The 121,896-nt window shown below is 40.0% G+C and overlaps 3 protein-coding genes and 1 gene segment (V, D, J or C); 2 read left to right on the top strand and 2 right to left on the bottom strand.

Annotated features, from left to right (window-relative positions):
- The first annotated feature begins 1,527 nt into the window (after nucleotides 1-1,527).
- On the top strand, nucleotides 1,528-99,076 carry LOC114684450 (probable maltase-glucoamylase 2). The gene is made up of 48 exons (XM_037203623.1): nucleotides 1,528-1,636; nucleotides 10,079-10,184; nucleotides 17,973-18,049; nucleotides 22,271-22,394; nucleotides 22,499-22,608; nucleotides 22,865-23,019; nucleotides 23,761-23,932; nucleotides 24,956-25,055; nucleotides 25,820-25,932; nucleotides 28,112-28,237; nucleotides 30,144-30,275; nucleotides 30,366-30,464; nucleotides 33,039-33,152; nucleotides 34,054-34,138; nucleotides 37,276-37,393; nucleotides 41,986-42,157; nucleotides 42,675-42,791; nucleotides 52,015-52,169; nucleotides 52,318-52,402; nucleotides 53,291-53,347; nucleotides 54,517-54,641; nucleotides 55,460-55,548; nucleotides 56,312-56,361; nucleotides 57,811-57,978; nucleotides 59,026-59,181; nucleotides 60,617-60,850; nucleotides 61,918-62,072; nucleotides 63,188-63,356; nucleotides 63,900-63,996; nucleotides 64,430-64,542; nucleotides 65,231-65,356; nucleotides 67,264-67,392; nucleotides 69,144-69,251; nucleotides 71,424-71,486; nucleotides 72,367-72,501; nucleotides 74,004-74,088; nucleotides 75,090-75,228; nucleotides 82,152-82,285; nucleotides 82,561-82,595; nucleotides 82,697-82,813; nucleotides 83,384-83,532; nucleotides 83,639-83,723; nucleotides 84,322-84,378; nucleotides 84,759-84,883; nucleotides 85,848-85,936; nucleotides 88,936-88,985; nucleotides 93,037-93,210; nucleotides 94,502-99,076. The coding sequence occupies exons 2-48, from the start codon at nucleotides 10,079-10,081 to the stop codon at nucleotides 97,058-97,060; spliced, it is 7,932 nt and encodes a 2,643-aa protein (XP_037059518.1). The 5' UTR covers nucleotides 1,528-1,636; the 3' UTR covers nucleotides 97,061-99,076.
- A 2,194-nt stretch (nucleotides 99,077-101,270) lies between these two features.
- Nucleotides 101,271-109,792, bottom strand: LOC114684443 (DBH-like monooxygenase protein 2). The gene is given in 14 exon segments (XM_028859032.2): nucleotides 101,271-102,096; nucleotides 102,367-102,484; nucleotides 103,191-103,321; nucleotides 104,186-104,245; nucleotides 104,382-104,478; nucleotides 104,725-104,816; nucleotides 105,634-105,800; nucleotides 105,973-106,075; nucleotides 106,266-106,315; nucleotides 106,318-106,432; nucleotides 107,228-107,311; nucleotides 107,558-107,719; nucleotides 108,211-108,357; nucleotides 109,485-109,792. Coding segments are annotated over 14 exon segments (1,857 nt in total). The 5' UTR covers nucleotides 109,773-109,792; the 3' UTR covers nucleotides 101,271-101,853.
- Nucleotides 109,793-112,927: 3,135 nt separating this feature from the next.
- On the top strand, nucleotides 112,928-113,912 carry LOC114684451. The segment is given in 2 exon segments: nucleotides 112,928-113,202; nucleotides 113,461-113,912. Coding segments are annotated over 2 exon segments (540 nt in total).
- Nucleotides 113,913-121,340: 7,428 nt separating this feature from the next.
- Prss58 (serine protease 58) overlaps nucleotides 121,341-121,896 on the bottom strand; it is a 5,564-nt gene continuing 5,008 nt past the window's right edge. Inside the window, 3 exon segments of the mRNA XM_037203618.1 lie at nucleotides 121,341-121,479; nucleotides 121,482-121,587; nucleotides 121,673-121,812. Of these exon segments, the coding sequence (XP_037059513.1) occupies nucleotides 121,439-121,479; nucleotides 121,482-121,587; nucleotides 121,673-121,812 (287 nt within the window). The 3' untranslated portion in view covers nucleotides 121,341-121,438.

Below are 121,896 nucleotides of genomic sequence, written 5' to 3'. Positions count from 1 at the left end.
GCTGACCAATCACAGGCATGATTATAGCCATAAAATCCCTCACAGAAGTGCCTGGAGGCTTGTTTCCTCAGCCATGGTATATCCTGCCAAGTTGACAGTCAATACTATTGCAATGTTAGTCAAATTTAAAAAATAAAAATCCTGAATGTTTTCACTTAAAGAAGAAATGCATTTCTTCTCTTACCAATTAACTGTTTTACGTCCCTACAAAGAAAAAGTTGGGCTGCCCTTGGTGGATACCGCCAGTTTCACCAATATTCATCGCTCTTGTCTTCACAGCTGAATTGTTGAGAGTTTTGCATTGGGTTTGGGGTTTGATGCTCTGAAAGGAAGAGTTTCTGACTCAATGATTCCAGCCACCAACTTGCAGAATACATGCCAAATGCTAACTTGACTTTTGCTTGCCAACTGACAACTGGGAGATACCAGGTCATATCTCCAATAGTTTTCCATGAAGTCAACTCAACATACCATCTAATATCTTCTAGTTGCTAGTCATCAAACTGAAAGGTGAAGTTAGTTAATTAGTAATTAGTCAATACATTATCGATTAGTGTGGATTGGGTGTCACCATTACAACATGAATAATGTCACAAACATGAAATGTGGGGAGTTAAAAAAGAACTGTCGTAAAAAAATACAGGAGGAATTTATGTAACAATAAATCTATATCCGTGACCTTTGGCCAATGTATCTTTCCAGTTTGAAATGAGATCTCGGTGCATTTTTCCTCTAACACAGGCTAACATACACTGAAACAAAGATGCGGTCAATGTGCCTTCCTTCAGAATCATAAGGTGAGAAATTCTTTGAGCATAAGAACAGTTTGGAAAGGTGCTAAGCCATTGAAGACAAGAGAAGTATCCACCAGAGGTGTTTCATCACTCCATGGCTATTCAGTTTCTACTTTAATAGTGTTTACTTATTTCGAATGATTAGGAGGGAGGGAGAAAGCTGGAGAGGTGGCTCAGTTGTTCAGAACAGTTGTTGCTCTTGTGGAGGATCCAGGTTTGGTTCTGAGTGTCCATACAGTGGCTCACAAGCATCTGTAAGTAACTCTAGGGAAACTGACATCCTCTTCTGGCCTCTATGGGAACCTAGCACACACCTGATGCACATACATGCATGCAGACAAAACAGTCGTACCCATAAAGTAAAACAGAATAATCTTCAAAAATTCAAATAATTACAGGGGAAGCATGTTTGATTTGATGAAAATGTGAACACAGGCAAACTTTAGGAGAAAAAAAATGAAGACAGAAGCAATGTTATACAACATGAGCAATTTATTCTATTTTTCACTTAGTCAGCAAATGGCTAGATGTTCACAAACTATGGGTGTGCTATGGAGATGACCATGGGGAAAGTCTGGCAGGGCCTTCCTTCTTTTACACTCTTTGTGTTAGATGAGCAGACAAAGCGAGCACAATATAGTGAGGCAAGCACAGTACTCAGACATGAACACAGACACAAAGGAGGGACTGCCACTCCTGTCCTCCAATTGCTCTCAGTTGCATAGGGCAGTAAATCAAGTGTGGCAGAAGGAGGCTCTATTAGCCTCCTCACCTTTGCCCAGTGCTCCCTATGAATCACCGAGGGACAGTCGCCACAAGGAAGAGGACGAGACAGCAATGAGGTGAGTGCTGTGTCCATGGAAGAAACACTTGAGCGTATGGGATCCTTTACTTTTATAAATTTTCTGACTCCCACTCTGAAGTTATTTAGATATTCACCATTTCCTTCTGGACCTTGTATTTTCTTCTCTTCAGAGAGGATGAAAAATAAGGGTGAGATATAAAATGGAGAGACGGTGAATCTGTATGTATGCTGCATGCATGTGTGTGTGCGTGCCTTTCTATGTGTTATGTGTATGTGTGGTGGACACATGTTAAGGGCCTATTGCAAGCTGCGCCTCTCATACTGGGAGAAACTATTGGAAGAACAAACAGCTGGAGGTCAGTCAAGGGTAGCAGGGATTCAGAGGAAGGTGAATGTGTTCCAGATTTAAGAACTTCTAAGTAGGAAAGAATTTCTGCCTCCATGAATCCCCACACCTTCCTCTATCTAGATAACAATAGCCTCTATGGCAGGGTGATGATAATGCCCCCACATTTTCAGAGCTGCCCTGTAGAATCCGGACCTTCAGGAAGGTTAAGGAAACCTGCACAGGGCATCTGTGTCTGGTTTATAGAGGCTGAAACAAAATTCTCTCTATGAAGCGAAATAGTACTTGGAGAAAGGCTAGTCAATGGCCAGTGTTTTTGTCTTGATGCTCCCTGTGTGCTGTGTGTTTAAGAAACAAAGTCAGGAACTATGAGTCTCAGGGGTGGGTCTCTCAGACTTTTCATTGCGTTCAATCCCACCTTTAGAGGATTTTTTTTTTTTGAATCTCAGTTTTAAAACACTGTAGTCTAGGGGATGTGGAGAAAGTACTCAAGTACCTGGGAAGAAGAAAAGTGCTTGTCTCTCAGGGCTTGCCTCAGTTCTACTTCTATTCATGCTTATATGGAAATTCTTTAACATTCATTTAAAAAATGGGAATCATGATGATTGCCTGCTTAGTTAGTTTGTTGTAGGATTTATGAGCATATAGTGATGTAGATTTCTCCCTATTTTTACTGGTGTGTGTGTGTGTGTGTGTGTGTGTGTGTGTGTGTGTGTGTGTACATGCTTGTGTTATGTGGCTGCACATATGATATGTGTGAGCATATGTGCTTCCGTGTGCATGTAGATGTCCAAGGCTGATATCAGAAATCTTTTTTCCTCACTCATACATCTTATTCACTTGAGGCAGAGTCTCTCTGTCTAACCCAGATTTTGCTTACATAGCTACTCTTGCTAGTTATCTTGTTCTGTGGATCCCATCTCTACCTTTCCACGCTGGAATCACAGGAGAGCCAGCGTGCCAACCTGGCATTTACTGAATTCTGGGATCTGGACTCCTGGGCACCTTAAGAGCCCAGGTTTTTGTTGACTCAGCTATAGCCCTAGCCTGATATGATTCATATTAATGGAGAATAAATCTTTTCAATAATTTATCAGAAGATAGTCATCTGATGGGTTGGGGTTAATAAGAATAGTGAAGCCTTCCAATTTCCACCCTCAACCTCGGTTTCTCTGAGGACTAAAGGTTCTCCCTAAACTCCTTTTGGCAAATTATCTGTTGGTTATTGCTCCTCACTCTCATTTCTTGTCTTGAATTGTCACACGATAATTTGAAGGACACCTCAATTAAAAACTTGATTATGTACCTACGTGAAAATATTTATATAAATGGTAATAGCATTGTCCTGAAGGACAGGAGTGAAGGAAAATGTAAAGTCAGAGAAAAGGAAAAATGAACACAAAAAACTGGAGGGCTTGTTTTTTCCCACTGAGTTTTTATTGTTGTTGCATAGGTGGTGATTTAGTGTCTGGGAACACAGGAGAGGAAAGAGACTGGGCAACTGGCCATCGGAGGTGTCACACAGACTTCTGTCAGGAGGTGAAAGCATTTATAGTTTAGGGCACCATTAAGACTTGACTCTAAGGAATCCCAATGACTGTCCGTGCTGGGTCATTGGGAACATGACTCAAACTTACTGGGGGAAGTAGTCCAACTGGACTGGTGACTTCCTTTTAGCACCAAACTTGTTTTAAAAGATAAGTTTAGCCGGGCGGTGGTGGCGCACGCCTTTAATCCCAGCACTCGGGAGGCAGAGCCAGGTGGATCTCTGTGAGTTCGAGGCCAGCCTGGGCTACCAAGTGAGTTCCAGGAAAGGCGCAAAGCTACACAGAGAAACCCTGTCTCGAAAAAACCAAAAAAAAAAAAAAAAAAAAACCAAAAAAAAAAAAACCCAAAAAAAAAAAAAAAAGATAAGTTTAAAGGATTCTCTAGAGTTTAAAAAGGAAATTTTAGGTTTTTTTGTGCAAGTTATATTTAGATGAGTATTGAATTGGCAGGTAGGAATTGGGACTGGGGTAAAAATGAAGGATCATGTTATGTTTAAACATGTTCATTTGGGTTCAATCTTGGGGCTCTTGAAACAGTAACAGATTACTGAATATAAGAATCTCAATCCCTAGGTTAGAAATACAGGTTGAATTGTTATCAGGTATTGTGTGGGTCACATGAAAGATGGAGACTGCTCAAAGAGAGTGGGTAATTTAAAAAGGAACTCTGGGACCTTATGAGGGATAGCAGCATTTAACAACACAGGAGACCAACAGACAACTGAAAAGAATCCAGGACTGTAGGTAGACAATTCAATGTGTTGAGCACATTAATAAGTGGAATGCTTCAGGAGAAGAGAGTGGTATGGTAGGGTGGGGTGATTAAGACAGTGCCCATTGTATTTGGCAACTTAGATGCTGGTGATCTTGGTAAAATTATATTCAATGGAATGCAGGAAGCACAAGCAGTGCCAGTAATACATGAGGAAGCAATAAGGACAGCGTGCAATAGTGTAGAATTATGTTGTTGTTGTTTTCTGTTTGGAGACAGAGTCTGATGTTGCTCAGGCTGGTTTCAAATTCACTATTAAGTAGAGGAAAGCCTCGAACTTCTGGCCCTCCTGTGTCTACCTCCCCAGTGTTGGGATTCCCTGTATTCTGTCTGTTTGTGCTGTGCTGAGGACTGAACTCAGAGCATTGTGCATGTTAGGTGAGTTACATTCACAACTTAAGGGTGACCTTCTGGAAGGATAGCTAGGAAATGAAAAAGAAAGTTGAAATCGTAGCTACAGAAGAACAGATTCAACGACATCTCGAGAGACACCATGATTAGAATAAGCAGATTTGGAGGGGGAGCTTGGCAATACCAGAAAGGAAAGATTTGACAGACGGAGGATTTTTCTAGCTCCAGTTATGAAGGAGCTAGAAAATAAGAGCAAGAATCAAGCTCGGACAGGAGAAAATCATCTTCCACTGAGAACATCGGGAGAAAGATTGGAGTTGACTCAGCTCTGCATAAGTTTTCAAGAAAAGCTTGTGCTGAGAGGCGGGAGATGAGGTAATTTCTGTAAAACAGTTACTTTTCCTTTGTGGAGATGATACTGTGTAAGAATAAGACGGAGATAACCACAATTGAACATTTACAGAAGGACTTGAGTTTTAACTGATGCTCTGAGAATGAGAGGAGGTGGGAAGACCATCCATCCTTGGGTCACAGGTGCAAGTTTTGGGGGGAGGTGATGAACCCTGGTGACATCTATGTTCAGACAAAATATCAATACAGAAATGAAGGCTTGGCTCCTTTTTCAGAGTGTATATTCAGTTACGATATAAGGATAAATTGCAAATTATATAACAAATATTGAGATGTAGGTCAGTCATGGGTAAGAGCTAGAAATTTCTGAGAGTACAGAGAAACAGAAGCCTAGATGCTGTTAAAGAATAAAGATTTGCCCCTGTTCTAGTTTCTTTTCTGATGCTGTGATAAAACTGTTGGAGATCTCTCCTGGAGCTTCCCTCTCCAGACCCCACCCTTCAGAAACCCTGTCAATAGTCAGCTCCTCCCCTGGGGCTGCTCACGACCATGCCTAAAGGCTATTTTAGACCTGGTCTTCAGACCTGCCATATGCTTCCCCTCCTGCCTTCCCTAGAGTCACCTGGGAGTTGCTTTGCTTTGTTTATTAAACCTGGACTTATTAATTTGGCTTGATTGGCTTTTTGCTTCAGTGGAGGATACCTAATGACTGGGGATCCAATACTTATCAAAAAACTCTGTGACCAAGGCAATGTAAAGAAGGGAGAGTTTGTGTGGGCTTATGGTTCTAAAGGGACCCAGGTGTCCATTATGGTGATGAGACATGGCAGCAGGCAGGCGTGGTGGCCAAAGGAGGCAGCTGAGAGACCACATCCTTAGCTGTGAGCACAAAGCAGAGAGAATGCACCAGAAATGGGGTCAGGCTATAAACTCTCAAAGCTACCCTACCCTCTGATGGACTTCCTGCTCACCTGTCACCCTCAATAGTCTGAGCTGTGCACTGCTAAAAGTAAGTTGTCTGTGGAGAGTCCTTGGGTATTCTCATTTGTGGTGGCCTTTCTCCAGTGGTCCATTTAATTCCCAAGACAAAGATCACCTTTAAGAATCAATGCATAGTGTTTTCAAGACCAAATTGAGTTCTACTTATGCTGTTGCTTGATTTTATATTGTTCTAAATTTGAATAGCTGTTTACTGCTAAGTCATGACAATTTATTTTTGAAGGGGATGTTAAATAAACCTGAAACTCCTATAGTAAAGGAATTGAGTATTTTTTAGGGGAAAAATAAAGTATGCTTTTGTGGCCACAAATGGGTCTCTGATTTTAGGTGGCAAGCTGGATTTTATGAAGAGAGATATCTCTTCCTGGACTCTCACTGAGGACAAGGGCTTCTTGTCTGTATTTTTCTGCCAGACCTTTGGGTCAGGTGTCTGGGAGACAGCCTTGAACTCCTGGAAGGACTCAGTCTGTCCTCTCTCCAGTGGCTCCTGGCATTGTCTCTCAGGGCCCTAGGCTGTGGGCTTGTAAACACAGTGACTAGAGGTTGTTTACCATGCATTCTTCAGCACCTCCCCAGCCAGAGGTGACCTCTGTTCTGTCCAAGACGCCTCCCAATGGCACTTGCACTACACTCCCTGACCCACCCTGCAATATCTGTCCTTGTCCTTCCTTCATCCTCTCTTGCCCTGCTCCTCCCTCCCTCCCTCCCTCCCTCCCTCCTCCTCTCATCTCCCTTTTCATTCTTTTGCTCCATTTCCTGGAACTTGCCCTAGACATTCAGGGTCAAACAAGGCTATTCATTCTCCAGCATGATTGTGCTTTTTTATTAGATCTGTAAAGTTCAGCTGAACACGAACCCTTCCTAAGCTTCTTCCTAAGAATTCTATTGACTGAAGCTTCCCATTCCCCTTAAGGTTTTAGTGGGTGGTCCTACTCCTTTAAGTTACCCTGAAAGGGTGTCATGAATAAAGTCACTTCTGCTGGAGATGTGGAGCTACTTGGTTTGGGGTTAAGATGGTCAACTACCATCTTGTGACTTGTCAAGTACAGCTTGCTAGAGCTGAGGTTCTAAGCTCACCTGCCTCATTCCAGAGCTGAGGCATTTGCTTGTGGCAGATAAGGCCCCTCTGTGGGTACCAGCCCTAATTGCAGAGGCTCAACCGATGGCTGGTTCTGAACTGATCTGTGCCTTTATCACTTTGAGCACCACAGATTCTGACTGCTGCTTTCCCCAGAAACCATGGTCTCCTGAAAGAGCAGGTGGACTCTGCACAGTGTATGCTTAGATTGCTTCCCCATGCTTCAACAAGGTCATTAAAATGGACACTACTGCACTGAGTGGAATTTAATGAAATGCAAAGGCCTCTCCTTCTGTCCCCACACTGTGACTTGTCCAAAGTCCCCTAAAAGAAAGGAGACAAATGTCCCAAATTGTGTCTGCATGTCCTCCTTTGCTCTTAAAACAGAATTATGCCATTGTTAAAGTTTGCTCATGTGAAGTACATGGCTCGTGGTCAGAATCAAGGGGGAGTCTGTTTGGCTTGGTTCTTCTACATCCTTACCTTGCAGTGCTCTTGAGGACTCCTTGGGCCCAAGGCACAACCAAGACATGGGTGGGTCTGCCGGTTTACACTGGGGTCCCACAGGTTCAGGGAATGTTTCCTTCCCATGGGGCTTGGGACCATGGTGCCATATGCTGTGCCTTTCTGTGTCTGTCATGCTGTGGAGGACTTGTGTAAATGCCTTTGGGGAAGGCACATTCGGGCAATGGCAGTGCTCTTAGAGGCCTTCAGTGTGGCGGGATCTCCACTGAGTCTTTGGATGTGGGATGGCAGAGTGACAGTACTCCTTTCCTAGAGACAGATGGTGTATGGAAATGTGTGTGTTCACCATACAGTTAAGGCTGTATCTGACCTTGGTGTTCATAACAGATGACTGTATTCTCACCTTTTAAATGTAGTAATATTAAATAACATACATGAGAAAACAATTTATGAAAACCCATGAAGCAAACAAACAAGATGTAAGTAAGGCAGTAAAAGAAAGGGAAAAAAAGACATAAAGGCTTGGGAGATGTCTCAGTGGGTAAAGTGCTTGCTGCACAGTTATGAAGACCTAGGATTTGAACTCTAGCACCAACATAAAAGCTGGAATGGAATGTCTACATCTGTCTGTAGCCTCAGCCCTGATGGATGCTGGTAGAGACAAGAGGATTCCCAGGGCTTACTGGCCTACATGTCTAGCCACAACAGTAGGCTCAGGTTCAGGGAGAGACCCCATCTCAAAAGTGAGAAGAAGGTACCTATTACCCAGCTCTGGCCTCAACATGTATACTTATAGGAGTGGGTATTGTACACATTCATGTACATATAGGTATCACACACACACACACACACACACACACACACACACACACAGAGAGAGAGAGAGAGAGAGAGAGAGAGAGAGAGAGAGAGAGAGAGAGAGAGAAATGGGTAAATTATGTAATTATATTTTAATTTCAAAAAATATTATAAAAGAAGAAAAGGGGCCGGGTGGCAGTGGCGCACGGCTTCAATCCCAGCATTTGGGAGGCAGAGCCAGGCGGATCTCTGTGAGTTCAAGGCCAGCCTGGTCTACAGAGCAAGATCCAGGTCAGGCATCAAAACTACACAGAGAAACCCTGTCTTGAAAAATCAAACAAAACAAAACAACAAACAAACAAACAAAAAACAAACAAGAAGAAAAGGGCATAAGCTTGTGAACAATAAATGAGTAGTGTTTAGGACTCCCAAAGTGCAACAATTCAAGAGACTGATGAATTCTATGGTAGAGCTCAGGTGTGGGTGTGGTAGACAATAATAGTGATTGGAGTTGAGGGGTTCCCTGGAACCATAAGGTGATGTTGAACTTGCTACAACTGGGGCAAAAATGTGTGACATGGTCCAGAGTCTGAACTGGATTTTGTAGATGAAGGGACACAGGCCCAACCAGATAAGCCACCCCTCTGTTAGGAAACAAGGGACACAATTCACGGCCCTGATTCCTAGTTGACGCATTCTCCAACACTGCAAACATTTTAGCACTTAGGCCAAAGCATGGACCCCAGGCTTAGGTAAAACTACCAAACGTACATGTGTTTGTGTGCCATGAATGTCAACACAAGCATTCTGCTGGGATCAGGATCAAGTTTATTTATGTTATCAGGTTCTTATAGGTTCAATGATTCGCTGTGCACCTCAACACCATGCCATGGGAATTGGAAGGAGACTTGGAATTGTTCTTTCTTGATTCTCTTCTCCCTAGTTGTATCATCTTTCCTTCTACATTGGGTGAGTGTAAAGATCATCCCTCCATCCTAAGTATATTTGCTCTCTCTCTCTCTCTCTCTCTCTCTCTCTCTCTCTCTCTCTCTCTCTCTCTCTCTCGATCTCCAGTTCTTTATGTTTTATTTGCTTTTCCTTGGAAAACGACTGATATCTGGGATGGAGATGGCTTAACAGACATTGGCTCTTACAGTTCAAAAGACTCAAGTTCAATCCTGTAACCCACATGGTGGAACTAGATAACTGATTCTTGTAACGTGTCATATTACCTCCATATATGCACTGGGAAGACAAACATTTATTGAAGCAATTTTTCTGGTTTATGTAAATAGAAAAGCTGATAATCAAGTCTATTTTGGAAACACATTGACTTCTGTGTATGTATCTCTGATTGTGTGTGTGTGTGCATGTGTGTGTGTGTGTGTGTGTGTGTGTGTGGTGTATGTGCATACACGGGTGCAGGTGTATATGCATATGTGAACATGTATGTAGAGGCAAAAAAAACTAACAATGGATGTCTTTTTCTGTTGTTCTCCACTTTATATTTTGAAACAGTTTCTCTTATTGAATCCTGAGTTCAAAGATTCATCCAAACTACCTAGCCAGCAGAACTCAGGATCTTTCTGTCTCTGCCTCCCTAGCATGCCCAACTGGGGTTCCAACATAGGGCCTTGTGATTTGAACCAAGTACTTTCATGACCAAGCCACATCATCATTTTCACATGTTGACTATTTGATCATGATGTGTCCTCTGGCTGGCGGATGAGCCTCTGTGGTTTATGTTAACCTGATTTTCTGTTTCTGTCTAGATGGCGAGAAAGCTCAGTATATTGGAAATTCTTCTGATCATCTTCAATATAGTTGTATTGGCAGTAGACATCCTTTTATTGCTTCTTGTGCTAGAGAACCCTTCAGGTAAGGGTGATAGTGGGTGCCACACTTGGAGGATGGGCAAAAGAAGTCCTCTCTGGATGCCAGAGATGCCATTTTATTCATTCATCATCATCCCACATCAAGCTATTCAAAATCTTTCTCCATGATTCATTTAAGTCAACCTTCAAGATAAGTATTCTTTTCTTCCTTCCTTCCTTCCTTCTTTCCTTCCTTCCTTCCTTCCTCCCTCCCCTCTCTCTTCTTTCTTTTTTTCTTTCTTTCTTTCTTTCTTTCTTTCTTTCTTTCTTTCTTTCTTTCTTTCTTTCTTTCTTTCTCTCTCTCTCTCTCTCTCTCTCTCTCTTTCTTTTTTTTGCAACTAAACTTTGGATGTAAATGATATTTTGGGCACTCTGAACCCATCTGATGCAGTTTCAATAGAATGCAAAATTAGGCTCACCTGATGCCCAGTCTGCAGTATAGATTCATAAGTAATGGAGCTCTTGATGAGAAGGAGCAGTACTAACTCCATCACCATGGAAATGGACATTAGCTCAGAGGAAGTGGAGGGCAATGAAGCCAGCCTTGTGCACCAATTAACATTAACCTCTAACCTGTATCAAGACTGAAACAGCTGAGATTTCTTCACAGATGCCTTTGAAACTTGCCCTTCCTTTCTCTTTCTCTCTTCCCCACCCACACACTCATGCAGGCATTTACACATAGAGAAGCATCAGAGTAACTTCTCGTCAATGCAAATGTTATATTTTAAATAGTAAAATAACATATATAACACTATATGTAATATAAACAGTTGTTTTCCTCAGGAAGCTGAGGTAAAAGTGGCATGCATTTTTTAGTACAATGGGTTACATAGTAGTGAGTTTCAGGCTACACTGTAATATGAGATCCCATGTCCCCTGCCCCCAAAGCAACAATAATAACATAAAATAAAGATCTATGTTACTGAAATTTGAATGTGGGGATTCTTTTAGAAAGTTCTTCCCTTCTGTAGATTAGACACCGTGAAGATGAGCTGTGCTTCCCTGCTGTAGATTAGACACACAGTGAAGATGAGCTGTGCTGACTGCAGGATCGCCTGTGCATTGTCTTCCCTCCTCTCTCTCTCTCACCCTCCTTTTTTCCTTTTATTTATTTATTTTTCTCTTATACAGCCCATCATGACCACAGCCTCCTCTTAGTCTCCTCCACTCCCCTCAGCATCCCCCACTTCCTCTCTTCCCGAGATCCACTGTTCCTCCATTTCCCTTCAGAAAAGTGCAGGCCTCCCTGTAATATCAGCCAAACACAGCATAACAAGATACCGTGAGACTAGCCACAAACCCCCATGCCACGCCTGGACAAGGCAACTTGGTAGGACAAAAAGGGTTCCAAGGGCAGGTAAAAGAATCAAAGAACCCCTCCTCCTACTGTTAGGAGTCTCACCAAAACCTCAAGCTAAGCAACTGCAGTGTGTGCAGAGGGCCTGGCTCACATCCTCGCAGGCTCCGTGACTGCTGCTTCCATTCCTGTGAGCCCCTATGAGCCCTGCTTATTTGATAATGCGGGCTGTGATCTCCTGGTGTCCTCCATCCCTTTCTCTCCTACAGTCCGTTCTCTCTTTCTTCTTTGGAGGTTCCCCAGCACCACCTAATGTTTGGCTGTGGTCTCTGCATCTGCTCCCATCAGCTGCTGGAAGAAGCCTCTCTGATGACAATTGGGCTAGGCACAGATTTATGAGTATAGCAGACTATCATTAGAAATTATTTCATTGACCTTTTTTCCAGTCATGTTTGGTTCTATCCTAGGCCTCTGGGCCAGGCAGTGTCATGCATGGGGTCCCTCTTGTGGCTTGGGCCTCAAGTTAGACCGGTCATTGGTTGGCCACTCCTACAAGCTCTCAGCCAGTACATTGTGCAGGCAGGACAGGTTATAGATCAAAGGTTCTGTGCCTGGGTTGGTGTCCCAGTCCCACCACTGGAGGCCTTGCCTAGTTACAGAAGGTGCCTGGTTCAGGCTCCATATCCTCCAAATTAGGGTCACTTTCATAGGTTCTAGGAAGGTTACACAGTACTAGGTTTCCACGTTGCCCCCTAGATGCTCCCCAATTCCAGTTATCTCTCCCCATTCTCTCTCTCTCCGTTCTCCCTCCCCTTCACTCCTCTCTGAACAGTGAACATGACATCACTTTCCAGGAAAAACTGTAATTATCAAAAAGAGATGGAAGGTCATTGTGGAGTATATCTTGAGCCCATTCCTATTTCTTTGTGACATTTTAAATAACAAAATAGATTACTACCTAGTGTAGGTATCTCTTCTTTTACTTAGTATAAAATTGAATTTCATGTGCTCATTCATGTTAAAACACACTCTGATTCATCTTGAGCAGTTAACTGTTTTCACTGTTGTTACACAATTGACTCTTCTCTGATATTTTTTGAAGCCCTGTACCCATGAGTTGAAAACAGAAATGTTGTTGCGTGTTACAGGACTTCTTTCTTTCCCCCAAGACTGCATATATTTCACGGCTTATGATACATTCTTTGTCCATTCAACCTTCACTGGGCATGGAAGATGTTTGCACATCTTGGCCATTGTGAAAAGTGCCACAGTTAATATGCAAGTGTAACATTTGTTTAAGAGCTAGACCTCTAAGTATTCAGAAGTGGTATTAAAGGATCGTGTGGTAGTTTTGTTTTCAATTCTTTATCAGTAGCACACAGGATTTAAGTTTTTCACATTCTCACCTACAGCCATCTTGTCTTTGGTTTGGTCATAGCCAAATGGACTTATGTGAGATGGTACCTTTGCTATGATGAGACAATGGTTTTGATTTTCTGCCACGGACTGGCCCACCGGGAGTACCACGACCGTAGGAGAATCAGGGCTTGGGTAGTCAGGAAGGCAAGGATTCGGCGACTGACAGACAGACAACACACTCAAAAGTGGTTTGAATCTGCTGCAACTTTACTTCTGCAAATCAGTAGTTTATATACAGAAAATAAAACTATCAAGTCATACAGGGACCAACAAGAGCTTGGTAATAATTCAATTACATCATCTTTAAAAAAAACCAAGCACACAGTTACTAATCGGCACTAGACATATCCCTTCACTCACAAGAACATTATGACCCAAAGAGCAGTCTGTGTTTTATAAACTTAGTACAGTCCCTAGACTTGTGAAGGCTTCTTTGCGGCTGCTGCTGTGTCCTTCATCTTTATCTCAGCTGCTCGATAGTCTATTATGAACTTCTACTTTTCTGGTTCTCATGACCCATTTAGCCAATTTGGATGCTGCAGATCCTCCCTAAGTCTTTCTTCAGTTCTTTACCATATATCTCTTCTAATAAAAAACCTTTTTACCTGCTGGAATATGGACACTTGTACTTTTACACCTGTAAGGGGAAAGGGTTCTGTTCTAGTCCTTAAGTTTTCTATGCTGAACTTCCTCAACAGAGGGGCCCACCATCTGCCTCCTATGAGATAATGTTTTCTGCCATAAATCACTTTAGTTGGGATTCCTAAAGGATTCCTAGTGGGTGAGTGTTCATTCCGTAGAAGTGCCTGAACTATTATACTTTCTATTATCTAGCGGCTTGAGGCTTGAGGTCTTTAGGAATAGTTCATTCTGCTATATCTAAATAAGGTCCATGTCCAGCTTCCCCTTTCCTCCACAGTTCACAACCCAAGCATTCATTAATTTTGGCTGTGTTTTATAGATTAATTAGAACATTATCAGAAAAGCAGTTATACAGAACCCATAGCCCAGGGAGCTCATGATCTCTGAAGCACGTCTCCTTCGAGAACGAGACATAACACGGGTACTCTGCCAGGGACCTCCAGGGAGCTTAGTCCCGTGGGACACGTATCTCCCGTCCGCTATTATTGACATAATTGTTCATGTCACATGGACGACACTGGAGTTGGTGTGGCATTTCCCAGTTTTTTGTTTTTAAGACGCAGCTCCAGCAGATCACGCCTCACTGTGTATAGGAAACGTAGGATAATTTTAAAAAGACAAGGAAATAATAACACAACCAAAAGAAAATAAGAATCAATACCCCAATGAATGCAAAGTATTGTGTCCAATCTAGAGGATTTAAGAGAGTGGACATCTGACTCAAGATCACAAGCTAAGGCATCCAAAGAGCCACTCTCCAAATGAGCTTTACTCATAGCCGTGATATCTTTCTGCAAAGCTTCCATGTTATGAGTGGTATCTGAATCTTTCCAGACTCCTTGCAGATGATTCTTCACCTTTCCCCAACTTTGACTAGCGTTATAAGGCAGGGGAGTGACACAAATATATTAATATGCAGCATGACACCTAGTCTCTAATCTAAATCCCTGGCAACCAGTGATGTTCAGCATCCTTTACATCTGTTGGCCATCAGTAGGTTTTCTTTGGAGAAATACTAATCAGTATCTTTATCTAATTTTAAAGCAAGTTAGTCAATTTGGGGGAAACTAACTTCTTATCAGGCATCTGGCTTACATATGCATATAGATTCCCACTTTCTCTGTGTGGCTGTATCCCTTCCTTGATGGTTTCCACTACTCAGAAGACTTGATTTTGTATAGTCCCATTTGTCTAATTGCTTTTGTTGCCTGCATTCTTTGCAAAGTCAATTATGATGTTATTTCCATATTTTTCCAAGATTTCAGACTTCATGTTTCAGACTTCATGTTTAAATAAATCATTAATCCAGTTTAACTACCTCCCAGAGAGCCATAAAATAATAGAAAGATATATGGAATCTTTTTTAAAACAGTAAACAAAGGCGCTGGAGAGTCCCTGTTATACTCACAGTAACTGCTGCCTGGAACTGGATGAAATCCTGGTTTGGATAGCTCATAAAGCCTCCGACTCTGTTATTGTTAAGTGGAAGAAGGCTCAATTAAGTCGATAAAGACTAAGACAATAATGTTAAATTTGAGTGAAAGTGTACATTTAAAGTAATATCAGAAATATTTTTCCATTCTGTTTTACAGTTGACTGAAATGGGTGGAATAAAATTAAAGTTAAAGCCCAGTATGGTGACTCATTGTTAGCATTGCAGCATTGGGAGGCAGAGGCAGGAGTTTGCCATGAATTCAAGGTCAGATGGGCTACATAATGAGTTCCAGGCCAGCCTGGACTACAGAGTGAGAATCTGTTGACAACAAACAAACAAAGAAATAAGTAGACAAACAACCCAAGCATAAACAAATAAACCAAAAATCAATTGGCTAATTCAACTGGATATACTCATGCAATAATGGAAGAGTTCAAACCATAAACTTGTAGCAAACAAGACAAATATAAGAATATTCAAAACCTCAGTTTAATAACTGAAACTCAAGTTTAGAAACCAAAGGGGTAGAGGGAAGTAGCCAGATTGGAATTTTTTTAAAAAATTGAAAATTGTTGGCCTTTAAATGACATTATCTAGCAGAGAAAAACATAGGCCACAGGAAATATATTAACATTTTCAAATGACACATATGATACTACTGAACATCTAGAATACATAAAAATACTACAACTCATTTAATACTGTTCTTTTTCTAAGTGGATGTAGTTATTAATATGACTCCTAATGACTTGTTGCTATACCCATAGATCAATGCATTACTCAACCTTCATCAGAGAAGCTTCTTCCTGCACTAGATGGCAACACAGAGACCCTCAACTGATCAATGTTCAGAGATAAGAAATTGTGGAATGCTCAGCCCAAAGTGGAATGGACATATCACACTGCTCTCACAAAAGCTCAGAGTACTTTGCATAAGAGGAGGTAGAAAGATTGTAAAAGAGCCAGAGACTTCAAAGAAACAGTCAGTTCAGGACACAACACAGAGGTTGCACATGGGAACTCACAGTGTTCTGAGAGCATGCACAAGACTCATGTAAACTCAAGCAAGACAAAGACAAAAATCCCAGCATGGAGTGGGGGAGTGGGCACAGAATGCCACTGCTAGCCAGGAGTTGTTGCTATTCAGTAGTTGTTGCTATGGAAGGGAGAGCTCTTTTTTCCTTTTTCTTTTTCTTTTTCTCTTCCTTCCTTCCTTCTTTCCTTCCTTTCTTTCTTCCTTCCTTCCTTCCTTTCTTTCTTTCTTTCTTTTCTTTCTTCTTTCTTTCTTTCTTCTTCCTTTCTTTCTTTTTTCTCCTCTTTTCTTTTTTTTGAGAGAACTTTCTTTAATGAGATACCTTTGTTAGGTTGGCCACAGTGTAGGGCAGGCCTTAGTCCAAGAGTAGCTGGGCAACAAAAATGAATTTTATGGGAGGGGGAAAAAAAGAAAAAACTCAAAGTTGGGTAGGTAGTGAAGAAAGAGTAGAAAAAGTAGTATGGGAGGAATTTGGGAGGTAAAATGATCAAAATACATTGTACAAAATTCTCTAAGAATAATACTAATGCAAAAATCATGGTTCATAAACAAATAGAAAAAGCAACTTTTTAATAAACAAAGAATATAATTAGACCATACTCCATAGAAGATCTACAAATGACCCTAAGACTAGAAAGCATATGCAGCATCATTAATTATTTGGAGAAAACAAGCAATCAATGAGATTATTCTTCATTGAGCTGACTATATTAAAAAATATGTAGCTAGTGGTGATCTTAGTTCACAGAATCTTGGAGTCTTCATATAGTCCCAAGAGGAAAATAATGATACAGTCACTTCTGTAGTTTGTAGACAGTATTAAAGAATGACTCAGCAGTTCCATTTTCAGACTTGTAACCTCTAAGAGAACTAAAAACAAAACAAAACAAACAAACAAACAAACAAAAAACCACTTTCACACAGAAACTGCTGCAGAAGAGAATTATGTGTAACAGTCACACACATGGTGGAATCAACATAAATGTTCATCAATTATATTATGTTTGCATAATGGAATATGATTTACCCACCAAAGGGAATGAAATAGCAATGCAAGGAAGAACATTGGAAAGCCCATGAGAGACACATTCTGTTTATATAAAATAACCAGAATCGACAAATATAAGGAGACAGAAAATAGATGCGTATTTTCCTGAAACCAGAAGAAGAGGTGAATAGAAAGAGACTGCTAGTAATTGTGTGATTTCTTCTGGGTTTGATGAAAGTGTTCTAGAATTATTGGTAGTTAATGCTTTTCCAACTTTGTAAAAACTAAGGAAAACCACAGTGTCTTAGTTTCTATTGCTGTGATAAAGATCGTGACCGAAAGCAACTTCAGGAGGAAAGAACCTGTTTTATTTTAAACTTCTAGATAACAGTCCATCACTGAAAGAAGTCAGGGCAGGAACTCAAGCAGGGTAGGAACCTAGAGGCAGGAGCTAATACAGAGGCTATGGAAGGGATGCTGCTTACTGACTTGTTCTTCATGGCTTACTCAGTCTGCTTTCTTATAGAACCCAGGACTACCAGCCCAGGGATGGTACCACCCACAATAGGCTGAGCCATCCCACATCAACCACTAACTGAGAAAATGCACTATGGACTTGCTCACAGACCTATCTTGGAACATTTTCTCAATTGAGATCATTCTAAAATGACTCTAGCCTGTGTCAAATTGACATAAAAAACTAGGTAGCACATAGAGAATTACATGTTTTAAGGGGTTGAATGCATGGTCAGAGGATTATATGTCTTAAAAAGTTAACCAACTAATTTAAAAAAATAAGTGATTTAACATTCAAAGAAGTGAACATCATGCACAAATACTGGTGTCAGCTACCAGTGATTAGATTATGTACAAATATTGGTGTCAACTACCAGTGATTAGATTGGCGAACAGACCTAGAAATTGTACCTGTGATTATACTACAAGTACCAACTTTGGTCTCTACTCTCTTTACAGGTTCCTTTACTCCCGAGTGTCCAAACATCGCTGTGTCAGAAAGGATAGACTGTGCACCCGGCCAGGTGGTGACAGAGGTCAGCCATGGGGTCCTTGCTGGTAGCTTACAGGGTTTTATTTTAAATAAATGAGTATGTTAATCAGGAAGGGAGAAATGGTGGGCGAGTCTTATGGGTCTGGAATTTCTTGTCCTGATGTTAATAAAATTAACATGTGCACTAAGGAAGTAACAGGCTAGAAAGTGAGGTGCAGGTGCAGACACGTTCCAAAGTCTGAAGGAGAAGAAGGGAGAGACCAATGCTGGAGCCACTTCCAGGTGTGGGATGACCTTGGAGAGGTCAAATGTTTGTGGACTAGCCTACAGTTCCTCTAGAAGTGGGTCAGCATGCAAGTGTGGTTGACTAAATACTTGTTACTCCATGTAACAAGAGCCTCTGAAGTTGAGTAACTGGCAACTCAGCTCCCAGTGGACATGTGTGAAAGAACAGATTTCCCTCTTGGGTGATGCCCATGAGAATATCAAATATTTGAACCTTGTTTTGTAGTTACTGTTGACTTATGTGGTAATAGTAGTGTATATTTGAACTTCATTTCTGTAGCCTATATTCTATAGTCTCTATCCAGTATTGCTATATTTAAGTAGGAATTAGTACTGTGCTAAGTTTTAGGTTTTAAGAACTGATATCTTAGTATATCTTCTTACTATAAAGAGATAGACAGCCTCTCTTTTATTTTTATATCTATCTATCTATCTATCTATCTATCTATCTATCTATCTATCTATCATCTATCTATCCATCCACCCCCCCCCTCTCCCTACCTATCTATGGTTTTTCAAAACAGAGTTTGTCTGTAGCTTTGGCTGTCATGGATCTCACTATGTAGACCAGGATAGACTCAAACCCAGAGATCTGTCTGCCTCTGCCTCCTGAGTACTGGGATTAAAGGAAATCGTACATTTTTGTGTGTGTATGTTGTCCTTAATATGTGTTTTTTTTTTTTTGTATTTAGTTGTAAGTGTGTTTTGTATTGTGCAAGTTTAATATGTGTTTTATTGTGAAGTTTTGTCGTAGTGAAGTTCTTTCTGGGTATTTCATAGCTTCAGGGGTTTTGTTTTATTATTTGTTTATAATTTCTTATTTGTTAATTTGATAAAAAACAAATTTATGATTTATTTTTTGGGGCAGGGTTTCTCTGTGTAGCTCTGGCTGGCCTGGAACTCTGTAGACCAGGCTGGCCTAGAACTCACAGAGATCCACCTGCCTCTGCTTCTTGAGTGCGAGTATTAAAGGTGTACATCACCGCTACTACCCAGTCATAGCTTCAGTTTTTATTGCAAATAGAATTCATTGTATTTCTAGCTGATGCTTATTTTGATTATAATGATGTTCTTACTAATGATTATTTTATATGTATTACCTTTAATTTAAATTATCATTATTTATTGTTTAATTTGTTGATCAACTTAAACTTGCTAGCTACCATTTCTCAAAAAGTTTTACCTAATTTTTTAATTTGAGATACTAATTATAGTTACATCCTGAACAAATAAATGGTGCCCCTGCTTTGTTTTAGCTTTTGTTTTTCATTCATTCATAAGCTCCATTGCACTTTGTAGTTTTGCCAGACGCATTCACATAAGTGATGATGTTCAGAAACGCCGTTGTTGCACAAACTTTAGGGAAAGTTCTTTTATTCTTAAATTTGAACCTTCTTTCTTCTTTCAGTGAAAGAATTCACAGTGTTCAGGAGAGGACCAAGTTGTAGTAGGACGGTTGTCGTTTTCTTCTGTGGAACTGGTGTTTAGGGCCAGAGTTTTCTACTGACAATCGAAAGAGTTGTCCAGGTCCACTCAGGCAGCCTGTCTGGGTCTGTAGCTTGCTCTGAGAAATGTGGAACTCCATGTGACCCTATAAACCTTACCCTGGGTCCCAGCTAATCCCAACTCCAGGCTAGCGGCTTTCCCTGGCCCCTGTATGGGTTATAGAATTGTCTGTGTGGCTGGGGGAATTATCCTCAGTCAGATCTGGTCTCCATTCTGGGCCTGCAGCCTCTGCTCAAGCCCCTGGGAGTCGCTGACCCCTCACTCCTGTGGAGTTCCACCGGGCCCCACCCTGAATCTGCAGTGACGACTGCCTGTGGAAGCCACTGTCAAGTGTGAGATATGGCTTTTTATTTCTGGATAGCTGTGGTGCCTTCACCGAAAGAACATAGTTCATAAGTGTGGACTGGCTTCTGCTATCTGATTTTTAAGTGGCTCTTCTGTTCTTTCACACTGCTGTAGTTACAATAGGGTTGGAATAGCTCTTATAAATCCGGAAAATCACTCTTATCTGCAGCGCACGCACTACCCATTGCTTTAGTTTTTAAAAATTATTTAATGTTTTAATCCAGTTAAATATTATTTTTAGATGGAAAGTTTCTGCTTATTATTAGTATAGATTGGAAGTTGGTTTTGCAACTAGAAGTTTTCTTAAATTTATTTCTCAATTCTCCTCTACTTTATGTAGAGCTTTTTGAAGTCTTATAATACAGTAATGTTCTTTGAAAATAAAGATAAATTTAGTTTTAAATATATATATTTCACTTCTTTTTCATCTCATGCACACACAAAGAAAATAATTTTTCCCTCTCTGAAATCTCAATAAAGTATTGAGATCATTTTTTTTTTTTTTTTTTTTTGAGATCATTTTTAAAGCCAATAATTCAATCACAGTAGCTTTTAGAAAATTAAACTATATAAAGTTCAATTTTTATCTAAGCATAGGAAATAGTGTGGTAAAATAATATATATAAAAATAAGATTTCCTAATTTTGAAACAAGTTGTATACATTGTTAATAGAATTAATCATCTATCAGAAACTCTGTTGCCACAATGCTGGCATCACACAGGGGTGAGCTAGCTGATTTCCAGGTGATTTCCTTGTCGGTTGTCTCTTCTTAAATTTTTTTAGCTATTTTTATCTAATTGACAAATGACACAGAATTTATTTGGGAGATAAGTTAGGGACACAGTTTAGGGTTATATGGTATTATGGGGGTGGGGGTGGGGAACAAGGAGACTGGTTGTGAGTCAACACCCATAGTCCAGACATGAGTTTAGGAGGGCTTTCTGGTTAGTGAGAAATGACATGGAAAACAAAGGAAGCTATTATGGGGAAGCAATGTATGAAAGGGACACAGTTTGATTTATTGGTAATTACTCGTCTCCAGGTTTTGACCTTTGGTAAGTGGGGCTGAAAGAAACTGTCAGAACTGATTGCACACACAAAGATTATGTTTAACTGGATATTGATTGTTCTTTATAGAGGCCTTGTAGACTTTGACATAGTTTACTGCAGCGAAACTGACCTTTGGGGCTTCATGGACCTCAGTTTCAGAGGTGGTAGAGGTTCTCAGTGTCTGCCCCAGAGGCAGTTGGGATACCCAAAGTCCTTCTCTTCTAATCTGCAGGGTTTTTTTTTATGTGAAAAGAACAAGGTGGAAACTGTTTAATCTGGGATAATAAGTGCATATTTCAAAAGACTGTATGGCTAGAAATGCTAGGATTTTCTCGATAAATATTTACTTTATAGTTATAAAAGTCATTCTGGGTTTTCAGAGCAATTACATCTATTGACACCTAAAAATCTTGTCAGTAGTATTTGGGAATAAGCAATGGCATGACATCCTCTTAATCTTTACAGTAGAACCAGGCCAGATGCATTCTTTTAACAAGAGACAGACATTCTAGCTGTGTACATAACAAATGGTGGAGTCCATTCATTTTTCTTCTACTTCCAAATTCCTTCCCTAAAATCAAGGCAACAGCTTAATGTGTGCCCATCTCTTGATCTTGCCATGTCCATTGCTTTCTCTGTCTAATGTGCCCTGGTGCTTTAAGAACAGATTTACCTCTTACCTCCCTAAAATGCCTCACCACCTCACCTAGACTACTAGCCTGGGAGAAATGGTTGGCCTGTGTTTCCCTTGCTTTGGGAGATATTCTATTGGAACAGTCAACTCATCATGCCATCATCACTATTTTAATTGTCTAGACTTCCAACTAAACAGTTAGTTTAGTGAAACACAAGCTAAATATTACATATCTGTGTTACCATTTTCTTCTCTGGTAAATCTAGAATGTGTGTTGTATGGCTAGATAACTGTATGAATAAATTGAGGATGAATACATGGATGAGTTTAATTATAACCTACCTCAAATCTTCATTGGCATAACATGGGTTGTAAATTGGTAGGTAAGTAACACTTTTCTTTCTTTATTTTATGTAACGGTGGCTCTTTTCTATTGTTATAGGATGTCTGTCGATGGCAGTATAAATGCTGCTGGAATCCAGTGGCAGATACCAAAGTCCCTGCATGCTTCTTCCCCAGGAACTGGGGTTATGAAGTCACCAATGTCCTTACAAATACAAGCAAAGGTGAGCACTGCCGATGGTCCCAGGAAGTCACTGTTTGTGGTCCAGCCAAGGTAGCTTCTAAATGAAAGCTAATACTGTCTCTTGCCCTCGTTCATTTACCTTAGGGTTGACTGCTCAGTTGAAAAAAGTTTCATCTCCATCTCTTTTTGGAAATGATATCACTGATGCCCTCTTGACAGCTGAGTACCAGACATCCAATCGTTTTCACTTTAAGGTTAGTAGGAGTTTACCGCTGGATACAACTCTTTAGATAGTGCAGAGGTCTCCTTTCTGAGGGCATCTCTGGAGGAGACAGGCAGGCATCTTAACTTGACTTGACAGGACACACTGTCTGGATGATTTCACTTCAGAAACCAAAATCTACAGGGCCAAGGTTTGGAGGCATTCCCATGGGCCACTGCTTCCAAAGCAGCATTTTCCACAGCACTACAAGGAGTGGTCTTACTCAGAATTCTATTTTTTTCTCTCAGATCACTGATTTCAATGAGATGCGCTATGAAGTCCCTCATGAAAACATCAACCTCATGAATGGGACTGCCGATGAGTCCGTTTTGAGCTACTATGTAGAGGTCATCAATAAACCCTTCAGCATCCGAATAATTCGGAAGAGCAATAACAGAGTCTTGTGAGCTCCACACTCTTTGTCCATCTTTGAATACAGAGTCCCCATGTAACTCATCCTGACTTATACAGCAAGATGAGTAAGACATGGAAATGCGTTTGAACCTCAGAAAAATGCAAAATTAGTACCATGCCTAATTAACAATGGCAATCTGTTACAACTGTAAAGCAAAGAGTATGAAACTATAATGATACTGCTTACTAAGTTTCAGATACACATTTATAGTAAGTATCCACACATACTTATTTATGGTTCTCATATGTTATGGACTAGGGAATTTTGTTGTTTTGAGTTACCAAAGTATCATTACCTCTGAATCTTACCTAACACCAATTTGGGCTTACACCACAAATTGCATGGCATGAAATATGAATACTAATGTCAAGAAAATCTGCACCCAAATCCTGATACTAGCAAGTCCCTAGTCACCTGTGTGCTATAAGGCTGTATACCTCACTGCTTTTCTAGAGGGGCCTGGGCTAGCGATACTTAGCATCCACAGTCATATCTGGAGATGCACTTTGGTTCTTCCTCCAGTTATAATCCTGTGATGATGGAGTCCCATCCTATGATGCTCTACTAAATTCAAAGAGTTGATGATACCATGAGAACACCCTGGGGACGGCATGAAAATTGTTGCTGAAATCTGAGGTCACTCATCTCTGAGTGCATGTAGAGAGGCAGACACATCTTTCTGCAGAGCCAGAATGCTTCTGTGACTCCTATTCTCTCCCCGTTGTCCAGGTTGGACACAGGCATTGGGCCTCTCCAGTTTGACCAGCAGTACCTGCAGCTGTCTTTCCGACTGCCCAGTTCCAATGTGTATGGGCTGGGGGAACACGTACACCAGCAGTACCTCCACAACATGAGCTGGAACACCTGGCCCATCTTCACCAGGGATGCCCTTCCCACAGAGGTGAGGCTCTGGCTACCCTGACCCCTGTTCATAGCTCACAGCCGAGAATACTCACCCTCCATTCCCAAAAATGGCTGACAAAAGCACAGCTATGTCTTATTTTTCACAATTTACATGAATTTGTTTTGGGGACTACTTGTTCTTGAGTTTAATAGATTTTTAAATTAGAAATACAGAAATTAAAAAAAAAACTTTCTTGGAAAAATAGAATTTAATGATAATAAGATAATATCAGAAAACAACCAGGACTCTTGGTGCAAGCACATAATCACAGTTATTCGGGAGGCCGAGACAGGAGGCTTGCAACTAAAAGGCCACCCTGGCCTACAGAGTAAGTTCAAGACCAGCCTGGGCTAGAAGTAAGACCCTGTCTCAAAATTAAAACAATGAAACAGACTGAGTATGTTAGCAGTAGAAAGTTACATTTAAGTGTATGTGAGGTTCTGGATTCCATACCATTATCACAAAAAGACAAGAAGAAAATGCTTTTGCAAAAATGATGCTTTCTCGCTTTAGTAACTAAGGTGAGTAGAATATCAATCGAGGGCCATTCTCAGTGGAGTCAGTAGATGGAAAGTTCCTCGTTAACTGTTTTTGTATGGCATGTCAGCATGTTTCAAAGACAGCAGTATTGGCTGTTTCTTCCATTTCATGTAACATTTTGAGCTGTATTATTGCAGTATATCCTTTCTGAATAGTATTCTATAGAATACATGCACCATATTGTGTTTCTCCATTTACTATGATAATGCCATTTTGGTATAACATGATTAAATGTTGAGTAAGTATATTCATGAATTTTTGGTCCTGTGAGTCACATTTATTATTTATTTGTTTGTCTATTAGAGACAGAGTCTTGTTGTGTTGATCAAGCTGGCATGGAACTCATTGTGTATCATGGGCTGACCTAAAAGTAGTTATCCTCTTGCCTGTTTCCTAAGTACTGGAATTAAAGGTGTGTTTCAGGATAAATATTTTAAGCACATAATCCTGTTACTTCCGTTTTTCCTTTCTTGTTGACAGGGAATGGCTAATCTTTATGGAGCACACACATTCTTCTTGTGCCTTGAAGATTCCAGTGGGGCTTCTTTGGGAGTTTTTCTGTTGAACAGCAATGCTATGGGTAGGAAGTATATATATATTTTTAATCTTCTCTGGATAGGAATAGATTTAGATATGATGTTGTTATTTTTAAGGATTACCTTTATCATGAGAGCCTCATATAATACTCCTGTGTTGCATGTAGTGCTTCTACTGAAACTAGGACCTGACAGCCGTTTAGCCATTCAGAGATCCAGCTCAGACTTAGAGACACTTGACCTAAACCTCCTTCAGGGACTTCCTCTGATGGGATGCTTCTCCAAACATTGTGTGGATAATAGCATCCATTGATGTACACACTCCAAAGATACCTGTAGATTTGAGCATGTGTTGGTCTGTCTGCCTGTAGGCAGCAGACTGTGTTTGTGCATTGTGTCTCAGCCTCACTCTACACCCATCTTCCTTCAGCTTTCTAATCAGTATGTGCCAAGAAGCACTATTGATTTAAAAAATATAACTGTCATATATGTGTGTGTGTGCATATATATGTCAAACTTACCTGATAAGTTTCCACAATATTTTTCATTGGGATTAAACCATTCATATATCATAGGAATTTATTCTAATATAGCCAGATAACAATAAAATTTTCTCTTTTTCCTCATAAGCAATATGAAACAAGACAAAATTTCACATTTGATGGGTATCTTGTTCAAATTAACAAAATTCAGATAAAGTGAATGGATGTGATTCATTTTCTCTTGAAAATGAAACAGAATTTGTGACAACTTAAGCTATTCAAGCTTCCAATCTTTCAGAAGATTCTAACCATTCTAATCCTTCCAGAGGCCACACTTCAGCCTGCTCCTGCCATCACTTACCGCACAACTGGGGGCATTCTTGACTTTTACATCTTCCTGGGGAACACGCCAGAGCAAGTAGTTCAGGAGTACCTGGAGGTATGGGTCTGCCCTCCCTACTCTGAGGCTATTGCTACTTTATCATCTATTTGTTTGAGTTAACAAGAAGAAAGTTAAAATTATTAGTACATATTATGGATATAAATGCTGAGCTTACAAGTATTTCATTTTTTCTTTGGTGAATTGACTGGATGTTTTTTGCATTACTGTAAGCACCATACAGGAAGCCTTAAGAAATGCCAACGAAAGTTTAATTCTGCTTACTAGGCATGCCCATTGTCTATCTCTTCTTGTTCCTCTGGGTATAATTATTCCAAGGACCCAAGGCCACAAATCCAAAAAGTGCATTCAATCAACAAATAAATAAATAAATAAGAAGGAAGGAATTATATGAAATGGGAGAAAAACTTATGATTAGGGGGCAGGGACTCTTAGAATGATACGGGACAGGGTTCTTCTTAGAGTATTGGCTTGAGATGCTCAGAATTTTGAATACTTCAAGCATACATGTAGCTAGAGTTTTCCTGCCTTGCTCACAGTCAGGACAAATCTTTATCACCTGCCAGTCCCATAGCCGCTCAGACCCAACCAAGTAAACACAGAGATTTATATTGCTTACAAACTGTATGGCCGTGGCAGGCTTCTTGCTAACTGTTCTTAGAGCTTAAATTAATCCATTTCTATAAATCTATACCTTGCCACATGGCTGGTGGCTTACCGGTGTCTTCACATGCTGCTGGTCATGGCGGCAGCTGGCAGTGTCTCTCTGCCTCAGCCTTCCGCTTCCCAGAATCCTCCTTTCTCCTTTTTCCCACCTACTTCCTGCCTGGCCACTGGCCAATCAGTGTTTTATTTATTGACCAATCACAGCAATTTGACATACAGACCATCCCACAACACATACAGTATTTTTTCACCCACCACACTCTTGAGTCATAAGGTATTACACTTTCACCATTGTCAAACATCGCCATCTGCAGTTACATGAGTCATCTTTACACCATTCAAGCTCTGAGAAGCCAGGAATACTGTTGCCTTTGTGTCATTGTACTCTCGGTGCTTATGAGGGACCATGAGGGACCTTATGACACTGCAAACATTAAGAGATGATTGGATGAATGAATATTACTGTTTTTCAGGGCCAGAGTTATAGCTCGGTGGTAGAACGCTTGTCTGCCATACATGAGACTCTGGCCTCTATTCTCAGCACCACTCAGCAACAAAACAAAGCACCAACTATGAGGGTTAGTGTTCATGGTCAAGTTGGCAGAACCTAGAATTGTCTAGGAGATGGGCCCATGGGAATGCCCATAGAGAACTCTCTTGAATAAATTAATTATATATCAAAACCTACCTTGACAGCAGATGAGACTATTTCTTAGGAGGATGGAGAGAACAAGGAAAGCGTTAGAAGCATTCATTGCTCTCTTTCTCTCTCTCCCTCTCTCCTCCCCCTCCCCCAGATGCAATATGATCAGCTGCTTCAACCTTCTGCTGCTTTGACTTCTGTGCCATGATGGGTTGTAACTTGGGCCAGAATAAACCTTGTCCCCTTAAGTTGCCTTTATTAGAGGTATTTTATCACAGCAAAAAGAAAAGAAATTAAGACACCACCTTCTGACCCAATAGGACAATGACTGCTTTCCCCTTTCCTCCATTTTTTTTTTTTTTATTTTACTGTTGGGAATTCAACCAATGCTCTCTTGCATGCTAGGTAAACACTCTATCAACTGAGCTACATCTCCAGCCCATTTCCTTTTCTGTTTCTCAACCTTGCTAATGTTGCAGCCTTTAGTACAGTTCCTCATGTGGTGGTGACCCCTCTACCATGAAATTATATCGTTGCTACTTTATAACTGTAATTTTGCTGCTGTTATGAATTATAATGTATATGTCTGATATACAGACTATCTGATATGTGACCCTCAAAGGAGTTTCGACCCACAGGGTTGAGAACCACTGTCACAAAATGACATTATTAGTCCAACATATTCTGAAAATCCTATTTTGTACCACTGCTGCTGCTGATGGGACACATTTAGTTAATTTAAGTGATGAGAGACATGAGATTTGGAGTTTTGCAGCAGGAGACTCCTTTTGTTTCTGACAAGACCTTTTAGAAAATGAAAAGGAACAAATGATTCAGATGGGCTTGATGCTGCCATGTTCATTTGTGTTTGTTATAAACACTCAGGTGCTTTTGCTCCTCTCTTCTCAGGTTGTTGGACGGCCATTCTTGCCTTCCTACTGGAGCCTTGGTTTCCAGCTCAGCCGCAGGGATTATGGTGGCATTAATGGGTTGAGACAGGTTGTAGAGCGAAATCGTGATGCTGAGATCCCATATGTAAGTTGAGGCTTTTCTTATCATGGTTAAGATTCAATTTCATTTCTTTGCATTTTATTCAATTAAGATGGAAAAATAGGATGATTGATAGAGGCACACACAGCATCAGGAATTAGTATACTGAATTATTCATATGTCCATGCAAAGGGCATAGTTCATAGAGCCAAAGGACTTGAATTTTAGTCTTATCATTTTACATCTCCATGCAGTCTTGGATTAGTTAATTAATAGCTGTATATTGTGGTTTCTGTCTTTAAAAAGTAAAAATTTTACACCTACCTTGGAGAGAGGTGAGAAATATTTTACATAATGCATGTAAATCAGATAGCCCTGAGCATGAACACCATCAAACTCAGTTGTCATTTTATGAGTGAAATCAACACATGGTGATGTGGTCAGAAAGAGCTGAGGATGATAATAATGATTTACGGTAAGCTAATTTCACAGCTACCTTGTAAATTCCTTCCAGATTAACTCTGGAGCTCTGTGGTTGTAAAGTATTTATGATGCTCAAAGTTCTCCTGTCAAAAGACAACTCCAAGTGTCTAATGTCTGATAAGCTCCTCACACAGTCAATGAAGTTGTGGACTTTCCTCAGGACTAACTCTTAAAGCTTCAGAACTTCAGTTTGGACATATGTCTATGTGGTTAGCATTTGGTGGAAACTATATGGGTGGAAATGACTGGCCTAATGCCAGAAAATCCAAGAGGGCTGATACAGTGAGCAAGTTTTCTTAGGAGAAATATTCCTAGCATGTTGTTTGGTACTGAGGGGAAATTGGTAGTATTTAATTTTGCTTTCCCCGTGCATACTGTCTGAAAACACTCAACTTCAGGAAGAACCAGGCCAATGCTTTGCATGCCTGTATTAGCTTAAAAAGGCTTTCTCAGGCCTGGCTGGCTCTCAATTTACCACTGTCTTCCGAATGAGGAACTGTATGGTTCCCCTTTTCCAGGATGGCACTACTCATCAGAAGGGCAGATTTGTACAAACCGTTCTTGTCACTTGACTTGTAGTAGTGCTCCCTCTGCTCTGTCCCCCTGCTTCCGTTGGTGTTATGGGGACAAACGTGCTCTTCTGTCTTGATTGGGAGTGCCCCTCTCTGTGGGTATGAGTGGCACCTAGGACCTAACTAACTACTAGAGATCAGAGCAGATGATACCACATTGGGCAACAAGCCTCAAGCCACGTGAAGAGCGTATGTGATACTTTCATATGATCATGGAGTATATGGAAGATTGGAAAACAAAGAATATCCAGAGTCAAGTGCCTATACTGAAGCTGCAGTCATACTTTACCTCTTTAACCACTAACCTTTAACCTTTAACCTCTTTACATTCCAGTCACATTAATAATGGCATCTTGTCCTCACATGTTGATATGCAAACACACAAACAATACATGTAAGAGGGTTTGGTTTGTCAAATGTCTATATCTCTTTGTCACTTAACATTATTAATCATTCCTCTAGCAGTTTAATAGATCAAAAGACCCCTTTCTTCTCTTATGAACTTACATTTTGACTTGATGTTTGAGATCCAAAGTGTTTGTGGTTAAGTTCCCTCATATGTTCATTCAAATACACATTTCATGAGTACCTGCTACATGTCCAACATCCAAATCCTCAAATTACAAGGATAAACAAGATACACGCTTCCTATCTTAAGTCCCCCAAGGTACCTCATGACATACTTCTAGCAGGATGTGGACACATTGCTGCAGTCTGAGAGCAGAAGCATCTTTCACAGAGGGCTTATTTATTTCTAGGAGCCAGCCAAGCTTGGAGAGTTCCTGGACTATGAAGCTATATGGCTTCTCTTTTAATGGTTAGGAACTGAATTGAAAACCTTCTAATCAGCAAGGTGATTATTTCCTAGGTTCTAACTGCCCAGAACTATCTTTCAGGATGTGCAATACTCAGACATAGACTACATGGCTGGAAGGAAAGATTTCACTATTGATGAGCAGGCTTACCCGCAGCTTGCAGAGTTTGCTAAGGACCTGCATGACAATGGACAGAAATATGTAATTATTCTGGTATGTTCAAACAATGTGGTGCCTCAGTTTTCCTTTCAAGTTGCAAAAGACACTTACCAAAATGACATTTATACTCTGCTTATTTATTAGAACCCGGGCATCTTTAAGGACCCTGACTATGAGGTCTATGACAATGGAAGCAAGAGCAGAGTGTGGATCATGAGCTCCAGTGGCTTTGCTGTTGGGGAGGTAATTTCTCAAGAGATTCAGAATAAATAATAGTTTGGGCAAAGGTTGTGCTTTTTATATGAAAATAAGTGGGAGGCAAGTTGCAATATTGATACTTTTGTGGCTTTAGTAGTTTTACTCTACTTTAAACTAATAGATAAGATAATAAAGTTATTAAAATTCTAAGAGATATAAAACGCTAGCCCTAAACTCACTAATATTTTAGATAATAGAAAACAAATATGTCATTAGTAGAAAATTCCGTTAAGTTTGATTACCTCTCAATTTCTCTTCCCTGAGATGTTAAATTCAACTTCAGTAACATGGCAAGATGCTTGTGATGAACGTGGAATCTGGTTCAGATAATATATTTCTTCATTTACACAAAACTCATAGCTAAAGCCCAGGCTTGACTTTGTGGTGTCAGGTTCAGAAACTGGGATAAATGACCAAAGAGTTGATTTTCAGAACAACAGTGCTTGTAAGACTATGTACTTTCAGATGATTCTCATAGCTAAGCTTTTATTCCAATCATACATAAAGTTAACCCAGATGACTGAATTGTGTGACATTTATAAAAACTGCAACGTAATCTCAGAAATCTGTGTCGTAGTATAGCTTCTGAGTTGTTTACTTTGCAAAGCTATCTTTTCGGTGTCGTTAATGCCCTGTCCTCCATTCAGCTCTTTTTCCTCACTGACTTAGTTTACTTTAATTACTTGTCCTTCCACTGCTCTTAATTTTCTCTGAAGCTGTACAGAGTTCTTCTCCAAACCAAGCCTTTGCTTTTACTGTTAGATGTGAATCTCTAAAACACCAGATGGACCCATTTTCATGTATTAGTAGAGGTCAGAGGCCATAGTCAAATAAAAACTGTGGTTATCTAAAACTGATCCCCATTGGATGAGCCATTTCAGTAGGGTGGGGTGTTTGGATGGGCTGCAATGAAGAATTTTTATAATTAAGGCAATTAATTGGGTGACTGCTTGGATTGACCAGCAAATACGAAGAACCATTTGTTCTAAGGCCTAGGCAGAGATAATAGTAGTAGAGGAAAGTTGTGGGATGTTGCAAACACATTGGGTTACAGTGGAGTTAGCTTGGCCTCTCTTACGCTGCTGTTGGGATTCTATTGCAAAACCACTCATTCCTTGGGATATGAAAATTACCCCTATCCTTCCTTGGTGTCTATCAACTAAAACAAAGAACCAATAGCCCAAATAACCCAACATATTCAAAAAAGGAATTGTAAGATTTTTTTTTGTTTTTTTTTTAAATTTATTGTTGTTATTATTATTATTAGTTTTTTTTTGAGACAGGATTTCTTTGTCCCTCACTGTCTTGAAACTCACTCTGTAGACCAGGCTAGCCTGAAACTGACGGAAATTGGCCTGCCTCTGCCTACAGAGTGCTGTAGTTAAAGGCATGTGCCACCACTGCCTGACAAAGAACACATTTTTTAAAAGAATTCTTTGCAGTTTACTAAATATAATGATTAAATTGTGTGAGTACAAAATTATTCCAAATTCTCAAACTATAAATTTATAGAGAAAATCAGTAAGAATGTTATACTTCAGTTTATATTCTAGTAAGCCAGATGTTTTAATAATTTGGCTATGTATATATCTTTGTGTGATTGTAGAAGATGCCTAGACAATAGATGTGGAAAAGACAAAGAGACAACATTGCACACTTTTGATAGGAGTAAGAGTAACTTTATTCAAACATTTACAAAATATTGTTTATATGATGAAATCAACAATTATTTATAACAATTGCCCCAAACATATTTTATATAATCTCAAATTAACAATATATTAAACATACATCATTATTCTCTTAAAATATTTAACATTTGGACTTTCCAGAATTTATTTTAATTTTTGAAATTTTATTTTTTGAGAAATTTTATGTGGCTATATTATTTACCACCTCCTTTTCCAATCTCCAACTTCTCCCTGGCCCTTCCTAACTCCTTCTCAAATTCATGGCCTCTCATTCTTTAGTTATTATTGATATGTATTCATAAAGATTATGAGTATAATCTGCTGAGCTCATTTAGTGTTTTTCTTATGTACATGTGTTTTGGACTGACCACTTGGGATTAGATGATCTGTCTTTGGGGTCATCATTGCGGAAGACTGATTCTTCCTCTCTCAGCAACCATTGATTGTAGCTCTTCACCTAGGAGTCGGCCCTTGTGAAATGTCTCCATCCACGTTTATATGCCAGTTGGTGTTGTCGTTGCACAAGTCTTGTTACGGCATCCATGTTGTTGATGTTTCATGGGTGTAGCTCCCTAGTCACAGACAGAAGACTTTATCTTGTATCTCCTAATTGGCCTTACATATGGAAAATTCACATTTTTTAGATAGGAAAGGATGTATGACAGACTTTCATTTAATCCGTGAACTTTTCTTCCTCTGGATCCTTGCAGGCATTTTACTGCATATTTGGATTTTGCTGGCAGGAAGGCAAGTCTGACTCTAAATAATAAGCAGTATGAGATTTCTGGTAAAAAGAAATAGCAGCAAATAATCAATGACGAACAGAACCATCATACACACTGTCACGGCCTTCCTCTTTGTTCTGCAGGGCTATCCAGGAGAGTCAGTCTTTCCCGACTTTTCCAATCCAGCCTCTATTCTGTGGTGGACCCAGCAGCTCACTCAATTTTACAAGCTTCTGGAGTTTGATGGTGTGTGGATTGTAAGTTATCGTTCCAAACTCAAATATCCATTGGAAGTGGACATGTCAAAATTTCATATAGATGTTGACACTGATCCATAGTAATATAGGTTGGTTGACATACTGGCATATACGATTTTTTTACTCCATGCCCAGTATATATCTGGGAAATTGGGCTCCTAAAACACTACGTTCTTATTCTACATTTACCACCAACTGATAGTTTCATTTTGATAAAGTTCTTTGTTTTCTTAAGAAATTAACTTTTTTCTTTATAAACTCAATTTCAACTCACAATATGGCCTCATTAAAAGTGATGATTGCTAAATTTACTGCATTAGTTCATAAAGATTTAATCATTAAAAATAACTTAATGAAGGCTTTGTGGGTTTTGTTGTAGAGTATTGAAGTTTCTTTGTAAACTTCAGATATTTTTGCTGGCAAGATTAGACATTATTTTTTTTAATTCATTTTAGAAAAATGTATTTGACCTCAATTATATTCTTTTATTGTTCCCCAGTGGAAATAAGACAGAGAAAATTAAAAGACCAAGAATATCACCTTGTCCTCAGTTTTTCAAATACATTGAAGCAGTAACACCAGCAATAAAATATTCACAATTTGTAAGGCCAAGATCAACCTTTGAAATTATACATCTTAATTAGTAGATTAAATAAGTTCATAAAATTAAAATATGTCCAATGTCTATTTAGAACTGTAATATAATTTCGATACAATTTAATCCAAACTACTTATTTTTATTAAGAATGACAAAGAGGCCAAGCGAAGCTGGAGAGGGTGTTTAAAATCCTGAAAGCAGCTAGGAGGAGACCTGGATATTCTGGCTTCTAGTTATAAGCACTTCCTGCCCAGCTACCTTTATGGCAATACATTTTTCCATCTTGTGGGTTTTGTCTTGAAGGAAATGGATGAACTGTCTACGCTTTTCCAAGGTTCCAACCACAAGTGTGAATCCAACAACTTGAACTTCCCTCCTTTCACTCCCAGTAAGTGCTCCTGTTTGCCTGCGATCCTGGAACTGAACACATTCAAGTAACATGAGAGCCACAAAGCCTGGCCAGGAGCAATTAGCTTCCCAGCTCAATGAATCTCCAGACATCCCAATGACTCTTAATAAAGTCTATGTGGCACCCCTTGGCCACTAATTGCCTTTTACTGCAAAGGGCAACTGTGGTTAAAGTGTTAATCTGATACTCCCCCATGTCCCCACCCCTCACACTGCTCCCCTCTTGGTGGCACTTCCACAAGAGCTCTAGATTCTTTTTTCCACCTCACTGCATCCAAAGCTCTCAGGAGACTGTGTTTTGGGTTGTGTGAGAAATTTTCAACACTCTAAGGTACAAACTACATATCTATAATTCATATTCTCTCTCTCTCTCCCTCTCCTTTCCTCCCTCCCTCCCTCCTCCTTCTCTCCCACTCTCTCTTTCCACCCATTTTTAGTAGCCATAGTTTAATGATTATTTGTTTATTTTTATTTTATGTGCATTGGTGTTTTGCCTGCATTTATTTCTGTGTGAGGGTGTCAGACTCCCTGAAGTTGTAGCTACAGGCAGTTGTGAGCTGCCATGTGGATGCTGGGAAATGAACCCAGGTCCTCTGGAAGGGCGGTCTGCTCTTAATCACAGAGCCATCTCTTCAGCTCTAGCCAAGGTTTAACACATCAATGGTTCCCTGTTTAATGGAGATTAGCATTAAAGTAGCTTGATTTTTTCAAACCTTCTGAGAATTTTGCAATACTTCATGATAAGACTTTATTGAATTAAAGTAAATCTATAATTTTTCCTTCCTTTTTACTTCTCTTTTCTCATTACAAATACAGGTCAAGCATCAATTGTTCTTTCAATGTCTTATTTATTGGTTCTATTTCAAGTCAAAAGTGATTTTCTTGCCTCCTGAAGAATATGTGTATTTGCATGGAAATGAGGAAGTGTATTAGTTGACTTTTTTGCTTGTGTGACCAAATTCCTGGCAAAAGCAGTTCCATGAATGAAGGGTTCATTCTGGCTCCCAGATAAGAGGAATGCAGTGCATCACAGCAGCTGTTTACCATGGACCCCCATAGGAAGGCAGAGATGAATGCTGGTACTCACCAATCTTGGCTATTCAGTCTGAGCTCCCAGGCCATGGGATGGTACTACCCACTTTCAGGTCTTCACTCCTCAGTTAAACCTCCTTGGAAGCACAGATAAACCTTGAATTGTGTCTCTTAATTTCTAAATCCAGTTAAGTCTATAGCCATACTACCCTGAATGCACTGGATCTGATCTAATCCAGTCAAGTTGACAATGAAGATCAACCATGATAGACAGTGTAGAATAGACTGTCTATTCTATTATGGCAAGAAGGAAACCCCAGAGTCTCAGTGGATTAACTCTAAGAAAGTGTGTACTTGACTCAAGTCACACAGTAGTGAAGTATGGGGGCCTGAATCCAAGCTGAGGATCAAAGATTTTGTTTCTTGCATTGTCTGGTTCTCCCATGATGAAGGCCTTTGGTTCAAGCTTTGTTGGTGAAGGGGGAGAAGGTAAAGAGGATTTGATAAGATGGAGTAAGGCTCTTACCTAAGCTGCCTATATTCCTTTGCCAGAATCTGACCCCTAGGCATACATCAACTTCAAGATAAGTTAATCTTCACAAACAAGCCCCAGAACTTATAGAATACTACTGGGTGGACAGGCATCTGGACAGTCTCTAACAACTTTATTGTGATTGTCCACCCTTTATATTCTCGGGAGACCAAGGTTTTGTTGCTTCTCACCTCCTCTCTCGTTCCTGAAGGAGTTCTGAATTTCTTTGAATTTAGACCATTTACACTTTTGCAAAATCCTCTCCACAATCACCTAACAACTTCATTCTTCTCTACTCAGTCTGTTTCCTACCCTTTTTTTTTATTGTCATTCTAGATCAATTTATCATTTTTGTTTCTTAATCTCTTAATGTTATTCTTTTAAAAAATAATTTATTTGTATTTCATGTGTATTCATGTTTTGCCTGCATGTGTGTCTGTGTGAAGTTGTTGGATCCCCTGAAACTGGAGTTACAGTCAGTTATGCACTGCCATGCGGGTGCTTGGAATTGAACCTGGGTCCTCTGAAAGAGCAGCCAGTGCTCTTAACTGCTGAGTCATCTCTCCAGCCCCCTTAATCTTACTCTTGTTAAGGTTTTTGTTTGTTTGGTTTTGTCTTTCTATGTAAAACCTCACTACATCACTGTCTGCTTGCTCTGACACACATCTCATTCTGTCCCTGCAGCCTTTTGTCAATTAACATGGGACCAGTCATGTTCCCTCCTGACTGAGCCACTTCTCATGATTTTATGACCCCATAGTACATGTTTTCATGACGATGACACAAATACAACTACCTTTAGCGTTAGGAAAATTTAGTGTTCTGCTCATAATTAACATAGTCCAGAAATATAACTTTCCTTACAGCTTACCATGCAGTTAAATTTCCTGCTCCAAATCCTTACCCTACATGGCTGGTGGGAAAGTTTTAACCTTAATTTGTTCCTTCTCACACATCTTTCTGGAGTTATGCCTCCTAGTAAGGACTTACACAGGACAACACACCAGGTTTGCTTGCACAGAAAGGAGAAAAAAATGAGTTTATAAGACATGGACTGTCTTAGCTTTAAAAAAAAAAAAGGCAAAAATAAAAGCCACAGTCTGGATTCTCAGGGTTGGGATTTGAGTTCTCATTCATTAAAATATCCAGTGTCACATGACTCCTGCTTTACCTGTGAGATAAAAGAGGATATCCCCCTATTTACATCACTCATCCTTGAACATTGTACATGTAGTTCTCTTAGATTAAGCATATGCAGATAGACAGCAGGGGCTTCATGTTTATTTTCAGATCAATTGATCAGGGCCTTGAGCAGGTTTCTTAGATGCCTCCTGCTTGCCACCATCCTTAGTGAGCTCCAGGGAATCAATGGCCAGCTCTGCTTAGTCCTGATGTAGGAGGCAGTAAAGAGTAACATTTAAAAAGTGGAAAGGGTTTTTTTTTATCAAGTGGGGGTTGGTGAAGGTATGATAATAAAGGGGAAAAGGATTAGGTGTCTATGTTGTTACAGTTGCTTGATGGAGAATTGCCACACTCATGAATGTTTTCTCTAGGCATCCTGAATGGCTCTCTGTTGGTAGGAACCCTCTGCATGGACACAGAGCTTTACTCCGGCCTTCACTATGATGTCCACAGCCTGTATGGCTACACCATGTCAAGAGCCACAGACTTGTAAGACTTTGGTTGTCTACCTGGTTCTGGATTTGGGAAGGTGGGAAATGGAATGTGGGAGGTGACAAATAGATGGGATTCTCTTGCATAAATGTGTTGTTCAATTTTTATGTGATTATAAGAATACAGAAACTGGCATATAGTAATACTTAAGATGCACAAAGTTTGGTTTTCTGTGTCAGTTTAATTTTGATTGGTTTATGGCTCAGGCACGATGTCATTCCAATGATAATCACAGGCAATAAAATACAAGGCAGTTGAAGCGCCTGGCTGGACAACAGCCATGGTCACACTACTGAATTGCTAAGGTTACCACAGACTATAGTGAATAAAATAGTACAAAATGCTAGGTTAAATTTCCATGGAACATACTTGTGATAAAAATTATTCATTGGTTTTCTGAAATTCAAGTTTAACTGGGTGTCTTACTTTCATATGACATACGCTGTATTTCACCCTTCTCCCTTGTCTCTTTTCTTCTTGATCCTATCTTTTCAATTCTCTTCTTTGTATGTAACACACACACACACACACACACACACACACACACACACACACATCCCACAACCACTCTTTCCACCAGTACTACCCATTATAAGGAATCAGGTTTATAAGGTAAAACATCACATCCTTTTCAGACCTGGTGACAAAGATTTTAGCCATGACTTTGTGACGAGAGAAACAGCTACCCTTCACTCCACTCAGTTCTTCTTCTAAATGACAGTAAAATATAATCATTATATCTAAGAGAGGAAAAAGTTGGGCTAGAGTTGAGAAGGTTTAACTTTTAGATTTGCAACGGAGATGGAGAACTAAAATGCGTTGGGTAGCTGTTGAGACTCTTCAAGAGGTTTGGGACAAGGCTAGGCTGACTCTTCCCACGCTGCTTTCTTCTATACTAGTGTCAACTCTGTGACAGGGAGTCGGCCAGGCCTCTTTCATGGACACACCCCCATGCTTTCCTCACTTCACTCACCTCACGTCTCTATGTCTCACGACCTCCCCTCAAACCATGGTCCTTTAGTCCTTGAGAGGTGTGTCTACATAGCATCCCGTGCTCTTCACAGCACACCCTCTTGTCTGCATGTCCGTTAGTATCTGCATTTTGTTTCTTTTCATCTGCTCTTCTACTGATGAGCAATAGTAATAACCCCTGGACTTCCTTCTTTCTACTCTAGGCCACCATAGCGAATCTATTCCTTACCATGGATTCTACTGCATTTTGTCCATTTTAACAATGTGTATTTTTACCTGTGCCTCACCTTGATTTGCTGACACAAATATACAAAACTGGAGCTGGAGAAATGGCCCAATGGTTAAGAGTGCACACTGCTCTTGCAGAGGACTGTGGTTCAGTACAAGTTAAGTGACTTATAACCTACACTTTAATTCCAAGGGATCTGACACTCTAACCCTGATCTGGCCTCCAGGAGCCCTTACATTCACACACACACACACACACACACACACACACACACACACACACGCACAGAGAGAGAGAGAGAGAGAGAGAGAGAGATATGCACAGACATTTGTGTGTGTGTGTGTGTGTGTGTGTGTGTGTGTGTGTGTGTGTGTATACACATACCATAAGTATCTTCTAGCTGTCTCTCTCTTCAGTGTCTCATGGGGTCCTAAATACCAGTCACATAGCTCTAATTCCTTTTTCACACTAACCACCACACTCTGACTAGTATTTTAAATTCTGTGTCTTGGTTAGTGACAACACTATTGTTATCTCCCAGACTCTGAAATGATAAACTTCATATGATCTTTAAGTATTTCTACTTCCACCTGAAATCAGCCTTTGATTATTTTGTTTCTACTTTAGAAATTTAATCATAATCATCTCTTATTTTTTCCATAATCACTTTTTAATTAAAGTCCTCACTATTTCTCTCATTAATGGCTATGTATTGCTTACCTCACTGACTTTAAACTATCTCCAAATAATCTATCCTCTACCAATTCAAAGTATGGTCAAGGCCAGGCAACATCAGCATCTCTGGGAATGATATTAAAAGCTCAACATCTTGAGCCTCAATCTGAACCCCAGGAATCAAAACAGCCTTTACCAACACCTCAAGATGTGTTGAGTGGATGTCAAAATTTAAAAAGAACTTTTACATTGCTGTCAAAGTGGTCCTTTTGAGTTTTCTAATTTATTTCCCCAGGACATTTTCTTTTTACATTATACTCTTTTCTATATGATAAAATGTCAGCCCCTAGAACAGACCGAGATACTTCATAACCTAGTCTCTCACTCCTTTGCCACTTCTTGTACTTTATGCTCAGATCATGCTTAATTTCTGTGTGTTCCAAACCTAAATACTTCTTCCACATATTTCATGAGCTATTAGTCCCAAACAAGACAGCCTTTCTGGTCTTGTCCATTTCCCAAGTTTGAAACTTTCCTATGTTGTCATTTCTGGATACTTTCATGACTATTTTATATGTTATGTTTTTTCATGTTTCGATAAACAAAATTACTTTTGCTTTCATTTTGTAACATGAAAATCATTGTTTCATAAGTTTAGATGCTCATTTTCTTTTTGCTGGATTATAAACTCCTTTATTGAAATCCTGTCCTTAGCTTGAAGGACAGTACATTAAATATATGCGAATGGCTTGAGAAAATATATGCCTGGCTTGAGAAAAACAAGTGCATGATGTGACCTATTGGATCAAAGACAGACTCTCTGTCTGTTTTTCAACACTGTCATGACTTCCCATTACACTGGGCTGACCAGGAGAGAGAATCCTTGTCCAGAAAATGCGGATGTTTTTATGTCAGTGAAAGCAAATTCTGAGAAGATCTCTGGTTCCTGATCACATTTCTTCTCTTTTCTCATCTCTGCTTCTTCTCATTCCCTCCCTTATTCCTCTTCTCATTCACTCCCTTATTCCTTCTCTCTCAGAAAAGAGAAAAATGTGATCAAGAACCAGAGATCTTCTCAGAGTTTGCTTTCACTAACATCCAAACCTATGCATTTTCTGGACAAGGACCCTTTCTCTCCTGGCCAGCCCAATGTAATGGGAAGTCAAGACAGTGTTGAGAAACAGCCAGATGGTCTCTGCCTCTCCTACCCTTTCTTTTTCTTTGTTCTCCCTACCCCTGCTTCTCCTTTTTCTTTCTTCCTCCTTCATCCCCTCCTCCTCTCTTTTTCCTATCTTTCTTGGAAAATAGACCAAATAAACAAGACTCAGTTTCCTCATCTGTGAAATGGTGGAACTGCAGCGAGTTCCCATCAATCCCTCCCTGATCTAATGTGCTTTACCTCTTAGATACTCGTGCCTAAGAATGAGGGCTGAGCAGGACAGTGAATGAGTCACACGAGTCAGAGAGTGTTGAGAAGGAAAAGAGTTTCAGATTGTTTCACTGCCAGTGATAAAAGTGTTATAAAATCATAATTGCTTTGGTTAGTATGCTCTAAAAGTTCTGGTTTATAGTTAAAAAGCAATTATGACTCAGTAAGAACTAGATGTCTTTATGACATACTTGGTCTTGGGAGAGCAGGTTAAATTTCTAGAAGACAGTAAAGATAAATGGACCTTGGCCTTTGGACATGAGGTACAGTTAGATCTAAAAAGTAAATATTTGGGTCATCCATTAGTTACTTCTTCATACCTGACTTTGGTCTCCAAAAAGTCATAATTTTTCATTCAGTGAGGTCAGCACCTCAGAACTGGAGGCATTGATCCGATCAAGGCATAACACAACTTCAGTTGAAAAAATAATTTGGGGACAGCAGCCAGAGGGCTAAGTTGAGTGAAATTTATCTCTCTCCAGGCTGAAAGGAGGCAGATCTCTCAGAGATCATAAAATGATCATAAATAGGCCAGCCCCAGACAAAGAAGGAAGAGAAATAAAAGGATCTCCAATACGTTGTTGTTGTCTTTTTCTCTAAACTGTCAATAAGATGCATGTTATATAGTCTGTGCTACATAAATGCCTTCTCTCAACTGCAATCTCTCAACTGCTTTCCTGATCCTGTTTCGGTTTCACTTTGTGTAAGCTGAACACATCTTTCTCTTACCAATGGTGCTATAAAGGTAATGAGTGTAAAGAGTACACACCAAGACACAGCCTGAACCTGAGCCAGGGTTATTATGATAAGCAGGATTATACACTAGGCAGTAAGGAAAAAAAGAAAAGAAAAGAAAACACCACAAAAAACAAAAACACAAAAAACAACAAAACAAAACAAAACAAAAACCCAACCCATTAGAGTAAATGGAGCCAGAATCCAACTCATTGTGATATATGACATATATTGTCCTTCAAAAGAGCCAGACCAAAATCAGACCCAACAAGATGCAGAATTCATAAAAACTGTAATCAGAAGTATAGATGCTGAAAGAAATTTCTTTGGAGGCTGGGACTGATCTGTATTATCTTATACAGGATGTTAAGCTTTACTCAGAACTGGGAAGCAACTCTTAAAAATGGCAGATTTGTTTGCAAGTCTAGTTTTTGATATTTGGATTTTGTTGTTTTCCATTTGGTTGAAAAATCCACTGCTGCATTTGGCATAAGCTGGGTTCTAGGTGGTCACAAGTCACCTCACACACAACTGGCTGAACTTTTTCAGGGCCCTGGGAACTGTCTTCTCTCCCAAGAGGAGCTTCATCTTATCACGTTCTACTTTTGCTGGGTCTGGCAAGTTTGCTGCTCATTGGCTGGGAAACAATTCAGCCACCTGGGATGATCTCCGATGGTCCATCCCCAGCATCCTTGAGTTTAACCTATTTGGCATCCCCATGGTAAGCCTCATTCTCAACCTTTGTCCTTTGTTATTCTTTCTATTACCATTCATTAATGTATTTGTAAAACTAAGGGACATGTATCATGGTCTTTGTTTTAGCAAAATCAGTTTCTATGGGTGCTGTAAGATGGTTCTGAAGACAGAATGATATAAATGTTAACATTAGTTTCTTTTCCATACAGTCTCTGTAGGGAGGAAAGAATTACTTTAAATCAAATGTATGAGTATAAGAAAAAAAATCCTAACAGGATCATAACAATGAATAGGAAAGTATGAGATTGGGGACTGAATGATGAGGAAGGGCCTTCGATACAGGCAGCCTGTCTAGAAAGTTGGCTTAGTATATCCTAAAATGAGCATCCTCTTGTTTCTCTGGGGCTTGCTTTGAGACTTTGGGATATTTTAAGTGTTAAATAATATCAGAAAGAGATTCTTTTTCCTTCTCTACATAAGAATATAGCAAATGATTTTGCCTTTCTAGTAATCAATTGTTTGCATATGTGCTAATTCTCCAGGTAGGGGCCAACATCTGTGGCTACAGAAACAATGTCACAGAGGAACTCTGTAGAAGGTGGATGCAACTTGGAGCATTTTACCCACTGTCCAGGAATCACAATGGTCCTACATACATGGTGAGTTCCTCTAAGAAAAGAAGTAGGAAGTTCTTAAATATTATCTACTTGCTTTCAAAGAGGGGTTATAGAAAACTCCTACATACTAGCCCTTACTTCACAAAGGTAGCCAAATCTTGAGTGGCATGTCTAAAAAGCAGGGAATAAGCATGAAAATGTGAGAAGGATGTGTAGATGTAACCAACTGTTTTATTAAATAAGAAACACAGAAACAATGTAAAAGAGAAAGCCAAGAGGTCAGAGCTCAGAGCTAAAATCTCACCCTTCCTCCTGCGGTGTCCCAGCTTCCCGAAAGAGAGCTGTTTCCCTGTGTGTAAGTCGGTTCATACTCATTCTGCCTTCTCATTGGTTGTAAACCCAAACACATGACTGCCTCGTCACTGTCTGTATGTACAGCCCTCCAGGTCTTAAAGGCATATGTCTCCAATGCTGGCTGTATCCCTGAACACACAGAGATCTATGGGGTTAAAGGCATGCGCCACCACACTCTGTCTATGGCTCTAATAGCTCTGACCCCCGGGCAACTTTATTTATTAACATACAATCAAAATCACATTTCAGTACAATTAGAATACCACCACATTTCCCCTTTTCTATTTTAATAAAAAGAAAAAAAGCAAAAGGTTATAACTAACAAAAGAAAAACTATATACAAAAGTACAATAACTATATACAATATGTACAAGTAATAAATACCTAAATAGGTATTTGACAAATCAGAGAAAATAATTCCATTATCTATCCTATTTTGGTAAATCCAAGATGTATCTAATGCATTTTCTATCCTAATTAAGTTTCAACTATAACTAACTAATCTTCAACTCCCTCAGAGACCCAAGAAGGAAATAATATTAGCTAACAAAAATAAAAACAGGAAGTACATGCAAGCAACTTCCAAAAAATTTGTGAGTTGACAGAAACAGCCAGATGCCTGGATAGTCACCTGAGGTTTCCGCAGTGTTGGGGCATCATCTTCAGCCTATAGGCTGAGTGTATCTGACAGACTCATTTGTGAAGTAGGATGTACACAAGGTCAACAGTTCAACCTCACATTGGGTGAGAGCAGTCCATGTACCAGAAACACCTGATTTCCACTAGTGTCCTGTCATGATTCAGGATTTTAAATTCTGGAAATTGTTGACAGTTTTTGAATTCAGCTGTCCATTCTTCTTGGCTGTGTATATATGGCTTCATCTCAGCATCCCCTTCTTCTCCACATCCCTCTATTAAATGCCAGTCTACTATCGAGAGGCGTGAGCTTTCAGCTGCTGTTCCATTGCACAACAGAAGCCATCGGCCCTCTGCCTGTTAAGCTGCCTTCGAGGAAAAGGGCACTGTACCTTTTCCGGATTGCGAAGGCCACTTCAGGGATGGGGCCATATTGTCCTGGCCTCAGAAGATGCCTTTTGATAAAGCCATAACCACATTTGTTTTGGCAAGAATCAGTAGTCCTTTGTTTCGTGTTCTGTCTGTCCATTTTGTCCTGTTGATTCGAAGATAATTTGTTGTCCAGTGGCTAACTTTTGCCACAATGAAAGTTGACTCCATATGCAGTTTCTTCAGTGCCCATATTTTCTCTGAAGTAGATTGGTACTGCCAGGAGCCGACATGTCTCAAAAAAGAAAAATTTTCTAAGTTATTAAAACATTTTAAACGCCATATTCTGTAAATCTCTGAAGGGTTTGAAGATGACGTATCTAAAACATCTCTGCTCAATTTTTAAAACATATCTAATATAACTACAAGTTCTACTGTAATGTCTAACTACTAACTTTCATTTCTTTATATCCTAATAGTTGGTAATAATAACATTCAAGGATCAGAAAATTGCATTACATTGTTAAATGAATGGTATAAATACAATTAGAAATATACATATAGCATTTTCTAACAATATCAGTTTCAAATTTGTATACAATATAAAACAATCCAATCCAATGTATTTAAAACTAGTAATTGTCTTTTTCTTTTCTTTCTTTCTCTTTTTTTTTTAAACAAGAACCTTAAATCTAATCTCCTTTGCTTAGCCTTTTTCCTAACCCTTGACAACAACCTGTAACCAAACCCCCTAAACATTGGAAATTATCCCAGACCCAAAACCCATTAAAAAGACCAAAAAACCACCCGCCCCACCCCGCCAATTTGGGAATGTGGGCGTTGTATTCTTAAAATCGCTTCCTGCTGGGTATGGGTGAAGTTTTCTTTATCCTGAAAGAAAAATTTTAGGTTAATTGTCAAATTCTAGGAAAGGTAACTATATCCTTCATTATCCAGTCTGTGTATAATGCCAAAGTTCAGGGTTTATCTCAAGTCCTTATTCAAGTAGTCTTTGGGACTGGATCATCTCAGCTAGTCATCTCAAAATTGCTCTGAGCACCTTGTAGTTCAAAGCTGATCTGTGGATGATGTTTGTCAGCTTAATGATATTATTATTGTCCACATGGAATTGTTGTTGTTGTGGAGCCCCATCTTCTTTCTGGAGACTTCAGTTGATGTTAGGCCTGGCCGTGATTTCCTGCAGAAAACTGATAAGAGACTCGAACACAAAGACATATATATGCAGCTAATTGAAGCCTTTTTTTCTAGAATTAGTTAGTACTCTATATGACCATTCATATCTTAACAAAGTTTAAAATGTATAAATATCTATATATATATTAATCTTGTAAATTTTGATATAAAATTCATACTTTAAGAAAAGTTTAAAGAATCAGAATAGAATCAAAGAGTTGAGATTAGTAATAGAATAGTCCCTTAATTAATTTGGCTTTTGTCCTGTCCCATAGCAGAAGATGGCTCTTTTATTCTGGCATGATACAGGCAGTTTGCATTTTCCTTTTAACAACATGCTTGAGTTTCAAGAAGGAAAGAGCCATTCTCCAACTCCAAAGTCAGCTTTAAATTTTAATTGAACTGGGACTATTAGAAGACCAATAGTGTTAAATCTTTAGAGAAAAGCAGAAACAAACATTTAGGAAGACATAAAATTTTTTAGATAATATATACCCATACGCCGTTTCACTCTGGTTTTTGGGATAGATGATTTGTCCCTTTTCTTCAGTTGTCTCATTTGTCCAGTGTTCTTCAGATTCCTTAAACTTCATTCTCCTAAAAGACAAAAACAAAAACCTTTCCCCCAGACTAATTTTGGGGATGTTTCCTTTTGGCAAGTTATTATCTGATTAAATGAAATGGCATGTGTTACTGATACAAGTTAGTTTAAATTGGATGTTCATGCTGGTTGATGAACTATCACCTCCTCTAATTAAGAGGTCTCTCTTGTTCAAATGGAACCTTTATCAATTTTGATGGTACCCACAGCTTATCTTCTCCTGTAGAAACAAAAGCAAAACCTCGTCCTCAATGTAATACATACCCTGGTTTCCATTCTGAGGTCAGCACATCCTTAAAGTATATAGGCTGATTTAATTCTGTAGTTTTTTCTATTATCCAATGTGTCTCTGCAGCTGTTGTTCCTTTCTCATTGGCATTCAGAAAATTTAAACTTAGAAGAGCATTATGCAGTCTATTTCTGGGGGTTTTTGTTACCCCTTTCTGTTTATTTAGTATATCATTTAGAGTTCTGTTTGATCTTTCTATAACTGCTTGACCTGTAGGATTATGTGGTATGCCTGTAATATGCTTTATATTGTAATAAGCAAAAAACTGTTTCATTTTAACAGAGACATATGATGGAGCATTGCCAGTTTTGATTTGTGCAGGTATAACCATGATGGCCATAACTTCTAGCAAATGAGTGATTACAGAATCAGCTTTTTCAGAACTCAAAGCAGTTGCCCATTGAAATCCTGAATAAGTATCGATGGTATGGTGTACATATTTCAATTTTCCAAATTCTGCAAAGTGAAACATGTCCATCTGCCAGATTTCATTCCTCTGAGTACCCTTTGGGTTACATCCTGCTGGTAATGGTGTTTGATTGTAGAAGGAACAAGAAGGACATTTCTTTACTATTTCTTTGGCTTGTTGCCAGGTTATGGAAAAATCCTTTTTTAAACCTTTACTATTGACATGATGTTTTTTATGAAATTCTGAGGCCTCCAGCACATTTCCTATCAATAATTTATCAATCTCATCATTGCCTTGTGCTAGAGGGCCTGGCAGACCAGTATGGGATCGAATGTGAGTTATGTATAAAGTATGATTATTTTTCCTGATTGTATCTTGTAATTGAATAAATAGTGAAGTTAATTCTGAAGCATCAGGGATAAATTCTGCAGTCTCAATATGTAACACCACTCTTTCAGCATACTGAGAGTCTATTACTATGTTGAGAGGTTCTGAAAAATCCATTAATACCAACAGAATAGCATACAATTCTGATTTTTGAACTGAATTATAAGGACTTTGAACCACTTTACTTAAATTTTCTGATTTGTAACCTGCCTTTCCTTGTTTGTTGGCATCTGTATAAAATGTACGAACTCCAGATATGGGTTTTTGCCGTACAATTCGAGGCAAGATCCAATCAGCTCTCTTTATAAGATCAATTCTATCGCTTTTGGGATATTTGCTGTTAATTTCTCCCAAAAAATTACTGCAAGCTCTTTGCCAAGGTTCACTTTCTGTCCATAATTTTTCAATGTCCTCCTTAGTTAATGGTATGACAATTTCTGCTGGGTCTATTACTGCTAATTGATGAAGTCTCAATTTTCCTTTGCAAATCAAGTCAGAGATTTTTTCCACATAAGTTTTAATTTTTTATTTGGTTTATTTGGTAAAAATATCCATTCCAATATATTATCTTCCCTCTGCATTAATATTCCAGTAGGAGAACACCTAGAAGGTAAAATAACCGAAATGCAATCCAGCTTTGGATCAATACGATCCACGTGTCCTTCATGCACTTTCTTTTCTACCAAGGCCAATTCTTTCTCAGCTTCAGGTGATAATTCTCTTAGACTATTCAAGTCCTTGTCACCTTCTAAGGTTTTGAACAAATTAGTCAGTTCATCATTTTTTACCCCAACAATAGTTTGTAGATGAGAAATATCTCCAAATAATCTTTGAAAGTCATTAAGAGTCTGTAGTCTATCTCTCCTAATTTGCACCTTTTGGGGTCTAATTTTTTGTAGCTCTATTTTATATCCTAAATAATTAATAGAATCTCCTCTTTGTATCTTTTCAGGAGCAATTTGTAATCCCCAGCAAGGCAAAATTTTCTTTACTTCTTCAAACATTCTTTCTAAAGTATCTGCATTTGAGTCAGCTAGTAAAATATCATCCATATAATGATAAATTATAGATTTAGGAAATTTTTTACATATCACTTCCAATGGCTATTGTACAAAATATTGGCACAGAGTTGGGCTATTCAACATCCCCTGTGGGAGGACCCTCCATTGAAATCTTTTAACCGGTTGAGAATTATTATAAGTAGGCACTGTAAAAGCAAATCTTTCTCTGTCTTTTTCTTGTAAGGGTATTGAAAAGAAACAGTCTTTTAAATAAATAACTATGAGAGGCCATCCTTTTGGTAACAGAGTAGGCAAAGGCATCCCAGATTGTAGAGAGCCCATTGGCTGAATTACTTTGTTAATTGCTCTAAGGTCTGTTACCATTCTCCATTTTACCAGATTTCTTTTTAATAACAAATACAGGAGAATTCCAAGGGCTGGTTGATTCTTCAATATGCTGAGCATTTAACTGTTCTTCTACCAGCTCTTCTAAAGCCTGGAGTTTCTCTGTTGTTAAAGGCCATTGCTGAACCCATACAGGCTTGTCTGTTAACCATTTTAAAGGTAGAGCTGTTGGTGTTTTTGGACGATCATCAGTTGATGTGCCCTGTTCTTGTATAATATGGATGGCTGGTGGCCACTCATTAGAACAATATCTTCTAATATTTCTCTCAGTAACATATGCTAATTTATGATTTGTTTCTGAGATTGGAGGGATGTTAATCTGAGTATTCCATTGTTGCAACAAGTCTCAACCCCACAGGTTCATAGTTATGTTAGCCACATATAGTTTTAATTTTCCTCTGTGTCCTTCTGGACCTATACATTCGAGCCATCTTGCACTCTGTTTCACCTGAGATAATGTCCCAATTCCTAACAGCTGAACGTTTACCTCCTGAAGAGACCAAGTTGGATGCCAAAATTCTGGTGTAATTATGGTAACGTCCCCACCTGTGTCTACCAGACCAGACAACAAAACACCATTTATTTTTATCGTTAATTTTGGTCTTTGTTCATTAATAGAAGTTTGCCAAAAATTTTTCTTTATGTTTTCTCCTGAATTTTCTATTCTGTCTGTTTAATCATCCTGACCAGCATAATTTATTCCAATAGGCATTTGGTTATTTAATCGCTCAGAGCAGAGATTTCTTCTATGGCTGCAGGAAAGGTTTGAACTGGATTTGCAATGGGGGCCTGTGTGAGGCCCCTCTGGGAGTTTCCCAAAGACTGAGGCAAAGGATTACCCTGTCTGTCCTTTGTTGATCCACATTCTTTGGTCCAGTGTTTTCCCTTACCACACCTTCTGCATACTCCAGAAGGAAGGGGCATTCTGTTGCCATTGTTCCTTGAAGAAACATTGTTTCTAGGAATGACCTGTTTATAGTCCCTTTTCAAATGTCCTTGCTTTCCACATCCAAAACATCTAACATTCCTCAAACCCTTTGAAATTGCTTCTCCTACCCACATATCATCATGCTCATCAGCCTCTACATTAACTGTGTCTCTAATCCAATCTTCCAAAGGTGCAGATCTTGCCCTTAACAGCCTGATTATTCTTTTGCATGCTGCATTCGCATTCTCAAAGCCCAAAGATTCAATTATTGCCTTACTAGCTTCTGAATCCGAGACCATTCTCTTTACTGCTGAAGCCAGTCTTTGTAAAAAATATGTAAAAGATTCTTTCGGGCCTTGCATAACCTTTGTAAATAACTCAGATTTTTTTCCTGGTTCCTCAACTCTGTCCCATGCATTCAAGGCTGCCGTTCGACATAAAATTAGGGTTTGGACATCATATAAACATTGTGTTTGTACTGAAGCATATTGGCCTTCTCCAATAAGCTGATCCTGGCAAACTTGTATTCCTTTATCCCTCCATTGCTTTTCTATGTTTTTAGCCTCATCCTTAAACCATGTTAGAAATTGAAGTCTCTGGCTGGGTTCCAGAACAGCTTGTGCAAGGTCCTGCCAGTCCTGTGGTACAATTCTATTATATGTTGACCAAGAGTTTAACATTTGCTTTACATATGGGGAATGCATGCCATAAGATACTATTGCTTCCTTAAACCTTTTTAAATCCAACATTTCAATTGGAGCCCAAATATTTTGTGTAGCCATTTGATCAGGCATCTGCTGTACGGTTACAGGATAAATTAAGGGTGACTGTGTGAAAACAGGCTTTCTTTCTGTAACCTTATTATCCAAATTTGAAACAACTTCGCTGTCAATTTCTTCTGTCTGAATTTTTACAGGTTTAACAAGTTTTTCTAAAGCTGTCATCCTGGCACTTAAATTGACTGTCTTTTTAAATAGTAAAATGAGGATAAGCATGGTAATAAACTGCATAATTCGATCAACATTAATCTTCTCATATAGTTGTTCCATTGTCAGACTGTCTAAAATTTCAAACAAAACCCAATTTTCTTCCAATGTACACATAAAACCCATTTTCTTTTTAATGTGGAAAAAAACTCTCTTTTAAATAGTTTCCTTTAAAATATCTGATATGTTATGACTTACCAAATCTGCGTAGAACAGTAGAAATCTGAGGGGATTTTCAAAACAGCCACCTAGTGTCCAAGGTGTAAATCCAGAGAGACAGAGAGAGAGAAAGAAAGAGAAAGAACGCACAAGAAAGCGTAGCCGGCTAAAGCCCTTTTAAATTTAAATTTGGAAGTTGAAACAAATAGGAGACACTTAACATATATCTTTTGTGACTCAATATATTCATATCATTATTATTTAACTAGTGTTCAGCATAAGGGATTAGTGGTTGAGCTACTTATATCTTGTTCAAAGTCTTCAAAACTTGGCTTGTAGTTTTGCACACTTCAGTTTGTGTGTTAAAGTTGTAGAAGTTGAGATAAAATATAATCCCACAAGGCAGTGAAAAAGCCAATGGAAATAATATTTTACATTGATTTAGCCTCAAGATTTGCACTTGAGTTAATCATCAACCAGTTAGGTAGGTTAGAAACCATGTCTCAGGGTCTCAGCCAGCACAACATCCAGTACAGCTCTACATTTTTTTTTCAGCTGGAAACAAGATGATGGAGGCTGAAGAATACTCTTTTCTTCTGTGTTTAGCCTTAGTGTTTTCATGAACTCTATACTAGGGTTGTAGAATGGCTATATTTAGGAAAGGGTTGGGCCTCTTATCAAGAAATGCAGAGGAATAGATTCACATAATTTTCTCCAAAATTCAGTTTCTATCATGTGATATAAGATGAGAAGTCAAATGTGATATATACATCTTTCAGGTCTTCTGAACTACAAAGAGTGAGCAAAATGAATATGTACTACTGATGGCAAATGTCTACCTCTAGGTCCTAGGAAAATTAGGTTGCTCTGCCCAATGGTTCTTTGTTTTCTCCTTGATAAAATCTGCTAAAATCAGTCTTTATTATCTTTCTACATGTTGTATTAATATACCAAGGAAGATATAAAGGCCATTATCTTTGGGGTGTAGAAAATGAAATTAACTGTGATGGCTAAGACAATTACAGAGGAAACTACACACACACACACACACACACACAACAACAACAACAACAGCTTAAAAACTGCAAATTCACCAAATTCCAGAGAAAAGAAAAGATTTGGAATGGAGATCATTGTTAGGCTTTGTAAATTAAGTAAATGGATTTTTAAAAATTGTAAAAGTAAGTTTAGATCAAATGATTATTATTGTTCTCTCCCAAGTGAAATGTGAAGTATCTCAAATATATATTGGCATGTCTCTGAAGGTAGCAGATCCCCTTTGGCTTCTTTATGGCCACTGAAACCCTTGTGGTATCTTCTTGCCATTTGGGATGTCTATAGTCTGCACTGAAAAGAACCTGTCAAGTGAAAATTGTCTCTTGAATACATGTCTACATGGAGAACACGTGTGATCTCTGATGTTTTTTCAGCCAAGAAAAAAGGGAGTAGGACCAAGATCAATTGAGTTCTGAAAATATCCCAACCTTCTCCAAACTTTATATCATGATAGAAAGAAATATTCACTAATTGCTTGCATTTACTTTTAGGACCAGGACCCTGCTTCCTTTGGCCTTAACTCTATGCTGTTGGAATCCTCGAGACATTATCTGAACATCCGTTATACCTTACTGCCCTATCTCTACACCCTCTTCTACCGTGCTCACACACTCGGAGAGACAGTAGCAAGGCCCCTCGTACATGAGTGAGTTTCTAGACCAAGGTCTCCCATTCAGATCACAAGTTCCCTTTACCTTGCTAGTGTAACAAGGTTCATTAAGATATGTGATGTGTTGCTGTTTCCTCTTGTAAATTACACTCACTTCACTGTGAATATACTCTATGTTTTATAGGTTCTATCAAGACCCAGCTACATGGGAGGTGCATGAACAGTTCTTATGGGGGCCTGGACTCCTTATCACACCTGTGTTATATGAAGTATGTTTGTAATCTGAATAATGGAATGGGATGTTCTTGTAGCTTGATAGCTGATAATCTAACTGCTGAGTATATGGTTGTGTTTAAGTTTAAATATAAATATAAATGAGAACAATCATGAATGTTTAGAAAATAAGAATTCTTGGTTACAATGATGCATCAACTAAAACAGTTTCTATGTAAAATTACCTTTAAAAACTATGTTCTTAGGCATGTGGCCATGCACTGACATGGGCTTTGAATGCCTTGGTGTGTGTAGGTTGGTGCATGTGCACAAACTGTCTATATATCCTCTTATCCAGGGGAATTGGGTTGAGAAGACAGAATAGGTTGTAAAGGAGTAAGGAGGGAAGTGGAGTACAGGAAGGAATGACCACAGGCAAGGGTAAAGAAGTAAAGTGTGGAGGAAGAATTGTTATGATACTGATCCTCTTGTTAAATACTGCCAACATAGCACTCAAGAAAAAAGATAGCTAACAAAGGCTCACTGAGCTGTTAGTGTCTCAGCTACAACTGGCTTTGCTCAACAAGTAGCTTTGCTTTCTTGTGGATGTGGTTGGCTTAGCCTACTCTGAACTAATAGAGGGCATATCTCCAAGAATGAAACTCTCTGCTTCTGCTAGAAAATTCATGAGCACAGAGGCAAAATGAACTTTATTTCTAGGTATAGCTTGGCTTTGAATAAACTGTTTGGCCTTTCTGGGTTCATGTGATTTCACTGGTATACCAGGATAATCTCAGATGGCTTTTAGGATTATTCTGAGTACCAGGGGCAATGATGTGGAGGGGTTTTCTAAACTATAAAGAGGTGTGTGTGTGTGTGTGTGTGTGTGTGTGTGTGTGTGTGTGTGTGCGTGCTAATATTGCTTACTGATTTTATTTCTTTAGGGAATGGAGCAAGTAAAAGCCTATATCCCAGATGCCATCTGGTATGACTATGAGACAGTAAGTAAGGTGGTTTCTATTATTTCAGAGACCTCTTCTAGAAGAGGACAATTCTAAAACAGAATTCTTGGGAATTCATGGTAATATTTCACAAGCCTTTACAGTCAGTAAAGTATGGGTATGTTTTGAAGCATCTTAGTCTATTCAGGATGGTATAATAAAGGACCTCACACTGCATAATTTATAAAAAACAGAAATTTATTGTCCATAACTCTTGGAGGTTATAAATTCCACGATCAAGCTCTTCTCAACTTCATCAATGGGAGCTTCTCACCACTGAGTTGTCATAACTCAACCGCTTGTCCAGAGGAATCGTCTCTTAGTAATATCACATACAATATTAGGTTTCAATATATGAACTTTAGAGGGATATTAACATTCATGCCACAGCAGAAGACATTCCACAGCTGCAGTAGGTTTATAGAATCTCACTGGCTCAATCCTCTCAATTTGATTGCTATGCTGATAATTAGGACTAATCATTGCATTAATTGTTGTCTGTGGAAGCAGAGAATTCAAGTTCAGTAAAATTACAGTGTGTCAGTCAACTTTAAGTTACGATAACAAATACCCGAGACAGTAAGCTTATAAGAAGAAAGGGTCTCTATATTTTTACTTTTAATTTCAGAAGTTCTAGTCCTTGGTTCTATCGCTTTGGGCTAGTGGCAGGCTATTTTTGTGAAAGCAGGAGAAGGAACAAAACTACTTTAAACAAACAAACAAACAAACAAACAAACAAACACCTCATGGCTACAAAGTGACAGAGAGTAAAATGAAGAGACCAGGGTCTTGCAATTCAAAGAAGAGACCAGGGCCTTACAGTTCCCATTAAGAGCAAAACTCTAATGACTTAAAAACTCATGCTAAACCCCACCTGTCAAAGTTTCTATCAGCCCCCAATAGCACTGAGCCAGGGACCAAGACTTTAACACAAAAGACTTTGGGGGACATCTAAGATACGAACTATAAAACACAGTATGATGAGAAGTAAACAAGAGGGGAGGTTGGCATCTCAGCTCTTATCTCTGCTACCCATACACCTTGGGGAAATCACCTCACTTTGGCAGTCTCCATCTTCTTGTCTCTAAAGGGAGGACTTGACTAAGGGGTCTCTATGGTCCTTCTTGTCTGCAGTCCTCTGTCTGGTCTGTTTTCCTTTTGTTGCTTAGGAACTGGCTATCCAATGGAGGAAACAGTTTGTAGACATGATACTACCAGGTGACAGGATAGGGCTTCACCTTCGAGGAGGCTACATATTTCCCACCCAGCAGCCAAACAGAACCACAGAGGCCAGGTAAGACCCAGTGTCTTCTAACTATTCTGATGCTCAGTGGGCATTCATGGGGGGGACAAGCAAAGCCCAGGAGTAGATGGGTCAAATGAATGCAGCTACTGTCAGCCATCTTCTCCTCATTTCAAGGGCCCAAAATTGTCTTCAGAGGAAGTAAATACAGTCTCACTTTCCTTCTCAATTTTATAGTTCTTCTATTTGGATGAAATCAGATTATAGAAATAGTCAAAATAATCTTCATGAGGATTTCCTCAGGGACAGAAATTATCTTAACATGTATTCCCCAATACATGAGAAAAATTTAGAAGGAGGCAAAGGTCAGCATGACTTGGAGTTTCAGGGCTCAGATTCTGGAGAATTTGAGTTCGAACTCTGGCCTGACAATGTCCTACATACGGTAAGCTTGGACAGCATTTCTGTGTTCATACTCATTACTGATGAACTGGAGAAGATGACGGCCTGATCTTTTAGCACCTGTGTGAGGGTTAAGTGGATTACTACAAATGACAGGATCTGGACACATTCTGGAGAGTGCCTGTTACAGAGTCCTAGAAGCATTGTTAGAATGACCACAAAACTAGTTTTCAGGAACCACCTCACCCCGCCATTGTTCTTGCATTTTCTCTTTTCCACATCCTGCTATCTCCCCATATCTGTGTTTCCACAGTGCTAGTATCTCCTCAGTTTCTGGGGTGGACTCTGGAAGATCCATCACTATTCATTAAAGGGTAGACTCATCAAGGGGTGCATTCATCAAGGGGCAGATTCATCCATTTCTGCTTTTCTTTCATTGTCTAAAACTTGTAATTGTTCTTCCTCAGCCGGAAGAATCCCCTGGGACTCATTGTTGCCTTGGACTATAAGCGAGAAGCAGAGGGCCAGTTGTACTGGGATGATGGTGTGTCTAAAGGTAGACTTCCAAATGGAAACATAGTAGTGGTTCTTAGTGAAAATTCATTGCCAATAAAGCACCAACCCCATTATCACTGTTGTATATTTTAGTATCTTAGGAGGTTTTAGTAGCTTGGAAAATTAAAACTCATTCTGAAAATTCCATTAGGCAACTTCACATGTAGACCTTCCTATGTTATTGACATGGCCAATGGAATAAATAGTATTGCACTTGATTTCATTATTCTTTTCTACATATCATCATTATCATAAAGCAATACCTTTTAGTTAATAACTTAGCAAGGCACTGTTTCAGTTACCATTGAGAAAGACATATCTGGTGTAGGTCTTGTGTTTTTCATTGTAAGATTTCATATGACTAAAACATAGTAGCTTTTAGTCTGAGTGGATTTAGAATTTATTAATATTTGATACTCATTATTGCTCTGCATGGAAAGCATAGATATAGATGAATGTGACATAAACTTTGACCTTGACAAACTCATGGTATAATAAGATAGAGAACCATAATGAAAATCAGCATATTTAAATGCTGGCAAGTGGAGCCACAGAGTGCCATGTGACTTCAGAGAAAGTAGTCCATTAAGGTTCTACACAGATTAAAAAACGTGGGATTTTGGATGAGCAGAACTATGTATGATTTCATCTGTTTGGATGAGCAGAACTATATGCAGAAGAATTCCCAACAAGGAGGATGTTCACTCCACAGTTTCATTGTTTCCCATAGTAATGATACATACATGTCTACCCATCTCTTTCAGGCACAGTGGTAGAAAGGAAGTACATTCTGTATGATTTCTCTGTTACATCTGTAAGTACCATTTTCAAGGAACATATGTTTTCATGTTTCCTATTGTGATTATGTTTTGAGGTTTTGGTGTTCTATGTATGCTTTTATTTCTCTGAAATTCAGACTGAAGTCTTAAATTAGCACATGCTTTTTAATGTATGAAACATCTGAACTGTTTTTGCAGAGTGGCTGTGTAGTCTATAATTCTACCACCAATATCTAAGTGATGCTGTTTCTCTGGATAATTACTTGCATTTGAGGCTGTTGATGTTTTTCATTTTAGCTATTCTGTGTGACCATTTCTTGTGACTTTAACTTTGTCTTATTATTTCTCCAATGACTAATTATGTTGAAATCTTTGCATATGTCTATCTGCCTTTTCCATATTATCTTGGCTGAAAAATCACCTCTTTGTCCATATTCTGATTTGGATGTTTTTTGGCATTGGTTAACAGCTCAGTTTTAATGGTTTTTAAATGTCTGTGATACCTATCCTTCATTCAATATTTTTGCAAGTAATTACTTCTATATGTAGGCTTCTCTTTTCTTCCTTTTAAAGACTTTCACAAAGCAAATATTTAAATTTGGATATACCTAATTATCTTTTTCTTCTGGATCATACCTTTTAATGTCATGTCTAAAAACTCTTTGCCTGGCCTTAGAACCTAGTGTTCTCTGAAATTTTATTATCTATATCTAACTCTAAGATCTATATTGGACTAATTAGTATATGTCAGACTTAGATCAAAGTTCACCTGTTTGCCTATGTAGGTCCAGGTGCCCCCGTACCTTTGTTGAAACAGCTCCCTTTTCCACTCTATTGCTTTTGAAATCCTGTCAAATACCACTAGGTCGTATTGGTTTATAGGAAACTATATTCTTTGTACTTAGCAAAATGTACCCCTCTCCCTCAGAGTCCAGTCCCACTGCCTTCTGGGCTTAGCTCAGCTTTGCTGCTTTTCAACTCTATTTCTATAAATGAGTCGTTTAATTTCTTTGTGATTTAGTATTGTCATCTGAAAGAAATGGAGATTGTGACCTCAAAACTTGCTGAATCATCTAAATGGGATAGTATATGCAAGATGCTTAAGCATATTGTCTGGCATACATTAAGCATTCATAAAATTTAGCTTTTGTTATTAATGTTAAAATAAAAATTAAAAATTATTGTGGCACTTTTATGTGTGTATGATGTTTGTGTGTCATTTGGGTTTTGTGAGTGCTTGAGTCTTTCTTTGCTTTGTAACTACTTAAACATGCTACATATCAGGATCATATCTTCTGAATAGTAGAATCAGAAAAGAGCCAGTTAACCAAAGGAAGAGAGTGCTGGTATCTGAAACAACACCTGTGCTAGGGGTGGTTATTGATGAAGTTAGAAAAGAAAACAGGGTAAGAAGACAGCCTGTGTGAGGAGATGTTGATGTGTACATTCAATCTCTAAAATGATTTTCTTTCCCCCTCCCCCAGAATCATTTACAGGCAAAAATTCTAAACAATAATTATGTGGATCCCAATGACCTCATGTTTACAGACATCAGAATCTTGGGGCTGGACAAAGAGCCAACTGGTCTTAATGTCTTACTTAATAGCAATATCATCCCCATTTCAAGCTACAAGTACAATGCTTCAGCGAAGGTGAGAGATCATTCCATCTGCAGGACTCTGGCTGAAAGCACTGCCTGGGATTCTGACAGCTTTCCCTCTCCCACTTTCATGAGTTTTCATAGTCACAGAGACAATTTTCTTGCTGAGACAGCTACCAACAATATCATAGGGAGAATCTAGGAGAAAAGTGTGCATGCGAGTATGAATACTTTCTCTTGTTGACATTAGGGCTCTAAGAGTTGGCACCCTAAGAGTTCTTTTCTGTTCATTTAAAGCTAGGTAAGATGGTCTCAGATGGAATAGTAAAAATGAGGTTCAATAAATTGTCCTAGTTCGGGGGAGTATTTACAGTTTGTCATTGTTAAAGTTAGAAATACCCTTGAGACACAGCTGATGTTTTCCCTTGCTGCTATTTCTATAAAGCTATTTTATATTATCACATAAAATATACTCTGATTAAGTCATCACTGAGTGATTATCTTACTTGATAGAGAGGATTTTAGTTATTGGCTTACTCACTTAAGACCTGAGAAGTTCATTGTTTCTTACATAAACCATCTTCTTCCAGAAAATACATGTAACATAGGATAGGAACAAAACTTCTAAGCATAATGGGGTGCTGATCTTGGCTATTCTCTCCCCATTGTGAGATCTTATACATGTTATAACATCTGTATCATGGAGACAACCACATTACTCATAGCCCTGGGTCACTCTATAGAATTAACGTGCACGACATATAATATGATGGTCATAGTGTTTGGCTCACATGTATGCTCAGTAAAACTGATCTATTGATTACTGCCATCATTAGTCACATTAACAAGCACCATACCAAAAGGATAATAAGACTAAAAATGACTCCCACACTGCGATACTCATACTTTAACGTGGCTAAATTGCTCCACGTTCCATACTTTCACAATGGGCCCAAAAGGTCAGGAATCAAACAACTTCCAAGTATTCTAAGGTGATATTGGAGAAAGCTTGGTCCTGACTTCTTGGTCATCAGCCAATGACACTGTCTCCATAGCTCTGAGTCACCTGGTTTGTCATTGGAGTCTCTTCTCTCCCTAGGTGTTGGTCATCAATAACCTCACAGGTCTGAAACTGGGACAAGAATTCTCCATTGAGTGGACTCTTGTAGTCAGTGACCTGGAGAAGTTTAACTGCTTCCCCGAGGATCCTGCAGTCTCTGAGGAGAGCTGCAAGCAGCGGGGGTGCCTCTGGGAGGTAATGACCACAGTGACCAGGAAGTTGTAAGAATTTTGCACCAAGTAGTTGGACAACTGGAAAGCACTTTGAAAAGGTTGATGACTTGATGGTCATCGTGAAGGTGTGATGATATGCATTTTGTGAATTCCATGTGATGGGTGATCTATATGTTTCCCACAAATATCCTGCATCTAAAAAAAAAATCATAGCCAGTCTAATTGCCTCTTAAACGATATCATTCAAAAATCCTATTTTGAACTATTAGAGAAGATAAAAAGGATAAAAAGGAGGGAAGGAGGGGATAAAAGGGTAATACAAGGATGATTATGGTCAAACTTTATTATATAGATTTATAAACATATCACCACAAAACTTATTGTTTTTAGAACCAATACATGCTAGTAAAACAGTCTTACCATCACAGTATATACTGTGCATTGAATATTGTAAGTGAACAGCTTTTGTTTACTGGAAAACCTAAACAGAAAGTGTTAGTCTTGTCCAATCTGTTTGGATGAAGGAAAGAATAAAATCAGAAAGAGTTAGCAGCTGCATTGGAAGCAGGAGACACAAAGAGGACCCTAACTGAGGGTTGTGGTATCTCATTAGGCTTCCTGTTCCATCATCATTCACACTTCACTCTTTACAGAAGGTGAGTGTGTGTGTGTGTGTGTGTGTGTGTGTGTGTGTGTGTGTGTGTGTGTATGTGTGTATGTGTATGTGTGTGTGTGTGTGTGTGTGTGTGTGTGTGTGTGCACTTGTAAATTTAATTGAACCTGGACCTTTGCTATGGCTTGTATAGCACTAGAAATCACTTAGAGAATACCAATTTTATTATCCTCAGGTAAAGAATCATGAAGTCAGAGATCAGGGTGTTGTGACAGGGTTGGTTCCTTTTGAGGATCGTGAATGAGATCTGGTCCATTATTCACCCTTAGATTCTGGTGGTTTGTTACTAGTGTTTCACGTTTCTTAGCCTGTTTAAGATCTCCGCTTTCATGACTTTATGGTGCTCTCCTAAGTGTATGCATGCCTATTTGTCTGAATTCTCCCTGCTAACAAGTGTACTAGTCATATTGCATTAAACCCTACCCTAATGACCTCATCTTAACTTGATCATCTGCAAAGACCTTATCTTCAACATGTCACATGCATACTACCAGGGCTTAGGACTTCTCTCTCTCTCTCCCTCTCCCTCCCTCCCTCCCTCCCTCCCTCCCTCCCTCCCTCCCTCCCTCTCTCTCTCTCTCTCTCTCTCTCTCTCTCTCTCTCTCTCTCCTCTCTCTCTCTCTCTCTCTCTCTCTCTCTCTCTCTCTCTCTCTCTCTTGTTAAGGAACATTTCAACCTATTTCAAAGTTCTTAGACGCTTACTCTTTGTTAACTTGTTTCTTCAGTGATTAGTGTTTCAAAATGTTGTGTAGCAGCTCACCAAGAATTCTTTTTACTATTCCAGCACACAACTACTCCTGGAGTGCCTACCTGTTTCTACGACACCATTCCCCAGTATGCTGCCAGTAACATTCAGTACCAGCCCACTGGCATCACCATGGACCTGGCCCTCCTGGCAGACTCAACATCTGCCCGGGCAGCAGCAGCTCCAAGTGTTGTCTCTGATCCTCTTTCTGGAAAGATCAGCTCTCTTAAACTGAATGTGACCTACCATACAGAAAACATGCTGCAGGTCAAGGTAATCCTCATGTTATAGTTGCTGGTTCTCAACACGGATGTTTTTGACTCAAGGCTCTGTACACATGAGATCATTGAAAAGACTGTTAATGGCCAGTCATGGTGGTGCATGCCTTTGATCTCTGTACTCAAGTGGCAGAGATAAGTGGGTCTCTGTGAATTGGAAGCCAGCCTGGTCTGAATAGCGAGTTCTAGGCCAGCCAAAGCTACACTGAGACTCTGTCACAAACAAACAAAGAAACAAACTGTTAATGCAAATCCCTATGTTACAGATGTATAGACTAATTTCCAAATAGTCTTATTAATAGAAAACAGGGAGCCAGATACATGGGTGAAAACCTGAAAGAGATCAGAGAAATAGGGAAAGCCACAGTTGACCTTACCTCACCACTCCACAGCTTCCAAAAGCGAGATACTTCCTTTTGACCCATGCCTATATGCCTTGCTGTTCTGCCATCTGATTTGCTCTCTCTGTCCAGCTAAATCACTTCCTCTTCCTGCCCAGCTCTGTCACTTCCTGTCTGTCTGTACAGACCTCCAGACCTCTATGGTTGGTGCTAGGATTAAAGGAGTATGTCACCATGCCTGGCTCTGTTCCCCAGTGTGGCCTTGAACTCACAAAGATCCTGACAGATCCCTACCTGCCAAGTGATAGGATTAAAGGCATGTGCTACCATTGCCTGACTTCTGTGTTTACTATAATGGCTGACTTTTTCCTCTGATCTCCAGGCAAGCTTTTCTTACTAAAGCACAAATAAAATATCACCACACAGATGCAGAAGTTGAGGCCATCAGAAGTAAAGATCAGAAAGGTAGTAGATAGCTAGTCAGGATGTGAACTTAGATCCACCACAGTTTTGCATATTCTATTATGATCAATATTCTATATCACACATGTCATTAAAACCCATCCCATCTCCCTGAAAAGCATGAGTCTGCTTTGTGGGAAACACACAGAAAAGACACTAACTCACTTCCAGCAGTTTTAGTAACTTCTGTAATGGGAACTCTCAACATGCATTAGTGTCAACTGAAGATACCATTAAAACTTCCTTTTCTCTTCCCCAGATTTATAGCCCCACTAACAAGAGATATGAGGTCCCAGTACCTCTGAACATTCCTCCTTCACCACTTGGCTCCTCTGAGAACTGCCTGTATGATGTCACAGTTAAAACCAACCCATTTGGACTCCAAATTAGACGGAAAAGCTCCAGTACTGTGATGTAAGCTCTGTTTATTTGGTCCTAATCAAAGCAAATGTAGATCTAATTACAATGATTCTAATCATGGCAAGTGAACCACTAATTTCTGAGACAACATAGAATTATGAGCATGTTTGTTAAAGTAAACATCAATTTCTCTTGATTCTTTAGGGAACTGATTTTTCTGCAATTCATTAACTCAGAAAGAAATGATGAAAGATTTTCTAAAAAGATGTGTTATTTGACTTCAGAAAAAGAAAATTTGTTCTGTTTATTGTAATGCTAACGAGGACAGAAAACTCTAATTAATAAGCATGACAGATTTCATAAGTCATGAGTCTGTTCTCAATTAAGCATCATTAAGAAATAGCTGAGAAAGCAGGAGAGAGGGACAGAGGTCCATAGGGAGAGAGAAATGGCTTCCTAGAATCATTGCTCCCATTCTTAGTATAGACAAAGCCTTTCCATGGTGTTAACTATGCAAGGATTGTCAGTCACCAATGATGTCATCTCTAGGTCTTGTCCTGCTGTTAAAGGTCTAGATTTTGCCTGAGAAGAAGGTCTCTGCCCCATTAGAGATTGTCACATACATGTGCATGTCTGTTTTTTTCCTGTGTGTGGCTTTTGGTGATTTAACTGTGTATTCAATGTTCGCTTTCTGTCTTCAGGAAATTTCCTGCAATCTAACAGTTGTTCTAAGAGTTTCACATTTTTTTATTACACAGTAGTTTTGTAGACCTTATTAATAGGTTCCCACAAGCTGGTGTACCAGGCTCTAAGAACTGGGAACAAAAGAATGAATGAGACAGGGTTTTTTTTTCTCTCTCTCAATGAGAATTCCCAGTTCTCTTAACTGGGAATAAAAGGATGAATAAGACATGTTTTTTTCTTTCTCTCCCTTAATGACCCAGCAAAAGGACTCTTAGTCTAGCAAACTAAGAATAGAGATGTAAATGTGGAAACTTGGAGCTGAATTATGGCCACTCTTATGACCTGGTTCATTTCACAACACTTGAACCAGGATCAGACGTCCAATAATTGGAAGCTTCCAAGTGAATTAGGCACTAAAACATGTTTTGTGTTTTCTCTGGCTTGTGATTTGTAGTTCAGCATTGAAGTCTGCTTTTGCATTACAGTTGGGATTCTCAACTCCCTGGCTTCACCTTCAGTGAGATGTTTCTTTCAATTTCTACTCGCCTTCCATCTCAGTACATCTATGGCTTCGGGGAAACAGAGCATGAATCTTTCAGAAGAAATATGAGTTGGAACACGTGGGGAATGTTTGCTCGGGATGAGCCACCAGCGGTAAGGACAAGAATAAAATTAGCAATCGTGTTCTCTTTATCTAAACTTATTCAAATTCTTGTGTCCATAAATGATTCTATATTCATCAGCTTTTCCTTGCACTGATAAATTATGCTTTCAGATCCAAAAGGGCATATGCTCTCATGCTCCTTTGCTTATAAAACATTTAATTTCTCTACTCCTGTGGAACACAACTTTTATTTATTTTACCAAATATTACATTAAGTGCTCAGCTGAAAATTTAATGAGATACTATCTATGCCCTGTAAAGATTTATAATGCTGGGGGAGACAGATAATAAAACAATGATAGCATGGTGTAATCAATGCTAAGATAGATTTATGTAATAGGGAAAAGGGCACAGAGTGTGGAGGGCACAGACTTTAGGCTTGTGGTAGAAGACAAGGTCCAGCAAGGCTTTTTAAAGAACACCACTGGTGAGTTCAATCTTCAATGTCAAGTATGGGTTTACTGTTTGCTTTGTGATATGGACACAATTTATTGGGTTTTTATTTGTAATTACCTTATAGTTCTTTCTTACAGTACAAGAAGAATTCCTATGGTGTTCACCCTTACTATATGGCATTGGAAGAGGATGGCAATGCTATTGGAGTGCTCTTGTTGAACAGCAATGCCATGGGTAAGACAGGGATGCACATGTGTATGCCATCAGAGACAACTGTGACCACCCTGTCAGAGTCTAGGATGTTACTAGAAATAAGGACATTCAAGGGCAAGGAAAATTGGGTGCAATGGCTTTCACTCAATCATCTATTAATCCAAGATTTATTAAATATTCCAAACCACATATTAAATGTGAAAATTTTGGCTCTCTATGTCCCCTTATTTTCTGTGACACCTTAGCTTCTTTTCCATAGGGTGACATAAGTTGTTGGGATTGTATATTTTATTTTAGACACATGGAGTCCATCTCAATCCCACTGCCTAAGAGAAGACTTTCCAAAGGTTGAAGCTATTAAGCCATGAGGGTGAAAATGGAAAAGTTTAGGATAGATTCTCCATCAGGGTAACTTATGGCTACTTATCAATTTGGCTTTTTCTAATCTTTACAGATGTGACACTCCAGCCTACCCCTGCCCTGACATATCGCACCATAGGAGGGATTCTGGACTTCTATATGGTTCTGGGGCCAACACCTGAACTTGTAACTCAGCAATACACCCAGGTTGGAAACCTGTCTATTCACTGATAAACCATCACGTATTTGGTGCATATTGTTACCACGTTCTTAACACTGAGATAAGATCCTTTGAGTTCATTTCACTCATGGGTGCTCCCATGAGAGGACTGCTATTCTTCTTGCAATATAAAACAGATGTTCAAGGAGTTTTACATTTTTCTATTTGACAATGGTTTTGTAGACCTCACTCAAGCTGACACACCGAACTTTAGTGTTATGAGGTACTGACAGCATATCAATAACTCATGTATGTCTTGATCGCTTGCTCAGTAGTCTATTGAAGATTTTCTGATGAAGATTCACTATGAATGTGTCAGGTTTTCTGAATGAATTGGAGGCAATGGGAGGAAACCTCAGCTACAATGTTTCTATGTTTCACCTCCCTGACTGTTCTATATTTGACTTCCTTATTTATCTTGAGAGCTCTTAGAACTCAGCAGAACTGTTCAAATTTCTTCCTTAAGAAGTCTAGTAGCATCCATTTATTTCACTTAGACTATTTTAAACAAATATAGACTTTTGTTTTAATTAATTAGTTGATCAATTAATCACTACTATTTTAAACTAATATAGACTTTTAAAAATAATTGTGGTGTGTGGCACGGTGATTAAGTGAATGTGTGCAACATGGAAGGTTGAAATTGTGATAATTAGCATTTTATTTTTATTCCAGCTGATTGGTCGCCCAGCCATGACTCCATACTGGGCCTTAGGTTTCCAGCTGAGTCGCTATGGATACCAGAGTGATGAAGAAATTGCCAGTTTGTATGATGCAATGGTGGCAGCCCAGATTCCCTATGTATGAACCTCTCCCTCTGTTTCTGTTTTTTTAGCTTACTTGTGTAATGAAAACAGGGTTCATACAAATTAAAGCAGTGGTTAGTTTAGTAGAAGAAAAGTAGCTGTGGCAATCATCTTCTGTAGAATGCTTTACATTTTAAACATACTGCATGCTACCTTTTTGCATGTTAAACCTTGGTATGTAAGGTTCATAACTAAGAGCTGCATATGCATCCTTCAGGAGGCAGTGGGATGGTTGCAGTATGCTGTCACTCATTGCCTGCCACTGGGGATTGTTTGCAGTAGCTATGACTTGTTCGAGCTGTGACTTTAGAAGCTCAGAAATGGGCGTCTTGTAGAGATGAGCTTTAAATGACAGTATGTAAGGAAGCAGTTGAAGATCTAGACTTTGCTTTCTTCGTAACATACATGTGCATATCCTATAACCTAGCTCCCCAAGTAAATCCTGAGAAACATAGCTGCTGTCAACAAGCAAAAAGACACGTGTGCTCTTTCTGCTCGTACAATTGTCAGTTCGCTGGCACTCCTCTTTCTCGGCTTTTAGATCATCTGCTGAGATTTTGGAGGAAAACTAAGGATTAAAAAATGAGAATAAAGTGATCCTCTCACTGAAGATAATTTGATGCCTATGTACAAGCTGCACTTTTGTCTTTTTATATACATTGTATGATGTACTTGTTAAACAGAGATGAAAAAAATAGAAGAAGAATGCAAGATTAAAAATTTCCATAGTCCTAACTTACCCAAGTCATCAATGTCATTAGTATGTTAGTTCATTCTTGTTTTAGTTTTGGCTTTTCTACCCGTCTGAGCTTCTCCAAATGCATTTCACATAGAATCCTAAGGCAATGCAGGAGAGTTCCACTTTGGGGCTAAAAAGAAGTAGTTTGCTTTCTTTTTTCATCTGAATATTAACTTTACCTGTTGTTCAGTACTCTGGCGCTAGCTGAGTTTCAAGTGCAGAAATCTCCTTTGGGGCTGTGTAGAGGCAGTTAAAAATAATACACTTCTTTAGTGAATAAACTCTGTAAGATTAACTGAAACAACCAAACAACCACCAGGTCTACAATGTGCTGTTTAGGAGAGTTTTACTATCTATCCTTGAGTGCACTTTGATGGGCTCACCATGTATGAGATTTGAAGGGTTAGGAGGACAGGAATTGAGGGAGGGAAAGGAGAGAGGGAACAGTAGTTGATGAAGCAGATGAGGAATGTGGACCAATGAGCTATGAGCAGGAATCAGAAAGTGATTTCAGCATGTGAAATTGAAAAGTGTGTGCAGGGGTGTGTGTGTTAGGAGATGGAATTTAGAAGGAGCCCTGGCCAGGTCAGAAGTAGTGGCAGAGCCTGCAGAGCACTGAGTGTACCTGCAGAACATCTGTTATAGGACACTGAGTGTACCTGCAGAACATCTGTTGTTACAGGACACTGAGTGTACCTGCAGAACATCTGTTACAGGACACTGAGTGTACCTGCAGAACATCTGTTACAGGACACTGAGTATACCTGCAGAACAACTGTTATAGGACACTGAGTGTACCTGCAGAACATCTGTTACAGGACACTGAGTGTACCTGCAGAACATCTGTTACAGGACACTGAGTGTACCTGCAGAACATCTGTTGTTATAGGACACTGAGTGTACCTGCAGAACATCTGTTACAGGACACTGAGTGTACCTGCAGAACATCTGTTACAGGACACTGAGTGTACCTGCAGAACATCTGTTACAGGACACTGAGTATACCTGCAGAACATCTGTTACAGGACACTGAGTGTACCTGCAGAACATCTGTTGTTATAGGACACTGAGTGTACCTGCAGAACATCTGTTACAGGACACTGAGTGTACCTGCAGAACATCTGTTGCAGGCCACTGAACACCTTGCCTGTCACTTCCTGTAGGACGTCCAGCATGTAGACATCGATTACATGGACCGGAAGTTGGACTTCACCCTCAGCTCCAGCTTTCAAAATCTCAGTGTCCTGATAAATCAAATGAAGAAAAATGGCATGAGGTTTATTCTTATTCTGGTGGGTATTATGACAGACTTTTGGCTCCTGTCTTTATGATTCCAAAATAATACCACTGGGAGAAAGTGGATGACAGCTACAAGAAAACTTCTTGTACATTTTGGAAATTTCCTGTGAACATTTAAATATATATATATATATATAATTTTTTTAATTTAAGCAAATGAAGTAGGAAAGAAAAGTGAAAATTACTTTAAAGAAGTAAAAATTTTTTTTATAGCTTAGTGCCACTGGAAGCCATCTATTGATAATTTTCTCTTACTAAAGTTAGACCTGTGGAGAGAAAACAATGCATGTAGCAAATAAAATGCCCCCCTGCTCCTGGCTGTGCCTCAGTGGAACAGCTGTGTCTCGGTTGCATATCTTCCCAGGCAAGAAGGGGATGTCAAAGACTGCCTTGGGCTTCTCTCTGTGCAGTCTAGTCTGTTCACTGGTGTTCTCCTTGTTCAGCTCATGTTTGGCAATCATGTTGGTGAGATTTGATGGGTGTAGCTTCTGATGTTCCTAGGAGACACAATCTCACAGTGAAGTTCCTGATCCGCTGGTTCTTACAGGCTTTGCACCCACTCTCCTGCAATGTTCCCTGAGTTGTAGGTGTTGGGGTGTTTTATAGATGTATCCACCGGGAGGGTTTGGAGGAACAGAAGGAAAGGGAAAGGGAGGGGAGAGGAGGGGAGGGGGAAGGGGGGAGGGGAGGGAAGGAAAAGAAGTGTAATTAAAGTACAATCTCAAAAAGTTTGACCTCCTCTCTGCTCCCCCCCCAAAAATCCATTTTGGTATCATCCTCAGAAGTGATGAATCTTAGGGATGTTATTGACATTTCATTGAACTCACAAGCAGATTCAGAATGCCTGCCTAGTTACTTGCAAGTGAATCTTCCGGCTTCCAAAATTAGAATATGGCTTTTGTTACTTGTTAATTCAAATATCTGTTGAACATTGGTGTTTGTAGGGAGAGGGTGGAATCTGAATTAGTAAAGAAGACAATGTTCTTTTCTTAAGAAGGTATGTATTTCAGTGGGCCGAGGCAATCAAGAGACAAATATTAGAAAAGTAATTTCAGATAGTGATGTTTTGTGTGACAGTTATGAACCAGCATACTATAGCGATGAGCTGGATCAGTATGAGATGCAGTAGGTGGGAGTGGCCACGTTAGATTTGAGTAAGTTGGACCACAGAATAAAATTAAGTTTGCTTTCCTAAGGCATACTGCTATTACACAGTAGAAATGGACCCTCCTCTTAAAGGTAATGTCTTACTAATCTGGTTTACTCCTGGAATTGTTTTCCAAATATAACCATACAGAATTTATGGCTAACCATCAATATATTCCTTTAATTCTTATTTGTCCTTCCCCTCTTCCTTTTTTAAATGGATTTATGCATAATTGGAAAAAAATAACTCATGTCATGTTGTAGTTCAGTTTCTGTAATCCCCTCCCCCATTATATTAGTTATAGCTCTGGGTAGGTACATTCTATAATATATGAAGTTTTGTTTATTGATATAGATTTTTATTCTCTTTGAAAGAGATTGCCCTTAAGAACTATGTATCTTCCCTTGGGTACCTCTGGCAAAATGTTCTATTTTATTGATTTTGATAATATACTCAGTAAAGGCAAGTCTAATTAAAAAAAATAGTATTACTTCTTGGATCACCTATTCTTTCTGCATTATGAATTGTCAGTTTTTGGAGTGGAATTTCCTTGGAGATATTTCACTCATATTTGTGATCTTAAAACTGTCACTACAGGACCCAGCCATTTCTGGCAATGAGACAAACTATCTAACATTTACTCGAGGACAGGAAAACAATGTGTTCATCAAATGGCCTGATTCCAATGACATTGTCTGGGGCAAGGTAAGGCTTGAGAAAGGTACCTATAATCAATCTACCTCACAAGAAGTCCCTATAAATTCTGTAAATATATGCTGTATAATGAATACATTGCAAAACGAGTAGTCTTCCTAATGCTACCTAGCACAGTAAGCATTAGACTCAAAGTTACAGGTCAAATTCTCTAAAACATGGAATGCTGCAACTGCATACACATATTCTGATAGTCCCATTGCTCATATTTATATTTAGCAGAATGGTTTTTAAAACAAACATTAATAATCCCTCAGGGCTCTGAGCTATGTGCCTCTGCCACATAAATGCAAAATAAGAATTTAGTTTTGACCAATGATGCTTAATCAGGCTTAAAAAAATTCACGAAGTCTATCTTGTCACTTTGGATTCCTTTCTATGGCCTCAATCTTCATCTCATATGGATGATATGATATCAATGGTAATTTAGGCAGATTCCTGGACCCCAGATGATAGTAGCTCTCAGATTCAAGCTCCCCTCGTAACCTATTGTGCTCTGGCCTATCGCCCTGTATGTACACTCTGACCATTTTGAACACTGCCTTCTTACCTAACCCAGTGGACTTACATTTCAAGACGTGACCTGACACACCTGACCTCTTGTAAAGCTCTCAATGACTGGTGTAGCTGTGTTATAGAAAGTGCTTCTGTGCCATTCCCCTCAGGAAGTGTTTGTTGCATATTAACTTTGTAAGAATTCTGTGAACTTGGAGAAAGCAAGCAGTGTTATGAATTACTGTGTGGGGGGACCCCCGAGGGTATGCTGAACCTCCAGGGAAGCACAGTGGGCATGGCGGCAGCAGCGGCCAGTGATTCACGACCGGATGCTGCATCCACGTGGAGAGTTGATTATAACAGAGAGAGATGAAGAGAAAGATAGGAAAGGGAAAGAGAGAGAGAGAGAGAGAGAGAGAGAGAGAGAGAGAGAGAGAGAGAGAGAGGAAGGGGTGGAATTTTTCCTAAAAAGAGGTTTTTAGGTCAGGATGTAGGGCGGCACCAAGGGGTGAGATTTCACGGGGCATGTCAGAATATTAACAAGCAGCATTTCCTATTGAAATTTCAGAATATATAGATTCTAGAAGAATGGTCATTTAGTGTTTTCTGGTGATTTATCAATGTATACAATTAATGTACTGCTAGTTATAAACAAAATTGACTAATACTATAGACAGTTAATTCTACATATACTACTCAACAAGTATTGATACTGCTCAAAAATATTGAGAACAAGCCTGAAGGATTGAAAAGCTTGTATGGAGGAGTATTTTTTTTTAAACAAAATCTCAGTTGTTCAGTTTTTACCAATAGTCAATAGTGACTCAGGAGCCAGATGCTGGGGTGAAAGCCTGCTAGCTCAGAGAGGCAGAGAAAGCACCTGACTAACCTTCCTCCTCTGCTGACATCCCAGAAAACTCTCTCTACTAGCTTCTCAATCAAGTGTCCTCAAATTCAATGTCCCTCCCTTCTACTTCCTGTGTATCTCTCTATCCGTCCTCCTGACTCCCTCTTACTCTCTATGGCTTTTTCTTAATAATCCTATGTTCACTTCCTGTCAACTGGTTGTTTGCTCTGCCTCTTGACCTATGATTTACTTTATTTAACACTGTTTACAATATTTAAGAAGAAAGCTCTTGGATTAAAGGTGTGTGCTAGGGTTGAGCCACACCACAATGAGAAGCAGGTTATTCCAGTAAATAACACAATCTTAGGGTTAACAGTATGATCAAATATCCTGCAACAGTATGTGATGAGACAGGAATTTAGGAGGGGCCTGACCTTGGTCAGGCAGCAAGATGGAATGTCAACCAAGCATGTCTTTAACATCATATCTCACATTTATTTGTAAAGAATAATTTTTATAGGTAAAAATAAAATATAAACTAGAGCCAAGGACTCATTTGAAATATTATTGTGCCAAAGGTACACTTAAAATGTAGTTTGTTACTTGAGTTCAAATCTTAAAATGTGAGAACTTATGGAATAAGCGAGGAACCCCTGGGTATTGTCAGCTGGGTGAATTCCATACGTTCAGCCTCCACACTTCAGTTCAAGATGAAGATGGAGGCAATGGTAGAGCTGCCTCCATTAGAGCTTGGCAGGCAGAACACCTCATGGTTTGTGTGCAGTAACTTTTAAAGGTTTCAATTTTTCTTGTTTGTCTAGGTTTGGCCAGATTTGCCCAATGTAAATGTGGATGGATCCCTTGACCATGAGACTCAAGTTAAGGTAAAGGTGAACAGAAATTTTTGAAAGTATCACCCTAAACATCTGAATGCTTGTGTTTTCTCTTAGTGGATGAGGCGCTTTCCCTTTCTGGTTAAGTAACTGTAACTTGAGTCTGCTTGCTATAACTTGACCTGGTGGCCAGTTTTAGCAGAGGAGATGCTCAAATGAAAAACTTGACAGGCAACCAAACTGGAAGGATCTAAAAAGAAAGTGACCATGAAATCCCTTATATATGCACTTACTAGTTTGTGATTCAAATATAATGTTGCTTGAAAATAATGAACCAAAGTCTAGACTATTTTCCCTGGTAGAGAACTAGCACAAGCAAATGGTTTTTGGTGAATTCCTTGAGGACCAAAGGCATCACGAGCAAGCTAGAAGGAGGAAAGTTCTTGGTTTCACACCTTCTGCCCCATCAAGCCTACACACTTGGTCACCAAAGCCTACACACTTGGTCACCATTCAGCGCATTTCTCTGTCCCCCCCTCCCCAAAGACAAATAGGACCTCCTTAGTTTGAGCAGTCTACAAAAAACAAAAACAAAAAAATAAACAAAAACAAAACAAAACAAAAAAACCTATGCATCTGTACAATTCAACTGTTTAGATACTGGCAAATAGTTTTCTATTGTCCACGGTTGATGTTTAGTCATAAAACAAGTCCTATGCTTACAAGGGGCTTTAAATCTAACCTACCTCTTCCTAAGAGATTAGAGGGCTTTTCCCCCTCTTTCCAACTTTGTGTCCATTCTAAACCATGCAGCAAAAGCAGCAGCAAAACCAAGGTTAGATCAGAGACTGGACAGGCCTAAATGCTTGCCCATTTCCCCTTTTGGCTTCAGAACGAGATCTTCCCATGAAAGTGTGTGTTGTTCTTCCAGCTATACAGGGCCTATGTTGCTTTTCCCGACTTCTTGCGCTCCAGCACATCTGCATGGTGGAAGAAAGAGATAGAGGAGCTCTATTCAAATCCTCGGGAGCCAGGGAAGAGCTTGAAGTTTGATGGGCTGTGGATCGTAAGTACACCTTTAATTCTTTGGACATGTGAGCAGTCAGAACTCAGGGAAATAGTTTACAAACTATTGGAATAGGCAGCTAGGACTAGATAGCCAGCTGAAAGGAAGAAAATTTAGTGTCTAGAACCAGGAATAGCAATGATTATTGTTGGCCTTCCCAGGGACATGTCCAGTAGGGGAGTCCATTGAGGAAGTTTGTCAGCTGCTGAAGATGCTAATACATGGGCAACAGGGATGCTAATGCATGGGCAACAGGGAGGAACATCCTGTTATCTCATATTTCCAATCGGTCAGTCTCTTGACTTTGTTTCCCAGCTATCAAGGCCACTCTGAAGCCTCCAAGTACATCCAGCAAGACAGGGCAGACCTGGGAATGGACAAAGCATGAACTTTGGAGCCCAAAAGACATTCACTATTGGACTAGTATAGATGACTACTCTGAAGGAATGTCTTTAAAAGCCTGTTCTAATGTGTGTTGCACAGGTTTTCTGGGCAGGGATTCTTGGGATGTTTCTGGGAAAAGTCTCTAAAGGACTCCTCCATTTGCATCTTCCTAGGGGTGGGAAGCACGTTCGTTAGTGTCATGATTTTCTCCCATACATTTAGTACCCTGAAATCCTAAGCAAGTTCCAGTCCAGCTCTGAAGAGCTGCCAGACCCTGGGTCAGTTAGAAGAAGCTCACAGTTCACACAGAGCTGCTTTTTGGCCTCACTGGCTACTTGAACCTTCAGGCCACACAAGCATATTATAGATTTGTGGAAAAGCACAAGTTAATCCAAACAGATAAGTCAAACAGTGAAGAAATGTAGGCAGCTTTGAAGAAGAGATTCTGAAAACTATGAGATGTTTGTTCTACAGAAAGAAAACTGTTGTTGGGTAACACAGAACAATTTATAGTTAGTCTCAAATGCTTGCTGTTGCTTGTAGTCTTACTTAATTAAGATTATCTTATTTAAGATAGACCAATTTTATTTTTACTCTGCTGGCAGACAATGAACATTGTCCCTCAGGGCCTCTTCTGCTTCCACTTGAGCTATACATCCTGTAATGTAAGGTTTTATTTCCAGCCTTGTTTCTGAGTTACTACAACTGCTCAGAGTATATTCAGCCTATGTCAGCCCCAGAATAATTTCCAGGTTAGGGCCATAAGAAAAAGTAGAGAAAGATCATAATGGCCACTGACTATAAATACAAAGTAAATAATCTATAAATAGAAAAATTAAAACAGGTTTGTTGGATAGGGGGATAGACTGAGATAATTTTGTTAGGTTCAGGATCCAATGTTACCTCAGTGTTTTTGCTATTTTTTTTAATTTGAAAAGGCCAGGTAAACGGGAAGGAGTTTTCACTCCACCAAGGTGACATGGGTTTTTAGATTCCATTTTGATCCATGTCAAGCATAAAGGGGGGTTAAAGGTCATTTCTTTGAGGTTAGTGTTTTTTGAAGAAATGACATACTGCCCCTGACTTGACAGAATCTTTTCTCTGCTTGCTTGCTTCAGGATATGAATGAGCCTTCAAACTTCGTGGATGGATCTGTCAATGGCTGCCGCAATGAAATTCTCAATAAACCACCCTACATGCCATGTATGAGTTCTTTCCTGATCAAGATCCTCTTTCTTTTTATTCTCATATAAAGCCAAAAGTTTTGGAGTGCAGGGGTAAACATACTCTCAACATGGCATAAAATTCACAAATAGAATATCTCTGAATGTATTCAAATTACTAAGTTAGTAATTAAGTATTAAAAATAATGACATGTGTTATAAAAGAAGCTAAGCAATACACTTGATTGCATTGACAGCTAAAGTTGTAAATACACCCCTCTATGTGCAGGTGTACCTCTCAATATACAGGTTCATTTGATTAGAGCATGAAAATATAGTCCCCAAACTTTCCACCCATGTTCAAACACTTCATGAAAGATGCTCTTTGTGCTAACTACACCAGAAACTGGAATAAGAGGCTGTGGTCAAAGACATCTCAGAATATTGAGTCCTCTCACCACAAAGAAGCCCAAGGAATAAAGCTCCTATAAACAGTTCATCAGCAACTAGAATCTAGGTCTTTTAATGTCTAGAGTATTGATCACATCTCCATCCTTCTCCTCCATTTATCCATCCATTCAGCCATCCACCCATCAATTCATCTATCCATCCATCCGTCCATCCGTCCGTCCATCCATCCATCCATCCATCTACCCACCCACCCACCCACTTACTCCTCCATCCTTTAATTTAATATTTTTCAGTCAAGTGCTGACAAGTCAGAAAGATGCAGACACATCAATATAGAATTAATTTGCACAAGACCTATTTATTCCCTTGAGAACATTACCATCTAGAGGAAGAAACATTCCTAACAACAAAAGAGTTTGTTATGGTGAAAAATCATCTGAAACATTGAGTTAGAAGTGGAGCAAAAGAGGATGTTTCATGGAGCCTGCATATTCTTCTTAACCTTAATTATGAAATTATAGGATGTTGCTTTTCTATATTAAAAATCTCAAGTAATTTGACTTGGTATGATAGATATGCCAAAATATAAATATAAAGATGTCTGGAAATTAACTCAGTATTTCCCCTCAGATTTGGAAGGTAGGGACAGAGGCCTGAGCAGCAACACACTGTGCATGGAGAGTGAACAGATCCTTCCAGATGGCTCCCGGGTCCAGCACTATGATGTGCATAGCCTTTATGGGTGGTCCCAGACCAGACCTACCTATGAGTAAGTATGCTTTTGTTACTGTTAGCAAAGATAAAGGCTGGCATGGGGATGCAGGAGGTCTTGGTGGGTTGGGCCACGATACTCCAGTGGGTGAGGGAGACACAACATGTAGACTTGGCGGGCTGTGGTGTGGAGCTGCGGAAAGTTACTCACACCATGCAGATACTGCATGCACATGGAAAGTTTTATTATTAAAGGGAGAGAGGAGAGAGAGGGAGAGAGAGAGAGAGAGAGAGAGAGAGAGAGAGAGAGAGAGAGAGAGAGAGAGAGAGAGAAGGAGCTGTGGAAAGTTACCATGCAGACATGGCATCCACGTGTAAAGTTTTATTATTAAAGGTGGGGGGGGAGAAGGAGATGTGGGGCTACCTCTGGTGAGAGGGGATGGGGGAGAGATGGGGGGAGGAGTTTTTTATTAAAGGGAACCAGGGGTGGTTCAGAATACTAACAATATTTTCACTATAAGCACAGTTTATAATCTTGTTTGTGAAATTCCTAGATATTTCAGGTTCACAAATGAGAAAGCAATGAGGTTCTTCTAGTCAGAGGTTATACGTGCTTAGGCCATTAGCCTGGCCCTTTGCTGTTTTATCATCTTATTTAAAATACTTCTATATAAAAGAAATAATGCCCCTAAGCAAATTTTGTTAACTGGGCTGGGAATTTTGACTCTCATCCAAGTTAGGCACCTTTCCCATCTGGTGTCCCTATAATTTCCATCGTGCCTCATTATCCATTTAGTAATATGACAGGTCATATTTTTCTTTAGGAAGTAAGACATGCTTTTTTTTTTTAGTTCTTTGAATTTATTTTTCAATATTTTGTGTAAACTCCTTCTCTACCAAGTCCCTTCAGCAACATTTTCTATTGGCTACTTTTTTCTTATGTATCTTTCATTTTTTGTTCTAATTTTTGCATGATGTGTTTGTTGTTATTGTTGAATATTGGGCATTTCTAATAATAAATTATAGCTCTCTCACTGTCCATAGGGTTGGCTGCTCTTTCTGTTCTTATTTGATCAGCAACTTTTCTGGATTCTGTAGCCATTTATTTTCCTCCCTTCCCCTTCCTTTATCTAAGGAAAAGTACTTCTCTGGTCTTTGAGGGAGGAGGAGGTGATTCTCCTTCCTTGAACCAAGACTTGTTGAAAACTGGCTGCTACTCTCCTTCAGAGCTGAGGGGGTGGACCCACCACCTTCCTATTGATTGCGTACAAAGGGATACATTTGGCCTTGAGGAAGACATTCCTGATTCTAAATTCTACACAACCAGCTTTAAAAAAAGATTTGCAAGCCGGGCAGTGGTGGCACATGCCTTTAATCCCAGCACTTGGGAGGCAGAGGCAGGCGGATCTTTGTGAATTCGAGGCCAGCCTGGTCTACAGAGAGAGATCCAGGAAAGGTGCAAAGCTACACAGAGAAACCCTGTTTCAGGAAAAAAAAAAAAAAAAGATTTGCATCTTGAAGGGGCAGAGAACGAACTCCTAATGTCGGCTTTAAAAAAAAAGAGAGAGATTACGCCAAGAAAGTAAGTTCAAAGGCTTAGAGTCTGGAAGGTGACTCTTTTAATGAAGCATACTCCAGTCACAATGGATGCCTGGCCTCTTAAGTCCTTTACTGCTTAGAAAGGTGAAAAAGAAAATCCTTGCCTATTTAAGAGACAAAAAGACAGCCTTCCTTTTCATTTCAGCCTTCTTTCATGGTTCTTGTCTGGAAATGTCCTGAAACCTGGGCATGCACAATGTTTAAGATGCCTGGTAATATGCATTCCTTTTTACGAAGTTCTGTATGAGTCTAATCCTCAAAAATTACTTTTAAAATTGAGCCAAATGTTTTACCTAAGCTGAAATCCCAGCCTTAGCACCCATGAGGGTGCCAGCAGAGTGCTGAAGTTTTGGCAACTAATTCTTGTTGTTGTTGTTGTTGTTTTGTTTGTTTGTTTCGAGACAGGGTTTCTCTGTGTAGTATTGGAGCCTGTCCTGGATCTCTCTGTGTAGACCAGGCTGGCCTCAAACTCATAGAGATCCACCTAGCTCTGCCTCCCGAGTGTTGGACTTAAAGGTGTGTGCCACCATTGCCCAGCTTTGCAACTAATTCTTTAGAGGTGGGATTTTTTTCTCAATCTTGATCTGAGGTTTGAGTCATGGAACCCTCAGAAGAGACATTGTCCAGAGGACTGAAGTATTTGGGGGAGAATACTTTTAACAGACTAGAAGGGGGTTCAGATTTCTTAGATTACTGTGAAACTGCTGGCCCTTTGCTGACAAAATGGCAGGGAATGGGCTGAGGTGGGAGAAGCCTTAAGGGAGAGTGTTATAAACCTCACTGTCTTGACAAGATTTAACAGTTTCTCTTAGGAAGATGATTTTCATCCTTTATTGACCAGTGGCTCCTGAGTTCTGAAATGCTTGCTTTCAGCAGTTCTGCCTGTATAGTTTATTGCTTTCTTGAAGAAAACATTCATAGACGTCCTCTTTCACCTTTCAGACTTTGGTTTAAGACAGATTTTTCTGTAAATAGTCATGTATATATATATATATATATATATATATATATATATATATATATATATATATATATATATATAGTATGTATTTATCAACATATCACTAAGAACCTCTTTCATGCAGGAAACTCCCCTGCAATCTAAGCGCAGCAGTGATGGCATCATCCCCACCTCCCAGAGTCGTGAAAAACTCCAGATTCAGTTTTGTTTTTGTTTTTGCTTGTTTGTTTACAGGGCAAAATGGTATTTTCTGCTCTCACACTCATTTCTATTCAAAGGCTCTGGTCCTCAGCCCTCTTTTTCTCTTCTCGGGGCTTAGAGGAATATATCGTGTTTTGCATGAGCTATCTGCAGGTTGAGGTGATGCACACTGATACCATGGTTTTCCCAGCAAAATTCTTGTCATCTTTTCTGCTTTCTCTGTCATTTTCAGTGTTCTTTCATAATGCCACTTCATTTATATAGCCCCAGGTTCCTCTCATCAGATGTAAACGTTTGGGATCACAAAGAGAGAGAGACCACCACTCCAGCTGAAGTGTTAGGACAAGGCACAACTTTCCTCTTGATCTAAAGGGTGTGCTCAGCAGAGTGAGCACACTGGGGTGGTGTGTAAACTGATGACATGACAGCTCTGTGGTATGGCTGAGGGAACATTTTTATTGTAGATATGAGAGAGAACAGCCGGAGACATCTGAAAGAGTCTGGAACAGAGAGAAAAGCAGACTGGACATTGCCGGTTTTAGAGAGGCAGGAGAGAATGGAGATAACAAGAAACAGAGCATAGCATGAGAGGCTAGACCATGAGAGAACAGAGACAATAGTCAGAATAGCTGGGTTTTAAGAAGGATGAGTAGCTGGGAGGAGGGAAGGACCAGGAGACTGGTGTGGGAGCTTTGATATGTATAACAAGTACTTTTGAGTGGGCACGGAGGGATCCTGGAGGCTAGAATGGACCTCGCTAAGCTGTTGGCACCACAGGTATTTGTTAATGGGAGAGCCACATGTCCCTTTGCCAGAGGTAAGAAAATGACTCCTTTTAGTAGAGGGGAACCACTTTCACCAGCTCCCGAGGAACTATGACTTTTAACCAATTGCTAGAAATCATCTGATAGTCCAGTTTGAGCACACTTCTGGATATTTGGATTGCATTTTGGAGTTTGGGGATTTGGAGTTTCCTTTGGAATTGACAAGTAGTAAGTATACTTGGTTTTTATTCTAACTCAGGTGTTGACTATACCTTTTCTCATTGGTTGTGGTCCAACCTCACAGTCTTTCATGATTGACTAATCAAGAAAAAAAAGTAGCACCAAAGGAAATGAAGGGAAGGGGAAAGAGATGGTCTACCTTAAGTTCCAAGAATGCGGGGGTGGGGGGGGCTTTGTGTAAAGCAAGGTTTCACTGGGAGTGGGGTGGGGAGGGGATTGAAACACTTGCGTAAAAGTCTTACAAGGAGGGGGACTTGAAATCTTAGTCACAAACACCTCTTTACAGTGTTCTGTAAGACAAGATTAATATTTAATATTTCTTGCACTCTGAACAAGCAGAAACTGGTTCTTCCAGAAAACAAGCTTTTCTTCCCATGAAATAAGAAAACGGGTATTTTATATCCTCAAGTGTAACCTTACCTCAGACCTCCAGGAGGATAAATGGGAGTGAACCCCTTACTGTCAAGGAGCCCCTCCTCTGTTTGGAAGAGCCAAACAACCAGAAGGAAAAGTATAGCTAACAAACAATCCAGAAAGACTTCATGGAAGAAGGGGCAGTTGAGTGGTTCTTAGAAGAGCAGGATTTTCTCTTGTCAGAGAGGGGGTTTGCAAAGCTCAGACTGCAGCACAGAGAAGACATGAGCCATTGCTTTAGGTTCTGACTGAACCTTCTTGCCAACTCCTCCTCTCTCCTCCAGGAAACTTTATTGGTCACAGATCCCATCAACTCCATCTCCTCCCTCAGGGAAGCTCAATCTATAAATGATCTTTCAGGGATGTAGCAGGCTTTCTTCATGACACAGAGACTTTATTAATTATGAGTGCTTGGCCTTAGATTAGGCTTGTTTCTAGCTAGTTTTTTTTTTTTTTTTTTTTTTTTTTTTTTTTTTTTTTTTTAAAAAAAAAAAACTTGAATTAATCCATTTCTATTAATCTATGTGTTGCCCAAGGCTCGTTTACCTCTTATACTTACTGTCCACCCTGCTTTCCTGCTTCCTCTGTGTCTGTGTCTGGCCCTGGCTGGCTAGCTGGCTGGCTGGCTCCCCTTTTCTCTCTGCCCACGAGCCCTGCCTATCCCTACTCTGCCTACCTATTGGCCATTCAGCTTTTAATTAGACCTGTCAGGTACCTTAGGCAGGCAAAGTAAAACAGCAACACATCTTTACATAGTCAAACAAACTCAGCATAAAAACAGATGCAACATATCTTCACATAGTTAAACAAATAGTCTATTCCTCAGCCCAGAGAAGCTTGATCCTCTATGAATGGCTTTTGATTCCTTCCTTTCTGTTTGTTGTATTGGTTTAGAATTTGGGCCTTGGTTTTTAGATTGGTGGTTCGCAGTCGTAACGCCAGTTCCTAGTTAGCCACCGCCACAGCCCCTCCTGGCTTGTAATTGCCATTCAACGACAAAACGAATCCACAAATGTTTGAAGCACTGTGAGCACTTAGCAGTGTTGCTTTTCTTTTAACCATTTCATCAGCTCCGGAACTTGAACTGCTCTTGCTGACCTTGACCCACATCCTCCTCAAACTGTCAAATCCCTTTAGTATTCGTGTGTGTGTGTGTGTGTGTGTGTGTGTGTGCGTGTGTGCGTGTGCGTGTGTACCTTTTAATAGCTTGGGAGACTATACTCTTAAACCTCCATGGTTCTCATACACCTTAATGTTTCCTGCTTTATCAGTCACCTATGCTGACCATCCAGACTTTGTCTGGGCTAACCTCTCAGTACATACACTAAAGCCTAGCTTAAACCTACTTCCTTCATAAAAACTTTTTAGCCTGGTCTATCACTTCTATTCACTCCATTCTCTTACCTGGTGACCTTACGGAATAACCCAGAGTTTGGTGGTTCTGTACGCCTAAGGGCAAGAATCATGTTTTACCTCTTTTGAAATTAAGTTAATTTATTTGTATGTGTGTGTTGGAGAGAGAGAGAGAGAGAGAGAGAGAGAGAGAGAGAGAGAGAGAGAGAGAGAGAGAGAAGGCACACATGTGCCATGGTGTGTCTTTGGACTTTTTTTTTGTGAAAATACCTTCCTTTGTCAGGCTCCCAGTACATTTGTGGGCCAGAGATCTTTCAGTAAGGGAGTGTTCATTTGTGTCTCCTGATGTGTGATGCTTTCTTTAGCAAACCTAAAACCACTAGTGTGTTTTGAAAACACACTAGTCCTAGTTATGTGTGTGACTATAGATTAAAAACCATGTTTATATAACTGTCTACATACCTTTTACACCTGTATGCCTGTGAGCACAAAACATACTCTGCATTCTAAAGTATAGTGGAATATGTTAATAATACCCCAAAGCATATATACCATAATTCAGATCCCAGGTCTGTCTATGTATTCCTTGAATGATCCTTGGAAACTGTGCTGGGACTCAAGTAGTAGGAACTCAAGCAGTAGGAACTCAAGAAAAACCCCCATTGTAGAGACTGTGCAATGATACATGTGGAATTGATTGATTGATGTGTTCCTGGGTATGGAATTTGTTTCCTAAATACTTGTTTTACCAATCTCTCCAGCCCCTCCTCTGACCTCCACATATAACTTGCTAATTGGGCCTCTTATGAATAAGATCCTCTACCAGAAAACCTACAGAATCAACTAACCTGGGTTCTTAGGGGCCCACAGAGACTGAGCCAACAATGAGGGAGCCTGCATGGGTCTATCCTAGGCCCTCTGCATGTATGCTATGGTGTTGTAGCTTGATCTTCTTGTGGGACTCCTAACAGTGGGAGCAGGGGCTATCTCTGCTTTGCCTGCTTTGGGGACCATATTCTTCCTGCTGGGTTGCCGTATCCAGCCTTAATACAAGGGGAGATGCCTAGTCTTATTGCAACCTGATATGCCGTGTTTGGTGATATACCTGGGTGGCTTGCCCTTTTCTGAAGGGAAACTGAGGAAGAGTGGATGGGGCTGAGGAGGGAGTAAGAGGAGAAAAGGGTGAGGGAACTATCACTGGGATATAATATATGAGAGAAGAATACATTAAAGCAAGTTTAAAAAAGGGAGTAAGCTTCTCACTTTAGGTGCAGGTATATCTCATGTGCCCTGCTGTGAGGTTGTCTGGGACTCTTGTCATGACTTCTAGCTTCTTTACTGGAAGATGTTCTCTGACTCTTAGAGCAACATGCACAGAGCTGCAGCTACTCTCTGCCGTGAAATTCCATGGCTGTCCTCTTCAAATTTTCCTCCTTGTTTCCCCGCCAGAGCTGTGCAGGAGGTGACAGGAGAGAGAGGGGTCGTCATCACCCGCTCCACATTCCCCTCTTCTGGACGCTGGGCAGGACACTGGCTGGGGGACAACACAGCTGCCTGGGACCAGCTGGGGAAATCCATCATTGGTGTGTGGTTGTGCCCAGGGGCTCTGCTGGTGGTGGGAATGGAACTGTAGTGTGTACAACGTGGCTATACTATGTATATTTAGATTGGCATCTGGGTGGCAGTGAAGTCAATAAAAGTTGACTGTTCTGCCAGTGTGAGTTTTAGCTTATGACCATCTCTCAATATATTCAGCAGGAATTGCCCAGGGCTGTTAATGAAGTAAAGGAAGAGGCAGGTTGAGCTTTCTCTCTCCTACCTAAGGGTTGTCTTCCATGACCATTTTGTCTCATTGCAGGTATGATGGAGTTCAGTCTCTTTGGAATACCTTATGTAAGTCGTATCAGAACTGCTGAACCTTGCCCAGATTTCAGTGTATATGTGTCTGTCTTGAAAGAATACCCAGCTGATACTCTGATTTTGCTCCTTCTCAGACAGGAGCAGACATCTGTGGGTTCTTTGGAGATGCTGAGTATGAGATGTGTATCCGCTGGATGCAACTGGGTGCATTTTATCCATTTTCCAGGAACCACAACAATGCTGGGACTAGGGTGAGGCAGCCATTGTTTATGCTGCAGTTGTATTATCAAATGTCAAATCACAGCTTATATCAAATTTGCAGGGGCGTCGTTCTTATTTCCTGACAAATCATGAAGACCACCAGGATATCCATGTTTTAGATAAAGTTCAGAACTCCAAGGTTATCATTAACTCTTAATAGTACAAGTTTCTCACCTCTTGGAGGCATTTTTGCCAAGAAAAGTTATTTTTCTAGCTATTGCATTGAACTACAATATGACATGTTCCTTTGCTTGACAGAATATTAAGTTGGTATTTTGCTCAAACCATTTTGATAAGTCAGCACTACATAGGGGCCTATTGGTAAAGCTTCACACACACACACAAAGCCAAAGCTAGACTGTGCAAAGGACCTGAGAATTGGTGATAACGAGGAACAACATCTACACTAGTTTTGTAGGTGACAGAGGGAGTGAGCAGTAGACTGGAAATGGTGAGAGAAGTGACATGTGACTTATTCATGTAGTAAGTGTCCAGCCATCCTCTTCTGAGATCCCTGGGGTGCAGTGAAGAGCTTACCATATGCTCACTCACCCCTCCAGAGACAAGATCCTGTGGCCTGGGATTCAACCTTTGAGGAGTACTCAAGGAGAGTACTGGAGACCAGGTACTCCCTGCTGCCGTATCTGTACACCCTGATGCACAAAGCTCACACTGAGGGCAGCACCGTCGTTCGAGCGCTTCTCCATGAGTGAGTGTCGCCTCTTTCCCCAAACAGTGAGTCCGCGCACATTTGTGAAAACACTTTGCAATGGTTGTAAGCCTAGGGATGAGTTTTTCCATTTTGGATTTTTCAGGTTCACAGATGACAATAACACCTGGGATATAGACCAACAGTTCATGCTGGGTCCTGCTCTCCTGATCAGCCCCGTTCTGAAGAGTGTGAGTTCCTCATCGTAGAGCAGATGCCTTCCAACCACATGATCCAAAGACACAGTGAAAAAGAATATTTTATTTAAAACTAAAGAAAGTATTGAGCTTGTCTGTGTGTATACATGTATAGGTATTAGAAGACAACATTTAGGACTGAATTCTTTCCTCCTACCACTTGGCCTTAAGAAATCAAACTCAAGTTTTCAGGGTTGGTGGCAGATGCTTCTACCCACTGAGACAACCTCACTAACTCCAGGGAAAACATTTTAAACATTTTCCTGTCTTGCTTATTTCATTATTTTTAAGTAGATAACTTTCAACAACATCAAAAGCATGTTTGCCCCCAAGATATTAATGAAAGCTTTTTCGACACTAATTTCTCATTTGGGAATTCTGTGATCCACTACTTTTATAATTTCATTAATTGAAACATTTTTTTCTGTACATTTGAAGAGGAGTTTTCAAAGTGTATTCATTAAGATTTCTTAAATTCTTGACATCACTAATAAAATTCTATCTTAATTTTAATTCTATAGGAAGTGTTTTAAAAATCAATATTGCTTCCCAGTTGGGATATTTATAGTATCATACTGATTTTATGTTTCAGAACACATTTGAGATATCTGCTTATTTCCCCAGAGCCCGGTGGTATGACCATAGCACGGTGAGTTATAATTATTTTAGGAGGAATCAGATGGCTCTGTGCAGGCTAGAAAGGTGGCTAAAACTTTTTCATTACTTCCCAGACCAGAAACATTTCTACCCTAGCTAGATCTGTATATATGGGGTCTGCATTAGGGCACAGGAAACATCTAAATACCAGTTTCTCCTGTTGGCCACCCTTTACCTTCTGTAGACTTACACAGAAAACACTAGGTTTTCAAAGGTTTAAGCAAAAATGAAACTACATTATTTTTCTCATTTTTATAGTGCTTTGCTGATCTTCCAACATGCTCCCTTAGTAAGGAAGAATTTGTAGTAAAATATGTAACTCATTTCATTGATTTCTCCTTTAGCATTTCTCATCTATGTGTTTTCTTCTAGGGATCTGGCCAAGAATCAATAGGTGAATGGAAAACATTGGCAGCTCCTCTGGACCACATCAACCTTCATGTCAGAGGAGGCTACATCCTGCCTTGGCAAGAGCCTGCAATGAACACTCACTACAGGTATGATGAAGCAGTGTTTGGTAACCTGGCCCTTTACCAGGACATATAGATAAATAAGCAAATTGCATAGAAACTAAATTGCAGAGTTTCACTGGTTGGATTCTGGGGGTGACTTCTGATAGGAGCTAGAGGAAGACAAGTTCATGAAGCCATTCCCTGGGAGATCTTTCACCTGTGGTCTTGTGTCAATAGCACAATTCTCCTAAGCAAAACTTTTCTTGAGAATAGAAACCTATGTTTCTCCTCATGTTATTGAAAAGGGGGGATATTAACAAGCACCTTCACTTGCAGAGGTTGCACTGGAATATAGCATCAATTTCCAGGTACTTTTGATGAACTCAAAAAGAGATTTCACAACACACACACACACAAACACACACACACACACACACACACACTCATTAGGAAAACATGTCAAAAGCATATAAAAATGGCGCAGAAAAGCAGTCTCCTCTCAGACATGATTTTATCAGAACAGAGCCAGAGATGGCTCTTGAATAATAAATAGGATTTGTGGATTTGCATGTGTGAAGACAAAGAGAGATATTCAAAGAAATAAAGGTGAAAATGAGTTGGGTACATAAAATTGAAACAGTTAACTCATGGAAGGCTCTGAATGGTATCATCAGTAGTTTTGGTTTTATTCCTTGGCACCTGAAAGCTGTTGAAGTTTTAATTTTCTGGGATTTTCATACTAAGGAATTGTACTACTGCAGCAGGTATGTTGGAAAGTGTGCCTATTTGAGTTGTGAAAGTTAAAGTTGACAAATGTTTCATTAAACTTTAAATGATATTCTGTTGACTTGTATCTTATATTTTAATCTCACTTTATTTTTGTCATTTTATGTACATATTTAATACCCGGAGCTTTGAGTTTTATTTCTGGATAAAGAATATTTTCAGCAGATGTTCTTTGTTCTTACAGCCTACAACCAATTAAAAAATAATGATTTTTTTTATATAGTCGACAAAATTTTGTGGGATTGACTGTTGCTTTGGACGATAAGGGAAAGGCTGAAGGTCAGATGTTTTGGGATGATGGACAAAGCATGGGTGAGTATGAACCCCCAGCGAGGCTATATGTCACTCAGAGCACTCTGTCATAGAAGCTCACCATGTACAGGTGGCACCCAAAAATCTGTGTTGTCTATTTCCAATAAGATAGTGGTGTTGAGGAGACTTTGGCTAGCTCAGATATTCTACTGTAAGTTATTGTAGACCAGGTATGGTTCCCCAGTCTTGGAAGTTCATGAGCCTGACATGATGGATTCAGCCAGTATCCTCCCAGTAATATCTCACTCTGATAAGATAGTATAGATGGAGATATCAGGCTGATCATGAAGTCATCCTCATGGGGCAGGGTCATAGCTCTACTCAGGTCAGCCAACAATATCAGACATCTTTTCCCTCATAAGTAGGGAAACTCAGGAGACTCTTGGTGACACAAAAATTGAGAATTATGAGTTGCCAGGATGCTTAATACTTGGTATGTTTTCTGTCTTCAAGCTGGGTTTTCACTCATTCTTTTGTAGATAACTGCCACCCATCATTATCATCAGAGTACCCTCTTGTTCAGACATTTCTAAAGAATACTGGCATGCCGATATTAACCTGTTCTCACTTTTATTACTATTTGCAAAATGACACACTTTCTGAAATTGTAGCCTATTTTCCTTCACTAATATACCTAAGGCTTTCTTCCTTGGTTTTCTTTACTCTCATTGAAGCGTGAAATATTCACAAAAGCTTTAAGGGTACAAAATTAGAAAAAATACAACCACATTTAGTTATATTGCTGTATTGTCTTTTGTTGTTATATACCTAGGACAATGCTTGATTTTTTTTTTGTTTTTGTTTTTGTTTTTTGAGACAGGGTTTCTCTGTGTTGCTTTGCACCTTTCCTGGAACTCACTCTGTAGCCCAGGCTGGTCTCGAACTCGCGGAGATCCACCTGCCTCTGCCTCTGGAGTGCTGGGATTAAAGGTGTGTGCCACCACCACCTGGCTTGATTTTTATATAGCTGAAAACATGGCAAATTTATTTTGTAAATCTAGTTTCTTTTTACTGAATGAAATAAGACACACACAGCTGGATATTAACATGTTCTTCTTGTAAACATCATTACTATGATCATATCCCATGAAGAAGATATTGTAAAGTTTATCTAACTGTAATTATTTTCTCTATATATGATGTTAATTTTCATTGTTATAAATTGTATTTTGAATATTAGCTTTATTTGCATTTTATATTGTTTTCCAGAGTATATGACTTTAGCTGAAATTTACATAAAAATATCCATTTAAGAATATAGTTCTTTGAATTTTTATTAAAAAATTTAAATTAAAATATAATTATATCACTTCCTCCATTTGTTACTTCCCACTAACCCCTCCAATATTTCCTCCTTCATTCCCTTTCAAATTAATGGCCTCCTTTTCCTTTATTTACACACACACACACACACACACACACACACACACACACACAATTTATAAACACCTAAACAGAATCCAGTGAATCTGTTTCTCATGGCTTGTGTATATGTGACTTCAAGGTTGTCCACTTTGTATTATACAGCCAATTAGTGGGGTCATCCCTAGAAGAATCTATTTTGTTTTACAGATCTCAGCAGGCATTAGTAGCCTGTGCTTCTTGTCTAGGGGTGGTACCTCATGAGATTCCCTTTTTGTGTTAGCTAGTATATTGGTGTTATCATTGTTTAAGTCTTGTTGAAACAGCCTTGTTGAAATAGCCATATTTTTAGGTATCTTGGGCATAGCTTCTTTTTGGTTCTAGGAGAAGCAATCTCACAGCAGATTTTTTTGATCTGGCACCTACAATCTTCCTGCCCCCTCTTCCAGATGTCACCTAAGAAGCTGTATTGTAGATGCAGATTGAGGTTGGGCTATCCATGAGCCACTGGTCTCTGCATTATGACCATTTGTGTTTTTTTTCTTTTTCTTTTTCTTTTTTTGTTATGGTGTCTGTTTGCTGTAAAAAAAAGAAGCTTTGTTGGTGAGGGTTGTGAACTACATTTATCTGTGGGTATAAGGATAGATTTTAAGATGCAATTAGGAATTACGCTGATCTAGTAAAGTGATGGTAGTAGGTTCTCCTCTAAAATTCATCAACTCATTAGGCCCAGGTAGTTGTCTAGGTTTCTAGTACTAGGTATAATTTCTAGCCTATTGAGTAAACCTGAAGTCTAATTGGACAGCAGTTGGTTGCCACCAAGCTATGAGTGCCACTATTGTACCTTAGGGATATCTTGTCATACTGGCCATTGTTCTAGTTCCTAGATGTCACAGCTGGATAAGAATATTGACTGTTCCCCTCCCTTGATAGTTCACTTAGTACTTACTGGTGCTATGAAGGCTAGATCACGGGAAGGAGATTTTAATATCTTCTGAGTCCTATGTCCAAAGTATGCAGTGTCTTCAGAAATAGGGATTTGCCTTTAGCCTCTGAGAAACAACCAAGGGCAATAGCAATAGTCTATTGTTAGACTACTCTGACTCAAGTGGGGGTTTCTCATGCTGGTACTGGGATTTTTGTCAAATAGTTGTGCTATCTAGTTGATGTTCAGTTGATGCAAGACACAGTCATGTTAGAAGAGGGAACCTTAATTGAGATAATGTCTCCATGAGACTGGCTTCTGGGAAAGCCTGTAGTACATTTTATTAATTAGTGTTTGATGTGGGAAGGCCCAGACTATTGTAGGTAGTGGTCCTGGGTGTATAAGAAAGCAAATGCCAGATAATAACCTGAAATGGAAAGTGGAAGAAAGAACAGAGGGAATTCAAAGCAAACCTGGGCTACATATAAGTTCCAGGATAGCCTGAGTTAGAGAACGAGAGCCTTTCTAAAACAAAAGGAAACAAACAAACAAAACACAAAAGGAAAGTGCTTGCTTAGTATCTTTATTGCTTCTCAGGAAGATGAAGAATACCTTGTTAGTCATTGTGATCAGTTTTAGATATTTCAGACTCAACATGAGATTATCTGCTACAACTGAAGCAGGTAACTGTTTATTTTCTTCTTGTTTGCAGACACATATGAAAAGGGAAATTATTTCTTGGCTAACTTTATAGCAACACAGGTAAGATTACCTTATTGAGTTTATAAATGATATTACCTACAGATTAGACATCACCTGCTGTCTGTATAAATATAACATTTACATATTAAGAAGTGTTTCTTGCCTTTACTTCTCTAATTTATGTTGTTGACAATGGAATAAGGAAGAAAATAGTCCTTATTTTACATTTATCCATAATACCATCACTATGTGAAAAGAAGTTTGGAACTCATGTTAACCTTGGGGAAAATGGATCCCTCAATGTTCAGCTTATTCCTAGGGATAAGAAGCTTTCTGGCTCTTAAATTTTGAAGTGTAAATGTTATATAAATAATCCTATGTAATACTGCTGTAGAGTTGATAACTTCATAGCCTCATTGCCATGTGACAGCAAAAGTTTACTGAGATCATGAATTTATAGAGTTCAGGTGATCTTATCAACACTTAACTGACCTTGGCTGGAATATATATAGATAGCCATCTGTCAATTGCTCAGCTTGGATGAGCTTGATTATACTTACATAGCTGGTGGTCAGCTGACCTTATGGGTGGTGTCTAATAATGACTTTTTCATGATTATGGTATAGCATAAAGTGAAAGTTGAGGGGCTTGAGAGAGGGCTCAGTGGTTAAAAGTGCTTACTGCTTCTGTAGAAGAGCCATGTTTGGTTCCTAGCACCACTTCAGGCAGGTCACACCCACCTGTAACTATAATTTCAGAGAATCCAATGTTTTTTGGCCTCTGAAGGCACTTGCATGTACATGGTGCACATAAATTCACACAGGCATGCACACACATACATAAGTAAATAAGCACATCTTAAAAAATTAGAAGTGAAAATACTAAATTATTGCTTAAAAATTACATTTTTATCAAATTGATAAATTTCTCATTAGCAAAGTAAAGCATACATGACCAAGACCAGACGCAAAAGTGGGTCAGCATATCTTATTCAGAAAGGTAAAATATAAGAGTTACATGGGAAATGAAAATTATAGAGGAATAAATAAATTAGAGAAAACAATACTTTGCATGTTGGATGATTCCATTGACAATCTGTCTTCTCTTGACAATTAAATAAACCATTCTATGTCAAGTCCAGAATTTGCTTATCACTTACCCATTGACTGAAAACATGGGCTACTGTAGAATAATTGATCACCTCTTTGTAACAGTGCTTCAAATGGTAGATGTCTGTTCAATACTCCTCTGTGCTCTCTTACTATTGCGTGTACCTCTGGGGTAACTTGGCATTTTCTTTGTTTTGTGTTTATCTGGTTCCTAGATCTGATCATTCTGAGTGCTAGTTAATCTAGATTTCTCTTAAAACACGGTGGCTGGGATCAAGAGCATGATTGAGATTTCTGTGTTTCTTTTCTTTTTCTTTTTGGTGAAATAGAATTTTTTATTGCAAATAGAGTCTTCTCTTATACTATATATCCCAACCACAGTTTCCCATCTCTCCATTCCACCTAACTCTGCTCTATCCCCACATCCACTCCCCTCCATTTCCTTTTCAGAACAAAGCAGGCCTCCAAGAGACAATAGCCAAATAGGACAAAACAAGATACAGTAAGACAAGGCCAAAGTCCTCATATCATTATGTCGAAGCTGGGCAAGGCAACCCAGTAGGAGGAAAAGAGTCCCAAGAGTAGGCAAAAGAGTCAGAGACACACCTGCTCCCACTGTTAGGAGTCCCATAAAAATACCAAGCTAGCAGCCATAATGTATATGCAGAGGACCTGGTGCAGACTCATTCAGGCCCTGTGCTTGCTGCTTCAGTCTCTGTGAGCCCATATGAGCCCTGCTTTGTTGATTCTGTGGGCTATGTTCTCTGGGTGTCCTTCATCCCCTCTGACTCCTACAGTCTTTCCTCCCCATCTTCTGTGGGGATCCAAGATCTCTGAGAGGAGAGACCTGATGGAAACCTCCAATTTAGACTCTCTCTCCTTATAATGTCTGGTTGTGGGTCTCTGGGAATATTCCTATTAAGTAGCTTTCAAAGTTGAAATAAATTTAATAATAAGCTCTCCTAAATCAATAAGATACAGTTTAAATAGTTCCTTCAAGTTATATATTTTTTTCTTGATTTTTCTTCTTGGTTCTGCATGCCCAGTCAGTCACAAAATGTGCTGTTGCTTCTTTATTTTTAATGAAATTTTTATGTGTATGTGTGTTTGAGAAGGTCAGAAGAAGGCGTCAGATCCCTCAGAGCTGTAGTTATAGGTGGTTGTGAGCCTGACATGGTGATAGGAATTGAATTTGGGTTCCCTGGAAGAGCAGCAAGTACTCTTAACCACTGATCCATCTCTCTAGCTCCATATTTATTTGTTTTGACATGGAATCTCATCCTTTCCTGCCCAGACTGATTTTGAACTTGCTGTATAGCCAGAAGGCCTTCAAAGTGTGATACTTCCTCCTTAGCCTCTCCAGGGCCTGGGATTACAGTCATATACCATTGCATTTGACTCTGTTTTTAAAAATGGAATGGAATATTTTTATTTCTCTTTCTAATGTTTTCAGAATCAAGCCACATGCAGCTTTGCTCTATTGTCTCTGTCTCCCTGATTTTTTTCCATAGAATTGTCATAACTTGGTCTTTTATACAGTTTCATTTCTCTGTTTACTTAGAACCTGCTACACTATTCCCACATATATTGCCTGCAACTCTTAACTGCCCTAAGACTCTTGGAGTTCCATGTATTTATTAATGCTTTTTATATATATTCTATTTCCACAGTTACTTTTCTTCAATTTCCGTAGTGCCCTTAGTATTTTTTGCTATGATTTTCATTTTGCTTTAATTATGTAACATCTCATAATTTATCTCATTTTAACTTGTATTGATGTTTATATATAATACTTCAAGGTTTAGACAATTTATTGTGTTCTTTGCAAATGTTCTTAATTCAGTGACAGTTTACTATGCTCCTGTATTATACCAACATACCATCATTACACCCCATCTATGTCACTTAGCTCTGTGAAAATGAATGACTTCACCTCCTATTATCTCAATTTCCTCATCTGAAAAACAGAAAGAATGATACTTTATTATATGAATTAGTAAGAGTACACCAAAAATAATTTCCAGAACGTTTCTTGGTTCATACATCACCTTTGATATTATATTAGGATTTTCCAGTGGAACAGAACTGATAGAATCGACACACACACACACACACACACACACACACACACACACACACACACACACACAATCACACACAAACATACACACTCAGACACACACACACACACACACACACACACACACACACACACACACACAAGAACACACATATAAAGGGAATTTATTAGAGTGGCTTACAGGCTGTGTCCTGCCTAGACTAATAATGGCTATATCCTGACTGAAAAGCTAAGAATCTAGAAGTTGTTTGGTCCACAAAGATAGATATCTCGGCTGCTTTTCAGTCTGTTAGAATATCAAAGCAGTAAGGTTTAATATTAGTAAATGAATGCCACCTAAATAGGATAGATAAATTTGCCAGAGAGAATGAAGGAAAGCAGGAAAAAAGAAAAAAGCTTCCTTTAGGTTTTTATGTGGGCTGCCACTAGAAAGTATGGGCTAGATTTAGGGTGGTTCTTCCCACTTCAAATAAAACCCTTCAGAGGTGTGTCCATTGACTTGAGTTTTCATTGATTCTAGATGTAGTTGGCAGTCAAGATTATCCATCACAGACATCATCAAATTTATCACTCATGGCTGGTACTTGGGAACTATGTCGTCATGAAATATTTAATTAAAAAAAATAGAAACAAGGGCTGGAGAGATGAGTCAGCAGTTAAGAGCACTTGACTGTTCTTTCAGAGGTTCTGAGTTCAATTCCCAGCAACCACATGGTGGCTCACAAACATCTATAATGGGATCAGATTTCTTCTTCTGGTGCGCATGAAGACAGAGCACTCATATGCTTAAATATGTGAATAAATAAATCTTTAAAAACAGTACAATAAAAGTCATTAAAATGTTTTCACATTGTAATGTATAACACAATTTACTGTCTATTACATGTGTGATATATGTTTTATTCTTATGAATTATTTATAGGACACCTTGAAAATCCAGGTCATATATAATCAGTATCTGAGTAACTCAAATCCACTGAAAGTTGGATACATTGGAATCTGGGGTTTAAACTCCTCTTATGTGGCACATGTTAGTCTTACCTACAACAACCAGCCATTCACTGAAAACAATTTCACAAGTGACCCCTACAATCAGGTATGTCTGAAAGGAATGCCATCATCAACTCACTTTATTATTCTATTAAATTATCTCTGCTATTAATATCTTATACATGTGATACATATTAGAAGTGGTGTGCCTCCATGGAAATACATTTCTGAAAAGTTGTGAGGCCTGGATTGTAAAGTATACAACATTGGTGGTCTTCTGTTCCTAGTCTGGTATTGATGATCTGTAGTCTAAAGATATCCTCTCTGTTGTGCTCACTATGAATTTGATTAGCTCTGAGTACATTGGGCTCCTAGGCTACCTAACAAAACATAGAAACATTTTTGCTTAGAGGCTAAAGACAAGGAATGGTTATGAAAGTCCCTCTCTCCTTTCTGCAGTGTGCCCATCCCTGGGCAAATTAATGGTTCTTTGAAGTTTTAAGTTGGTGCTTAACTGTTACTATTATTAAGTGACTATGCTTCACTCGTAGCCTAGGATATGCTTCTTTGATGAACAAAACAGAGTCCTGTAAATCCCAGACTATAAAAACTAGTAAAGTGACAGCTTTGCCCCAAATGAAACAATGTTCTGCAAGATGGGTTGCTCATAGGTCTGTGTAATCCTAACTTTAGAATCCAAACAGTAACTACACACCATGGATTAATTATAAATGGATGCAGTAGCTCAAGCAGAATGGATTAGAGAGGTGAAAATGGTTAGCTGGAATTCCTGCTTCTACATGGGGAAAATAGTGTCCATACCAGTACTGGGAATTTGGAAAATGAGGATTCTGAGCAACCAAGTAGATTTTCCCCCCTGTGGTCTTCTTAGATACATATTTAGATACAATAATGTGTTCCTTGGATTACTGGTTTCAAATTTACTCTGAAAGTATTGCTTCTAATTAACCTAGCTGCAGAAAATGACCAAGTTCCATGTTGGGAAAACTCTATAGCATATTTAATGCCTATTATTTGCTAGGCACATTTGGAGTGATGGTAATAAGGGCATGACACCAGTCTTATGTCAGGAAAGGAAAATGTCAATGACAAAATGACAAAACAAAGTAAACATTAATTATAACCAAAACTGTAAATATTTGAGAACAACAGAGCTTGGACATAAGAGAGTGTGAAAAAAGAATGTATGGCACTTGGTTACACACAGAACACCTCACCATGGTGATCTGAGACCAATAATAGCTGAAGAGATTTGTGTCATTTACTCTTTGGGAAAGAATGAATATATATATTTTTTGCTAATATAAAAGTTGAACAGTGACTTCAATATAGTGTTTGATAAGTTCTAATATATCAATGTAATCTTTTTTTGGCAGAAACTAACAATTCAACTGACTGAAAAGAATATGAACTTAGAAGAGCTGACTGAGGTTATTTGGGTTTATGGAGATCCTGCACTTCCCACACCAATGACAACCAGTGTATTTCCAACAAGCTCTCACGCATTCACAACCACAACTCCTGAACCAACTACTGAAAGCACTACAACCAGCACATTTCCTGACATAACTACACCTTTCCCTACAAGTCCTACTACTGCTAACACTAGTGATGTGATTCCATTCACAACCACAACTCCTGAACCAACTACTGTTGACAATACAACTAATACCACATTTCCTGACATAACTACACCTTTCCCTACAAGTCCTACTACTGCTAACACTAGTGATGTCATTCCATTCACAACCACAACTCCTGAACCAAGTACAACCAGCACCACATTTCCTGATATAACTACACCTTTCCCTACAAGTCCTACTACTCCTAACACTAGTGATGTGATTCCATTCACAACCACAACCCCTGAACCAACTACTGTTGACAATACAACTAATACCACATTTCCTGACATAACTACACCTTTCCCTACAAGTCCTACTACTGCTAACACTAGTGATGTGATTCCATTCACAACCACAACCCCTGAACCAACTACTGTTGACAATACAACTAATACCACATTTCCTGACATAACTACACCTTTCCCTACAAGTCCTACTACTGCTAACACTAGTGATGTGATTCCATTCACAACCACAACCCCTGAACCAACTACTATTGACAATACAACTAATACCACATTTCCTGACATAACTACACCTTTCCCTACAAGTCCTACTACTGCTAACACTAGTGATGTCATTCCATTCACAACCACAACCCCTGAACCAACTACTGTTGACAATACAACTAATACCACATTTCCTGACATAACTACACCTTTTCCTACAAGTCCTACTACTGCTAACACTAGTGATGTCATTCCATTCACAACCACAACTCCTGAACCAACTACTGTTGACAATACAACTAATACCACATTTCCTGACATAACTACACCTTTCCCTACAAGTCCTACTACTGCTAACACTAGTGATGTGATTCCATTCACAACCACAACCCCTGAACCAACTACTGTTGACAATACAACTAATACCACATTTCCTGACATAACTACACCTTTCCCTACAAGTCCTACTACTGCTAACACTAGTGATGTGATTCCATTCACAACCACAACTCCTGAACCAACTACTGTTGACAATACAACTAATACCACACTTCCTGACATAACTACACCTTTCCCTACAAGTCCTACTATTGCTAACACTAGTGATGTGATTCCATTCACAACTACAACTCCTGAACCAACTACTGAAGACACTACAACCAGCATATTTCCTGACATAACTACACCTTTCCCTACAAGTTCTACTGGTAACTCTAGTGAAGTGATTCCATTCACAACCACAACTCCTGAACCAACTACTGTTGACAATACAACTAATACCACATTTCCTGACATAACTACACCTTTCCCTACAAGTCCTACTATTGCTAACACTAGTGATGTGATTCCATTCACAACCACAACTCCTGAACCAAGTACAACCAGCACCACATTTCCTGACATAACTACACCTTTCCCTACAAGTCCTACTGCTGCTAACACTAGTGATGTCATTCCATTTACAACTACAACCCCTGAACCAACTACTGTTGACAATACAACTAATACCACATTTCCTGACATAACTATACCTTTCCCTACAAGTCCTGCTACTCTTAACACTAGTGATGTGATTCCATTCACAACCACAACCCCTGAACCAACTACTGTTGACAATACAACTAATACCACATTTCCTGACATAACTACACCTTTCCCTACAAGTCCTACTACTGCTAACACTAGTGATGTCATTCCATTCACAACCACAACTCCTGAACCATCTACTGAAGACAATACAACTAATACCACATTTCCTGACATAACTACACCTTTCCCTACAAGTCTTACTACTGCTAACACTAGTGATGTGATTCCATTCACAACCACAACTCCTGAACCATCTACTGAAGACAATACAACTAATACCACATTTCCTGACATAACTACACCTTTCCCTACAAGTCCTACTACTGCTAACACTAGTGATGTGATTCCATTCACAACCACAACTCCTGAACCATCTACTGAAGACAATACAACTAATACCACATTTCCTGACATAACTACACCTTTCCCTACAAGTTCTACTACTGCTAACACTAGTGATGTGATTCCTTTCACAACCACAACTCCTGAAACAACCACTGTTGACAACACAACTAATACCACACTTCCTGCTATAACTACAAATTTCCCTACCAGTCGTCCCACTGCTGACACTAGTGATGTAATTAATTTCACAACCACAACTACTGAAGAAAGTACTGTTGACAATGCAGCTAGTACTATACTTCCTCCAACAATTACACCTTTCCTTAACAGTACTCTAATTGTTAGCGCTAGTGCTGTGGTCCCTATCACAGTGACAGCTATTGAAACAAGTACTGTGGATGCTGCAAACTCTACTGTGGTGCCATGATGTCACTTAAGGGTCTAGTACAGTGGTTCTCAACTTTGCTAATTCTGTGACCATTTAGCAGAGTTCCTCATATTGTGGTCAACTGCAACCATAAAATTATTTTGTTACTCTTTTACAACTGTAATTTTGCTGCTGTTATTAATAATAATGTATATTATCTGATATGTGTCCCCTGTGGAGGTGGAGACTCATAGGTTGAGAGCCATTGCTACAAAAATTTGTGAATGTACTTAGCATAGCTTGGCTTCCAAAAATAGTTTTTGTCTCATCTTAGATATAGATAGTCCAAGAATGACAACAACTGTAGATGTATAAGGATGTATCCATTCCAAACATAACTTCTACCAAAGAAGGTATACATGCTTATCCTGATGTCTGAATGCATACCACAATTATTTCCTATGTTAGCTATTATACCTATGGCCTTATTGGTTAAATGACACATATATCCATGGCCTTCACTTGCAATATTAGTACCTCATTACCACACCACACCACATTCTGTGAGTACTATTGCTATAGGTTTTGTGAAATAGTCCCACTCCTACTGTTTTTTTTTTGGGGGGGGTTACAAGGCCTAATCCAATATTGGAGAGCCCTAATGATACTGAAGTTACCTCACTGACAGCAATTGTTTACATTGTAGATTCTTTAACTAATGATGTGAAAAGTAGCATTTTATTTTCCTATGGACTTTTTTCCCCCCAAATATTCTATTTTGCCTGTCTATGCAGTAGCTTACTAACACCATGGTTGCTTTCAAGGGGATTCCAGCTATTGGTATAGACATTGAAACTGCTACTATTATAGATGTTTATAAATCTCAACTTCAATCACTGAAGTCATTAAATTACAGACATAACAATTTTACTATCAAAGAAAATACATATAAGATTACAGGTGCTAAAAATATAAGTTCCCTAGCCTTGCAATAATTACTCTGATAAGTGTTAGTAACACTCTACAGCTTTCATAAGCATATTGAACATTCCTCATCTCAAATGCTTGGTACTAAAACTGTTTCAGATTTTATATTCCACATGTCTGATCATTTGCATCTACAGAGTGATATATCAAATCCAAACATGACATTCAATAATGTTCATGTATACTCTAGACATATAGAGCTTGAAGATTATTTCATATAACACTTAAAGTAATTATATGCATAAAACAAAGTTCATGGTGTGAAGTTTTCCACTCGTGGCATTATGTTGGTATTCAAAATGTGTTATATTTTTGGATTATGAATAGTCCTACTCGAACTTCTGTTTATAGATACCAAACTGCTCTAGAATTTTGAAATCACTCTTCTGAGCTAGTTTTGGGTCCTCACTGTTCCTGCAAATGACTAACTCCAATGTGCCTACAAACTAGAACTTTCCCAGACCAAGGTATGACTATAGTCAGAACCCCAGGAGGCAGTCTATCCTGGATTGGAGTTTCTGGTCACCTATTCTTTTACTTTGTTGTTTTATTGTCAAGTCTCTCCTTTGGTATGTTAGAGTTTCCTGAATGGTTCTGATCTCTCATAAACAAATTTACCACAAACCTTTGATCTACTACTTTCTTAGATCACTCCTTAACCTCATCAGTAGACTCACAGATATTACCCAATCTAGCCAGTTGGGCACTATTGAAGGTTTGAGCAGTATTCTCAAAATGTAGTTATGAAATCTGTGGGTGCACCAGACCATTTGTAAAGTTAATAGCATAAAATCTGTTTTCATAATACCAAGTTGTTATTTTTCTCTTTCACTCTTGTTCTCTTACTGGTACATAGCGACATTTTTCAGAGACTCAATGTGGCATTGCAATAGATAAATATAGAAGCAGCATGAAGGTACTTTTGCTATTAAGATATTGAAAAGACTCAAAAAACAACACAATACCATTCTTTTACTCTTTGTTTTTGCCTTTGAAAATATGCTTATTTTTCACAAAGATATTATTTATGTTAACATGTAGTAGACATATTGTTATTTTTAATTAATGAAAATAAATATTTATAAAATATTTTGTGAGTGACTCAAATTAAATTTTGCATGCAGTAAATATTAACAGGTATAATTCACATAAGTGACATGGTATCTTCACTGGTTTTGAATATAACGAGATCCTGAGGCCAAAGAATTTGAAAGTCACTTCCTTATGTTTACAGTGTATCTTATTTCCATCCTTGTGTACTGGTCAATTATACCAGCAGCAGCCCCAGAATCTCTGATTTACTCTGCTTGAACATCCTTTCCTCTTCTACAAACATCTTTCTGGTTTTCTGACCTGCCATAACAGAGGTACTATGTTTTGGACCATTCAATGGCACTCCATATGAAAAACATAGATTCATCAGTTAATCTTGTCTCTTGGAATTGACACACAAGTTACAGCCATTTGAACAAAGATGTGACTTTATGTTAGGGATTACATGGCTCTTGCCTGACCCTTCCTACCCAAACAAAACTCGTGATTTTCTCCATAGACTGTCATGGACTCCTTTACTTGTACCTTCACTAAGAGATGTCCAATGTGCTGCGTTTTTGGAAGTACAAACAGGAGTGAGCTGTGGGCTGAAAAGTTTGTTTTGTTGTCTGTGGTGTGTATGAATATGGTCATGTTTTTGTATTTGTGCACATGTGCATGTGGGAACATGTGTGTAGGTGCCAGAAGTCAATATAGAGTCTTTCTTAGTCACTTTCCACCTATTTTTAAGACAAGATCTCTCAATGGAATTGAAGCTCATTTATTAGGTAGACTTGCTGGTCAATGAGATCAGGGATTTTGCCAGGTTTGGGGTTATAGCTGATATTCTAGCTCTCACTTCTTCAAGGAAGTTTCCAGGCCCAAGCTACCAGCTTCAAAACATCAGAGGGCTACTAATGGTACATCCTCCACCCCTATAATCAGTACACCTTAACTAAATGTGTCCTTTCTCCCTACTTACCTCACATCCTCTAAATCACAAGTTAACAAGATTCCTTTCCCCCTTGCTAGGAATTCAGGATCGCCCTCCCACTACTCTCCTCCTAGAATCAGACATGCCCTGACTACAAGCTGCAAATGGATCATTATGCATCAACTCTGAGACATAAAGTTCCTCCTCTGAAACCTATAAGAAGGAGCTTGCCTCAACCCCTGCCATAATGCTCTCTGTTCATTATATTTTTATGGTATTAATAACTTTTAATAATCTCTTTCACAAAAAGATAACCTGACTCAGTGTCCCCCTTGAATTCAAAGTCTAAGATCTTTCAGTGTGCCTAGATAAATACACCAGCGAAAAATAGATTTTAAGGGTTTAAAATGGTTTAAAATTTCCAACCCATAAAAGTTTCCTTATACCACACCTTCCAGGACATCAGCATCTGATTCAGTACTTCCTTAAAAGTTTGCCTACTAAATTGTTGGGCAATACTGTTAGTTGTTTAGGAAGATGCCCTAAAGAGACATGAACTTGGAAAACTCTTTGATTAAGGTGACAAGACCTTCTGTTTACATGTCTTATATGTCATGAGGCCGGGAAGTAGTTCTAATCAGTCCAGGAGTTGAGTTTTTTTTTTTTTTTTTGTAGATTCTGAGAGTGAAGAGCCTTAAATATTGTCATATTCCAGCAATGATAGTAGAAATGATGAGCTTATTACTTCTCGTGTCCTCAGTACATGTCACCAGTGTGAGAAGAGGGGCCACTTCATCAGGAAGCAGGGCTACAATGTCAGATCACAGCCATTGGAGCTGTGAATAGAGTTTACTGAAATCATATTCTTGATCACCAGGGCATTAAGATCCTGCCGAACACCTTGGGACAACCAGAGTAGGGGTGACTTCTTGAGGACATAATGAGCAAGGCAACTCATAGATTGGCAAAGTGATTTGAAATCTAACTAAGAATTAATAGACATGGCATCCAGAAAATCCCAAGTAAGCACACTCTCTTGGACTTTAGTAACCACTAAAACTCCACAAAATGTTTGTACTTAGTCTATTCTTTCCCCATAGAGTTCTTGAACAAGCATTACACCGTGGGGCTAAGGACTTACTTTTCTCCTCTTTGGTTTTTACTTATCCTCACAGCTCAATTCACAATCCTTCCCAGATAGGCTCTTCACACTGAATGATTTACAAGTGACAATATAACATATGGATGAATAAGCAATAAAAAAGTTGTATTAAGGGCAACCAAAGCCTCCAGATGCTTTAACCTGGCAATTCAAGAGGCTTCCAAGCTGCTTCTCATGGGCCAAAGACACAAATGAAAGAGATTGCCAAAGGAAGCAAGTTGAATTCTCTTTAATGTGATACTTCAAAAATTTCTCCCTATGTACACAGAAGCCCTGCCTTTATGAAAAACTGCCCTTTACTCTTGAGTATACTTATAGCATACTCACATTGCCTCAGAAAGAACTGGTTACAAAATACCATTAGAAAAGAGAAGTAATAGCTTTTTCCATGGCCATGCACATGCCAAGGGATTTACAATGCTCTCCCTTTGCACTCAAGTCCCATCCTACTCATAGCATCAATTTGAGAGAAAGCAGCACACTAGAATTCTTAGAGAGTGAATCCATCATCTAACACTCGGACTTGGAGGCAGACTTTCTTAGAAAACATGTGATCATATCAATGGTTCTGAAGCTTTAAGAATAACTTGAACAGTGATTGTGGACAAAACCTGAGAGCCTTCAGTGTCATGGTTTGGTTTATGGGAAGTGGCACAGACAGAGGTCATTTAGAGGGGTCATATCGGGGGTTGTTTCTATAGTTCATGATAAGGGAGTAGGTGGCATAAGGAGACAGAATCATACCCCAGTCTGCAGCATGGCTAGGAGCCATGAGAGTGTACCCTGCAGGAACAAGATAGCAACCAGGGGCAGGTGCCTCAGGGTAGCAGTACTGGAGCCAGAGAGGGCCATTGGTGCAGCCCTGAAGCCTGCAGGGGTCTTGTCCTGAGGTTCCACTTTACCTCCAGTGGACTCTAAGCACGGCCCTCGAGGAGTTGGGATAATATCAGGAATCCAACCTGTTGTATTTTCTACTTCCTCCTGCAGGAGATGGGACAAATGAGCAAATTCAGAAATATTCCTCTTTTTGTTTCTTTCCTTGAAATTTTACTCTATCATCCCCATCCTACAGGCTAACTGAGATGCTCCAACCACCTCTACAATGCAGGGCAGCAATGGCTTGCCTTTCTGCATCCTCAGGCTCCCTCCCCCAATTCAGGGTTCCTATTATTGTCATTTGCTTCCATCTTCCTTTCTCTTGCCTAATACCATCCCCCAGCCTTGCAGGGTGGTCTCTCCTGGGACACGCACATCAATGGTCTTGATCAACACTGTCTGCTGGGACTCCTTGCAAGCTTTCTCAGCTTTCTTAATGTTCTCTGGAGTCCATTCAACATTATTCAGGACCATCAGGTTCTCCATAGGATTCCTGTGAATAGTAGAGTTAGGACAGGGACATGGCAGTAATCGGCATTGACATGCCTCTCACAAAATAGGTTGAAAAGCACCTTCATTTTTGCTAGCATGTATTCCACGCTGGTATAAACTATACGGAACATTGTAGAACTAAGCTGTCATTCTTAGTAAGTTTGGTAAGAGAAACACATCAGAGAGAACTTAGGACATTGGAAAGAGGTTGTTCTTTACAGATGTGGATCTTCATGTAGATGACATAGGGTCTGAAAGGTGGGTTGGGTTACTTCAGAGAACCTGCAATTACCCTTAAGTTGTACGTGTGTGCCTGTTAAGAAAGATATTTTCCCTGCCTCTTGTTAGAGTCTATAAGAGTGGACACTCACTTAAAGGTTGGGACATGAGTGTTAAGGGTTTTTAAGTGCAGCTGGGAAGATAGGAATTTGTACTTAAGGGATCTGACTTTCAAGGGTCAGTTGTCATCTGCTCCTCTGAATGCCCTTACTGACACAGAAGCTTTCTTACAAAACTCTTGTGTTCAGAGCTTTTTGAACCAACACTAAAAGGAGCAAGGGTGAGGATTTGCAGGGGATGAGTGGCCACCCACTGAGGGCTCCTAGCTCCAGCCCAGGAGGAGTGAGTGAGACTCCTTTTGCTCCTTCCCCAGGTCCTTTCAAGTTCTCTTCCCACACTTGTGGGTTTTAGCTTCTAGAATGACTTACTCTGATGCTTCTTCCCCCAACTCATTGGTCACATAGATAATGTCCGGGTATCCCAGGCAACTGGAGATGTTAATTCTGGGATAGTAGAAGAAGAAGACGAGGCACATCTCATTAATGGTGCTGGCACCTCCCTGGAGAAGGTGAGAGAGGGAGAGACAAGGATACAAAAGCATGCAGAGAGGGAAAAGACAAGCAACAAATTGTAAAGGCTGTCACTCTTCCAGAGAGCTCTTTCTCTTCCCAAACATCTCTTCCTTTCCTTTCTTCTATTTCCAGCCATGGAACAAGTATTGATATTGTTTCTAAAAAACACTCCACATATCTTCCTTGTTCTCTACATCTCCACTGCTACACCCCCCACCCCACCCTGGTTTCGAGTGTTCTCCCTGCTTTGCACTTAGTGTCAGACATTCACCTGCCTGTATTGCAATCTTTCTCTCTCTCTCTCCAGCTCCATATCATTTGTTTATATAATATAATTAATATAACATAACATAATATAATATAGTATACTATAATATGTATCTTGTACTCTCTCATCTGACTAGTCAATGAACTCCAGTAGCATCTTACAGTCTTTTGATAATAATTTATTTGATGATAAATTAGTTGATTACATATAACAAATCCCAATCTATTCCCTTCTCTAATTGATCTGGCAAATAATTTGACAGCTTGACCCTGTTGTCTGATAGTTGTAGGCAGGACAGCATCTTCTGTACTTCAAGACCTCTTCCCAGCTCAAATCCCTCCCTGGAGGAGGTGAGAGACAGAGATACCATAACACATCCTTTCATGGTCTTCGTGGGTCAGTGACAGAAAGTGTAGGGAATCTCACCCTATCTTGGATGCATGGAAGTGTAAGAACGTGAAAAGTCTCACAGAAGAGAAAAAAAGCATAAGCTGGAACAATCAGTTATTAGATAGTTAAAGCCAGGATGCAGCTCCCTTTTAGGGTTATAGTCATTGACATCGCTGTGGAGAAAGACACTTACAAAAGTCATGGAGTCACGATCCAGTGTCTGGTAGTTACATTCTATCAGCAGCTCATCCCCCTATTCACAGTGAGACATGAGAGCCAAGGGTAAGTCAAAGAGGAACTGGTACTGTCTTAAAATTTTGTGGGCTAACAATGAGCTATGATCCTGCTCCCCTCTTTGCTCCAGCCATTGCCCCCTCTCAGGTTCCCACCGGCTTGATCACTGCAGGATGAGGTAAATCTCGAGTCTCTTGCAGATTGAAGTCATAAGAGTAATCTTTGCATATTATTTGGAGTTGGGTTCCATTTCTAGAGGGAGAGAAGAGCAGAAAGGCAGAAATGAGAAGATGAAGCAGTGAGGCCCAACCATTAAAGATTCAGTATGTGGGTTTGTCCTGTGAATGCAACTAGCCCATGAAATAAACACAAAAGATTCTTCTTCCACAGCTTCTTCCACTTATCTCTAGTCCAGCTACTCATTCTCAGCCAGATATAATATGCAGAATCTGTAGCTGTTCCCATACACAGAAGGAAAGGTTTTAGTCTTCCGGTTACCTGTATTGCACGGCTTGCAGGGAGCGCCCAGCTAAGTGGGTATGGATCAGGTAGCCATATACGTATATGTCAGATACCGGGGCCCCATTCATCTGTAACACGGAGAAGGCATACCGGATTGGTCAAGAACTATGACCTCTAGCTTTATTTTTCTTTTCCTCATGCTTGATACCATCTTCTTCTTGGTCTGATTGAGAGTTGCTCTCTTAATTTTTTGTCTTTAAATTTTATTGATGTTTTTCTTTGACAATTTCATGTATGAAGTGTATTTTGATAAATATATTCCCCATTCTAATCTCCTTGCTAACCCTAATACTCACCCTCTTCCCTACAAGCCCCTGTCTCATATTCACAATTTTGATATTTGGGTTTTTTTTTGTGGGGTACTCATTGAGTTTAACCAGGATCACCTGTGTGACCATGGGCTTGGAACTATCTGTTGGATCCAGCTGGGGTCTTCAGTGAATACATAATGACCGTCTTTCTCCAATGACCCATCAGAAGTCAATAGCTTAGCAGGGAAAGACAGGACCCACCCCATAAGCCCTGATCCATGGCTGACAGGTGACAGGACCAGTCTTGAGCTGGCTCATTGCATGCAGCCACTGCTGCTCTGAAGTCATGACTTCATTGGCTCTGTCATGCGTGCCTCTTTCCCTGCCTTCTGACCACTATGTTCTGTCCACCCCCCTTCCAGATGTTCCCACTCACTCGCCTATTTCCACTGAACCACCCTGTCCTTATTGCTTCTAAAACCCTGACTCATGATTTCTGCTGGTCACTTTCTTTCTGAGCACCAGGCTTCAATCATTCTTCAAATCTGTGGCTCAGGCTTGTGAGTTTAGTGATTAGACCAGAACTCTGCTGGAGAACAAGGAACCTCAAAGAATGTATGTCTCTCAGCTTCACCTCTTCAAACTTCTCTGTTTTGCATAGCCCATAGGACAAGAAAGCCTCAGCACCCGGGGGTATAAAGTGAATAGGGAAAACCGAGATGCCCAGCTGGAGGACTCCCATGTCATATTTGCGAAGGTGTGAAGTGTAGTACAACCGCATCCCCGAAGTATCATATAAACCTGGAATAGAAAGAAATACTCTCCTCAGAGGTTGGGAGTAGGTCACAATGTTCAGGAAAGCTGGAATAGTCTGTTACTAAAAGGATCCAACATGTATGCCTCATGTTCCCCATATTCAGAAATACCAATTGACTCCACCAGCTGCTTTCCTGTAAGTCCCTTGGATACTTACCAGGTAGGTTCTGAAAATTGCTGTAGTGAACCTCCAGTCGAATCCATTGAGGGTCCAAGGGGGTTCCAATAGAGATACCTACATCATCTGGAAACTGATAACTCTGTGGAAAGAGGAAAAACATGGCGATGATGTTTGAAAGGCTAGAGACAAGATGCTTGGATCCAACCTCTGGCTCTTCCCTGGTTTTCTAAAATTTCTTTCAGAACTTTTATACCCCCGGGTCTCCCATTAGCCCATTGCCTAACAGCATGCACCCCTTTGTCACAAAATGCCTCCATCTCAGGACTCACAAGGCCCCCAACAGCCCATCCTGCGATGACATGAGAACAGAGGGAGAAGGAGGATCTGACCCGTAGCATTCCCCAATGCCTGTGGGGAGCATGCTAGCATTGCCACATGCATATACGAGGATGTGATGCACCATTGTCTCGTTGCGTTCCACCAGCACGGGTTCAAACTGAACAGAGAAGGGAAGGTAGACAATAGTCAAGATTTTCTGTCAAATTCTTATTCTCCCCATTCCTCCTCTACCCCCCGCCAAAGCTATGCCATTCTCCACTTCTCCGAGTTTCTCCTCATCTGTCTCTCTCCCTGAAATATATCATCTTCTCTAAACTCTATTGGACTCTTCTCTCAACCTTCATCTCTTTATATTCGTTTCTTAGGAGCACAGCTCACAGTGCTAAGTTACCAGAGGCACTCCAAGGGTTCTGACTTTCTTTAGTGACCTCAGTCAATTTACAATTTGCATGTATGTATTCACACCCTTTGAAATCTATTTTTTTGAAAATGGCCCCCTATATTGTGAAACTTATCAAATTATATTCTTGTACTCGACCTAAATTAAAAACACTCAAATGCAAATTAGATGAATGAGTTTGTGTTCATTCTGGCTTGAATTTTCTTTCTTTCTGACTGCATGGCCACAACACTTCCTTGCTTTGACTACCCCATTGCTAAAAGAGAAACATTCTGGATCATTTGACGGGACTTGAAATTGTTCTTTTCAAAATCTTATTAATTACTATCCTCTGTCAGAATCTCATCCTCATAAACAAAATAGTGTTGGAAGTTATAGTCTTGGCCTAGAACATTTTGTGGCTTCCCACCCTACAAAAATCCACTTGGCATTACCCCACATCTCCTTCCCTGTTTTCTCCTCACAGCAGCCTTTTGAACCTCCTGACTCCAACATGCCCATCACTTTGCTCCAGTGCCTGCCTTGGCAGACTTCATCATCTGGTTCACATACCTTGTAGATGTGATGCTTCTTGCTGACAATAGGGAGTGGGAGGAAGGTGCAGGCATACGTGGTGTCATCCTCTGGAATGAGGAACTGGGGAAAGGTGCACACAAGCTGGGGGGAATGGGAATGAGGATCCCCCAAAGCAGGGGAGTGGACAGTCTAGGGAGCAGGGTTCACTTTAGGGCTAGATTGGTACTCCTCACAGAGCCAAGGGGACTCATAGTCACTTATTCTAAGGAATGTGTGGGTATTGGGTGGGTGCAAGGTGAGGGGTCTGGAATGAGCAGGGGGAAAGAAACAGGTGGAGGCAGACAGGTGGTGTGGTGGAGGTCTTACATTACTGATCTTCAAATCATAGATAATGGTGTCCTCAGGGGCATCTTCATCGTTGTATTGTAGCATTTGTAGCAAGAAGATTGACTTGACAAAAGTATGCTCCCGATTCATCTTCGGTACGTCATCTAGGCCATAGGCAGCCAGGACCCTCATGGTGTCACTCTAGGGGTACCATGAGCATTGAAGGCCTGGTACTCAAAAGCACCTTGTATATACCTACAGCCATGGTTCTATAGGTACCACCTATCTACACAGTGGAATGAGAATGACTTGAGACAAGATTAGTTTGGCTTTAGTTCTACCTCTGAGGTTAACTCATTTGTCATGCTTAACCCCTTTCCATGTTTCCTCTTCGGCTATTTTACACCTGTGGAATAAGAGGGTTGAACCAATCTTGAAATCCAAACACTGATGTTCAATGGAATTGGTTAGAGTCCTTTAAGAGGGGGAGAAGAGAACGGGCACTTAGCCATTGGGTGGACCATGCCAATTAGTGATTAGAGTATTCAAGAGGTGATACAATTGGACAGTACCCAGGAAGACTAAAGGATAATAGTCCCATGAATTTGTGACTGGCTGCACGAATTGAGGTGACTATATCTTCCTTGAGGAAGCTGTTTGTGGCTAAAATTTTTCTCTTTTCCACATATTACCGTAATGTCATGGTCGTGTGGGTCACAGGATCTGAAGGGTCTGGAAAAGCGCATGGTAGTAGAGACAGAATCTTCTGTGAGCTTTAGTAGTTCAGCATCCTGGCTCCCATCCTGTTCTAGAGTATCTTCGTCCAGAAGGTGCTGATCCTGGGGTTCAGTCATCATTAAGAAGTAAGAACCAGGATCCCAAGCAATTAGGATTTGGGACAGCAGGTGTATGCTAAAATGGCAGAAGCCAGCTACTCTCATTTCACAAATGGGTGTGTTTTCAGAGGGGACAGAGCATGTCTGCTGGAGTTTCACCACCTGACTTTATTATTCTCACTTTAAATATTAGCTTCATAAAATTTAATAATCCTTCATTGAAGCCTATAGAGGCCAGCTTGTTCTCTGAATGATCAGTACATTTCATCCTTTCTCGAATGAGGCTCTGATTATACATTTTCTTATACTGTGATGAGCACTATCCTGTATAAGTGCAGTTCAGAACAGTGATTGTGAGCTTAGAATGTGTAAGTTTTGGAAGACAAGTGAGCTATTACTTCATTTGTAAAAGGCAGATTATAGCAGCAGTTCTCAACCTGTGGATTGTGACCCTTTGGACATTGAACGACCCTTTCACAGGGGTTGCATACCAGATATTTACATTAAAATTTGTAATAGGAGCAAAGTTAAAGTTATGAAGCTTCAACAAAAATAATTTTATGGTTGGAGGCCACTACAATATGAGGAACTTTATTAAAGGGTCGTAGCTTTAGCATGGTTGAGGACTACTGGGTTATAGTAATCCACCTCAGCAATGCTATGAGACTTAAAATGAAGATAGTTTGGAACAATGCTGAAATTGCTTCTCTTGCTGTCATTGCTATTATCAGACAATTTCATACTGACGTCTACCTGAGTGGGCCTAAAGGATATTGAATACAGAGACTTTCTCTTAAAGCTTTGAATTTTCTCCAGTGACCTGCTTTTCCTCTGCTCCTAGCAGATAAGTCATATTAGACAATTTCAGTATAAAACTTCTTCTTTCTTAAAAGTCTTAACAGACAAGTGGCCTAAATGACATAAATTACAATGCTGGAGCATCTTTGTAGGGAGAGATAAACAGTCAACTGGCATTCAGTGCGCTTGGGTATGTTGGAGAATGAAATTCTTTTCTAGACACAGCCTTCCTCAACCCAGAGAAGGAGCTCATCTTTGCGGTGGAAGTTGGAGACGATGGACTTGGAGCCATCCTCAACCTAACTCAAGAAGTTACTCATTCCCAGACTTACCGAGAAGTAGACATTGCCATCAGGAAGGACTCCTCCGACTACCAGATCGCTTCCTACAAAGGTGTAGCGATTTGTGATGCCCAGGCCAACCCAGCCAGTTGTTTGAACTTGAAGCTCAAATGTGATGATCTCAGTTTCATAGTCAAAGTCCCAGCGCAGAAAAACAGAATGGGAAGGATCCAGAAACCTGGAATAACGGAGGGGAGATGTAGGGCCCAGGCGCTTGCCTTGGGAAAAGGCTACCAGGACCAAAAGTAAGAAAAGTCTGAAGAGGAGAACATAGGCCATGGCTGCCAGTGCCCGGAGCATCTTCCCTGAAGAATGACACTAAGGAGCTCTGGACTTATATGTATCTCTACTTGTGTTTGGCATGGTGCCATGGAGGAGGGAAAGAATAGGCCTCTTCTGATCTGATTATCTACTGTGTACAGAGTGGTGCCACTTACATAACTTGAGCCAGAAGTATCTAGGGAGGACACAGAGTGGGATTGTCTCACCTTAAGTCAGGGACCTAATGGAATTATCAAGAGAGTCATGCAGTCTTCCATACCTACTCCTTGGCAGGGTCATGCTCAGTGAGAACCTGTAGAGTCAAGGAGGTTCTCAGTCGCACCCCATTCCTCCACATCTACCCCACTAATACCCTTAGTAAATAATATTCTTCTGGACTGCAGCCTCCCCTTCTCCAGTTTTATGGCCTTTGTCCACCGTGTCCACATGTAGAATGGGGGAAGTGGTACAGTGCATGAGGGAGGTCTTAGCCTGAGAGAAAAGCTGTGATTTCAGTCTCCTGTAAGGAACCTGTGCTACTAATCCTAGGAAGAACATTTAGAGGTGAAAGACTTCTAGATGGACAAGCCTAGGGCAGCTTTGATTTCAGCAATTCATACAGAGGAGTGGAAATGGGAGAGGGGGTATGAAGAGGGAGAAAAGGAGAAACAGCTATGAATTGGCCTGTGGGACGCTTTGTGCTTACCCCTCCTGTAGCCGCAAACATGAGTCGCTTTTCAAAGAAATCACAATTCAATTAGTCTGCCCTCCAGGCTCAGCCAAGTTTCTGCTCTTTCAAGTGCCTTCGTGTTATAGAAACCACAGAAAGCACGAAGGGAAGATTTGAATAACAGAGCAGAATGAAACGCCAGGCCTGCTTAATTGCATGACCATTTGTTCATTTAATTTTTAGATAAGTGAGTGAGAGGGGGTAGCACCTGCAGGTCATGGCCACACACCCTGTCAGCGGTCCAGGGGGATGGGGAGACTACAAGGAATCCTGCCTCATCCTCACACTGTCCATGATTTCCTCAAGCCATGGACACTCCCAGGACAGGAAGCCCCTGAGTGCTTTGCCATGACCCTGTGTCATGGTGGAGGACATTAGTGTCATTTGCTCACTCATTGCTTCTCAGGAAGAACAGAAATCCACACTGTGCAAGACCTATTGTCTCCTGGTGTCTGACATAGCTGACCTGGGGAGATACATCCTTCTACCAGACCCCCATTGCTTGACCTTTACTAGACAGCAGAGAAGACATGTGCTGAACAACACACCTACACATAGAAGTCCAGTCCAAAGAAGGGCAAGACGACACTCTCTGAGCTGTGTATATTTTTACTATGTGCATGAAAAGTCTTTGAATTGCCCATTGAGCTCAAAACTGCTAAAGCTGTTAGCTACTGTTGTGTGCGCTTGAGTAGTGATTAGAATGTAGTTGGGGGTGGTGGTGGAAAGAAGTCCCTAGGAGGCCACCATGACCTCCAACACTGGTCCTGCAGAGGCCAGGAGGAGCTAGCTAGCCATCTGATCTGGAAGCAAGAGGCTTAACCTGGCTCAGTAGTGCAAGCTGGGCAAGATAAGAGAGGACAAGGCAGATCCCTGGAGGGACTGACCTTGAGAGGCAGGAAGGTTAGCCAGGGAGATAACAGGAGTATAGGAGACGCTCAGATCCCAATCTCATTAGAGGATTAGACTGAAGAGAGGTCAGGAGGGAGCTAGGATAGACGACAGCTCAGTAAACTGAGAAGAGCCCAGGGTCTTTTGTCCTGGAGTCTGTTTGGCTAATCAGAGTTCTGTCCTGAGGAAAGAAACAGGGCTTTCTGGGAAACCTAGGAGCCAGTGACTTCAGACCCAAAGAATCTCATCTGCATCCTCTTCTTCCTGGCTCTTATGGCTCATAGAGAACTTATTCAGTTTTTAAAAAGAGATTTATAGAGGCTTGGACAGCTCATTTTTTTGAAAGTAAGTGCTCTAGAAAAATAAATGGTGAGGATGTTATCAAACTTGGGGGGTCAAAGCTGAATGATAAAAGAAATAAAAAGGAGGACATGATTATTCCCAAAATATGGAGAAAATTTTTATTGTAGATAGAGAGTGCATAGCCAGAGGCAGAGACATGTGGGAGAGTCCAGAGTGAATAGGACCCTGAGCCTGGCCTTGTGAGGGGAGATGAAGGGGGGAGGGTGAAGGGCAGACAAAAGGGGGAAAGGCTGGATAGCAAGAATGGCTGGATGATACAGGGAAGGGTAGCTGGGGAAGGGCAGCCCAGCCCCTGGGCTGGAAAAGTTTAGGGGGTGTGAAATTCCAGTCCTACCCTGTAACAGGTAGGGACTAAGGGGTGCTGGGAGACCTGGAGGCCAGGTCCGCTTATGTTAAACAGGCACCTCAGTTAGCCATTTGGGCCAGGTTTGAGAAATGACGAAAGCCAGTACCCCAAGCTGGCTTTGTCCACCAGTCCTCAAGAAGACAATCAAATCAATAACGAAAAGTGGAAAAAGGTTTATTTGGTGTGGACACATTGGGAAAGGGAAGAAGATACCCAGGGAACTCCACAAATCAGTTGGTGTTTCTGAAGTAAGATTGATATTGAGGGAGCCAAGGGTAAGCAGTCTAGGTAAAACTATGGTCGTGGCCACCACTGACCTCATTCCTTAGGTTTGTTAGAGTTTTGTGAAATCTCATTTCAGGAGACAAATTCCCACTCTGACTGGTGTCTTTTCCTTCTCCCAGAATGTGATCCCTGGGGAAATTCCCATTTCTTTGGGGTTCTTTGTTTCAATAGCCTGATAGTCAGATTGAAAGGCACAGGTGTCTCTTTAGAATATCTTTATTTCTGCCAGGTCAGTTCCCAAAAGGGGAATCTTTTCTTTGACTCTGGACAAAGCTCTTATTTCTATTTTGCATTTGTATTCCCAGAGTCAGACCGATAATTGGAGATGGGTGTCCTAATATAATCCTGCAGTAGCCCTGCCTGCAGTTGAAGCTTGGAGGTGAGAGATGTCTTTGCTCAGTTCTGTTACCATTACTTGATTATACGGAGATAGTTCAGTCCCTTGAAAGAGCTGAGTCTCAAACTCAAACCACTTCCAGGAATATTTGATCACCACTGAGACAGTATAGGGCAGGCCCAGCCACTCACTGAGTTACTTGGTGAGTGTGCGATGTGCAGGGGTGTGGGAGAGAGAGCAAAGCTCAGATAACAGGAAAGGGTGTAAAATTTCAGCTTGAGGTTTGCATTTTAGAGTAAAGATGAGCTATGGTCTGTTTCCTGAGGAAGTCACGCCCTTAGAACTTCAGCCCCAGGACTTAAGCTTCTGATTGCCACTGTACTGGGTTGGACCCTCTTCTCTTGCCTGATGTTCTGCTGGAGAGAGCCTGAGGGGTCAGGGATGTGGCAGTTTTCCACCTTGTGCCTCTGTGTACTCACGGCTTCTGTGACTACAGGTCAGATGGCCAATGAGGAAGCCAGAGAGTGGAGGGAGAGGGAAAGAGGCAGGCTGCTTTAGCTTAGCAACCAGAGAAGCTGCCCCTAACTCCTTTAAGACAGTCATCTGGCACAGTTTCTCTCCCAGGTCAAGGCTTCTGGTCTCAGCAGCCTTGTGTCTGAGTAACTCAATAGATTTTCTTCAGGCTTTAGCTCAGTTGGCTACCCACGGGGTTTCCCAGTCTCCCTGCTTTCATCTCGGCTTGTCTGTGTTTCAGACTCCACAGTAACTTTGCTGGAGCAGAAGCCAAGGTGGCGTCTGGTAGCACGTGGTCAAGCTGCGACCCTGCGCTGTATCTTGAAGAATTCCCAGTACCCCTGGATGAGCTGGTACCAACAGGATCTCCAACAGCCACTACAGTGGCTGGTCACTCTGGGGAGTTCTGGGGACAAAGAAGTCAAATCTCTCCCCGGTGCTGATTATCTGGCCACACGAGTCACCGATACGGAGCTGAGGCTACAAGTGGCCAACATGACCCAGGGCAGAACCTTGTACTGCACCTGCAGTAGAGACACAGTGGTAGGCTCTGCTGGCGCATTGGAACAAAAACCACATACACAGCCTGCCCTGCCTTCCAGCCCTTGCTCTTCTGCGAGCCTTTCCCAGCCTTCTTCCTTTCTACCCCGACTCCCTCACCCCATTGCCCTAGCAAGAAGTGGACTCTCCTGATTGACCATTTGTTCTTTTGCTGCCTGAGCCATACAGTAGCTTAACCCCAGGCCCTGGAGAGCTCAGAGCACAGACTTTGAGACTTCCACGGTGAGCTTGGAAGATGTCTTTTATCCTCCTACACATCTGTTTCTGATTCTGTTGGATGTAGGCAGCAATGTGGCCCTCCCAGAAGGCAGCTGCGAAAACTGAGCAACACAGTCCAGGTGGACTCTTCAGTAAAACGTGAAGCAGAGCAACATGGAAACATTTCCTAGACATTAGCTTTTCTTTCCCCAAGATGCATAGTGAAAAGCAGGTTGAATGTGATGACAGTGTCACTTCCCAAAGTAGGGTTGGGTTAAAACCCAGAGAAATTCCAAGAGCTCAGATAAGCATGGGCTGAATTCTTGAATGGGCAGCTCCAACTACACCAGTGGTTCTTAATCTGTGGGTCGCTACCCTTCTGGGGGTCGAATGACTATTTCACAGGGGTCCCCTAAAACCACCAGAAAACACAGATTGTTACATTATGACAATAGCAAAACTATAATTATAAGTAGCAACAAAACTAATTTTATGCTTGGGGTCACCACAACATGAGGAACTGTATTAAAGGGTCACAGCATTAGGGAGGTTGAGAACCACTGGACCACACCCTTGAAACAAAAACCCTTGCTTCTATGATGCCCAAGTTTTTATTACTCACACACATTTTGACCCCACAAATCCAATCTTAGTATGTTCTTTGTGTTCCTTTATTAGTCCAATCTATTTTGTATTAAGTATGTTATTTTATTTTATTTTTTGGTTTTTTGGTTTTTTTTTTGGTTTTTCGAGACAGGGTTTCTCCGTGTAGCTTTGCGCCTTTCCTGGAACTCACTTGGTAGCCCAGGCTGGCCTCGAACTCACAGAGATCCGCCTGTCTCTGCCTCCCGAGTGCTGGGATTAAAGGCGTGCGCCACCACCGCCCAGCAAGTATGTTATTTTAAATAAAACATTGTTTCAACGTGCCATTCAACATAGCAAATAAATATAAAAGAAAACTAAAATCTCCTTTCCATGTCAGACTTCTCAGCTCAAAGCTACTAAATGCAGATTTTTTTCTTGCCAATTACCAGTTTAGTCAAAACAGTTACAGAAAAACTCATGAGGACTGTGCCTAAAGAAAATATTTAAAAAGCAAATCATGGTGAGCTGAGGAAATAGCTTAGTTGATAAAGCCTAAGAACATGGGTTCAATATCTAGAATCTACACACAGACACACACACACACACACACACACACACACACACACACACGGGATGGGGGCAGAGGGAGAGAGATAGAGACATATTGATCACCACTTCCTCTATATCAGAGGTGTATTCACTGTTGTGCTAATTTGAACTCATCTTTCAGAAAACAAGCCCCTAAGAAAAATATAAGAGTCTAAAATGTACATTTAGGGCTCAGTAAATGTTGGAATAGAAAGCCCAAGTCTGAACTGGATTCGCAACTTAAGCAAGGCCACCTCCTGAGTAAAGAGTAGAAGAGGCCAGGTAAATAGTTAGAAGTCAACAGAGAGTTCAGAATCACAGAGCAAGGCTGGCTGGTGGGTGGTGGCTGGCGGGGGGGGGGGGCTGGGGAGTGAGGATCAGGGAGGGAGAAGAGAGAGGAAGAAGGGAAATGTAGGAGAGGGAAAGGGGGAGGAAGAATGAGAGGGAGAAGACAGAGTGAGCTAACATGATGCCTAGGATCCTGAGCCAGATCTGAGGTAGGCTGTGGGTAACTAGGAACTCAGGCAGTGAGGAATCACTAAGACAAATTAAGGCTACCTCTTTGGTCAACCAGATGGGCTGTCTCCCCAGCTCTGTGGATAATGGAGGATCACTCCACTAGGGGGCACCCTTTGCCCATAATTCTTGTGTTGCTGGTTTATTTGGTAGACCCGACAGGACATCCTTGCTCCCACATCTGTTTCTTTCATCTGTTCTTTCAGATCTCCAGAAGTTCATCTGCCTGTGACATTGACTTGCCTCATGCTGGAGCTGGCAGGCTAACCTGGGCTCCAGATCCTGGCCAAGGGGTTTCTGTTCCTGAACTTTTCTAAAACTGTGCTGTTGAGGACAGTTTTAATAAGACTCTCAGACATTCTTTCTAGAATGGTAAAATCGGGAACTTTCCTCCAGAAGTGGTGCCAGCTGCACCTGAGGACTATTTTTCAATCCTCCAACTGTCACAGTAGCCTTCACTGCTTTTTTGTGGTCTTGGTCTGGACACCATCTCCACACATCCCTACCTTCTCTCACATATGGTCCCACACTTTCACAGAGCAGCAAATGGAAATTACTACCAAAATGTCCTCCCGGTGACCACATGACTTGACACCCACATTCCATGTGTTCTGTGTCAAAATCAGGAGGAGAATTTAGGACAGATGGATCAGATAGAGATAAAAATCCATCATCATCCTAGATAGATTTAGTTATCTATCTAAATATCTAAATAGCAGGAGTGAGTTGTGGGGTTCAGATCGCAGGAGTTAGTTAGGTGCTTGTCTCTAGTAAGGATGGGTGGGTCACAGGGTGAATTAGAGGTGAACCACAGATGGGAGATTTGGAGTTGAAGAACTTGCAGCTCAGATGAGAGACGGGTGTGCAAGTAAAAGCTTCTGGATAGCTCATGTCACTGTAGACTTTGGTGTGGATCCCTTCCTTAGTGTTTTCCCCAGCACAACCATAGATTCCGAAATGAAATCTTACAATTACCTACTGCACTGGACATGTGCAGATTCTGACCCATACTGGTACACTGCCAGCAGAGTCAGAAAAATGCATTTTAATTTTAATTAAGTTTTTTAAAGACAGGGTCTCATGTAACCCAGGCTGGCTTCATATAGCTGAGGCTGTTCTTAAACACCTATTCATGCTGCTTCAGCCTCCCAAGTACTGGGATTGTAAGTTTGTGCTCCTATACCTAGCAAAATATCCTTTGAAAACACTAAACTTAAAAATATGAATGAGGTACTATGTGATGACTCAATGCTTGTATACATTTTGAGATGTTTAAAAGTTAAGTACATTTACATCCCGAGTCACTTATTATTTTTTTTAATAGCAAAATCATCCCAAGTTCTTTCTTTGAGGTTTTTGAGAGATGAAACTTTTTTTTATTTAGTTTTTGTTTCTTTTTTCAGTATTACTTTTTAACTTTGTGTGAGGCGTAAGCCGAAAAAGGTAGCCGGAGGGATAGCCGTGGGTGCTGGGAACCGAACTCTTATATGTTTGGTTGTGAGCCTAGCCTTTAACGGCTGAGCTATCCCTCCAGCCCTCTTTGAGGATTTTGAGATACACAGTGCGTAGCTGCTGGTACTCACCCTCCTGTGCGATAGCACAACGGGGCTTCCTCCTATATGAATAGAACTCAGCCTACACTGATCTATGTCTTCCCTCCTCTCCTTTTTTCCTACTTTCCCAACCCCTGGTAACCATCATTTTATTCTTTGTGTGGCTGGAACGGTATTATGTTGTGTATATGTGCTACATATTTTGATCCATTCATTTTATTGAAACCCAGTCTTCATTTCTTAGCTATAGCAATAATGATGAAAAAACAGGAGAGGTCAGATGTCTCTTTGTCGAATTGGTTCATTTCCTTTTGATCCATGCCCAAGAGTACTATAATTGCCTAATATGATGTTTCTATTTGAAAAATTTTGAGAAGCTTCCACATTGATGTCTGTAATGGCTTTGTATATTTACATGTGCATCAGTAGTTTACAGGGGTTCTTTTTCTCCACATCCTTTGCATTTGTTATCTTACTTCTTTTTGACCAGAGCCATTCTTCCTGGGATGAAGAAACGTCTCATCATGATGTGATTTACATTTCCTTAATGATTATCAGTGCTGAAGAGCTGAACACTTTTTCACATACATATTAACTATTTGTACATCACAAAGCAATTCTGACTTTAAATCCAAGATTATCAGTGCTTCATTGCATTATCTCTGCGAGGATGAGGGAAGTAGGCAGGAAAACATCCTTGGGAACATCTTGGCCCCTTTCCTGAGAGCCAGTACTAATCACATTGCTGGTGATGCACTGGGAAAAGCAGGTGAGGTCAGAGTGTACACGGAGGTCACAGTTTGCAGTACAAGCAGGTCAGGTGAGTGTCCTGCAACACAGAGGGTAGAAGAGGCCAAGATAATCACCCTACAGGTTGTCCCATGCTTTGTGGATGCCTGCATGTAAAAACAAACAAACAAAAAACCCCCAAAACAACAAAAAAACCCTCCTGTTTTCAGTCTATGAGAAAAAGTGACTGAGCTCTGGGTGTGAGGGAATCCATGTTAAAGATAGACAGACTTTCACTGACATGAATGAGGTGATTCTCTGGAACACTTACCTTCAAATCATTCTATTTCCCTCCTCTCAAAAAATGTCCCAAACCCATCATTATTCCTTTGTACTGAAACATCTAATAAATCAGAAATATTTCTGAAAAAAGAATTCTACAAATTCACTGAGGTAGTTGGCAATTGAGAACAAACAACCTCACCTGCTGCTATATGAAGGCAACATCATCCTTGGGATGAATGAACATTAAGTCAAGGAGATTAGACAGAGATGTACGGAAAGTGGGGAAATAGATTTTTAGAATGAGGTCAGTCACTGGTTCAACAAGAGACCATTGGTATCCACTGGGAACTGGAGAACTGTCCAGTGTATTTGTATGAAGATGGTAACCAAGAAGGTTAACGATGGTTCCAAAGACAAGCTTTTTGCTTTGCAGTTTTCTTAGCTCAGTCCTTAGAAGTTGAAGCAACAATCCCTCTCCCCTTTGACATTTAAGGACTCCTCTTTCTATCATTCTGGGTTAAATGCAGCAAGAGCGTATATAGCCAAATTATATCAGAATATCCATTGGCTCTCTGATTCTCTTTTTGTGAAGTTTAAAATAATGTCTTCTCTGATCAAGTGCTATATTTGAATATTTGTGTCCTCTCCAAAACTTATATTTAAACTCACCTGAAGTGCCATAGTGTTAGAGATGGGGGCTATATCTTCCATAGATGTGAATAGCATCTTATAGAGGGACTCCAAGGAACTAAATGGATCCTTCATTTTTTAATTATTATTTTATTTATTAATTTTTTGCCATTGTGCATTTTGCCATTTGAAGATGCAGCAAAAAGGCCATCACCAGATACCAAAGGCTTGTTTTCATCTGTAGTTTATAAGTTTCCAGTCCCATTTTTTTAAACAAAGTATCCCAAATGGATTAAGACAGTAGGTATAAGGAAATGGTAACATGTCCTCCCAATCAGCCCTTGACAGAGATTTGAGTGCCTTCAGTGTGGTAATACTATTCTGCACGACTTGAGTAAACTGTCTTACTCATTCTCACAACCCAGAAGTGTCACTGGTCTCATCTTAAATCATTGTAAAATATGGGACCAGAATAGTATGCGAGGATTTGTATCTTTTCACCCTTAACCACTACCACTCTTTTTTTTTTTTTTTTTTTTTTTTTTTTTTTTGGTTTTTTTATCATTTACCCTCCTCGCTCACAACCCCCTCTCCCTGCTAACTCCCACCCCCTACCACTACCACTCTTGAACTGCCTTCACGACTTAGGCATTCTTCCTCCCCTCTCTCTAAATTTATCTCCAATAAAGGAAGTCTTAGAGCTTATGGTAAGAAAGAGAGATGACACCCACATCTTTGCAATTCAGACACCTCTGCAGCAGTGTGCCCTGCTGAGGTTTTCATAGTTGCTTAAGCTGAAAAAACATTTTTGGACGGTGAGTTGCCATGAGCTCGGTTCTATTTGTTTCTCCCATAACTAAAATTTTACTTCTTAAAACATGTGACGGTGAAGCTCTCCTACTTGCACTTAGCAATTCACACACGGTTTGGGTTCCAGGAACTCTTAGGTAAGGCTCAGACAATTTGGAGGGCAAGACTTGCCTCAGAACTTTCTGTACTGAAAGGCTCCAATGGTCTACTTGTAGTGGCTACAGATTGTCTTTGCTTCTGCTTTTTAAACCTTTGGTCGTCTGGCCAAAGAAAACTCCCCATGCAAACCTGTCACTTAAAGCTCTGTGGCCATGACGGAAGCTGGAAGTGAGCTGAAAAGAGGAGAAATACGAAGAGCGCTTGAGTGACAACCAGAATGAAGCAAGGCTCCTGAGGTGGCTAACGCAGTCAGTGCATGAGAGTAACATACAATGACATGGATGCATGAGGATGATGTGATGAATATCACCCATTACTCTGAATATTCACGTCAAAACATTGACTACATAAAGAGGCAGATTTACACCAGGAAAGTTAGTTCTTCTCCCCCATTTTTTTTTAGGAGCTCCAGTGAACTTTGAACTTTAACTTCTTATATCACAAGTAAGACTTTCCAAATGAGTGACTAAGCTTTATCCATGTCTGGTATTAAGAGTCCTGTGATCACTGGGCCCAACTCAGGCGGAGTCCTTCTGAGGAGAGGGAGGACGGATTGTAGGTGTCAGGGAGGTCAGAGACATCATAGGAAAACATACAGAAATAGCTATCTTTTCTCATAGAAATTCACAGAGTCTGAATCAACAACCAGGGAGACTATATGGGCCAACCTAAGCCTGCTACATATGTGTGACAGTTGTGTAGCTTGGTCTATTTGTAGGAGCAAGGGCTGTCCCTGGTGTTTTGGCTGGCTCTTGGGAACCCATTCCTTATGCTGGATTGCCTTATCTATCTTGAATACAGGGGGAGGTGCTTGGTCTTACTGTAGCGTGATGTGCCATACTTTGCTGATACCCTTGAAGACCTGACCCTTTCTGAGAAGATATGGAGGAGGGGTGAATTGGGGGGGGTAAGAGGTGGGAGGAGAAATTGAGAGGGGATGGAGGAGTGGGAGCTGAAGTCAGGTTGTGAAATAATAAATAAACTAAATAAAAAATAGTTGTGTGAATATGGGACTTAATGCTGTACCTTCCACAGCCCCGTCTTTAAGTTCTCACTCCAATTGATTCCTCTATCAGCTCATTCACTGTCAGACAACCTTTTCCCAAATGATGTGTTCAACTTTCTGAAAATATGCCTAATTTAGTGCCAGTAGTAGAGAGTTTGATAACTCCAAATGATCGTGAATTGCCCCCTTTCAATAATTCTATTACCAGATGGATTAAGAAATTATAAGTCTCTTGCTGGGCGTTGGTGGCGCACGCCTTTAATCCCAGCACTCGGGAGGCAGAGGCAGGCGGATCTCTGTGAGTTCGAGGCCAGCCTGGGCTACCAAGTGAGTCCCAGGAAAGGTGCAAAGCTACACAGAGAAACCCTGTCTTGAACCCCCCCCCAAAAAAAAAAAAGAAATTATAAGTCTCGAATTTCCCATTTTCAGTGATGGGGAGAGAGAAAGGGAGATGTGTGAATGATTCCTTAATCACTGAGTGTACAGAAGAAGTACCTGGCATGCCTATCACACTCCAAGGAGCCCATTTGTTTTAATTGTGAGGTGGAATGTGGCACAAGTTTTGTTTCATGGTTCTGAATTCTTCCTGTTGTGGGAGCTCAGTTATTTTTTATGGTTTCTTCAATCCAGGGCATGTAGTGAAGATGCTAGCATAGATGCCAACATCAGCTCTCAGAACACAGCCGTCTGCATAAGACAGGATTCCATAAAGCACACCGTTGCAGACTGCTGGGGCAGCCGACACTTCCTACCAGGAAAGAGAAAAGCAGGTCATCTTTCTGGCAGAAGACAAGGAATCAAATGAGGAAAGCAAGGCTTCGAGAATCCATTACCTTGCAGGGTAGCCTTCGTCCTGGCACGATGCCCACACAGATCATGTTTTCTTTGATTTCATAGGCTTTATAGGCAGAACGACATTCAGCCTTAGAGATTACAGAGATGTTCACAGTCTGCAGTGAGTCAGGGTCCTTGGCTAGAGGAAAGAAATCACACATGTCATGAGTTCTTCTAAGCACTAACGCTTCCTTTTGCTTTCCTCTATTTGCAACATTTGTTT

Source organism: Peromyscus leucopus, chromosome 3 (assembly GCF_004664715.2).
Source record: "Peromyscus leucopus breed LL Stock chromosome 3, UCI_PerLeu_2.1, whole genome shotgun sequence".
Classification (NCBI taxonomy): domain Eukaryota; kingdom Metazoa; phylum Chordata; class Mammalia; order Rodentia; family Cricetidae; genus Peromyscus; species Peromyscus leucopus.
The sequence above is the reverse complement of the archived record's forward strand: the minus strand, read 5'-3'. Positions and strand labels throughout refer to the sequence as shown.

Coding starts and splice junctions, on each gene's coding strand:
- LOC114684450 (XM_037203623.1), top strand. CDS start 10,079: ATGGCGAGAAAGCTCAGTATATTGGAAATTCTTCTGATCATCTTCAAT. Junction 69,252..71,423: donor ATGACATTGTCTGGGGCAAG/GTAAGGCTTGAG, acceptor TTGTTTGTCTAG/GTTTGGCCAGATTTGCCCAA. Junction 82,286..82,560: donor GCTGGGGAAATCCATCATTG/GTGTGTGGTTGT, acceptor GTCTCATTGCAG/GTATGATGGAGTTCAGTCTC.